The 144,179-nt window shown below is 42.2% G+C and overlaps 1 long non-coding RNA gene and 1 pseudogene across 1 annotated transcript; both read left to right on the forward strand.

Annotated features, from left to right (window-relative positions):
• The first annotated feature begins 17,375 nt into the window (after window positions 1-17,375).
• On the forward strand, window positions 17,376-80,473 carry LOC124103123 (uncharacterized). The gene is made up of 5 exons (XR_009228228.1): window positions 17,376-17,558; window positions 18,136-18,311; window positions 67,474-71,268; window positions 79,263-79,368; window positions 80,021-80,473. It is a non-coding gene; the product is annotated as an uncharacterized LOC124103123 (long non-coding RNA).
• Window positions 80,474-92,666: 12,193 nt separating this feature from the next.
• Window positions 92,667-93,230, forward strand: LOC124103077 (small ribosomal subunit protein eS24-like; annotated as a pseudogene).
• Window positions 93,231-144,179: the final 50,949 nt, after the last annotated feature.

Consider the following 144,179-nt stretch of genomic DNA (forward strand, 5'->3'; position numbering starts at 1 on the left):
TTTTGTCATTGTCACCCAAGGCTTGGCATAATCCCGAGGTGCTGTCTGGATTATCAGAGAGAGAGATTGATTTTTTTTTTTTCAGTGTTAGGGTTTGACTGATTTCATTTGATTTTCTAATTTGCTAAAGACAGATAGAGCCTTACCCAGAATATTTGATTAGCAGGGGAACTGAATTTCTGGCTGTTTTCTGTGACTGGAGGTTCGCTGGGCAAAAGGAGAGAAATTCTCTCCCTGTTCTTTTATTCCTGCAGATGCAACAGGACTGGAGAGATAGAAAGTCCTTTCTTTACAGCTGTTTGTTGTGAACAGAGAAAGTCACTGCCTTGACACTGCTGCCCAGAGGCTAGAGTTTAGCCACCAAACCTAATGACACCCACCAAAGGGTTAATTTCTGAACCCAACTGCTTCTCCCTGTCTAAAGCTGGGGGTGGGAGTGGAGGCTCAGCAGGAGGCCCTGGCCCCCCCTGCCTGAAGGGGTGGGCTGCCCACTCCTGCTCCTAACCCATACACAGCCCTCTCGGCTGCTCCTTGGTATTTTCTTCCTCACCTCTGGACTCTTCGGCACCTCGAGAACTCGGGAGAACTCGGCTTTGACAGAAACCTCTCTGAAATTATTTTTCATCCTGTTCTGACTTGTACTTGAATAATTCTCCATCAACAGCACGTCTGATTGAGTTGGCATCACAAACCCTTTTGTATGCTATTTTTTTCCCCTTCCTTCAAGAAATATTAAAGTCTGAATAAAATTGGAAATGCTGCCTGGTAATGATCTCATTATATATAAATACAGAAGTGCTCGCAGGGGAGATAATGACTCCAGGACTCAGGTATGCGGGTGAATACCTATTATCTCCAACGCTCCCAGCTCCCCCCCCCCACACCCCCTTGCAGTTTAAGGTTCAGGTCTCAGAAAACGGAGGGCTGCTTCAGGCTGGATCCTGGGGTTTCCCCTCCCCCCCCCATGACATATGTTGGGAGATGAAAGGGACCTGGGCTGTGTGTTTACTCTTCATTTGGGAGCCTCACATGTTCTGATGGATCAGAAAGACAAAAAGGCAGAAGGAAAGACATTTGGTGCTGGCTGCAAACCATCTCCATTCTCAATGTGAAGTTCCCCTGTTCGGGGAGGATAATTGTGATGGGTATAGACGCTACTAAAAGACTTTTAAAAATAACCGGACTGCCACCCAGTTTGAATTCTTATGTAGCAAAAGAACAAACACAGATGGCGGCAGTAGGCTTGGGGGGCCGGCGTGGGAAAGGCCCTCCTCATGGGGGAGTTTACTAGTTATTAGCCCCAGCAATCTTCCCTGGCTGCCAAGGTGTAAGCAGATGGATCCCACACATCACAGAGGCACACACACAGGGTTTGGGTCCCAATATGGGCTAAGCCCAACATGGAAAAAATCTTTGTGATTAGCATCAAAGAAAGGAATCAAGTGGCGGAGAGGGTTGAGTATTTTGCTCTAAATGTCCCTGCTAAGTTCTAAAGGGGGGATTTATCTAAAGGGGGATCGCCATCTGCCATCCTAGATCAGGAAGAGGGGGTGGGAGGAGGATGAGTCCTGGGCTGTTTCCATTTGCCCAGCCTCATAAATCTTACGATTCCCCTTGGGTTTCCATATCAGGGACTATCAACATACAAAATAATATTATAAGCATCATTCTTTGGCAGAAGTATGGGCCGGATGGCAGAAATATTTTGCCCATAGCTAAAAGTCTTTCATGCAATATACATGCAATGTTGTTGAGCAATGGCCATAAATTCTTACTGAGAGAGAGTTGCAGCCATAAAATCTAAAGGAGGAAATACGAGTCAGAATAGATGGGGGCAGGCATGGCCAGAGGGAAGCCCCTGGTATCAGGTGTGGGGACATTTCCATTGAGGGGAGAATGGGGACAGATGTCCTTGGCTCAATGGCACCCACTGCATCCTGTTGCTGTTTGACACAGGCTAAGTTTTCTCTTACTTTCTAAAGTACTGATGTTTGTGATGCCTGGCCCCAAGGGAAGAAGCTTCTTTCTCTCCCCGTGCACAGATGCTCATCTAGACCATTTCTGTCACCGGTGCTGTGACTTCCTTGTGTGATGGCATTTGCATATGAATTCAGTTGTCCAGAGGAACTGTGCTGGGATCCACCCTCTGGTGTTTTTCCCCATTGCTGGTGGACCTGAGATAAATCCCTGGTTCAGTGATGGCATGACCTCCCCTATCCAGTCATACCTCCTGACGCCTTTGTGTTTAGGATGATCCTCATCATAATCTACTGTTCTCTGAGTGTTTAACCTGTGCCAGGCACTGTACTACACACCGCGTGTTATGGTCTCCCAAAAGCTCCCGTGTGAGACAATGCTAGACGGTTTGGAGGAGAAATCATCGGGCTATAGGTTTAACCTAATCAGTGAATTAATCCCTAATGGGATTAACTGAATGAATCAGGCATAACCGAGTGGTAACTGGAGGCAAGTGAGGTGTGTGGCTGGAGGAAGTAGTTCACTGGGGGCTTGGCTATGGGGTATATATTTTATATCTGGTGACTGGAGTCTCTCTCTCTCTGCTTTCTGATCACCATGTGAGCTCCTTCCCCACACCACACTCTTCCACCATGATGTTTAGCCTCACCTCAAGCCCTGAGGAATGGAGCCTTCTGTCTATGGACTGAGACCTCTATAATTGTGTGAAAAAGCTGACTAAAACACCATGTCTGACCCTTAGAGCCCCACTAGGTGGACGATATGCCGAGGAGTGGGATAACGGGGTCAAATGGTGGTTCCATTCCAAGTTTAGGTGGATGCTATTTTTACCATTTTATGTATGATGCCCAGTGGCTTGATGTCCCATGGAGAATCATTGGTTTGTGGTTGCAAATACGTGGAGGCAGGAGAGCAGGTGGTTTATGCAGAAGTCTCTGAATGAATCCATCATTTCCTCAACCCCCTTTGCATTATTTAGCTAGTTTTAATGGAGATCTCAGTATTCAGCTTCCGTCGTTTGGAACACCACATAAATCTGAGGCACAATCCCTGCCTACGAGGTCCCTATAGTCTAGATGGTAGATAGGAATAGAATGTGAAACGCCTCCACAGGGAACACACTGGGCCTTGGCCTCTTAGTCACCTGGGCCTGAGCTGCTGTTTTCAAAGTTAGGAGATTGTATTACATCAGAGATTAGCCAACTTTTCTATAAAGGGCCAGATAGTAAATATTTTAGAATCTGCAGGCCATATGCTCTCTGTCACAACTACTTAGCTCTGCTGTCTGCACAGAGGCAGGCAAATAGTATACTGCAGATGGGCATGGCTGTGTTCAAATAAAACTTTACTCACGAACACATTAGTACATAAGAAGGAGGTGGGCTGGATGTAGCCCGTCCAGCTCCTCCCTGACCCCAGTGATGTCCATAGGCTTTTCTGGCTAGAAAATGCCAGAGTGTCTCCACATCTCACGCTGATCCCATCCTTGGAGCGAGAAGACATTTCTTTGGCAGTAGAAGTGGTCCTGGGGAGGTACCAGGAGGGACTCTCAGTAATGTTCTGATTGAAATCGCAACAGGAAGAAGTCATTAAGAAGGTGGAGGAAAGGCCCAGATCATCAGGGATGGGTGCTGCTGCTCTCCTTGGAGATCTGGCTATTAGCTCAGTGGGAAGATGAGGAGGATGAGATGGGGCAGGCTGGAACACGGGTTCCTCAGAGGCAGAATGCTAACATATTTTTTTTTTCCCAAACAAAGTTTTTATGCAATTCCTTATGTAAATCTCACAATCCAAGCAGAGTCAACGATGAAATTTTGCCTGTATCAATAAAGCCATTCTGATATAACCATCTATGTAATTATAGCAATTCAATAAGTCTAAACATAGATTTGATTTTATCTATCTAATCTCCATTTGAAAACTCCATTTCTCTATATTTGAATAACTGTACTAAGACACTAGAATAAATGTACACTTGTGGGACTCTTCCTGTTGAAAGCGATCTAAAAACCCTGTACAAACTGACTATTTTTTTTTTAAAGAGAGAGAGAGAGAGGGGAGAGAGAGAGAGAGAGAGAGAGAGAGAGAGAGAGAGAGAACTTTAATATTTATTTTTTAGTTTTCGGCAGACACGACATCTTTGTTTGTATGTGGTGCTGAGGATCGAACCCGGGCCGCACGCATGCCTTGTGAGCGTGCGCTACCGCTTGAGCCACATCCCCAGCCCTGCAAACTGACTTAAAAGGTATCTGTGGGCACAGAACACAAAACAGACCAGGAGAGTGCTGACTTCAGCTGGGGGTGGGATTTGACCCAGAATGTCAAGGTCACAGGGCCTGGTTTCTGTTTCTCTTTTTTCAGCCTTCTTTTTCTCTGGGTCAGCTTCATCTTCAGTCTGACTTCTCCCTAGGTGGGAGGATGCTGTCGGAACAATCAACTTCTTTTTGATCAAATACAGAGAGGGAGCAGGAACATCTTTTTCTCAGAGGCCCTGGCATAGCTTCCTGGGTCTCCCTGGCTGCGACTGGGTTATGTGTCTGTCCCTGGGTCATCTGTGGCCTGTCAGTGAGCTGAGTTGGGCTGACCACATGGTGAAGATGGAGGGGACTTTCCCCATGGAGGGACGGACTGCATTAGTCAGTAAGAAGAGGATGGGTGTTGAGTGACATACGACAGATGTTCAGGACAGAGACACGTTAGGATTTTCAAAATGCTTCTAAGGAATCCGACTCATTGGATTTTATGATTTTATGGGAATATGGTTGTCCATATTCAGATGAGAACACTAAGGCTCAAATCACATGACTCATTCAAATTCACAAAGTTGGTGAAAGAGGCTGTATTGACTTTTCTCTCTGGCCAATATGATGTCTGACCACTCTACAATAGAACAGCCACCTCCTCTATTTAGAACTAAATGTCTATTAATGTCATATAAAATTGAATTTGCATTTTAATTGGACATATCATACTGACTCATACTGATTTTATAACAAAGTAAGAGCCCTCTGATTTTTCATGATTTCTGAAAAGACATAATGTACCTAGAATGTTTTTTTTTTGAACTTATTTTTATAATATCTCATATTAAATTTCTCTCATTGCCCTGGCTAGGGAGGAACTTTGGAGTCCTGTGGAATCTGAATTATTAACTCTTTTCCAGATTTGCACCATATTCAATTTTAACAACCATGACCTAGTTTGTCTCCTTAGTAATTGCTAAAAAGACTGAATGATAAGGTACTGATTGATTACCAGTTTTAATCGGGAATGAGGCCTCTATCTAGTACAACATCACAGGACTCCATCTTTGCTTGTTCAATGTTTTTTTTGTAACCGATGTGGATGGAGGCTAAACCGATACATTAAAATGTGAATCACTTCACAGATGGAATACGCCCTCTCATTTGACCTCTTCTCTCAAATTTCTAATTGAGCGACATTTTCACTGAGAACATCTCCTTCCAAAATGGAATTATTGGCCTGAAGTCAATGGTAACTAGGATGTTGTGACACTCTCCTATCATTTGTTCTGGATTGAATCAGGAAAACTGTGGCCACTGAGTTAAGGTTAAATTCTTGCAGAGACAATGAGAAGATGATCACAATGGTGATCACGCGTGGCAATGTATGAAAATTTGCTAATAAATAAAGTACACCTCCATATGGCCCCAGTCTTTTAGTTTTCTTTCTTTCTAATCAGAAAAGTGAAATTCTAGAACTCAAATGCAAATGGTATAGGGTTTGCCAGAAATATCCCCCCAGGATTTTTGATTTCCAGTCTAAAGATTCTCAGGCAATGGAGTAGGAGTTGGGTATGAATCATCGGGTGGTTGGAATGGCAGACAATGTGCTCACATCATAGAACTTGATTTGGATTTGGTTTAAATAGCTTTAGGGGAGGATGAGAGATTTTTCTGCACATTAGGACCAATTATTATTATAGTTGAAACAAGATGGAGACACATCATTGTAGAACCTCTCTCTGAAAAGACTCCTTTTAGGATTGCTTCAGCCATGGGGGCAGGGAGATGTGTTTCACTTGTCCTTCTTTGGGAAGGAGTGAGGAGGAGGCTCATGTCGCTTTCACTCTAAGGACCGTTGCTGTTGGCAGGAGCCTTACAGCCACTTTTTGTTGGGGAGACAGAGGCGATCTTCTCTCCCCCAGGATGACCCAATCCCAGCCATTTTTAGGATTTTTTTCATTTCTTGCAGAAGCACTGCTTAGGTATTTCATAGAAAAATTTTGCTTTCAAATTGGACTGAATAGGTTTCAAAGAAAATGAATGAAGTGATTAGCCATGCAGTCTGGAAAATAGATGCTATTTAAAAAAGTAGAAATATTTAGAGAGCAAACATCTTTCCTCTCTTCCCAACTGCACTCAGGAAACAGGAAAACAGCAGCTCATCCTCCTCTTGCTCAATGCTAGACCTTCCCCCAGGGTCTCCCCTCTGCCCCCCTTCTTCGTGACACTCCTTCCCTGCTACAAGAACAGGTTATCAAGGTGATAATAAGCGAGAAAATGTTCCAGCCTTGTTTTAAGCCTCAGCCACATCCTCTGCCTAATCGAGGTTAAGTGCCTGTGTGAACCTGTGTTTTCCACCCTCTGGCCATGCAGCCCTAAGCCAGTCTGATCCACCTTCCTCGCCCCTTCACGCCAGATCTGCTGGTGCAGGATGATTGAGGTGGCCCGGGCCTTCCCAGCAGCTGCTGACTTGCACTTGGAAATTCAATCCTCTCAAGGTAATTCCTCCGCTTATAAAGAACTTCTAGCAATGAATTCTGAATTTGATGCTGCCCACTCCAAGCCAGATAATGGCAGGCTCACTGACATCCACAGGCACTGAGCCCGCCATGGTGAGGAGCATCGTGTATTGAGGTGCTGTTGTCAGTGGGGCCCTTTGTGACCTCATTAGGAGATTTCTAGAACACCATCCCCAGGATCCTCTTTCTTCTGAGGTCCTCTAGATCCCAAATGACTTCAGGCCTGTCTGGGCCACCCCTAGGCTGCAAGTGGCCTGCCCTTGAACATCACAGAGAGAGCAAAACAGTGCTCAGTCTTTTCTTGGGTGGCGCTGTTCTAGCTGCTCAGGAGGCACTTTGGTACTGAGTTTGAAAACCAAACTGGTTTTGAAAAAATATATGCAGTTACCACTCAATACCTGTCACTGCTTACATTCTGGTGGAGACTGACACCATGTGCAAAAGCAAATGGGGTACCAGACTTGGAGAAATGGGGTACCAGACTTCCTCTGTGCAAGAAAAGTTGCCTAGAGATTCTGAAATAACCATTTGCCTGTGAAATTCTTTGGATCATTATTCTCAAGCAGTAAGAATCCCCCACCCCCGCCCTTTCCCTACCCTAAAAGCTACCCCTGTCCCCAAGTCCCCAGCGGCAGAGATTCCCCGTGGTAGTTGCAGATGCTGCTGTGACAGTCCTCTGCCTCCTCATGGGGACAGCTCTGTTGTGGGAGGATTTGAATGTCCTTGCTGTCTCCTAAAGCTTCAGCTTGGAGTTGCAGAATGTGTTTTGGCAAGTGCAAAATCCAATAGCCACTGAACCCTTGATAATCTTCTATACCCTGTAGAAGTATGTTTTTATTCATCCGTTTCTTCAGGAGGTTAGAAATAAAGCCGTTCCATTCTAGGCATAAATTAGCATTTATAACAATGCAGTGCAAAAAAATGTAATTTAAATAGAACTGATTAGAATTTTGATAGGGCACCAAGGAACTTCTAAACAAATGCTGATCAGGTAATGAGTGGAACGAGTCATTTATTTTAGTGGTTCAGCTATCTGTTCAATGATTGGGGCACAGTTTCCCAAATATATACGGTGACTGTTCATTAATTATGCACTTCTTGCTTGGTAATTGTCCAATTTAAGTACAAACTGTGAGCTTATAGGCAGAGCCACAGAAGACAGAAGAGGGAAAAAGAAACAATCTTGATAAGAGTATATTTTCTTTTTTTTGGTAATAACATCCACTAATTCAAGGACTCAGAGAGAGGGGAGCTATTGTTAGATGTTGGCCTTGGCTCTTCTCTTTGTGTGATTGACTAAGTTGCTCCCATTTTCCAGGGAGGGACATTCAAGCTCAGGAGTACAGAGCTTTGCAGATGATGCTTTGCCAGTTGGCGAGTTGGTGTGCAGACTGTCTTGGGGTAGAGCCTTGCCACGCGGTCAGGTGCAAGGTCTTGTAAGTAAGACAGGTCGTCTCTGGAATGCTAGCCATCGAATCATGGGTTTTTCTTCAGTGTGTCACCTTTTTTTTTTTAATACTTTTTTTAGTTGTAGATAAATGCAAAACTTTTATTTATTTTATGTGGTGCTGAGGATCGAACCCAGTGCCTCACATATGCTAGGCAAGCACTCTACCACTGAGCCAGAACCCCAGCCCCTCCTGATCATCTTTATTGGAAATTACCAATCAGCTTATCAACCTTGGTGACTTGATATAATCTTGATACTAGTAGAATGTCATTTTCTGGAATGCAGATGAGAAATGAAGTCTTAGGAATGGGAATAATTCAAACACCCATCTCCCCACTCAGGAAGAACATTGTTTTGAAGGAAGAATGATGAGTTTAATATAGTTGTAATATTCCCCACCCCCACATTCTTTCTTGTGTAGGGATTTCTGGGGGGATGGGATTCCACAAGCAAAGGCTGCTTTGAATGAACATCTACTTTTGGAGGCAAGTGAGCAGTCAAGGCTAATGTAACCCATGGCTGGAGGGGCTATGCTTGGCATAGTGATTTGTGTGAGTGGCGCTCATCTTTATTTATGCTGCTACCTGCAAAGGGAACACCGTCTGTCCTTTGATCCTTTAGGGAATGGCCAAGTACAAAGCAAGCATCTAAAGCAGAGCTCAGTGGAGGCATAATGCATAGCTCATCATTACTGAATTGATAAAGCGGGGGTCTAGACAAGCCCCAGATGCAGGTGGTGGAGTAAACAGCAGGTACAGAGAATTCCTCATGTGTTGGAAAACAATAGCACCTATCTCTATGTTGCCTATGCTTTCTGTCCCACTGGGGAAGAAAAGGCAAAGTTTGTCATTGCCCGAAGAATCGGTCCTCATGTTTGCAAAATCTGATCATTATTTAAATATCTATTTCTTAAAACAGGTCATTTTACAGTTGAGGAAACTAAGGCAAAGGGAGAGAAAGACAATTACCATACCCATAAAAGAACTCTGAGGGCCAGGAAAAGAAAGAGTCATTGTCCACTTCAAAGCAATTGCCTTTGCTTATGTGTATCTGCATGCCTGCCTCTCTTATTCTTTTTTTTTGGTAGTGCATACCAGGGCCTTGCATATGCTAGGTGAGCCTTCTGCCACCAAGCCCCAACCCCAGCCCCCCAAACCCCTTTTAAAACAGAGTGAAAAGGACTTGGATGTACTAGAGATTGCTGACATTGTTTTCTACAGTGATGATTTGGCTCTAATGAAATATGCTATTTAGAAATATGCAAAGAGGATTCACTACCTTGAAACAAACAAATGGCAAATGGATAAAACATTGTGTTTGGGGTAATTTATTTTCTCTGGCTCTGTTAACTCTTGAGCAATTAGCTAGATTATTTCCCTAATGTGAACAATGACTATATTCATACTAAAACAATTAATTGGACGATTGTTCTAGGATGAGCGTTTGCTCTATTATTCTTTGCTTCTCTCCTGGTGTCTCCTCCCTTTCCACACATGCCCGGCTCTCTCTCTCTCTCTGAGAGCAATTTCAACAGCATAATGTCTATGCGAAGATTGTAAGCTCTCAAAAATCATTGCAAGGAACTATGGCTGCACATTTATTCTCAGCAGATCTGCACATATCTTTGGATTTTTATGTTGTGCTTACTTTACAATCACTGAGTTCCATGTTATAATGTCTCCATTATTTTGGTGGGCATATTAGAGCTGATTGTCTCTCTCAGCAGCCTTCAGCCGCCCCCAGTGAGACCTCCACAGCTTACCTTATCATAATATTGGAAAGCAATTTCTCTTCACTGCTGTGAACCAACGCCAGAAATCCAAAATGCTGCCACAGTCATTAAGTGATTTCCAATTAGTTAATTGGTTTCACAGGCTGCTTCTTTCTAAACTGCACCTTAAATGAGAAGCAGAACCATCCATTTTTGAAAGAGGAAAAATCCTGGGGCTTTGGGGTTTTAAAATACTTAAAGCACAGCACACTTTGGAAGAAATGTCACTAAAAACACGAGTCCCGCAGAATAGAAAATGTTCTTAGGATTGTCACAGAAAAGAATGGAATCTCTCTCCTGGCTTTCCCAGATTGTCTAGGTTTTATTTTACTCACTTTACCTTGGGATCAAAGGAGGTTAGGCAGATAATCACAGAGAGGCACGGAACAGGGACAGTTTCTAGATTAACATGGATTCTTTTCTGTGGAAGTTTCCCGAGCCCCTGTGATGAGCGCTGCAGGGCTATGTAAGTGTGGCTGCTGGGGGATGTGATTTTAAACCTCACTGAGAAGTAGGGTGAAGTCCTTCTGGAGGATGGATGGTTCTTTAAGAAGCTGCTTTTGGGGAAAGGGGTATAGCTCAGTGGTCCCAACCTTGTCTCACATGTGGAAGGCCCTGGGTTCCATTCCCAGTTACTATTATAAAAACAAGGGCTGCTTTTTTTTGGGAAAGGAAATGGGATGTGATCACATATATGGGCTGGCCAAAGGAATGGGGTGAAGGAGATGTGAGATGTTGGTTGGTCTGCTTGGCACAGGTGTTAACAGTGGGGGAACCATCAAAGTGCATCTTGAGCTATATTTGACTTATACAACAGGCTAAGTTAAATAGGATCAACACCAACAGGTTTACTCAGAAGTTGATTTACTCAGAGATGACTCACCCATTTTTCTTCTTTAAATTTTTTTTTAGTTGTTGATAGACCTTTGATTTTATTTATTTATATGTGGTGTTGAGAATCAAACCCAGTGCCTCATAACATGCCAGGCGAGTGTGCCCCAGCCCCTCTTATTTTTTCTTGATAGAGGAAAATATGTTTATTGAATGTATGCAAAAATGAATGCAAATTTTCCTCTGTATTAGACAAAGATGCATCCACCAGGTCAGAAGTAGCAGAGAGCAGTGGTTGAATTTTGGTCTGGAGACATACCACCTGCATGGGCATCCTGACAGTCACTTTACAGTTGTGTGGCCTTGGGCAAGTTACTTGACCTCTTTGTGCTTTAGCTTTGGGGGAATGGGGAATACCCCCTCACCAGATTGTCTGTGGTGAGGGTGGATAAAACTTGTAAATCCCTTAGAACCAGATCTGGCACATGGCTCGTTAAATAAACCAAATGTATAATACTATAAGGCATGAATGGAAAGGTTCACCTTTTGTTCTGCCCTTTGGAGAAAACTCCTTGTCTAATGGCTAGTTACTCACCTATGAGAACCAATGCTCAAGGGAGGGCCCCAGGTGAGACCTGCTGGCTCTGCCAGTGAGCCGTCTGTCTTCTGTCCACCATGTTCCCTGACAGCGGCTCTTCAAGACCATTTCTTTGCCCCAGACTCACCCAGGGTCTGATTTATTTTTTAAGAGCTAAGATTTGGTATGAAGTAGATTATTATTTTTTTTAAAAATAGATTGAAGTGGAAGGGTCGAGGAGGCAGTGATTGGAATTTGGGGTCGGAAAGAGGTGAAGAACTTTCCCTGTTGAGAAGGAAGTGAGAGAGGAGTGAGGAACCAGGGAGGCCCCGAGAGAGCACAGCACAGCACCCCTCAACTCGGTCTCTGGTGCCTCTTTATCTGCTTCAGAAGTGGTCGGTCTATCAGCAGCCTGGAGCCCTTTAGTAATGACTTTATGGATTAAAATTTAAAACCAAATTAGATGTGTTTACAAAACAGCACCCCCACCAACCGAACGGCAAGCGGCCAGGGTTGTCGGCACCCTTGGAGTGGCAGGTCCTGGCCATGGGTACCACTGCAGCCCCCCTTCCTATGTCACTTCCCCTGCCCAAGGACAGCACTTCCAGGTGACATGCTGGTGGGCATGAGTAATGCATTTATTTATAGGCACATATTTGCTGGTCTTGGTAGTAACAGAAATTTGTCTGCTTTGTGCGTGTGTGTGTGTGTGTGTGTGTGTTTAAAAAAATTTATTTTTAGATTTCCTTATGCAGCACATCCCTTCCAGTTGAAACCATGGTTTGGGAAATACTAAGTATGAAATCTCATCATTTTATACAATCTTTGATATTGTGTGCTCTGGAAGCGAATTGTTTTCAGGGATGATGGGTTCCTTCTCCCCCTCACCCTGAAGCTCCTCCATTGCTTACCACCTCGTTATTTCAGAGAGGGAGAATCTTTTATTCCAGTTGTATGGAATTCAAAGTGGTATTTTCTACTGATGTATGTTTTTTTTTTTTAAGAAGAGGAATGGCTCTTTCAAGTTTTTAATCAGTTTGAAGAAGAGAAGACATCAAAGAGTGCTACTTGGTCCTTTCTAAAGAGTGTGTGTGTGTGTGTGTGTGTGTGTAATATATACTATATATACATACATTATTATACACACATATATGTATACATATATATATATACATGTGTACCATATATATGTATGTGTGTATATACACACATACATACATATATACCACATATATGTGTATATATATTATTGTGTGTATATATATGTGTATATATGTATATGTATATTTTTTGATATGAAGTACATTGATAGATTTTTTTCTGTGGCCCGTAGATGGCTTAGGACTCCATAAATATTAAATTGACCAGCCAAACAACCTCTTTCTATCCTCAAAGAACTTAAGATATACTGAAATAAGGTTGATACTATGAATCTTTATCTTTTAAATATTTTATTGTCCTTTATTTATGGGAAACAAAATCTCAAGAATTCCCATCAAGGATCCTGACCTGCGGTGGTTTTTCACGGATGTAACTTCATTTACAAACCAATGAGAAGATTCCCTGGAGTTATTACCTGAGTGATACTAATGGCTTGTAAATGGCACCTTTAAAAAAAAGAATCAACTACTAAAAATAATGCCAATTTGACCATTCTTCAAATGAGTCATTTGGAGAACGCTGGCTATCTGGTGGAGATGGTCCCAAATGGGTGTATAGAATGTCTCCTGAGCAGGGGAGAAGGGAACCGGTCCTCTGGGACAGGAGTTTGCCATTTGTTCATCATAGGATTAAAGCCACAATTCAATTACATGAGATTTTCAGCTACAATTCCCCTGGTTGAGTGGCTTTTCTGTTTCAGAAGTAAGCAGGACCCTCTCTACCCCACCTCCCGTTACTGTCAATGTGTGTCTAAAACCTCACTAAATATACCAGGGAGCACATGGGATATTTTAGTCTCGGGATATGATTTATATTGAGACAGGAGCAGTCCTGGGGTCTTGGGGGACTGGAGATGCATTAAGCCCTGCACACTTAAGGGTGATCTTTGCCTTCCAGAGAGGCCACATGGTGCTGCGTGGGCTCCTGCAGCCTGGGTGAGCTCTTGGCTTCCTCCTGACCTGCAGTAAACCCACTCTCCTTGCTGGAGATGCTTCAGAAATAAACAAAATGCACTTGTTTGAATCAATATTGGGCATAAATGCTGCTGGGTTTTATGTCACTCTCTGATAGAAGAGGCTATTCTCTGGTTCCACGGGGGTTGGGTGACAGGAAATTTAAGACTAAATGGGCTGGAAGTTTAATCCTGGAGGCACTTAGTCTCCTGACTGTTGCTTGGCTCTCAGAGCACCTCCGTCAACAGGAAGAGGTGGTGTCCTCCCCGAGCGCTGAGCCTTTCTCAGGAGCTGCCCCTTCCTGCCTGTTCCTTCCTCCTAGAATGTCCTTTCTTCCACTGCCAGCTGCCCAGGTGCAATCCCTTCTTTAAGAACCAGCCACAGTATCCCACAGGGCTACAAGCCTCACTTCTACCCCAGGAGAACCATAGAATTGAGACCACTGGCTGGGTGCTGTGGCCCATGCCTGTAATCCCAGTGACCTGGGAGGCCGAGGCAGGAGGATGGTGAGTTCAAAGCCAGCCTCAGCAACTTAGCAAGGCCCTAAGCAACTCAGAGAGACCTTGTCTCTAAATGAAATACAAAAGGGGCTGGGGATGTGGCTCAGAGGTTAAGTGTCCTTGGGTTCAATTTCTGGTACCCCACCCCCCCAAAAAAAAATTGAGATCACTGGAAAGGCTCCTGGGTCCAACACTCCACCCGTCCTTTGTAGGTGGCCAAGCACTTGGAAGACACCCAGGTGAGTTTGGAGTGAAGGGAAATGGAGACAGGGTAGGCTCTTCAAGACCAGGATGTGGTGTTGGGGGACCTGGGAGAGAGTAGTGGCAGTTCCTGGGTGAGCTTGCACCAGGCCACACCAGCTCAGCCCTTCCCATCTTTTCCATCCCCCCCCCCCAGTGTCTTTCCATCACTTAGCTACTGATTGTGCCCTGTGGCTTGACCTTGAGATAAAGGAGTCCCACCACAGCTTTTAATCTGCTTCCCAAATGCTCTTTTTTTTTTTTAATTCTTTAAAATTTGTTGTAATTTGTTCTACATGATAGAAGAATGCATTTCAAAGCATTGTACCCAAATGGAGGACAACTTTTCTGGTTGTGCACGATGCAGAGTCCCACCATATGTGCCGTCATACCTGTACCTAGTGTACTGATGTCCATCTCATTCCACCATCTTTCCTGCCCCCTCCCATCCCTTCGCCTTTCTTCATTTTGCCCCAAGTTTCATAGCTAAACTGTGGAACCAACCTAGATGCCCTTCAACAGATGAATGGATAAAGAAACTGTGGCGTATCTACACAATGGAATCTTACTCAGCATTAAAAGAGAATAAAATTATGGCATTTGCAGGTAAATGCATGGAACTGGAGAATATCATGCTAAGGTAAGTGAGCCAATCCCAAAGAAACAAAGGCTGAATGTTCTCTCTGATAAGTGGATGCTGATCCATAATGGGGGAGGGGGGCTGGGGAGAATGAAGGAACTTCCCAAACGCTCTTTGCCTCTGCTCTGGTCCTGGGGCTTTTATCTTAAAAAAGAAAAAAAGAAAAATCACATTGGTCCTCTTTGGTACCTTTCTTCATTAATTCTGCAATCCACCTCCTGCCAAAGAAGGTCATACAGTAGCTAGGTATGTTTTCCTGGAGGGCTAGTTGATCACGTTTATCCTTGCTGTTCCTTAACTCTAAAGTGTGGGTGACCACCAGGATTTTTTGGAGAATTCCCTGATGTCACCAAGTGCACGCTTTTATCCTTCCTAGTTTTTTCAACTAACTGGAACTCTCAACCTTTTGGGGGATCATGGATCTGTTTGAGAATCTGATGAAAGCTCTGGTTTTTCCTTCCAGAAAAAGATGCATAAACACATACAAACATTTTCATACCATTTCAGGAACTTCTAGGATCTCTAGGTTCCAAAAAAGAGCCCTTTGGGGGTGGCTGTGATCCCCAGGCTAACTGCCCCGCCCTCCACCATAGCCTATTTCTGCAAAGCACCTAACAAGGGACCCTCTTCTCAGGAGGGGCTGAACAAACACTATTTAATCTGCTGGTTCCCTAAGTTGCAATCAGAAATACTCTGTGCCTGGAGGAAATCTAGCTGTAATTTTTCCTTATATTTGGTTTTGAGAAGCTGTCATGTCCAAGTGACAGAAATACCTCTGAGCAGAGAGCCCAGTCCTTGACTGACGTGCTTCCAGCTGGCCTGCCATACCTTGTTTGAACAAATTTGGCCTTTTCAAAAAAATCTTCCCTTTCTTGTTGGCCTCTACCCCGCTATCCTGTGTGTGCGGCTGCCCAGCCAGGCGACGAGTTCTGCTGACATCTCTGTCTTCGCTCTCTGTATGGAATTTACAGCAATTATCCTTTGGTTGGTCCCCGTGTCTGTATTTTGGCAGGCCGCCCTGCCTTCCGTGTGATAAGCGCTTTGCAGACAGGGCAGCCGAAGCTCTGCCAAAGCCTAATGTCATCCCTTGTCAGATGTCGTCTGGGTCCAGGGGTGACCAACACCCCCCCACCCCGCATCTGCTGGTTCACGCTCCCTTTGCACTGTGTAAAGCACATAATGATGTGCAAGGCTGGCTGGGATCCAGCTCGTTTGAACCAGGGTGGCCGTGATCCTGGAGAAATCAGGCACCTCGGAGTGTGTTTTTATGGCCTGCGCTACCTGGATTGGTTTATCTGGCTGTGTTCTGCAAGTAAATGAACTGGATAATCGCCATATTTCTATTCCACTCCGTGCTGTGTCGCCTGTGCCTCTGGAAACAAAAGTTTTCTCTACGACGAAGTCACTTCTCAAGAACAATTATGCCCCCTGGGGGTGAATATCTTTGTCGATGTGTGCCAAAGTATGACTAAACAAATTGGCTTGAAAACACCTTTCCTCCATTTAATTCTCATTTGATAGTTCTGAAGATCAATGAGGACAGAGACAAAATCCTCTAAATACACAGAAACAAAAAGCAAACCCAAACCCCTCCTCTCCCCCACCAGAACCTCTCTCACTGACGGCGACTCTGTGATCCGGGTATTATTTGCTTATTCTATGTCTACATTTTTAACATCTGCATCAGTGATTTTGGGGTTGGGCCCTGCTTCTCAAACTTTCATGTATACTCACTCGATCAAGCTGGAGATCTTTTTAAAAACAGATTCTGATTTGCTGGGTCTGGGGTGGGGGCCTGAGGGTCTGCATTTCTACAAGGTCCCAGGTCTTGTCACTACTGTGGTTCTTGGACCAGTCTTGGAGAAGTGTGACAGTAGCCGTCTGTAGGATACCTGCATATAACCACCAAGCCAACCCTGATACCAACCCAGTGACCCCTTTTAGCCATCTGCTTGTCCTGCTGTCTGTCATAACCTGTTTCTATTTTCTAACAGTAAATGTTTAGCAGAAAGGCTCTAGTGTTAAGAGCAAATAGATTTCGGTGCAATCAAGGCAGAATCCACCTAAGTACAAACTATTGCCCACAAAGGAACCTCTTTGCCTGCAAGTCCTCATTGGCTTCTCACTAGTTATTTAAAGTTCTAAGAAGAAAATTGTTCATCACTCAAAATTTAGAACAGCCTAGAAAAGTGCAATGAATGTAAATTTTCTGAGTCTTGAGTACTTGAGACAGCAAGGAGCCCATTTTTGGAGCTCAAGTTTAAGATAAGGAAAACTTTAATCATATCCATTCACTCCTGTTCAGTGTTCTTGTTTGTTTATTTGTTTTATGACTCTTCAAAAACCACCTGAACACTTCTGGAATGAATTGGGTATAGATTAAGAAATTACTTACGTAAACATTTATTCTTCTTGCCCTGGATCCTGCTATGTATGAAAGACTCGTGGCAGTGGCTTTGCTTCTTCGTTAATAAAGCAAGCCATTAACCTCTGTGGGCTCCAGCTCCAAAGCCGGATAATGAAGGGCTGGACAGGGTGAGCCTGAGCTCTCAGACAGTCTGCCATTCTGAACGGGGAGAAGCAGAAGCAGTCAACATTCTGGCTGTTCGTGGCTTTTATTAGCTCTTCCTCTCTCATGGCCAAGCAGAGAAGGCCCCCAGCTTTCTGTGTGGGTGTTTCATGAATGCAGTGTGGTAAGTGAGGAAAGGACTATTCCCTGTGTTTCTTGAAGCCCAGCCTGTGGACTTTCCCTCCTCCCCTGGAGGGTTCCAGAGGGGAGGGAACAGGGCCTGGCAGGTGTGCACAGAGTTGCACAGATCCAATCTTTAGTGCTCTTGAAACAAAAATGGGGGTGGGGAGGGGATGGAAAGAGAGAAGGAGAGAAAGAAGGAGAGAGAGAGAATGGGAGCAATACAGCCAGTCCTCACTCCCGGGGTCCGGTGGGCAGGAAACGAAGCAGAGCTGCTGGGAGCCTGTGATGGATGGCCGGAGGGGCCTCTCCTGTCCTTGTGCGGCATCCATACACATTGGATGGGCTTTGGAAGTCCCCATCTGGAAACCACAGGGTCTGGGCTTAGATTCTAAATCAAGTATTTCTTTCTTCACTGCCTTTGGTGTCTGTGAAGTGCTTAAGTACCCCAGGAAAAGAGGCTCCTAGTTTATACTGAGGTCAGTAGAGCGTGAGCCCTGTTCCGGCTTCTAGGCAAATGGCCTTGCACTTCAGGAGACAGGAAGTACAGATATACATAGCTCCCCTCCCTCTTCTCACAGGTGACTAAAAGCGAGGTGCTCCTCTCCTGTTGTTTTGAAGGCTGCTGTCTAGTTGAGTTGCTTCTGTAGCAGGAACAGTCAGTGTCATTAGTCCCCCCTGCACGGTGTGGGCTGAAGAACACGGAACTGACTTGATGGATCACGTTGCCACGTCAGGACGGAGCCTCCGGAGGCAGGTGGGTGAGTGGGTTGGTGAAACACTTTGGAGACTTAATACATTTGTGCAGTTATCAAGCAGAACCGCCCTTGGGAGATGGATGGCATTCGGCTCAGCTTGAATGTGAGGCCTGGGGTAGATGGGAAGGGCGGGGGCGGCACCCACGGGGGAGGACGCCTGGCCTTAGCCACGGCACAGCTGCAGGTGCCAGACGAGAGGGGGTAGCCCACTTTACAGTGGTGCGAGGTCCTGTTGGGGCAGGACACCAGGATGGAAAAGGGCTTGGAAATCATGCCTTTTAAGGAAGGGAGCCCTTGAAACGGTAAGGGGAGATGGCTAGAGCAGAGGAAGGGAGGTCCTGGGGAATGACATCGACCACATTATGTCATGTTCACGTGCATAGATGTCTCAATGCCCTGTTATGTATAATTAAAAAAGACCCATCAAAAATCAATTAAAAAACTAAACAAACAAACAAACAACAACAACCAAGAAGAGATCAAAGACCAAGTATATATAGGGCCCCCCAAAATTTCTGCTCTTGTCTGGGTCCTGTTTGTTGTCTTTAACTCTTGGAAGGCTGTTGCAGGGTCGGGGTTTGGAATTATTCTGTGCGGCTTCCAAGGAAGAACTGGAGTCAATTTTGGCTCCATTTGAGGGTTGAAACAGAACTGGCAGCTTCTTCTTGGGAAAGTGAATTTCTCCTCTTGCCATAGTTCAAGCCGTTGTGTGGACTGGGATGTTTGTGGCCGGCAGGACCCCCAGGAGCCCTTCGCAGGCCACCAGGAAAAGATCCCATAGCTTCTCATAAATTCCTTCCCCATCTCTGATAAGAAGCCAGGGACAATATCTGGTCTTTCTGAAACTGGGTATCTTTCCCTGAGCAGAACTGAGTTTCCTGTTGGAAAGGGAGTCATAATGGAATTGGCTTTTCCTCTCCCTTTAAGGAATAAGAGGATTAAAAATCTTAGCTTCTGTGTAGTTGTGGAAGAGGAGAAAGAACACAGAACTCAATCTAGAGTGGGATCCTGGCTCAAATATTTACTTGCTATGTGATCTTGGGCAGAGCATCCAATTTTTAATTAACAAAGTGGGGTGGAGGATGTCACCTTTGCAGGCTTGTTATAGGCATTAAACCAGATGATAAATGAGTGTTGCCTGTGACAGGGCCTGGTGCACAGTAGTCATTCAATAAACAGAAGTTACTCTCCCTAGTCTCGAAGACAATTAAAAAGAGCAAAGCCAGGCAATAAAATGATTTAAGGACAACGTAGGTTCAGAAACGTGGAAACCCTCTGTATTAGTTTCCTCACAGTGCTGTACAAAACGACCCCACACTGGGTGACTTAACCCAGTGAAGTTTATTCTCTCATTCTGGAGGACAGAGCCTGACCTTAAGGCATGGCTAGGGCTGCAGCCCTCCTAAGGAGTAAGGGCAAGTCCCTCTGTGCCTCTCTCAGTTTCTGATGGCTCCCAGCTGTCCTTGGCTCATGGCCGAATCCCTCCCATCTGTGCCTCGTCTTCACATTTCTCCACTATGTCTGTATCTTCTCTTCTTTAACTCCTTCAAGGACATTTGTCATTGAATTTAGGGCTCACCTGATAAATCCAGGATGACCTCACCTCAGGATCCTTAATGCATCTGCAAAGACCTCTTTTTAGACCCTCTTTCTAAATAAGGTCACATATAGAGGTACCCAGGATTAAGAATTGGAATACACACCCACACACACATAAATATATATATATGTATATCCTCCAATAGCTTTTTATTGTGTGTGTAGACTGTAAAAGAGACTCCCTGGCCTGTCCAGTGGTGGGCTGGCAAATAGAAAGGGTGGCATTTGGTTGGGACAAACGTGAACCATTGACCAGTGTGTTCTTGGTGAGATTACCCTTTCGACATATATGCTGTCACTTTTCTCCCTATGGAGAGTTCGGCTTCCTCCTCTACAGGCCCCCTCATCTACCCACTCAGGTTGGCTTAGACAGCTTTCTTAAATGTTTACTGGTGATCTGGATGAAGAGGGCTGTGAGGGTGAAACTGGTTTCATTCTGCTCTATATCCTTAGCTGTCTGTATACGTGGGACAAATCTGGAAATGACAATCTTTAAACAAAGGTAAGCAAGCTCAGTTGTCCATCCCCCCCAAAGCTACTTTGCTCATATTGACTGATTTTCTCCACAGTCAGATGCAGTGTAGTCTTGAACTCAATTCTAAGTGTACCTGGAAGACCCAGTTGGAGTCTAAGTTGTGTCCACCTCTGGTGGTTTAGAAAAGACTGGACCAGCCTGCCAAATGGGAGTGGCAAGGTCACAAGGAAGGGCCTGTGGGGTTTATTTGCCTAAAGGACCCAGGGCAGCCTAGTAGAAGAGGAGATAGTATAAAGGATCCAACCCTACAACTTCAGAGGAGAGGCAGGATTCTGAGCTCTGCAGAACATCCCACCCTCAAATCTGCCTGTGGTCCATTGCTGAGTCTTAGGAGGAAGGTGAACTGGAAGTTAAAAACTGCAACAGTGATATCACCACTACTCTGTGAGATATTGTAGCACAATCAATGCAACTTTCTTATCTCTTGGCCAGAGAATAATAGAAACAAGGGGGTAAAAAAAAGAGAAGCATAGCTCAGCTCTGGCTGCCCAGTGGCAGCTCTGGAAATGCCTAGCTGGGAGGAGACAGAGGTTTGGTGGCTGTGGTTCTGATCAGTGGAAATGACAGCTGTGTTTAATAGGGTACGATACCATGTAGGGTCATCAGTTTGCTGCAGAGACAACAGTGCTGCCTTGTAGCTACCTTTGGGTAGCAGAATAGACTCTCCTGGTGGGAAATTTCACTATCCATTTAACAGATTTGCTGGGCACCCACCATATGCCAGCACAATACTAGGGTAACCCAAATGGTGGGCAAAACCCATAGTGATATTCACTTTGTGAAGCTCTTCAGGCAATGGGGCTTTGTATGAGCAGACAGAACAAACAGACATGGAACTGGATGCATATTTAAAAACATGATGTCACCTAATTTTCAGTGTCAGATGAAATTTGGAAACTGGGATGCCATATAATCATAGAGTTAGTAGGTACGCTGAAGTTTAGAGTCTAGCCCGGAGATCTGCAAAGACCTCCTCCACATCTGAAAATCTTATTTTTATTTCAATTGATAAAATTGCTTATATTAATTATATACAATGCACTGTGTTTTCTTTCTTTTTAAAAATCATTATTATTTTTTATTTGTTCTCTTTGGTTGTACATGACAGCATAATGCGCAAGGCACTGTTTTGAAATATGTCTACATATGGAATGGCTAAATTGAATATTAATATAAGCATTATGTCACATCTTTCTTCTGTTTCTTCTTTCTTATTTGATGTGAGATTCCTTAAAATCTACCCCTTTAGCAATTTTCAAGAATACAATGTATGAACAATAAAAGACTCTAAAAGGAGCTCTGATTAAAAAGAACAAACCTATGGCATTACAGTATCTGACTTCAAAATGTACTACAAAGTTACAGTAATCAAAACAGCAGAGTTCTGGCATAAAAACGGATACACAGACCAATGGAACAGAACGGAGAATCCAGAAATAAATCCATATGTTTACAGCCAACTAATTTTCAGCAAGGCAGGAAGAATACATATTGAAGAAAGGACAGTCTCTTCACAAACTGGTGCTGAAAAACTGAATATCTGTCTGCATCTCTCACCATATACAAAAATCAACTCAAAATGGACAAAAGATGTAAGTGTAAGATCCCAAACTATGGAACTCCTAGAAGAAAACAGGACACACTTCAGGACATTGGTTGCAGAATAGTTTTTTTTTTTTTTTTGGGCTATGATACCCAAAACAATGAGAGCAAAAGCAAAACTGTCAAATGGGATTGCATCAAACTCAACAGCTTCTGTACAGCAGAGCAAACAATCAGTGGAGTGGAGACAGCCTACTGGATGGGAGAAAATGACTGCAAACTATTCCTCTGACAAAGGATTGATTAATTTCCAAAATATATAAGGAACTCAAACAAATCAACAGCAAAATGAAACCAAAACCAAAACCAAAACAACTAACATCAAAACCCAAATAAAATAAGACACAAAGAATGTGATTCAATGGGCTGGGGATGTGGCTCAAGCGATAATGCACTCGCCTGGCATGCGTGCGGCCCGGATTCGATCCTCAGCACCACGTACAAACAAAGATGTTGTGTCCGCCGATAATTAAAAAATAAATATTAAAAAAAAAAGAATGTGATTCAAAATTGGGTGGTGACCTGAATAGACAAGCAAAACACAACTACATGAAAAAATGCTCAACATCACTAATTGTCAGGGGCCTGCAAATGAAAACCACAATGAGAGAGTACCTCTCCCTAGTTAGAATGGTTATTAATGAAAAATAAAAAAAAGATTAAAAAAATTCTGGTGAGGTTTCAGAGAAAGGGAAATTCTTATATACTGTTGGTAGAAACATAAGTTAGTATGGCCATTGTGGAAAACAGTATGGCGGTTCCTCCAAAAACTGGAAATAGAACTACATGTGATTCAGCAATCACTACTTGGTGTATATCCAAAGGAACTGAAATAATTATGCCAAAGAGAGATCTGCACTCCATGTTTATTACAGCACTATTCACAATAACCAAGTAATGGATTCAACCTAGGTGTCCATTGGTGGATAAGTAAAGAAAATGTGGCATATGTACACAATGGAATATTGTTCAGCCACAAAAAAGAACAAAATTATGTCACGGGTGGCACCTTGGATGGAACTGGAAGAAAGACCCTGTGCATAGGAAGACAAAGGCTGCATTTTCTCATTTCCAGGTGGGAGCTAAAAGTTGATGTGGAAGAAGTAGGGAAATAGAATAGTGGTTACCAGAGCCTGGGGAAGGTGTGGGGGAGGGAGGAATGGAGAGAGACTGGGTACATGGGTGCAGGTGGATTGGAGGAAACAGTTCGAGTGGTCTGTAGCATGGTAGGGTAACTATGGCTGATGACACTTAAATGAGTATTTCAAAATAACAGCAGAGAGGATTCTGAATGTTCCCAACATGAAGACATGATAAATGTCTGAGGTAATAGACATCAATTGCTCTCATCTGATCATTATACATTGTGTACATGATTTGAAATGTTACGTTGTACCCATAACTATATACAGTTACTATGTGTCAATTAAAAGTATATTAATAACTATGCTCACCATGTTGTACAATCCATTTCTTGGAACTTATTGCTCCATCTAACTGAAATTATAAATTCTTTGACCAACATTTCTCCAACCCCCAGATCCTTCCCCCACCATCCCTGGGAACCACCATTCAACTCTCCATTTCTGTGAGCTTAACTTTTCTAGGTCCCAAGTATTAGCAAGTTGCTGTGCTTTTTGCCTTTTCTGCCTGGCTTGTGTCACTTAACATAATGTCCTTGGGGTTTATTCACACTGTCACAAATAATAGAATTTATTTTTTTTGTAATGCTGTATAGTATTCCACTGTGCATATCTATTCCATGTTTTCTTCCTCCACTCATCCACTGGTGGACACTTAGTGGATAGCATAACCTGGCTGTTGTAGAGAGCACTGCAGTGAAGAGAGTGCTCTTGTGCGCTCTCTCTCTCTCTCTCTCTCTGGTACTTGGGATTGAATCCAGAGATATTCTAACACTGAACCACAGCTAGTTATTTCCCTGGCTCTTTTTCATATTTTTCTTTTGAGACAGGGTCTTGCTAAGTTACCCAGGCTGGCCTTGATCTTGCAATGGCGCCTGGCGTGGGAGGGCTCTTTGGCATGCTGATTCCATCTCCTTTGGACATATATTTAGCAGCTGGACTGCTGCCCTGTATAGTAGTTCTGGTTTGGACTTCGCCTGGACACCTGTCTGAGACAGCAGGCCTTAGGCTGCCCAGCCTCGGCAGTTCACTGAATGTGAATGCTGGTCATGGGTCTCAGACTGAGGGGAGGGATGGGTCAGTGGGTGGGCTGCAGGGCTGAAGTGGCAGAATGCAGGATGCCATGGGAGGGTGGTCAGACCAGGGCAGCAGTCTTCTCTCCTAGTTCTGTTTGCCGAGGGCCGGTGTTTGTGGGCCTGCGGGTGCCTGTGCCTTTCCCCCACGGGGCTCAGGTGGTCATCATTTCTCAGCGTTCCGTGCCGGTCCCACTCCAGCAATGTGGACGCCATGTCCTGGAGATCTTGCTAGAATGTAGAGGCTGATCAGCGTATCTGTGGAGGGGCCTGAGGTACTGCATTCCTGACACGCTCCCTGGTGGGGCCCAAGCTGCCCGTCTGGACCACACCGGAGCCGAGTGGCCTTACTCCAGGAGAACACTGCCTGCAGGAAGCCTCTGGAGCCATTTCTAGTCCGGTGATGACGTCGGAGCCCGCCTGCCTCCCTGCCAGGGTCCATGGGGAAAGGTTCCTTCTCATTTCATTGCCAAGGCTCATTATTTCCAATGCTATGTGTCTTTCTCCTTCAAAGAGGAGGTCGACCTGTGCTCTGTCAAGTCCACATTTGGGCTTCTTATGTCAACACACTTTTCTCAGGTGCTAGCAGAGTTGGTGGTGGAACTCCAAGTACAAACCTGTTTGAGGAAAGAAATTCATCTTGTTAGAGGGAGCCCAGCTACTTACAAGGCAGATAACGTTCTGCAGCTGGCTGAATTGATGGAGAGAGGCACGGGGCTTCAGACTCACCTATTTTTCATTCTTTGAATGAAGTCTATCTTCTGAATTACATGAGCCGTGTGAAGCAGGGAAAGAGAGCGATGGTTCTGGAAACAAAAACAGAGTTCTTATCTTTTAATACAGAAGAGAATGCCTCAGGATATTATTATTTGTGATTTATGGGGTGCATAGCAATATGACCAGTGTCTCTCCACAGCAGACAGAGGACTCTGACCCTCTGCCTTTGATGAACCCTTGTAGCTTCCCTGGGGCACTTTTCCATTGTAGAATAGCTGCTGCATCACATAATTCTGACTTAAAAACCACACTCAGTGAGCTACTGGTACACTTGATTTCTGTTTTATCCTGCCACTGATTCATTCTATGACTGTCCAAATGCCTGAAATCTTCTTACCTACCAGTAAGGTCGGTTAATCACACTTGCTATCAATATTTGTCTGGGAAATGTCTTGAGATATGTTTAACAGTTAAATTAGTTTTATTTGTGATAACTCTGTTGTTTTTCTGAATGCATATCAGACTTTACTGAGAAGATCAAACTATGTCAATGAATGAAATCAACAAACAAAATGGAGATTATGAACACAAGTTTCTTTAAATTTAGGAGTAGGAGAGAAGGCAAATTTCCCTCTCTCTTTCTCTCCCCATTCTTTCTTCTTTCTTTCCTGATTTTCTAAAACTGTATTTTGAAATAATTCCAGACTTATGGACAAATTGCAGGAATAGTATAAAGAATTATTTTATAGGGCTGGGGTTTTAGCTCAGCGGTAGAGCACTTGCCTAGCACGTGTGAGGCACTGGGTTCGATCCTCAGCACCACATAAAAATGAATAAATCAAATAAGGGCATTGTGTCTCTCTACAACTAAAAAAAAATGAAAAAAGAGAATTCTTTTATAACCCCCACCAAAATTGCCCTAATGTTAACCACATTGCTTTCTCTTTGTGTGTATCTATATTTATAATTTTCTTTTCTGACTCAAATATATCAATAAATAGCCTAAGCATTAGGATTTCTCTTATATAACCAAGTAGTCATCAAAATCAGTAAATTAAATTAAGGATGCCATTAAGTCTCTAGAGTTTTGCCAATTCTTTTTTCAAGTGTCTTAATAATGTCCTTTATATCAAAAGAAAAAATATCTTTTCTGATCCGGGACCCAGTCCAGGCTTGTGCATTGTGTACGATGTCTTTGTCTCCTTAACCTGTCCATCAGCCGAGTCTTTCTGTCTTTGGCTAAGAGAGTAAAGTCTTGACCTTAAGAGATTTTGTGGAAGTGGAATGGACAAATGTTATTTTATTTTAACAAGCAACCATGAAAGTCAGAGAGGAAGTCCCAGGTTTGAGTTTGGAAAATATTAAAGTTGTTTTTTAAAGTCATAAAACAAGACAAGTATAAAAAAATACAGAAATGAATGAAGTAAAAATGAAAGTCCTTCCTCCAATCGCAGTTTTAATTGAGTGTTAAACATTTTTGTTTATTGTTGCAGATATGCTCATAAAATAAATACATTCAGAATGTGTGCTTTTTAAAAAACAAAAGTGGGACCATATTGTACATTTTGTTCTACAACTTTCTTTTTTAAAAAAAGTTAGTGCATTGGCACCTTTCCCCACCAGCTCATGCAGGTGGGCAGGAGTGGGGACGCTGTATCTTGATCTCAGTGTCTTCCATCTTGTTTTGCTGCTAGCTTTGATTGACTGATAGCATGGGAAGAGACCTCCTGTGCTGGGAGAGAACGCTCCCTGTTCATAGCTCGTTGTGCAAGTACACAGGAGATTTTGGGGTGCAAAGTTCTTCTCTGGATTATTGACCCCTTCTGCCCTCTCATTCATGGTGCATATAGATCCCTCGGTTAATTTAGGTCCCTTCTTGGAAAGTCTCCCAAGGGTGACTGAAGCCTGAGAAGGCCCGATCAGGGCTATATTGTATAGTTTTGGTGCTGACCCATGGCAAGGGTGAAAACCACATATGAAAAAAATATTCAACACGCTCATTCATTAAAGTCTGTCTCCTCTGTATTGCAACTAGAGTCCACGATGGCACACATACATTGGTTTTGCAAAGTTTCTGTGATCACGTATCTGAGAACCGTCTCCATGGGTGTTAATTTCTAGCTGTTTGGATAGTCTTTTATCTGTATGCCAGATTAGAAGTGCAGCTGTTCCTCTCCAGGCTTAGACACACTTGCTTGATCTTGAAGTGACTTTATAGGGTTTCTTGCAACTGTTTTGCTGAGATCTTTAAGGAAGTCGGTCTTAAAGATTGGTTTAGGCTGGTTTTCCTGTGGTTCTTGTCTGGATTTCCTCTGGACCTTTCTGACCTTTAGCTTTATTCATTCTTTGCTCACCCTGACCTTGTGGTTCCTTTAAACCCAAGGGGGTACGAGGCAGTGATGATCCGAAGTTATTTATGCGTTTGATGGCTGTATTAGCGGGTTTTCGCTTTTCTGCGGCAGCCTTTAGCCCTAAAAGCTCTTTGAAACAGGATCTGTTTTCCTCTAACTGCCTTCTCGTACTTGTTGGGCAAAATCGGAGCCGTGATTGAGTCCTCTACACCCCTTACGACACTATGGAGTAATAACATTTATCACACTTCTTGTTTAAGCCCTTTAGAGAATGACATTTCACAGTGTAATTTTGCCTCACAGATTTTTCCCTTGTGAGTTTGAATGTTCAGGGTAGAATTCTCTCTTACGGCCTCACCTTTTCCCTATTTTGTGTATCTGTGAAAAGTTCCACAAATAAAGCATAGTAAATGGAATCGGGTCATGCTCCCCAGCACGCTCCACCTCAACATTCCTGATTGTTTCTTTCTTATTTGTCGTGAGCAGCCCCCAATTACCTCACCTCTAACTGCCCTTTCCACTTTATGATACAAGCAGCTAAGAGGCACCAGCTCTAAAAATTCCCGGATGACCCACATTTTGCTCTTTTTATTATCCTTTAAGAAATGTCTCCATAATTGAAATCTAGAGTAGCAGAGTTTTGTGATCTTGTCACTTACCATTTTATTTATGTTTGGTTTATTTATATTGTGTCTTTAAACCCCAGAGCGGCCAAAGTCTGCCTGCAGGACCTACCCGACAGAAACCAAGAATATCAACATTAATTCAAAGGCGAGAAGCTAAACAGGGGCCTTAGCACCCACACTTATTTGGGTCAGAAGGAGGAGAGCGAGGAGAACTCTGGAACATTTTAGTAGGTAGCAGCAGGAGAGGCGAGACATCTGAGCCCAGATTTATATGGCATGATGCATTTTTTTTTTAATTTATGGGGACATGGGTACCTGCTTTTTCCCCTCTACAGCTATGTATCTGTGAGTTCATCCTGATTTAGTAGCACGTGGCAGACACCCGCTGCTAATTCCCCTTGATTTCATATATTTCTTTTACCTGAACTCATAAAGCTTGAGCACGGATACTTCCTTTTCCATCCATCGGTATTTCATTGCCAGTCCGAGTCGTTTTGATCTACAGCCCCAACCCTCCATTCCCCACCTCTTTGTCCTCTTCACAGATTGCATTCCTCGGTATTGACATTTCAGTCATTTGATTTATCCCAACGGGTTCCCTGAAGCCAACCAGATCATCATTCCCTTTCTGGTAGAATCACTTCCAGACCTTCCTGGTTATTTCCCCTGGCTCCTAGTATTTGTGGATCCATGCCTAAGAGATTTACTGATGATTTGTCTCCTCCTTTAGTTTCCTGTTCACTGAGATTCAAACCACTGGTGGTGAGTTGGGAGGCCCGAGGATATTTGGAATTGTGTGAGATGTGAGCTTTGTTCTGCTTGGTAGGGAGTGCTGGAAAGTTCTACCTCAAGCCTGGGAGCAGAAGGCCCATCTCTGGACTTGCTTCAAACAAAGAATCTGCCCATATGTACTGTAGCGGGCTTTGCAGGCGCCACCTACCAAATTCCCCTGAGAACTTCTAGAAGGCTAGAGATGGATGACCAGTTTTCAAAGTGAATTCTATTAAAAAGGGAACCTATCTATAAGAAAATCATCTGAAATTTTGATGAGAAGAGAATGATTCTTTTCCTGTGCCACTTATTTATTTTTATTGGTACAGTATTTGTGCGACCTGAGCACATAACACATGCATAGGCAGGCTCATACAGACACAGAGCAGACACAGGAGAGCAGAGGGGGAAAAAAATCTCCCCTTCCTGAATTCTCACGATGTTGGCATTGAAATACTGAACGCTTCATTATCGCGAGACCTTCAGTTGTCCTGATTTGCATTAGTGACATCTATTTCTCATGTCAGACAAAAGAGAGCAGAAGCGATTTTTTTCAGTCCTTTTAGCTTTCTTTAAACAGGGCTTGTGACTCCACACGGAGAGAGCTTCTGTGACTTATGTATGATGTAGTGGAAATTGGTTATATTATGAAAAGTAGCCTTCTTGCCTTGTCCTTAAATTGAGTGTAACCTAGGATCTTAACCTGTTATTTAAAATCATGCTGGCATGAAAGACACTCATAATTCTCCATTCTGTTGCTCTACTTTGTAAGGCCCCTGGGGCTGGGGTCTCTCTGACTTGGTCTAGCTGGAGGCTTTGAAATTGATCCCGATTCCCCTCCTGAGGGGGGATAAAAGATCTGACAGCTGAGGAAAGCCTGTCAAGAGGACATCTCCGCCTCCTTCATGGCTGAGGAAACATGGGTGATAAGGACATCCTGGCGCTTGGTTTTACCACAGTGCCCTTATTTGTAGAATAAAAGAGGCCAGTGAGTCTCCCTGTTCTATGATCAAATTTTAAAATGGACTTTGGTTGCAGAGGGAGGGATTTGGGTGGCCAGGAGGAAGAATTTCCTGACTCTGATGGTTGCATAATCACATTCTCAACAGCCCTTTAAAAAATGGTCTCATTTCTTTCAGATACTTTAAGGTGGGGATGAGAACCCTTTGCCTTCCTGGTGCCAGGTCAGTTTCCTGGTGGGGACGACCACGGCAGGGGATACCAGTCTGCATTTTCTGAGATGGATACATGGATTTCTGCCTAATGTTAATGTTTGACTGATTCAAATGCCCCCTGGATCCTGTGAAATCAGTCCAGGCTTATAGGTAGGATGGCCAAGTAAACAATAGCAGAGCAGTGTCCAGAGACATCGAGAGGAAAAAAGCATAGGAAAAGCCTAACAAAGAACATTTGTTTAACATCAGAGAGAATCAAAGTCCAATCAGTTTACTTTTTTTTTTTTAATCTCCAAATTGTAAAATACAGTAGTATCAAACTCCATCTTTGAATGGGTCACCATGATGTCTCGGTTTGAGGGCACAAAGGAGAAAAATAGTATTGGTATTAGTTTTGAAGATATCAGCAGATGACGTCACCAGGGCTACAGGACCTGTGGGTCCTGAAGGTCTGCAGTGCTCAGCTGGCACCAGGGTTGAGAGTAAAGCACATTTACCTATTAGAACGTCCAGGAAGCAGAGCGCCGTACAGAGACGGTATTTGTCACTGATCTCCCACATTACAATCATTTTTATAGATTCAACTAATCCTTACCAATTGAATTTATGGAGTATAGTAAAGAATTTAATTATCCTATTATAATAGCATGTACTCTCTGAAATTAGGAACAGGATGCGGGCGTTGGCTAACGGGCACCGGCTGATGGCTTTGAGCAGGAATGGAACACGAGATTTAAAATAAAACAGACTCCTAAGCCTTGAGCTATGGCTTCTCTTCAAACGGCTTCTCCCAGATTTTTTCTTTCTTTTTTTTTAAAGCCGAGAGAGAAGTAACTGATTTACCATTTATATAAGGGGCATAATTTATCTGCACTGATTAAAATGATCAAGTACGCAGTGACAGCTCTTTAGATTCCAGGTAAATGCTTCCTTTGTGCTTCTCAGAGGAGAATTTCTGACACTTTGAGGGGAAAGCTGAACGAGTCAGTCTTTAGGGTATGTTTTTATCCAGGAGGCTGCTTGAGATGGATTAATGGCAAATCACAATAAATTATTTATCAGATAATAAGTGTGATAATTGTTTTTATTTATCATTAGTATAACTTGCCTTGTTCTCCTGTCATGCCGTCCATCAAATCGTCCCCCAAGATTTGCTGGTTAAAACCTACAGCCAAAAGGTCATTCCAACAATTTTTACTCATAATGGCACACTGATTATCTCCTAATTGAAAAATGTAAACGAGGGGCTCTGTAAGCAGCGTGTGTGACCCCTGCATTTCTAACACAATGAGGAGAGTCACTCTGTATCTCATTCATCCTGCCACGGGGAACAGCACAATTTCCAGTAATTTTGATGGTCTTCTAAATTAATTGAAAATAACTTTTTTTTTGTTTGTCATCAAGGAGGGGGAAAAAGAACCCCATATGCCTGAATTTGCTAAAAAAGTAGAGATGTAAAATACCATTCACCATCTACTGTCCTGCTGGCAGCTAATCCATTGAAGCTTAATTGTAATTATCCACCAGGTCCGGGCCTGGAGAGGAATACTGATTACCGTACGTGCGTTTCCACGGGCAAGACTGTGTATTGAGCCTGTTGCAAAGTTTCAAGTAAATTTATTTCTAACAGCAGCTGTAATGGATCATTGGTTGTGGGCTATTTCTGGACTTGGTGCAATGGGAGAAAATAATTCCAACTTATGGTGAAGAATTCTTTAAAAGAGAGCTGATGTGCAAAAGCAGACGGACAGACATGTACGTACCCCACACTGTGCGAAGCACCCATGGTGCCAAGGATCCTGGGTTATTATTATTATTTTTTTCTGGTCTCTTTTTCACCCAGAAGTCCGTCCTCAGCTGGACCACCATGTTTCCCCAACTTCCTTAAAAGGAATAGGAGTGCTTAGGTTTGGATTTGAAATTTCTCCCAAAGGCCCATGTGTCAAAGACTTAGTCCCCGGGGGGCACTGTTGGAGATGGTGGAAGCTTTAAGAGGCGAGGCCTGATCAGAGGTTGTGAGGTTATTGGGGGTGTGTCCTTGAAGGGGATTGTGAGATCCTGGTCTCCTTCCTCTACTCTTTGCTCCCTGGTTGACCATGAGGTGTGACTTTACTCATGCACGTGCTCCCACCATGATGTACTACCTCATCACAGACTCAAAGTGACAGGGTCAATCCATCACAGACTTAAACCTGAAAAGCTATGAGCACAAACAAAACCTTTTCCCTTATAAGTTAATTATCTCAGGTGTTTTGTCATAGTGATGAACACAGTAGTCACCATAAAAAAAAGAAGCCCACATAGTGTTCTGGGTCTCATCCCTCCCTATTCCTTCATCCCTCCTTTCTTCTTACCTGCTTTACCTGTGTTGGGATCATGGAGTTCACAGCTCAGACAGGACCTTCTCGTCGTGTTCCATTTCCTAACTCTGTGTATTCTGTCATTTGGTTACAGCTTCTTCCCAGCCTGCTGCTCCATGTGGCTGTGAACTACTGAGTGGTACTTAGTCCTTCGGCTCAGTGCCCTTTCCTGTGAGACCAGGGGATTTCTCATACACCTGGGTTGGGTCACCCTCTTTCCAAAGTTGCTCATCCCTCATCATTGTTTGGCTATGAGGTGTCCCCCTCCAGCTCCTGTGTTAATGCAGGAATATTCAGAGGTGACATAGTTATGAGAGCTGTCACCTAATCACTCCACCCGAGTTTGAAAGGACCAACTGGGTGGTAACTATAGGCCTCTGGGGAGTGGTTGGAGGAGGTGGGTCCCTGGGGATGTGACCTGGAGGGTTCATCTTCTCCTTGGCCCCTTCCGCTCCCTCTCTCTGCTTCCTGGCCACATGGGGTGAGCAGCTTTCCCCATGATGTGCTGCCTCCCTTGGGCCCAGAGCAAAGGAATTGCTGGGCATGGACTGAGCCTGGAGACTGTGAGCCAAAATAAGTGTTTCATCCTCTAACTTGTTCTTGTCACGTTCTTTTGGTTACAGTGACAAAAAGCTGACTACTGCAGCCCCCTTCTGAGCCCCATTGTACAGGGCTACTCGTGCTCGGGGGCATGGCCTCCTAGACCTACCTATTTTCTTCTTGTTCCCTCAATCACCGGCTCCTTTGTTTCCTACCATGTTCACATGTTTCTGCAGGGTTCTCCTTAGACCCTTTGTATTGTTTCCCTTTTTCCCAATTTTGCCTTCATCCTTGGACACTGTTCAATTTCCTCCTTTCTAATGTTCCACATGGCAGAGCTGGATTCACTTCAACTTGGTTAGTGTAAGCGCCTTGATCCTTCTGTTTTACCCCACAGCAGAAATTAGACACTATCAATGTCAATTTATGCAGTAGATATTACTTTCTGATACTCAGTAGCTTGGTTGGTGGGCCTATTTCCCAAAGGTCTTGGGTAATTATCTCCATGTTTTTATCGGTTTCTTTGGATGTTGGCTTGCTCTTGGCAAGAGATAGGAGTATTTGGAAATTTGGTGATTGTAGTAGATTCTCAAAGAGTATCATACAGATGTTTCCTGGAAACTCTTTTGGTCCTGGTATTGATTGAGATTCAGCTCTATTCTTGAATTCATGGAAAGGAGACGCCCCCATAAGCAAATGTTTTAGACTTCCAAATTAGGACACGTGAATGAACTACAAGACAGAATATTTGAAATCCCACAAAATCTAGATATTGTACTAATTATCTCTTGCCATGTAACAAATGAGCATGCATATACTTTAAAACATCAGATATTGATTATCTTGTAATGTTTATTGGGAGTATTTGTGGGTGATACTGGCTCAGGGTCTTTTGTGGAGTTGCAATCACTGGCGGGGGCTGCAGTTGTCTGAGGACTTGACTTGGTGTCCAAGAAGACTCACTGATATGACTATGGGCAGAAGGACTCTGTTGGTCATTACAGGGCTGCTTGAGTGGTCCCGCAACATGGCCACTGACCTTCTCCAGGAAAAGCAATCCTGAACATCAAGGTCAAAGCAGTAATGTGTCTCATAACCTAGTCTTGGCAGTCACCCATCTTCGTTTCCACAACATCCTACTGGGTACAAGTTAGCTCTACTTATTGTCAAAGGCTGGAGTGGGAGGAGGCAGGGATCACTGGGAACCACCTGGGAAGATGGCTACCATTTTTTTTTCTGTACATCTGTTCCTTCTTATCTTTCCTACCAGCCTAGAGGGTGGTGGGGAGGATTATGCCTTGCTTAGCTCAACTGGGAGAAATGATAGTCACATTATGTCCTTATAGCATCTGAATCAGGAAATGAAGAACTCCCCAAATTATCAGAATTAAGACAAACTGGAAGTTTAATTAATTCTCTCTTTTGTTCTCTTTTACCAACCTTGGTGTTTCCCTGTGTGTATTTCCCAGAGAACTAGTCTGGCAAAGTCCTCTACTAAAAAAATGCTTTGTAGACAAACTCAGAGATTCACAATTTTTATGAGCCAATTGATGGTTCTGAAAATTCTTGTAGTAGAGATATTTTTTTCTCTTTGTTTAACATAGCAATTCTCAAACTTACACATCCACAATTTTTTTTTTTTAAAAATATATTCTTTTTAATATTTTTTGTTGTTGATGGACCTTTTTTTCTTTTTTATTTGTAGGTGGTACTAAGAATTGAACCCACTGCCTCACACGTGCTAGGAAAGCATTCTTCCATTGAGCTACCACCCAGCCCACAATTAAAAAAAAAAAAACAAGAACTTTGTCATACCTAAAATCATTCTCCAAACCCTGTGCTCTTTAAAATATACATTTTGAAACACTGGCCTAGATTGTTATATGTCTTTAACCAATATTATTCTAGAATGGGTTTGAGATGGTCGTGATATTAACAGCAACACCCTGAGCCTCTCTGGAATATGGAGTTGGTGACACTAGACTGAAGCCCTTGAAGGGCAATCTTAAACCACAGTAACTAACTCAGTACCTAAAACTGTTTGTTTTCTGGGGAACCCTCGCTCTACCAGCCCCTTTACTCTGCTGTAAGAGCATGCACTTGGGTGTCTCTCTAGCCCTGTATGAAAACTCTATTGGAAACTGGCCCTCAAAGTCTTTCAAAGAACATTAACCTTCTTGCCCCAGAAGGAGGAAATTTTCTCCACCTACATATAAACTCCAAGAAGCATTGCTCTGCTGAGATTAAGCATCTCTTAGCTGGTGTATTTTATGGCTGAATTGTTTGTCTTGGTATGTAAGCCTCTGGGGCATAACCATTTCTCCTTATGAGCCTGGTAGAGCTCTCAGCACACTGTCAGCACTCAACCCAAAATAAATCATCATCATAATAGTCATAAACATAAATCAAGGGGGCACAATTCAACTTATTTATAGCTTTACAGGAGAGGCACAATAGAAAAAGTGCAGTTATTTTCCATCATATTATCCTATATCATTTCCAAGCAAAATGTCATATTGTCCACTAGTGTGTAACCAGGTAATGAAGGATTCTGGAGTGACCTGCAAATTTTGCAGGGCCAGAGGTGAAAGATGTGAGGCTGGAAGCTCACATTTCCTATGTTTCTGTAATTAAAAAATCTAAGTTTCTAGGGCTTATTAAGATAATATTTAACATATAATTATCTTGACATTTTAAAAAGGAAAAGTGTTTATGACAAATTATGTAGTAATATTTAATCGCAAAAATCTACTAGCTTGGCTCATTTCCTCTATGGTCTGCTCTCTGATTTCCAAAATAAAAACTTACAGCTAAATGAAGATTTTAACCCAATGCTTCATCAAATGGATAATAGTGGATTAGTTAGTGGGTTATTCCTCCCATAGAGCATTTCTGTATACATAGTGTATTTTACCACTTAGAAATCTGGGATACTCCGAAAAGTTGGGTCTGAAATTTCTTATGATCGAGTATCAAACTATAGTAACCACTTTTCCTATTTAACTTCAGGAATTTGGTGAATACACCCATACCCACAAATATGGGATTATAGGAAAATAACTTCAGAAATAGTCACCATCCATGATAAAGCATTGGAATATTTTTTAAAGTTTTTGTTTGGGAGCTAGGGATTGAACCTGGGGCCATATGCATGCTAAGCTTACATTCTACCATGGAGCAACACCCCAATAATCCACTTGAGCATTTTGGTAAACTTGTTTATAGATATTTTTTCTAAGTATATAATTTAGTTACAATTTCAAAAAATATATTTTCTTTTTTGTAACTGACAGACAAAATTGTATGTATTTATTGTATACAACACGGTGTTTTGAAGTATATTTACCTTGTGGAATGGTCAAATCTACATAATTAACCTTTCCATCAACTCTCATGACTTTGTGGTGACTTAATGTTAACTTAGCACCCACTCTTTTGGCATTTTTCAAGAATACAATGTATAATCATCATTATAGTCACCAGGCTGTACACTAAATGTGTACTTTAAAAAAATACCCAAGTAACATGTGGCTGTACATTCCCTTTAAAAAACATTAAAATATTTCAGTAAGAGTAGAAGTCCTCATTAACTCCATTTAAATCTTGCAGTCCTGCCACCCTACTTTTTAGTAGTACTTATGAGTTTGGTTTATATTCTCCCGGATGATTGATTTTTTGGGGGCTAATATGCATATGTATGCATTTTATGATATGTATTTTTTTGTGACAAGAAAAGCATTATATTATATTTCATGTATTTTTTAATGCAAATTAGAACAAAATCATCTGATATGCATATGCATTCATCCATTTTATCTGCCATGTAACATTCTTGAATACACCATTTAACAATCTCCCTATTTTATATTACAAATTATATTGCAATGGACATATTTGCATATGATAGAGTTTTTTTTTTTTTAATTAGTAGGTATTTAGAGGTATAGAAGATCTGGTCCATAGATATGGACATTTTTTTTTGTTTTAAACAGGCAGTAAGAAGTAAATGTTCTGATTTACATGGCCATCCCTGATTAATAGTACCTTCTTTCTGCAAAACATCACCAATGCATGGGATTTTTCAAAAGTTAACTTCTTCATATTTGATGAAAAATACTATTAGTGGTTTAATTTGTATTTCTCTGGTTATCAATGAGGGTGAGCTTATTTTCAGACTTTTTTAAAATTTGTATTTCCTTTTCAGTGAATTGCCTTTTTGTATCTTTGGCTTATTTTTTTTTTAATTAGACTGTCTTTTCTTATTGATTTTTGGGGATTTCTTTATAGATTTTTGATACAAACTTTTTTTTTGCATATTTATTTCAAATATCTTTCACAGTCTGGTTCTTGACTTTGAACTTTGTTTGGGTGTCTTTTGTTGAAAAGCATTTTACAGTTTTCTGGTAACCAAACTTACTTATATTTTCTTTTCTTTTAACTTTAGAAAATCAAATCTAGTTCTTCTATTTCCTCTAGTTTGTAATTAATAAGGTAAGTATAATCCCGGAACTTAACTTGATCAGATGTGAAATCAGTGTAGCGTGGAAACTCAATTGGTCAATAACTAGTCCTAATGGACTTAATCAATGGGGAATCACGGAAAATATATTGTACCCTGTTTTAATATAGCGAAGGTGCTATTTTCCTTTTAATCAATGGATTTATGCCTAAGCATATTATATTTAGCGGTTGAATTCGCCTCTTTGATTTTCAGCATCGTCTAGTTAGACATCGGTCATTTCTATTGAATGGCTCCCTCATCCTGATACTCAAATGTCCACAGCAGTTGTTAAGTGAGACGTCAGGAAGCTGTGTTCGCCAGGATGTGTTCCAAGCACAAGGGACACAGACTTCAGAACGGAATCAATGTGGCTGTGTCGTGAGTCTTTCCCCTACTTTTCTGCTTGCCATGTCCCTGGCCACTTGTGGGTGTACAGTAGATCTCCTGTGTCCCCCAAATATCCTATTAACTTTGCCTTTTCTGCTTTATTAGTATGTGTTCAGAGAAAGACACCAAGCTGTGAGGAGTTAGAAGTTGACAGTATCTGAAGTAACTGCTGCTGGCAATGGAGATGGCATACAGATCCTCGTGAGAAAGAGGCCCCCAGAGTGCCACTGTGCCACGGGTCAGCCTCGTTTGGGTGGAGAGGAACTCTGATAGTTTTAGGATTATTTTTGGATCTCTTTGGATTGATAGGGTGACATTGAAAAAATATTTTTGGAGGAATTTTTAAATATAATCATATGGCTAATATTATGTAGGGTAGTCTTATTTAATAAAGAGCTTTCATATGCCTTCCATGGTTTTATCCTTTCAAAAAACTTGATGGGCTTTTTTTTTTTTTAAAAAGTATTAGCTTTCCTGAGATGTAATGTACATAACATTCGACTTACCTATTTGAAGTGTTTAATTCAGTGGTCACCTTGAACTCCCGTAACAAGTACTACAGATTGGGTGTCAAAAGCAGAGGACATTTGTTCCTCACATTTCCAGAGATGGAAAAGTCCAAGTTCAAGGTACTGGTAGATCCTGTTCTTGGGGAGGGCCCACATCCCATCTTGAAGAAGGCAACCTTCTTGTTCTATCCTTACATGGCAGAAAAAGTGAGCTCTGGTCTCCTCCTTTTCTCAAAGGACAGTGATTTCATCAGAGGGCACCATCCTCATGATCTTGTCTGGAACTCATCATTTCTGCAAATTCTTATCTCCAAATTCCATCATACTAGGGCTTGGGACTCCAAAATACAAATTTTGGTGGGGGGAGCACAAACATTCCATCCATAACAAGTGGATTCTAAGCTATTCATGGAGTTGCAAAATCATTACCACAACTGAGTTTTGTCTATTTTCATCATCCTGCCAAAATAACCCCTACTCATTAGCTGTCACTCACCACCTCTCCACAACCCCTCTTAGCCATCAGCTCTGGACACCCTGAATATACATTCTGTTCATACAGATTTTCTGAGCTGTTAATACAATGGAACCATTTAATGTACAGTCTATTGTGATTGGCTTCTTTTACTTAGTACAATGTTTTCAAGATTCTACTATATTATATCATATATTAGTAATTTTTTTTGATGCCGGGGATTGAATTTAGGGGTACTTGACACTGAGTCATATTCCCAGCCCTATTTTGTATTTTATTTAGAGACAAGATCTTACTGAGTTGCTTAGCGCCTCTCTTTTGCTGACGCTGGTTTTGAACTCGTGATCCTCCTGCCTCAGCCTCCCAAGCCGCTGGGATTACAGGCATGTGCCACTGCGTCTAGCTCATACATTAGTGCTTTATTCATGGTGAATAATAAACCATGGTGTGACTATAACACATTTTGTTTCTTTCATTTATCAGGTGATGGAAATTGGTGTTATCTCCACTCTGATAGATATTACTACCTTTATTTGATAAATGTGAAAATGGTATCAAAGAACCCCAGCGATCTATCAAAAAACTCCCAGCTAGTCAGCGGTAGAATTACAGATGTCAATCCAGTGCACATTTCACACCTCAAGGATGTATCCTTTCATATATTATTTAATCTTTTCCTCATTTACTCTTAAAATTAAGAACATCCCAAAATCTATGTTCAGGAATATTGCCATTAACTTGATTCTTCTGATGTTAAGTCATTTTCTGCAGTGCCCCACAGGGTAGAGACTCTTAGGCACCATGAGCATAATGAGATTTAGACATATCTAAAAACTCAATACAGAAATTCTCCAACCCCACAGACTTCAGAAACCCACGCACTGTCTTTGTGCTAGCCTGTTTTGATAGTTGATGACGGTGAACAAATTCCTGGCCGACGTGTTAGTTATGATTTGAAAGAATGGAGGAGTAAGACGTCTTGAAATCTCTCCTGGTTCCAAATTTACAGGGACTTCGATTGCCCTGTTCTCCCGTTCAAAGTGTTATATGTGGAAGACTGTCTCAATTGTGAAAACAAGCTTGGTGGTAATGGTGAGTAATAAAGTTTGTGATTCCATAACTTATTTTAAGATTGCTTCAAATCTGGTATTGAACACAGTTATGATGGCATTTTTGGAATTGAATCTGGACAATGTAACAAAAATCTCTACTATGTGGAAGAGAACACCAATTAATTTAAATGACTTTCCTTGGGGCTCACTGATCATCTGCTGTGCCAAGTACATTATTAATGTTCAGATGAATTGGCCAAAACATTCTATATTCAGCAATTCATTACTGGAAACTAATGATTTCCATTATCTGGTTGTACCATATCTTAGTCTGTTTTATGCAGCTATAACAGAATATGTGAGACTGGATAAATGATGAAGGACAGACGTTGGTTTCTCACTGTTCCTGAGACCGGGATATTCAAGGTCAAGTTACTAGCAGGATTGGTGTGTCTGGTGAGAGATTTCATTTCCAAGATGGTGCCTAGAATGTTCTATTCGTCACAGGGAAAGGACAAGAGAGAGAGAAAAGGGGGTTGAACTTGTTCTTTTATAAGATCATCAATCCCACCTCTGAGGGCAGAATCCTCATGGCCCGATCACCACTTCTTTTCCCATATTTTTAAATTGATGCATTATAATTACACATAATAGTGAGCTTCATTGTTACTTATTTGTACATGCACATGATATAACAATAAAATCTGGCCCAGCGTCTACCCTTTTTCTGCCTAATCACCTCTTAAATCCCATCTCTTGATATTGTTAAAATGGCAGTTAAATTTCAACATGGGTTTTGGAGGGGTTGGGCACTTAAATCATAGCATAGGGACATTGGGACATTGGAAGGGACATTGGGAAGGACATTGCTTGTTGGCTAAATTTCGAGCATCTTATTTATAGTTGGGGAACTTGAGTCCTAAGAAGTTATTGTCTTATTTAAGGTCACAATGTGAAGCTCTGTCTCCTCAGATTTCACTTGACATGTGACAGTTGTTAAACTGCCCCTAAGATCCTGCAGCGCCTCTGGCAGGACACACTCCTGACCTCCTTCTTCAATGCTCCTATGATTTCCCCAAATTTCCAAGGATCTCATCATGATGTGTTCTGTGAATTTGGCTGGATTTGAGCTTGACAGTGGTGTGCTTCTCCGTGTGTTCCCAGGGGCTGGCACAACTCCACGCACACAATGGATGCTCTATAAATATCTGTTGAATGAATTAAGCTGCGTTCCTTTGATGCGCTAGCCAACATTCTTTCATGCTTTTCTGTCTCATGGGCTGGCTGGAGGTTGTCTTAACTCTATTTTTAGTAACGGGACAGTTTCCTCCCCAGAAACATCTTACAGAAAACTTCAGTGCATCAGAAAGAGAGGCAGGATTCAGGGAGCCAGGAGGTCTAACTCCCTTTGGGGGCTGAGGGAGAAGGGGCACCTCAGAGCAGTGCCAAGACTCCAAGGAACAGAGAACCAGAATTAAGATCCTAAATAGGAATGGGCTGTTGCCTATTCCTCAGTCCGTGTCCTGTTTGAGAAAGGTAATCGTCTCTTAGCTAAGGTAGGAGGCTGAATCTTGCAGGAAGCTATGTATCCATTTGGTTCTCTCAACAATCATGCATTGAGCACCTGCCTTGTATTAGGCTTGGTTTTAATAACTAAGAGCACAGAACAAAGTGAGCAAAACGGACCAACATATTTTCCTTCATGGAGCTTATATTTTAGTAGGAGAAATAAAAATCACATACTGTGTCTGATGGTAATAAGTGCTATGGAGAAAATTAAAGTGTAACAGAGGTACAGGATGTGCGGGGGCCAAGCACACGTGTTTGTGGAGGTACAGGGTGTTGCAGTTTTGAATGGGATAATCATGGAAGCCCATGTTTGCAATAGCTCTGAAAGAGGTTAGGGAATGAGTCACGAGCTATTTGGGAACAGTAAGTTAAAACTGGGTTTCTCTGTTCAATCTTCTTTACATGAAATTCCTTATGTTATAGGGAGCTGTAGAATAATTCCGATCAAGGAAATTATTTGGTTGAGTTGTCTTAGTTCAGATGTCATAAATAGTGTTATCCCCACCACCAGCCTGGTTCTGAAAAGCCCCGTAACACGCTTCCACGATGGGGAAAGCACTTTTGTTATGGATGAACTGGGAAGAGATGACCTGATATCATGGAATGCAATTTTGTTTGGCCGATTATGTGATCCACATATGTGTTAATCTGAGATGTAAATGAATTGCGTTCCCATCTCTCTCTTTATTCCAGTGCAGAAGGGAAGACTTAAAACCTCCTTTTTTTCTTTTTTTTAAGAGGTCTTTAAAAATTGGCTAGAGTCTCATCTGGGGTAGTTTAGGACAGGTCTTGCCTGAAGGTGGATAAATCTCTTAAGTCTCATTACTGCCCAGTCTCTGCAACAAGACTGAGCCTCTCTGGGTGATCCCAAGTTCTCTTTATTAACCAGGAGAATGTTCTCTGGCACTGTCATCCTTCCAGTTTCCCCTGAATCAGATGCACAGAAAATACTGGGCATGTCATACCTGGGAGGGTGCAGGAGACCTGTTCTCCATCATTTAGACCAAAGTAGCATCGTTAGAGGGATGCCAAAGGAAACGAGCCCTGAGAGGTTGCTGTGAGTCCTCTGACCACATTTGCTGCAGACCCTATTTTCTGAAATGCCTCACTTGCTTCTTTCAAGGGAGGTTGTTATCTGCTTCCCTAAACAACTTGCTCTGTAGCCAAGTCACTTGTGGTGAAGACAAGTTATGGGGCTTTTCAGAACCAGGCTGGTGATGGGAATAACAGAATTGAGACCAAGGGCCTTTAAGTGCTGTTTGCACGTTAGGTTTTCTTTGGAGCCCCGTCCCAGCCCTATGGAGTATAGTGTTTATGTTTTATTTAATGACTGCCTGACACTGAAAAATGGTTGCTATATAGCTTTGTAGTGGGAGGCTGGGGAGAGAGAGTGAGAACAATAGTGCAGAGGGGAGTTTGGAGTGAGGAGATGTACCCTGTCCTATCATTACCAAGTTCATACTCTTCACTTGTTTTTACCTGTTTAAGTACCATGTCCTGTGGCTCCTCTGAGGATCAGCCCTCACTTCATATGTGGTAAAGGCTTGGCTATTATCGTGGAGTTGTTGGTAAGTGGTCTTGGTGGCGGGGGGTGGATGGGGGGGGAGACAGGCAGGGAAGCAGAATTTTGATGCATCAAAAAACAAAAAAAAAAAGACCTGTGTTTTGTAGATCTTTCTTTTTAGTGCACACACGCCAGACATCATGCAACAGGTGATTCCTTTCGTTTTTAAAGGTGTTCCAGATGAACTTTTGAATAAAGGAAGCTAATAACAAATTATTTGCACAGCAGAGTTTCTTTCTAATTATGAAGATCATTTATAAAATTGGATCTTTGTAGTGTAGACTTCATGAAAACAGCCACGTGGGTAGAATACCGTGGTAGGCTCCCTAGGGCCTAGCTTAGGGGTGTTAGAAGCGCCCAGCTCTAGCTATCAGAGATCAGGGTTTGAATCTTGCATCCAGCATTTGCAAGTTCTCTGACTGTGGATAAATCACTTAACTTGTGTGTTTCCAGGTGATTCATGTGCAGAAATGGAGGTAATGCTTCTTCCTTCAGTAGATTGTTGTGACATAAAGTCTCCAGCACATGAAAGAAGCTCAGCAAATGCTATTTCCTTCCATTCCTTCTCCCTCCTCAGTGCATTAGCTCACCAGTTTAGGCTGAACTGAAAGCATCATCTTGGTTTATCAGAGAAAATGGCCAGTTATGAAGAAGAAGCCATCCCTCAAACTGTGTTAGTGTTTTCCCTGGGCTTTGATGGCTCATCCTCAGGTCTGAAGGCACCTGTGATGATTTCCTGGCTTTGTCCCCTGCAGTGGCCTCAAGGACTTCCCCATGTGGGCCCTGCTCATCCCTCGGTGCCGTTAGAAGAGATTCCATTTTTGTAACTCATTACATTTGCCAATATGTCTACTTGTCATATTGAATTCTGGGTTTCCTCGGAGTGCCCAATTCAACATTTTATGCTAATTTCCTTCTTATTTTGGAAAAAGCTTCAGGAAACCAAATGATCTTATAGAAGCTGGCAAATAAGAGAAAAGAAAAATTTTCCCAAGGTTTATGAAAAGCTATAGTTATTTCCCATAGTCCATGTAAAAATGCCATATTTTTATGGCTTTGGAGTTGACCACCTCTAAGGAACGCCAACAAACAGCAGAGGCTCATAATAAGACCCAGGAAATTGGCCCAGACATCACAAAACAACATGGAATTTGTCATTCTGACACTCTTTGAGGTTGAGATGGGGCCGTTCGATCTCGCCTTGTGGAGGAGATGTGCCCATCTACTGATCTATCCTGGGACTGTTTCTTACATAAAGAAAGAATGAGTTGCCTGTGGAAAGATGGTTATTCATTTAAAATATTGAAGTTTCTCTGTTCTCTGAAAGTATTCTTGCTCTCTTGTGGAATATCTGAGGGAAGGCAGTGGATTTCAGCATTTGCCAAGTAGTGGCATTATCAATTTCCCTAGGACCACCTTGGCCAATAGCACAAAGCCTGTGGCTGACTATGGAACAGAAGCCTGTGTGAAACATCTGAGAATATACTGTTTTCATAGTTCTTTATCAGGGCAAATGGCAGCACAAGGATTTCATTATTTTTCAGGAGCAACAATGATCTGACAGGTACCATCTCCACCACACTTGCTTTCAAGGTTTCTAGGGTGGGTTCTTCCTTGGTCTGTGCAATCAGGTTGGTGCATTGCTCAGTATCCTGTGTAGAGAACTGCAGTGGGGGACCAATTCTCCTGCTCCAGTAACAATCTAAGTGCATTTTGTATGAACCATGACGGATTACTGACCCACTGTTCTTGAAGTTGTGTCTCCAAATTAATACTGTTCTTCCAAAAAGTTACCTGGGAAGTTTAAATGCTAACTTTAGTGGTACCACCTACACTGGTGTATGATTGTTTAAATCATTTCAGGGACCACCTTCAGAGGCAAAGCGTAATGCCACAGTAGTCTGCTGAGCGGGTTCAGTTCAAAAGTAGTCGGCTGAAATCGGAGACTTTAAGATCTGAGAAGCACAGCATCGCTCTCTTTGAAAATCAACACTGTTTGAATACCTAAGAGGCTTCATCACTTTATGGTCAGAGCTGACAGGATGGAGAGAGAGTAATTATGACAACATCCTAAGCATAGCTCCTGTGGACAAGCTTGTGCTAGGAAAGACACCCCAAATTTCCGCTTTTCCTTGATCATAAGCCATCTGTCCTTTTCTAGTCATTGTGACACTCATGGGTACTTGTTTCATTTCCTTCTTGTTTTTTTTTATGTTTTTTTTTTTTTCTATTAAGGCTTTCTTTTATGATCCCTGATCTGGCAATCTCAGTTGTGGTAGGGAAGTGTTTATATTCCCAGTTCCAGGATAATTCTTTGTTGTTCTCTATTTTCTTTCCTAAGCCATGTTTGATTCTCCTCCCCAAGGACACTGCCAGCCACTCATGGCCTTCTCCTGATATTCGTCTAGTTTGTCCCAGCTCTGCTGTGGTGTTGCATTGGAGTCTCATAGTGAGGAAGGGCTCCTCTAATAGGGTTGTTTTTTTTTTTTTTTTTTTTAAGTAGCCTTTCGCGTGTCACATTGGGTACATACGTGTGTATCTCCTCTTTTCTGGGTTCTTGTCTTTTTACCATATGTTCCACCAGGCAAGTTTCTACTAATTACAAAGGCTATATAAAACTTCCTCTTAGAGGGAAAATATTTTTATACAGCAGCATTTTAGGAGTTTGGTAGCATGCAGAATTTGGGGGAAAAAAAAGGAAACTCAAAGTCGGGAAGACTGATAAGTGACCCAGTTGACCCGAGTCCCTGGGCACCACACTTACTTTTTTGCTTCAATAAAGTCTGCTTCAAAGCAATCTCAATCCTTCATCAAAGAGACTTCTAGCACACTCCCAATGGGTTAACATAAATCTTACTGTTCTCACTCTTTTTCCCCCTTCCAAGTTGCTTTTCAAAAAAAAAAAAAATCAGTCCTTGTGTCTCCATTTCTTTAAATCTTTTATCCTCAGGCTGCTACCACTGGCTGTATGGATTACATATCAGCAGTTAAGAATATTCCACAAAGTCCTGGCTTGTTCTCACCCTGCCGTGCTTACAGTCGCCGATCGCGATGAAAGGCATTTGAAAAGCACAGCCAGGCAATCCTGAACCCGCTCAGCACATTCCCTCTCTGCAGCTTATCTCACTGTGGATGTTCTTTTGACCAGCCATCAATCATGTTAGAAAGTTTCCCGTGATTCCTGAGATAGGGACCTCTTTGATGCCAGTTAACAATACAGCACATGCGGCATGGGCTCAGGAAAATACTTTTGAATTTGAGTTCAAGAAACGCTTTGTTCCAGCTCAGATTTTTACACTTTCTTAGGGTCTCATTTCTCTTGGGCAGCTTCAGTGGCTCCCTATCATGTAAGCCAAGTTCAAGAACCCACGGATGCTTAAGTGGCTGCCATAACCAGAAAAGAAAGGGCCTGCAGGGAGACTGAGAGGCACAGAGAGGAACAGAGAAAGAGATGGAGCAGAGAGAGGAGGGAGAGAATAAGCACTCAAGATTCGCACATCGAGTTGAAGACAGGAGCAACTGGGAAGGCACCATGTGTCCAAGGAGCCATAGGGGCAGGTAAGACTCAGTGTCGGAGGAGAAGGGTTTCTAGCAACAGGAACTTCCGTGCTCCAAAACATCCGTGTGCTTTACAATTAACAAATGATCCGTTCTGGAAAATGTTCTTGGGAGCTGAAAGTTTAATCATTACTCTATCCCACCAGGTGTGATTTTTTTTTTTTAAACTTAGGTAGGGCTTGCTTGAATCGTTTTCCATTTTTATGCTTCGTCCAGGACACCCTGGCAGATAGCTGTTTGGACTGATGGGAGTTGGGCTTTGAGCTCAGGGGGTTAATATTTAAACATCTCCAAAGCCAAGGAGTCCTCCTGCAATCAGGCAGATTTCATTTGCAGTTACTTTTAGCAGAAAGGGAAGAGGGAAGCTGTCTGCCAAATTATGGGGCCCTGTACCCTCATATCATCGTGCATTATTATGAGTGGACAGGCCATTGATCGCTCCGTGCTAGGGGAAAGCTGTTCATTAACCGAACCACATAACAAACAAGTGCCACCCACATTCCTGTATTGAGGACTGGAGATTGGAATTAAAATGTCACCCTTTCTTTTATCATCAGCTGCAATTTGGAGGCACTTCCCTGGAGTCTTGGCCTGTCCCTTCTTTCACGGGTTTAGAATAATTCCATTAAAAGCATTTGCTTACTAAAGTAAAACACCCTATCAAGTGAGTGGCATTTAGCAAACTTGCTCTTCTCTTCTTGATTACTCTGGTCTATTGATCTAGGTCTCTGGAGAAATTCTGGAAACTTCTATGAAGTCTTTTGGAGTGTAAAATATTATCTCCCCCATGATTAACTTGAATCAGAGGCTAATAAGATGATTTTTTTTTCTTGTATTGGTGGTCCTGGTTCTTCCTGCCTGCCCATCAATCTTCCTGCTCTCAGAGAACTTCCACATGAGGAAGTACACATGTCACCAGTGGCTAGGAAGGCCATGGAACCATTCCGATTTGCCAGTCAGAAATACATGCCTTCTCAGGAAAAATAGAAGGCACACAGTTGGTTGCTGGAAATTGGAAATAAAGAATCTTATATGGAAATAGTGGAAGGAGAGACCTCATTCTGTTAGAAACCACAGGATTCTATTTCTGTTTCTGGTGCATTCCCTGAGGTCTGGATTCCAAATAATCTTCTACTGGGGATAAGGAAAAAAAAATTAAATTGCAATGTGTTTCCTTCTGCTTTAATTTGGAGGCACCGTAGATGGCTTTTGAATTCCTGGAGCACACGTGGGAAGAACACCAGTAAACTTCTAGGGTCTACTTTCTCCTGTAGGGAAGATAACAGAAAAATGAACGATGGGCTCCTTCTAATTTATAACGATGGTTTCATCTCTCTCAGATATTACTTTAGTTCTTGGATGATCGGTTCTTCCCACCTGAATCCTGATTGCTTTTTAAAGAGGAAAAAGATCAGAGAGCCTGGAGAGTCTGTTTATAGTCATTACACGTTTGAGACTTACGTACCACTTTTGATCCTAGTTTTGAATTGCCAGAATAAGAGAAGTTCCAGTTTATTTTTAATTTGTTCCTTTTGTTTTGTTTTGTTTGCTCCATAGCTCGGATCACAAAAAAACACCTATAAACAAAGCTGACTGGTTTTGTCTGTTTGTATGTGCTGAAGTGCAGACTTCAGATCTCCTCGCAAAGTTTTTTTGAAAGTAACTAATGGCTTGCATTAATAGAAGAAGCCAAATAACAACACGAGAAACGCTGTGACTGTGTGCCCATGTTATATAACAAGAAACATATGGTACTAGATGTCTCATGGTGTCGAAGTGAATCCTGTCTTTGTGCTTGCTCTTAAATTAGGCACTTAAAATATTGTGCTGAAGTTTTTAAGTGTTCTGAAGCTCTGACCACGTCCATTCATACTGACATTAAAAAAAAAAAAAAATATATATATATATATATATATATATATATATATATATATATATACACACATACACATACTGGGAATGCTCTCCAAAAGTAACCGTGATATCTTCTACTGCTATATTCAGAAGGGCCATTTGGTCTTTAGCAAAAGGCAAGAACAAAAATCCATGTATTAACCACCCCCACTGATTTTGTCCCAAATATAATATAATTACTCTTCTTTCTGCTTCAGTTTCTTCTTTAACCCATTCTGCTTTCTTTTAATCAAAGAAAGTGGAAAATAGATCAGAATACATAAAAGCAGGACATGGGAGCAAGATATGCATGGGGGCGAATACCATGTCTCTAGCATCTATTCCCCCCCAGCTTGTCTTGTTCAGCCATATACTTAGAGCACAGCTTGACAAGTGTTTCCGTTTGTGGGTGGAATAAGGGAGTGAGAAGATGGGGCTTGTGGGCAAGTCTAGAACAACAGTTCCCAAAGTTTGGTTCTATGTAACACTAGTCTAGATACATGTCTCGAAGAAATGTTCTAAGATTGAGAAATATTACAGCTTCTATTTACTTTAGGAGAGCCAAAATGCATATCAGTATGTCACAGACTGAAAAACTTGTCTCTGAAGGGAACATGATAAACTTGGCTAATGCACTGTTCCTCCAATCTGTTGGGCCCTAGAACTTTCTTTTCCTTCCCTTGAAAATCGTGCTTCCTGTTAATGTCCCACAGAGCCAGTGCTCTGATTAACACTCTGGATTAAGATGGATTAGACATGATGGAAAAACCTTGTTTTCTTTGGGCATTGAATTGAAGATGTATGTATTGAGCATGTATTGAACATGTACTTCAGCTATCACAGGAAGTCCCATTAATAAGAAAAAGGACAGAAGGAAGTAAAAGGCTGCATTTCCCATTACATCAGGAAAATAAAAATGGTTCAGACAGAAAATTTGATGAAACATTTCGTAGGGAAGAAGAACCAGATACCACTTAAAGATATAAATGTCTATTATGGGAAGTGATGGTTAGGCCTACCCAGAGCGTTTGCTGCTGTAGAGTCACAGGCTTAATACAGTCTTACAGAGAGAGACAGCCTCCTCTGCTGAAATGGAGAACAATCTAGTATGGACAAATCGTAAAGATTGATGATTTTGTGTGTCTTTTATTTTTATTTTATTTTTTATGTTTTTCTAGAGTAAAAGTGGGTTAAAGAAAAACCAAGTTGCTAGGTATTTTCTGTGTCTTTGGGTCTGGTGCAGAACTTCACCTGGCAAGGCTGACCAGGTCTTCTGGGCCAGTGTCCTGGTGAACCGCTCTGTTCTGAGGATCATTAGAGTCTGCGAGGGAGACAAACGGGCCCCATCATTTCTTCACCGTTCACACCTGCAGGAGGAAGGCGACACTGACGGGAGAGGAGCCCCGGCATGGCAGTCACCTTCCCTCTATTTCTGCTCTCCCTTCTTTCTGGGTAATGAATCGGGGTGTCGTTAGCTGCCTGCCTTGTGTTCATCACTGTCAGTGCTGGCAGGGTAACAGATAACGGCAGAGATTCAAGGCCACCCAGGGAATGAAGCCTGACAGGACCTCATTTATCACCCCCCTTTTAGGGGGTCTCTGTGGTGGAGCCAGCACTGACGCTGTAATCGAAGCGCACCAGGTCGCACAGGGGCCGGGCGGGAGCGCGCTGCCAAAAAACAACCGGAGCTGTCAAATCTGCTTTGTAAATGAAGTGTTGTTCTAGAGACAGTGTGTTTATAATTGTCATCCTGTATGCAGTCCCTCCATATCCAAGATCCACTCTCCACGCGGTCCCTCTCCTTTCTTTCAGACAAATGGGATTTGTACCAGCTACAGAAAAGGTATGCCAGAAAATGGATTTCTTTGACCTTGGGAGCTCCTGAACGTGCTGTACATCTGAGGTTTATGCTTTCCCCCTAAAGGTTGGGAGCTTCCTCGACTGGGGCAGCTTGGTTACTAAGCTTAGGTAGGAATGGCTGGCTGGAGGGCTACCTCGGGTGTCCCTTTCCCTGGGTGATCTCTGGCTCACCTCTATCCACATAGGTCAGTGACTTCCTGGTCCACACCAACAACCAGCTCAGTTCTCCACTCTGGTGTCCAAATCTCCACTTGGATATTCCACAGGTCCCCCGCATTCGTCATATCCCAGACAGGTATATCATTTTTACTCCAAACTTTCTTCCTATCTATAGTCTCAATCTCAAGAAATGCAAAAACCTTCCAGACGGCGGTGGTGCATGCCTGTAATCCCAGCAGCTGTGGAGGCTGAGACAGGAGGATCACAAGTTCAAAGCCAGCCTCTGCAAAAGTGAGGCACTAAGCAACTCAGTGAGACCCTGTATCTAAATAAAATAAAGAGAAATGCAAAAACCTATAGCAAGAAAAGGAGATGAGTCCCAGTGTCCTTGCTAATCTTAAACAATTTCTAAATGCAATCAAAACTGAATTCAGTCGGAACCAACTTTTAAATATCTCCAGTAATAATCTCTTTGTTTCATATGATTTTTTCTCAGTTCCTTTAATGCTCTATATCATTATATCTGTCTCTGTATCACAGTGTGTGAGATACAATGCTTACAAACTCAATTTAAATCCAGCGTTCATCATTGACTCCCCATTGCCTATTGGATGGAATCCAACCCCTTCCTGTGGAATTCTGGCTTTTCATAATTGGACTCTTGTCTCTTTGACCATTTTAATTTCCTGGACTCTCTGCTTGGACTTTATAATCTAGCAATGCTGAATTGCCAGCATGTCCTAGAACATACCAGTTCCTTTATAATCTCTGTATCTTTCACATGCTTCCTCTTCCAGGAGCATGTAACCCAGGTACTAAACCCTATTCATTATTTAATCTCCATGAAGGGACTAGCTTTTTGTGAAAACATCATTGACTCCATTTCCATCATTGACTTCCTATTCCCCCAGATCATTTTTTATGGTTGCTGAAATAATTCAAATAGCACTTATTGAATGCCTCCTAGTGTCAGGTACCCTATTAGTTTCTTTACATATTTGTATTTCATTCCCAAATCAGATTATAGGGTAGATCGGATTAGACCAATTAATCAAATGATGAATCTGAGACTCAGAATGATTAAATAGTTTCCCCAAAGTCATGCAACTTGGAAATGAACTTCAACTCCAAGTATATTCAACTGCATATTGCTGCTCTTTCCTTTGTTTAAAAACATATCTGTTCATGTCTTGAGAATAAGCGCCGAGTGTTTTTGATTCCATTTTCTTAGTGCTGAATACAGTGTGGTCCATGGTGGCCCTCCAGCAAATGGTTACTGAGTGGATGAAACTTGTAGCGGGTTCCATCTGTTTTGTATCCACAAAACACATCTACCGACAATCTCTGTGTCCTCGACGATCCTAAGTTAAAGGCGCAGATATTCCTATTTTTACAGTTGTGAAATTGAAAGCCTGAGCAGGTAAATGACTTTGCCCGGCTGGGACATGAGGCAGAGACAGTGCTTTCTCATGCGGTTGCCCAGGGTCTCCTCAAGGCTTCACGCTGGCTGTTAATGAAAGAATTCACTAATGACAGTGACAGAACAGCATCAAGGAAGGACACACAGAGCTGAAGAGCATAAGAACCAAGTTTGTTCCTTTGTGCTCCGAGGCTTTCTGTGGTTTCATTATATTCTCATTCAGCTCTTTCGTTTCTTCTCCCCCCGCCCCCCAATCCGGCTTTTTCTAACAAAACTCCACCATCTCCATTACCCACTCTGTTCAGGCAGAATGGCTCTCCACATCTCCTCTTATATATCATCTTACTGTCCTTGCTCTCTGATTTTACTCACATCCTTTCTGCTGCTAGGAGTGCCCTCCTCCACTGCTGTGCCCAGCCAAGCCCATACATCTCTCAAGGACAAGCCCAAGTTCCATTTCCTCTGTGAACTGTTCCCCATGGCTCCATCCGCCTGCTCTGACCAGACATAATGTTGTCTGTGCCTTATATTTTTGGTCTTGGTTACATAATTTTATTGCTTGCTCCATACTGTCTTGCATCCTGTAATTACTTCGGCATCCAACTTTTTATTCCCGGGAAGATTGCAAACTCCTTGACAGGAGGGACCGTGCTGTATATTTCTTTTATATTCCACACAGTGCACTGCACACAATTCTATGCGGGCACTCAATAAATATTTATTGAATTAAATCGAATATGGCACACAGACTACATTTAGACCTTCACAAAAATTCCTTTTCATAAATTATATGAGAATTGACAAGGGGATTGTTGGAGGGAATCACTTGAATATACTCAGTCTGGGCAAGTACACATGAGATTGCAAGGTCACCATCAGGTCTTGGACAAAAAGAGATGGCTCGACTGGGATTTGGGGCCGGGTGTGGGAAGAGGAAGACTCTGCTAGGTCAGGAGGTGGGAAATAGTGGCTGCAGCGAGAGTAGGGAGCCACCGAAATTCATCAACCAGAGATATGCTTCTGTAGAAAAGGGTCTGCAAAGAGCTGTTTTAAAAGTTATGAACAAGTGAAATCATTGAGTCAGGAGATTTGTTGAATAATATCCTGCCAGGTCAGCAAAATAATGCTGCTTGCAATAATTTATGCACAGGTAGAACGCAGCATTTTAAGAATTTTATTCATAAAAATATTTCTATTTCTTTTTGTGGTTCCCCTCCCCTGATTCTTTCTCTCTGTCTCCCACTCCCTCTCTCTCTCTCACACACATATACATGCATGCACACACACCACACATATGCACATCATTTTCTCTTTTAATTGGATAGTCTTCTCTGAATATTTGGGATACAACTGGATTTTGTGTTTTTTGTTGTCATTACTCCACCCTTGATTGACATGTCGGGGTCTATAGGGGAATCATGGGTGTAGAATTTGACTTATGACAGGCAGGATTGATCTTGAACTGAAATTTATTGCTCAAATGTAGAATGACATTATATCAAGCCATCCACAATGGTTAATGCATCCCCGGGCATAGTTCAATATCTTTATTTATTTTTTTTATATCTGCTTATCTTTTCTCATTCCTGTGTTGGAGTCGCTGGGTTACTGCTGGGAATTCTTTCCTAAACAGTTGTAAGATGGAAACAGTATTACAGAAGCACAGATTGGGATTAAATGGCAATTTAGGAAATTATCTTGTCCATTTCCTTGCCATAGAGTATGAGATAAATTGTATGACATTTCCATCCATTTGATTGCAACTGAAAACCCTTGAAAATCTCCAGGGTAAAACATGTCACCATCTCACTAGGAAATAGTTTCTGGTGTCCCATGAATGATATATAATGTGAAAAAAAAAAACTCTCTTGAGGAAATGTGTTCCCTTTTTTCTCTCCTTTTTTCCCTTATTCTTGATTGTAAAGTGATGATTGATTTCCACTTGAAAGCTTTCTATTGCTACTAAGAAAATAGGCTTTCTTTTTTTTTTCTTTTTTTTTTTTGGTAGTACTAGAGATTGAACCGAAGCACTCTACTACTGAGCTGCCCTCTCAGCTCAGGAAACAATTTTATGGGAACTGAGAGGCACTGTTGGCTGGCTGATCCACCTCAGATCCATATACCTTCATCTTGCAGTGAGGTGTGACCACAGGGTCCAGTTCTGGTCCATGAATTTAAACAGAGGATTCTGGGGAGGCTTTCAGTATAGCTCCTTGGAAGAGGCTATAGATTTAGCACCTGCCCTTTGGCCTTTGGCCCAGTTCTCTTTCACCTTGGGATGTGGAGGTGGGACTGAGAGCAGCAGATATCTGGAAGTCACGAGGTGTGACATTTGCAGAGAGAGGCCTCATTGCCATGGATGGTGGACTCCAAAAGACAGAGGCTGGGTCCTGACAGCTTCCCTGGGGCACTGCCAGGCCTGTACTTCCCACCCTTAGAAAAGGTATGAAACAAGCAAATCCCATAAGTTTTAAGCGACCATTTGTCAGGTTTTCTATTAAGAACAGCTAAGCACAGTCCTATGAACTGATCTACTCATTGTTAGTTTCTGTCATTGAAAATTTCCTTCCAATAGCCCATTGGAAAGAAAAACACACCACAAAGAATTCTTTTCATCACTAGGTCCATTTAGAAACTATATTCAATAATAGATACAATGTATGCCTTCCCTTCCCTGTTAAAATTGTTTTGTTTTCCAGGTGATCTATAGGTGGGTGAGATTTCATGGCTGAAGGTGATGCTGTTGGGAACATTATTCTCCTTGTCCACCTCTTGCCTGTAAAATTACCATGGCTCACCGACAGTCCTAACCCTCAGACAGGCCTGTAGATCTCCCTGATGCCCACAGTGACACGGAGGCATGAACAACACCTGGACAGATTTCTGCATCCTGCTTGTTTGTGACTATTTATTTTCATATTCTAAAATCTGGGTATTTCTTTTTTTTTTTAACTTTCAGGATTATCATCAATCCTACATCGTATAGCTGGATATCCTATACAAACCGGGATGGGTAAATACTTAGAATACCAGGCTAGAGGTCTTTTCTAGAGGCTACTATTCCATTTTAATCCCTTGAGAAACACACAGGGCTTTCAGACGGCTAAGAAGCAGCCACACAAAAATGACTGGGGGAGTTTGAGATTGTATGACCTGGTTGTTCTCGGCCAGCTCCACAGGAGAGGAAAGGGAGGAGAGAAAAATCCCAGACAACCTGATCACGGTGTGCATCCTGCTCTTTCTCCTTCTGCTTTTATTTTCTGAAGTGGTCATGCTTTTTTTTTTTTCATATGTAAGTTCTCTGTCTCTCTCTCTAAGGTAAATGAAAGATTAAATTAGGTCAAATATTATTATAGTTACTATTATTGATATGTTAAATCATCTGTCTACAAAAAGTAAAAACCACCTTCAGTGAAATGATATTTCCAGAGGAAATTTGAAGACCTTCCCCCTCTATTGACTTAAAACACATCCATAGCTTCTCTTGGTTTTGTATATTAATTTTAGCCACTTTTGCTCTAATGCGACTCAATGTCTAACTTGTATGTATATTTGTCCTCCTCATTAGCTGCTTTGAGAGAGTCAAACTCTCACAGTGTTGGAGAATCATCAGCCCTACAGTCCTCTAAAGAAATATAACTGTTCTAAATAGGAGGGGACACTGGCAGAAAGAGACTAGTGTTTGACTCTTCAGAAGAAGTGCCTGGGATTTGGCAATTCCCTGTCCATCCATCTCTTGGCTATTGCAGTTATGTTAGGAAGAGTTAGTAGTGTAAGACTGGTGAAATGACTCGTCAGTGGAAGGGTAGTTAATGGCATTCACTTAGGAAACTGAGCCCGCATTCCCCCTATTAGCAGGGCAGTGCCCACCCCTTAGCTCTTCCTGGTCCCTCTAGCAAACAGCACTGGGAGGGTCAGGTAGAACATGGACCCTCAAGAGGTCCACATCAGTGCTGAAATGAGTGAATATTCTGCCACACATGGCAGAACGGACTTTGCAGATGCAATTATTAACAATCCTGATATAGGAAAATGCTTTGGTTGATCCAGGTGGGTCCAATGTACCACACGGATCTCCAGAAGAGGGAGGCAGGAGTGTCGGAGTGAGAGAGGAATTAGAAGATGCTCTGCTGCTGGTTTTGAAGATGGAGGCAGGCCCATAAGCCCCAGCATATGGGTGACTTTTAGAAGCTGGAAAAAGCAATAACTTTCTCCTGGAATTTATAGAGGAACCAACCTTGCCCACACCTTAATTTTATTCAAGAGAAGCCCATTTTAGACTTCTGACTCCCAGAACCATAAGACAATAACTTTGTGTTGTTTCAGGTCACAAATTGTGCAATAATTTGTTAATAGCAGTGAAGCAGTCATATGTTTTTTTTTTTCATATGTAACTTCACTCTCTCTAAGGTAAATGAAAGCGATAAAGAGAAAAAAGAAAAGAAAGTAAAACACGGAGTGTGCTTGCTTTTCTACTTGAGCTATTTATTCCACCCAACTTCCCTCCATCTCCCTCTTCTCCTACTCCAGCTTGTGCCATGAGAACTATTAGTTTTATTAATCCTCTGGGATTTTAGATAATAAAATGGGAATGGGCACTTAAATTCCTGTTCTTTGTGACATTGCTCTCTGGTGCCTAGCAAACACAGTTGTTTTCACACACACGAAGATGGCACTACTGAGGCCATTTAGTCACATCCCTCATCACCTTGAACTTGGATTGTTGTAAACCTTCTCTGTTCTCCATGGTATACTAAAAATACCAACCATCTCTAATGAAATGAAATGGATCTTTCCAATGCACAGTCTTATCATGGAAGTTCTTTATCAAGAATCAATACTGCTCTCCATTTCTTTTTTTTTAACCTTTATTTATTTATTTATTTATTTTTATGTGGTGCTGAGGATCGAACCCAGGGTCTTGCATGTGCTACATGAGCACTCTACCTCTGAGCCACAACCCCAGCCCTCTCCATTTCTTAATAAGAGGACACTCATCTTCTTCCTCACTTGCAGGACCTGATTGTACTCCAGCTTCCCAGCCTGAGTGGGGACATGCATTCTCTTGGATTGGCTCACTCACCTCCCTGTCTCACAAATCCAACGCCATAACATGTCCGTGTCCTCCTGAGACCCCTTTCCTTATCTTTAAATCTTCTTTCTTTTCTTTCCCCTCCCCTTCTTTCCATTGTCATTGTTTTTTAAAAGTCTAGCTCAAGTTACCAAGCCTTCTGACTCTTCTGACCTTTTCCTTCCCTGGTCTCTGAATTATTGCTGAAACAATTTATGCAGTTTTATTTGAGAATGGAAGTCTAGATCCTGTATTTGCTTTTGCCTATGGTTTAGGGTGGAGCATGTGGTAATAATGCAAATGGATTTATACTTAGTCAACCTCATTCTCTCCTGACTTCTGAACCCCTTCCTCAGTAATGTGTAACCAATGCCACAGATTCTCCAAAGAGCTAGTTGTGGGTGGGAGCTGTGGGTTCAGAAGCTGATAGTGGGCCCAGATAGGAAACCGGGAGGCAATCAGTTCTCTCCAGCTGAGTAAAGTGCTTGGAAAATACTGGAATTTTATCTACCTATTTGATTGGTCAAATAGTCTTTTTAGAATATTCCCACAGTTTTCTCCATCATTTCACCTTTAAACATAGAAATGCATTATTATTATTATATAAAGTTCCAAGAATTTTCTTAAAATTTTAACCTAGATATCAGAACTGAAATTTTCATCTTGCTGGGGTCATCTCTCTTTTATATTTAAGTAAAATTTGGCATAAGTCCCCATTCCAATAGAAAGGTCAGTGTTTCTTCCATTATTTCTGAGATTCTAGGAAAGTGACTTTTTTTTTTTTTGTAATCACTTCTAGCTCTGAGTTCCTACGTTAGCTCTATTTTTGATTTCCAGTCTGCATTTCCGCCCTTTGAGAGATGCTATCTCTTATCCTGCACAATGTTATCCTGGGGATATTTGCCTTTATCCAATGTCTTTTCTCCTACCAATTTAGGACATTGTGTGGTGCAGAGATTTGGGGGTTGACGGTGGGTTGACCTGGAGGGTCAGAGGTTCTGCACTCCCTGATTTTTTTTTTAAAAGTGCACATTCCTGTTCAACCCTTCAGACAGATCTGCCTTAAAAGTTACTGGTCATCTCTTCTATTTAGACATCAGACTTCTAATGTGCTCCCTCCTTAACCTTCTAGATTATGATTCCTGTCTGTTTTTGAGGCACAGACCTCCAGGTAGTCTTTTCTCCCAGATGATTCAAGTCAAGCCTTGAAGGCTTTAAGTTTATAATCAAATGTGTCCATTTAGGTGTGTTCTTGAACAAAAATAGTTTCTCCTTGGGGTAAATCCTGCTAGTAATGCAATAATTTCTTCTCCTTTACTATGAGTGGAGAACATAAATCTGAGTTACTAAGGAAGACTATAAGATGTCATCACTGCATCTCTTTGTGTTTGGGGATTGTGGGTGATTATTGTTTTCTTTTTTAAGGACTTTTTAATCTTCAAAAATTTCTAGAATGATTATAATTGTAATAGAAAAAAGTAAATACAATATGTTGATCAAAACAAATACAAGAAGGATGATTATTAAAATTGATCAATATATAGGAACTAGTTATGTATATAATCTATATATTATATATATGTGTGTGTGTGTGTGTGTGTGTGTGTGTATTTATTTATTTATTTTGCGGTGCTGGGAATTGAACCCAGGGCCTTGTGTATGTGAGGCAAGTACTCTACCAATTGAGGTATATCCCTAGCCCTAGTTATTTATATTTTGAAATATTAATTTATCTGTTCATTTCAGAATTTAGGTTCCTAAAAGAAGAGGCTCCTTTTTTGGTAAGTGTTTTATAAGTTCCTAAGGCAGAGGGGCTCTCTGATAAATGTGCAGTGATGTCTCTTTGATTCACACCCTCATCTGACATATTGGCACTGCTTCAAGACATTAAAGCTTTTTATGGGGAAACTTGATGGGTACAAGTTATTGCCATTATCAGTATAAGACACAAAATAAAATACTCTTAAGTTGGGTCCACAGGAGCAAGGCCTGTAAAGCAAAAATAACTTTGAAGAGAGGGAACTGAAATGATCAGAGATACTGGAAGTATACACAAATATCAGAGAAAGATATGACGAGACCCAGAAAGATAAAGACTATAAAACACAGGGCTTTTTTTTTTTTTTTTTTTTTTTTTTTAGTTTTGTCCCATTTTTTTTTTCCTATTTCATCTCTTCTGCTATCACTTTGCTAAATCAACAATTCAGTTTGGACCAGCTGCTCTAGTGATAAAGCTTTAAATAAGGATGTGGAAACCGAGACAAATGATGGAGTCATCTTTTACCATAATATATTTTCACAATGCCTAACAGTTCCCCATTTAATCAAGAGATTGGCAGGACAGGGAACAAGTTGGTAATTTGCAGTTGGGGTGTAATAAAAATGTTATAATTCATGGATGAGACACCAAGACTACATTATGTATTATGAGTTTAACTTGACTTATAACTCTTTCTAGAATTTAAACTGTCATATCCGACCATATGCGTTGACTTTTATAGTGATTTAATGAGTTGTTTGGTGAAAATAAATGTTGACAAAGTTATGAAATTTTCTGACTCTATTTTTTTTTTTTTAGTTGCTATTTTCCTTTGAAGACTAGAGCTGGCTGTCTTACAATAACCTGAGCGTCTCTCTTCCCCTGTAATCCATGACTTGGATCTTGATGCCTGGATGGAGTTTGCTCATATTTCATGCTTGACCTTGGTGGATAGATCATGATAAAGAGAACCTAACAAAATATACTGATATATCTCTGGTGGCAGCAAGATAATGGTGTGAGCTTCGGAAATAGGGGATCCAAAGCCCTTACGTTCAAAGTGTCAGTTGATTTGCCACTGAGGTGTTTCATCTTGAGGATGTGGTTCAGCTTTAGCCTAGTTTTTGCTGAGGGGCCATGTTGCAGTGACTCATTGAGCTGCTGGAGCTGACGTGTGAATGATTGTCCTGTAAGGAGAAGCTCCATTCCCATGGAAGCTCCTAGGAGACGCTCAGCTACTATGATGGATGACCTTGACACCAAAAGACAGGAAGTAATGCCAAATTGCAATAGTAGGAGTGTAGCAAAGGTTCTTGTCAAATGAGTTGTAGTTTGAGCAGGCACCCATTTTATACTCGTTAAGAAAAGTAAGGAACAACTAATTACCTTATTATGCACTCCCTGATTGGTTCAGCTAACTTTCAGTTATGGCAGAAGGGAATAAACAGGGGAACCCTGTTTGGGGATTTGGCGAGGCCAGAGAGACCTCGGGAGATTTCCCTACATGATAAAAATGATTAAATGCACCACCATTTAGCAAACACAATAAGGAAAGAACCCACAACCTATTCAGAGCTGCCTGACAGTCCTGGCTGTGTGGTCAATGAGCCGTCTTGAGCGTGAGAGTCCCTGGGAATAAAGTGATCTGATGTGTGGGAGGGAATGACCTCCTTTAGGGCACCTGGTAGCCTGAAGAGTGATTTACCACTCGCTTGTCCTCCCAAAGGCCATTTACCTCACAGGGGTGACATATTTTTTATTCATGACTTTCACCCCCAATTCTGCCGTTATCTGCATCTATAAGGGGCAGTGGAGATTCCAGGGAATTACCTAGCTCCTGTGGACCCTCAAACACTTTTTCTTTAATCGCCAGGTGCTTGAGGCAAATGTTTTTGTCACCTAAGTGATAATTGCCTTAATTTTGAATTTCACTTCGGAAATTTGGACTAGCTTGTGTCATAGGAGGGAAAAGTATTAAAATTGTTAAAGGAAAGCTTTCCTAAGGGCTTCTGAGACTCTTCATAATGCTAAGTTAAAAGAAAATTTGTTTGTGCTATGCAGCACCGTGAGTGTCGATGCATTCTGTCCCTGAGCGTTGATTATTGAACCTCAGGTTTTAATAGGCAGATTCATAAATGTGGATTACAATCTGAATGCTAAAAAAATGGAGTATGGTATTTTTTAACATGGGAAGATGATCTCTTCTCACCAACTCCACTGCTAACACCTTGAGAGCTCCGGAATGACCTCATGCTGGGAATGAAACTTCCTCCTGCTGAGGATGAACACCAAGGAAATCAGGACTGAGTATTCTCTGGCTAAGCACAGCCCAGCCAGATTTACATACACATGCCGCCAGGCTTTGGTTTCTCTAAATTGTGACAGCTTCTGTTGGGTTGAGAAATAATCTAACTGCTTCTCCCCAGTTTGACCAAACTGCACAAAATTCCCTTTTCCATTCTTTGCTTATTTCTTTGTGGGTGGGCAAGGGAACCTGGCCAGCCAGGACACAGGTGGCTTCCTGGCTTCGCTCCCGTAACAAAGCCATCATCTCACACCTGGCCTCCCACTTCCACCCTGGGTCTGGCTGCTGCTTCTACTTTCCATACAGTGGCCAGAGTTATCCTGGTCCTGTGTTATTAAAGCACAAGTTAATTTGGCCATTTTCCTAGTAAAATCTCTCTAGTGGCTTCTCATCTCACTGAGACCAAAGTCCCTGGTCCTCACCATGACCAAAATCCTTCTAAGGCTGGCCCCTAGCAAGCACTCTGCCCTCTTGGGGACCCTTTCCACTTCCAACCCCACTGGTTTCCTGGTCACTCCCTGCTCATGTGAAGCTCCGTCCCCCTCAGGACCTTCCTTCTGGCTCTTCCTTCTGCTGGGAATGCTCTTGCCTCATTATCTTATGGCCTAGTTGCTCAGTTCCTCAGAAACTGCCCCAGTGGCCCTTTATCAGATGATAAGCTTTCCATAGCCACTATGTGGGATAAATGGTGAGCATGTCCCCTCAGTACCCTGCCTTTCCCTTATTCCGCTTCCTAGAGATTATCATCATCCGATATTTCCCATATTTCTCTCTTGATATGTTCTTTGCCAGGCTCCAACCCCACCTGTTTAGAATAGGAGGGCCGAGACTTTGTTCTATAGATCATTTCTTGTGGCAGATGGAACTTTCTGAGATCACCTCCCACATTATCTAGTTAGAAAGTGACATTGACACGCTTCCATTGAGAGTTGTGGGTGGGACTGTGTTTAGTCCCCGTGAATCTTGGCAGGTCTGTGACCGTTGGTAGAAGTCATACTGTGAGATTTCTGAGGCTAGACCCTAAAAGACCATGTAGCTTCCTCCTGTTTCTCTGGAGACCTCCAGTCCTGGAACCCAGCCACCATGCTGTCAGGAATCCAGGCCACACAAAGAGGCTACTTTGAATCGCCCCTGTTGGGTCCTCATTGACAGCCAGCACCCACTACCAAACATGTGATTGAGCAAGGCTTTGGGAAGACTCTGGGCCCTGTCACCACCACCATCTCATTGCAGCTGGATCAGAGACCCCAAGGCCTCGGTGTTCAAACCTTAGAGGTAAGAGACACAATGATGGCTATTTTTTGAGCCACTGAATTTTGGAATATTTATTTAGAATCAGTAGAACTCAGGACACTGTGATATTCCCTAGAGCCTGGAATAGTGCCTGAATCATGCTCCTTCAATAAATATTTTCTAAATAAACAAATGGCACATTCCTCTGGAGATAAAACACATACACACACACACACACACAGAGGTTTCTAGTTGGACACTTAAGTTTTCCTTAACTGAGCATCAACTCTGTTACTTCATTTATGTAGCACATATTTGAAAATTTCAGGTTAGCAGTTCCCCTTAAATGTCTAAACACATATATAAAACAGTATACCGCTCATTTGATATGAACAAAGGAAGGTAAGATGAAACTGGAACATTCGTGTTACTATTTTTGATCGTTTCACTATCCATGAACGTCTTCATAGAGGATGTTATGAAGTCTAGAAAACGATTCTGATGTAGAACAGGTCGAGGTGCTGGAATTACCTGACCATGGCTCTTTTCTTGTATTTCTTCTCAGTCATTATTGCTCACCAGTTGGGACTGACAGAGAGTAGAGACATGTTCCAGCCTTGCCCACTTTTTCTATACTATCATGACAGTGGGATATCAGACTAAAGCAAAGGAAGGCGCCAGGGTTCAAAGTCACCATAACCCACGTGAGAGAGCATTGCTCTACAATGTGCTCTTTTCTCAGTGAGACCTGTCATCCTGGGCCCGCACTGTTTTCCTCCTCACTATCTGTTCCCAATGCCATGGGGAGTTCCAGGCACAACCCTTAAAACTGTCACCTGTCTCCACCCAACCTGATCTAGTCGCTTGGCTTTAGACATGGAGGAGTCAAGCTTGTGTCTTGGGATGGCTGCAGAGAGGCCCGGGAATGCCATTTCTTCCTTCTTTGGCTTAGAGTCGTGTGGCTCTTGGCAGGACCCTGTGGCATGACAGGCAGCTCTGCGGTCACACACCTGGCGTTCAAGCATGGAAATCAAGCCTCGTTGAGATGTCAGGTAGAAGGCCAGGGCTGGCTGTGGCTCTTTTTCTTTGAAAACATGCAGGGGCCATGTAGGAAGTGGCGGTGTCATTTAAGCTACCATCCTAAAATGTCTCAATCGCCTGTCTGTGCTGGCTGCAGTAGGAAACCCCAGGGAGATGGACCATCTCATGACTAATGCTCTTCAGTGTCCTGCCATTCTCCATACTCCAGCCTTGGGGACAGTGGGGACCCTTCAGACAGGGGCTCTATACATGTTCCATGCCCCTCAGTCTCTTGAATCTTGAGGATTTTCTGTTGTTCCTGGGGCCAACAGCAAGCTTGCAAAACAGCATGAATGAAGAAAGTCACATGGGAAATTTACTGTGACCCGCAGGCAGAGGCAGGGCACCTGGCCTTGGGGGACTGCACAGCGAGGCCCAGAATCTTCATACCTAAATGGAGAGAATATGGCCTGAGCCCCAGAGGAGCTATTCTAGCTGCTTCTAGGAGGAGCAGAGACAAACCTTTCCTGCTCAGGCCTGCATTGTTCTGGCTTGAAATCCTGATTCCTCTTGTTTTAAGGATGCTTTATAATGTAGAAATAAATATCCGAAAACCATTCCCATCCTGCTTCCCAGAAGGAACGACATTTAACTACTCCTGGTTTTGATATCTCTTGGTGGCTACTGACAAACAGGAAGACATTTTCTGTCCTGTGATTTATTATTTGCAGACATTGCCTATTGATTTTGCCCTAAGGTAGGTAAATACTGTAAGGTTAAAGTTTTATTTTAATCAAATTGTTTTTTGAGACAAAGACAATGACAAGGCTAATGGAAGGTCACTCATGGCCCATTTCTTCCCACCTGCAACTTCTTTTCTTTCTTCCTTCCTTTTTTTGGTGGTGCTGGGGATTGAACCCAGGGCCTCATGCATGCTAGACAAGTAGTCTATCACTGAGTCATGCCCCCAGCCCTTTTTATATTGAGACAGGATCTTGCTAAGTTTCCCAGGCTGGCCTTGAACTTGTGATCCTCCTGCCTCAGCCTCCTGAGTAGCCTGGCCTCTTCACTCTCAGTTTCTGCTCCACAAAGTCAACAATTTTCAGTTATTTTAGCTGTTGTCCTGGTACTAACCTTTGAATTCCTCAGGAGCAGACTTAGACAATATTTTGATCTTTACCTTTTAGACATTATCTATTGCCTTCTGACTAAAGAAAATGAATTTTAGCTTTCTTAAACTCCACCACCACCACCCCTTCCTGATACACAAACTTGGATTTCTTTGCACTCATAGTAGAATTATCACAATTTTTGAGTAACTCTGACTTCACTATCTTCTTGACTATGATTATACAAATATTATTCATAATTGAGCTATATATATATATTTCATTTCTCGAGGAACATTTTTTCTTAGAGCTAATAATATTCTCTTTTTTTCTTTTGCTTAGCTTTCTGTGTAACTATTAACACTTTAGTCAAAACCTGAAGTGTTTCTGAATATAAATAAACATGTATTCACTTAAAGTGAAAGAATGCAATTTCTCTCTACCGTATAATATGAAGATAATACATCAGTTCCACATTCTTGGGAGATACCCTTCCCGAAGTTCTCTGACTTCCTGCTCACATCTACCCTGGATGCTTTCTAAGACTGCTGAATGACTATTGCCCTAGGGCTTCCTTATCATGGGAATTTCTTTTATTTCTCTTTTATGGTGGACACTCTGTGTATTCGTTGTGTATTGGTATGTAACAAATCACTCTGGAAGTTAGCAGCTTTAAAGGGTGAACATTTATTTTCTCACAGTCTCTCTGGAACAGGTCAGCTAATGGTTCTGGTTCAGGTTTCTCATGAGGCTAAAGTTATCTGAAACTGCAGCAGCTGCTTCTGGGCTTGCTCACATGCCTCTTGGCAGGAGGATTCAGTTCCTTTTTTTTTTTTTTTGGTACTGGGGATGGAATCCAGGGGTGCTTTATTTTGAGACAGGATCTTGCTAATTGCTTAGGGCCTCACTAACTTAGGAGGCTGGCTTTGAACTCTAGATCCTCTTGCCTTAGCCTTCTGGGTTCCTAGGAGTTCACCACGGAGCCCGGTTCAGTTCCTCTTTTTAAAGGGCTATGGCATCATGGCAGTTGGCTTCCCCCAAAGTCAATGATATGCATGACAGGAAGAGAGGGAGAGGGCCACCAAGGGGCTCTTCTAGCCCCGTCTCAGAAGGGTCAGAGTGCTACTTTTGCCGCCTTCTGCTGGTCATTCGGGCCAATTCTTGTCCAGTGCCCGAGAGGACTGTACAGGGATGTGAATACCAGAGGAGGGGCTCATTTGGGGCCATCGTGAAGAATGACTGCCATGCCTTCTGTCTTGGAGTCCATATTTTCCCTTCTTAGCCGGAAGGAAAGGAAGAAGTTCCTTTCCTTCATGGGTGGTTTCTTCTAGTAGCGTTTTGGAAAAGATGGGGAAGTGATTGTTTTTAGATTTTGCATTTGTGCCCATTTCTTTATCCTTTGCCTTAGTGATGGTTGGTTAGAGTTCTAGGTGGATAAGCATTTGCTGTAGTTTGGATCTGAAGTGTCCCCCCAAAGCTCACGGGCTAAAGTTTTAGGTCCCCAGTGCAGCAGCATTCAGAGGTGAGCCTTTTCAGAAGGGACTGGATAATGAGGGTTCTGACCTTATCAGCAGATGAACCCATTGGGTGATTCATAATCTGAAGGCATTAGTGGAAGATTCAGGAGGCAGGGTGAACTTGGAGGAAGCAGATTGCTGGTGGGGTGCCCTGGAAGGGTGTGTCTATCCCCAACCCTTTCCCAAGTGCCAGGGGCTGAGCAGCTTTCCTCTGCTAGACCCCCCGCCATGGTGTTCTGCCCACAGGTCCCCAAACAACAGAGTCAGCTGACCAGACACCGAAACCTCTGGAGCCTTGAGCCAAACTCAATCTTTTCCCCTCAAAGCTGATTTTCTCAGGTATTTGGTCTAAGTCACAGGAAGCTGGCTAGCATATCATTTTTCTTGAGAGTTTTGAAGCCATCACTCCATCATCATGTCATTTCCAGAGTTGGTACTGTCAGGTCTGATGCCTTTCTGGGTCTCCACTGGCATGTGCACCTATTTTTATGTTCCTGAAGCTTTTAGGATCTTTTCTTTCTCTCTTGTGTTCTGCAGTTTCATATTGATGTCCCCCACCTCATATATTTGTGTATTTCCCTGGAAACATATAGACCTTTTTCCATTTGGAACCTCAAGTTCTTGAATTCTGCAAAAGTTTTAACGTTTGTATTTATTTGAAACTTTTCTCAGTTATCTCTTTCTGGGGATGTATTTGGTGCGTGTTTAACCTGTACTGGCTCTTTGCACTTCTAAGCATTATTTTTTTTCTATTAGCTACCTACCCATTTTTCTTTGATCTATTTTCTGAAAGCCCTCTTCAGGTTTATCTTTCAAAACCTTTATTGATTTTTAAATTTCTGCTTTTTGTTTTTAATGTCCAAGAAGTCCTTTGTTGTTTGATGAACGTTCCTTTTGGTGTTTTGTGTGTGTTTTTTTTTTTTTTAGCATTTGTCCTTCCATTCTCTTTCGTTGTTTCGTCCGTGTTGTTCTCTAAGGATGTCTGGCTCAGTCATTCTGAGCTGTCTGTAAGCAGGTCAGAGTACAGGGTGACAGATCTCAAGCTACGGGAACTGGGTACAGAGGCAGGACTGTGAAGACTTGGGCTTTAGGTTAGGGTGATTGGTGGGGGCTATTTCATGGAGGGATATGCCAAATCAGTATTCTAGAGCTCTTTTTCTTTAGGTTGTTCAGTTTCCTCAGAGAAAAGTTGCCCAATCTACTGCCTTGGGTGTGTGTGCCAAGGCGTGGGTAACAAACCAGGCCACTGAGACTCTAGGAGTAGGGGAAGGGGGATGAGGATCTTATCACCTCTTATGCGTGACTCCACCCAGTTTTCCTGCTTAAGAAGAATGTCCCTCAGTTCTGATGCCATCCCTGAGTCTACAGATTGTCAGGGTTTAACCTCTCAGCAAACTGCAGCCCAGGGAGAGAGACAAGCATGACTTTGAGCTGAGAGGACCTGGGGACCTGGGGGAGGGGTCTAGCTGCTTCAAGGATGGACTCCTGACCAATGCCTCTGTCTCAGACTTGCCCTCCCCCCAGGCCTCCTCCCAGGGGCTGGCTGTCTCCTGTGGGAGAAGCATTTATCCTGCCGTTTCTGAACGTACAGGGGCGTTTATTAGGATAGCGCTTCTCAAAGTGTGGTCCAGGGAACTCTGGGGGTCTGAAAGGTCAAAATATTCTTTTATAATAATGCCCAAATATTATTTACTCTTTTATTTTCCTAGGAGCATATCCAGGAATCTTCTCGAGGCTGCATGACCTTTGGTGTCACAACAGATTGCATGCAGAAGCAGAGGCAAGAATCTTGCTGTCCTTGGTTAAGGAATGTATTAGAGAGATTTGAAAAAACCTACAACAAGGCTACTCCTCTCACCATATGTTTTTGTTTTGGAAAATATAATTCATAAAATGTGTTGTTAATGTTAAAATATACTGGAATTATTAGTACTACTTAAATGAATAGATTGTCAAGATATCAGTTTTATAGCTGATATTGATTGATTTGGTTTAGATCTTAAATGCCCAATCAAGGTCTACTTGCTAAAGGCTGAGTCCTCAGCCTATGCTGCTTTTGGGAGATGACAGACCATAAGGAGGTGTGGTCTAGTAGGAGGAAGTTAGGTCTTCCAGGGGGCATGCCCTGGAAGGGATATGGGACCCTGGCCTCTTCTTTTCTCTCTCTTTGCTTCCTGGCCACCATGAGGTGAGCAGTTTTGCTCCACCACACACTCGCCACCATGATGTTCTGCCTCATCATGGGACCAAAGCGATAAGGCCAACAACCACGAACTGAAACTGTCTTCCAAAATAAACGTTCCTTCCTTTTAAGTTGATTATCTTGGGTATTTTGCAACAGTGATGGAAACACATTCATAGACAGGTAGCACCAGCATGACCTGAACTCTTTGGTGTCTTCAATAATTTTCAAGAGTCTAGAAGGATCTTGAGACCATCAGGTTGAGAACACTGCATGAAATCAATACTTCTGTGTTCTTTCTTCTGCCTTCTTTTATTTGTTTTTGCAATGTTGGGATCAAACTCAGGGCCTCATGTTGTGCACGCTAGGAGACACTCTACCACTGACCCTCAGCCCTTCTTCCTTCTCGACTACTCTGCAGGTGCGAGGAGTGACTCAGTTAGTTAGGGAAAGCGGGAGAGGAACTGTGGGCAGGCTTAGCCCTTTCCTCTCACCTTTCATTCAGGAGACCCTGAGGTCTCAGACTGAAGACAGGCCTGTCCGTGTTGTCTTCTCATCAGCATTTGGCCAGGGATCAGCTGGGAGCCTACTGGCTCTGTTTTGTGGTAAGTCTTGAGCTGGCCCATTACGGTTTGCAACTATGGCCAAGTAAATCTGTTTAATGTAGGGCTGATAGGCACTTTATCTAATTCAGGCAGAATTGGCCCTGTTTTCTAATAACCAAGGAGACCTTTAACTTTTCAAAAAAGCTTTGTTTTGAAATGATTTTAGACTTATGGAAAAGTTGAAAAAGTCGTTGAGTTACTGTGTATTCTTTGACCAGCTTTCCCCGATGTCATGCCACTACAGGATCAAGAGAGGAAGCTGGAGATTCAGAACCTGTTAAAACGAACTCGTCTCTGGGCCCCATTTGACTCTCATTAGTTTTCTACTTGTCTTTTTCAAGATCCCACATGGAGGGTGATGCTTTGATTTCCCATTGCCTGGCTCACAGAACTGCATCTTAACTGGTGTGCACTCAGAGGAAAAGGGAGGTGCTCTCAGGATGACTTGGCTCCCATCACCTCCAAGTCCTGAATTTTCCAGCATTCTGTGATGCGAGGGAGTTCGTGCCCCCTCTCTTCATCCCCACACTCCTCACTCTGGTACTTTCTAGACTCCTCTCTTGGAAACTCCACGACCACAAGTTCTCCTGTTTTCTGTCTTCCAGAGTTCTGCTGCTTCCCCTCCTCTCTGCTCTCTGACTCCCTGGGATTCGAGAGGCTTCCATTTTCTCTCCTCATGCAGGGGTTAGTTGCTTAGCCTCCCCCCATGCTTTAAGAACTTGGGAGTTAATGTATTTTTTTATTCCTCTAATATTAATAGTGCTCAGATTTCAGGAAAAAGCGGAGATAAATGAATAGATTGAATCTCCTTGTTTAATTAGAAATCTGGCCCCTGATGTATAATCTTCCATTTGTAGATTATTTTTGCTTTTCAATGGAGAATCTTATTTAAATACCCTCAATGAGTATTGTACTTAAACAAAGCTTTCTAGGTACTCTTAAAGCAAATAAAGACTACGGAAAAATTAGGGAAAAATTGGGTTAGCTTCTTCACTAATTTTGCAGGTATATCTATTTATTGTAGTCAAACACCTCTGGGCCCTGATTAGAATGCTTTTTGTAACTTATCTTGCTTTTCTTAGCTTGGAATCAGAAGCCTGTTAAAGTCCAGGGATTTGCTGTGTCCTTTGGGCTTGGCTGGCGTCATGGTACCTCCAGCTACTCACTGCGCAGAGAACCAACAGCCGGCCTCTCCCAGGCTCCTTTCAGTTTCTGAAGGAGGAATTGCTGCAAGGAAGAAATACTGTCTTATCTCTGTTTCCCAGCTCCCAACTTTCTTCTATCATTTTCTCATATTCAACTGAAAAGAAAGAGGGAATTTACAGCTATATAATACTTTTTTGCACTGAAAGTATTTGATTTTTCCTTGATTACTTTCCCCTGAATTAAAAAGGAATTAAAATGGTTCTTGTTTATAGAAGAAGAGCATATCATTCTCTTCCCGTCTCTTATTTAAAACTTTTACCTTGGTACATGTCCCCTCCTTGTCTTCAGCTTGACCTAGTGGTTGGTTATGTGTCCATGGAGATGTGTTGGGTTGTTGGTTGGGGATCCAGAAGCTGCATTGCTGACTTCCTCTGGCCAAGGGGGAGAGCGAGGACTGGGAGTGGGCGTGGGAAGTAGAGAAGAGGTCTCTGGGACATCACGGACACCACTGCTTCATTTCTTAAAAATAAAGACCAGAAGCACATGTGACAGATTATGAATATTGGTTCATCTTGGGAATGGGAATGGGTGTTTATAATATCATTTGTACTCCTTATTTATTTATTTATTTTAAAGGCAAATTTATTTATTTATTCTTTAAAATGTTTATTTAGTTGTAGATGAACACACAGTATCTTCATTTATTTTTATGTGGTGCTGAGGATTGAACCCAGTGCCTCACACGTAGGAGGCAAACACTTTACCACTGAGCTACAGCCTCAGCCCCCTGTACTCTTTATTTTAAAAACAATTTTTCAAATTTAGAAGTATATGTAGATGGTAGACATTGTGTGATTTTAATAGAGAGAATGCTGATGACTTGGTCTTCTGTCACCTATGAAGGAATAATTTTCCATAATGAAATGATTCTCTGCAATTCTAACCGAACTTTCAGGTGTGTAAACCACACACTTCCCGAGCCATGCCCACCTTGGTATGGGTTAGAATAACAATGGTATGAGCAGTATTCCACAATATCTGCTTTCAATTTCCTTGAACAAAGTTCAGCCCTCTCAGGTTTGGCAAACTAGCCTGATGATCTTTAAGATAATGTCTGTGCCATAGGAACTTCAACATCTCCTCTCCCGGTGGTGACATTAATGACTTTGATTATTGCAGATGCCAAATTTTGCTACATCACTAGCACCTACCCGAGGCACACAGCTGCCAATGTCCATGTTCAAGTCACTGATTGCCGTGTGCTTGGTGCTAAGGGCATTGAAGCCATGCGTGGTGACGAGGTGCTCAATGCAGTGGAGACCACCACCTGGCCACTACTGGCACCAGGTTGCTGATGCTTCACAGTCTAAAGGTCCCAGGGAGGATCAGAAGAGGAAGCATTGTGGCTCCTATTGGCGCAGCCTGCTGTAGGTGTGGGCTGGAGGGGCGTCTGAGTGACAGCTACACGCCACCCTCTCATGGCCTTCTCCTTTCAGGCTGAGGCCATTGATGCTTTCTAGGATGACTTCTTTCCTGGGAAGAGCCTTCATCATTGTGGTAACTTGTTCCAGGTGAGTCTGTTCCACCAGTCCTTTTCAATGTCCAGATACACTAAATTTGAGGTGAGCACAATTTAGATTCCAGCTGGGGCCCTGTTACAAGTTGTAAAGCATTTACATTTTTTAAAACATGATTAAAAAAGGATACTTTTTCTAATATGGGTCATTTACATTCCTGACTTTAGAAATTTGTTATTCTTCTTCTTATTATTTGTAATTTTAGTGTAGGCAACTGTGAAAACAAGGTACCCTGAGTCTCTGGGAATTATCTAGAAAATAAAAGCATAATGATGACTTTAGATATATGTAAATCATCTCTTAAATACAAATGTTGCAGAAGTCCAGAAGCAGGAAGCCAAAATGTCAAATTAGCTGTATTAGCATGACCAAAGCTATTATGAGTTACTTTGAATTCATGTCCTAAGAACCTAACTTGTCAATCAGAAGAGGAAGTAGATAGTCAGTGACGGCAGTTAGCAAAGTCACAAAGTTCTGAAATCATGAATGCACTCTGACCCGGGGAAGTTCTCCTGGCCTGCACACGTCCCTTGTCTGGGGACAGGAAGAGTCTTTTGTGGCTACATACCACCAGGCCCCAAAGCTGAGTGCTGTTGATATGATCCATGACCACTAAATAAATGGGTTACAACTGAGCTCCCCATAAACATCCAATCCCCTTGTGAATCACATTTTTTTATTTTAAAGATGTATATTTTTCTTTTATAAATAAGATGAGTTACTGTGATTCTATCCTCAGAGGAACGAGTCACTCTTGGGTTGTAAAGCAAATCAAGTATTCGAGCTTGTAAAATTGAGGAAAGGATTCTAGACCAGAGTGAGCGTCCTTGGCAGCCACACAGCACCCTGCCTGGCTACACAGAGCACCCGCAGAAGTGATGGAGAACATTTAGAACACAGGAAAAAGCCATAATCCCCGTGTTATAGTATCTGTGCTGCTGCCAAGGTTGGTGTGACCATTTTCTACGTGTGCACCTGTGGTTCAGTCCGTTTAGGCTGCAAAACAGAGAACCACAGGCTGGGTAGTTTATTTCCTCGGAGTCCTGGGAACTGAGAAGTTCAAAATCAAGGTACCTCCAGTGGGGGCTGCTGTCTGCTCCGTCCTCATGTGGTGGAGCGTGGAAGAGGGGAGAGCTCTGTGCCCTCCTGTGGTGGAAGGGCAGGGTGGGGCCAACTCCCCCCTCAGCCCTTCTGTAAGGGTCCTGCCCTCATGACTCAGTCACTAAAGGACCCACTTCTCAATGCCATCGCATTGTCATCAAGTGTGCACATGTGAACTTTGGAAATCATAGTAGTCATTCAAACCGTAGCCCTATGTGTGAGTGTGAAGAGTGTGTATACGTATACACACGTTAGATTTGCATACACATATTGCTTTGTGGTGTGAGTACAATTTAGTTTTTGATATTTAAATTTAACTTCGTCTGTAGACTCATTTAATGATTATTTATTGCGTTGCTATTCAATAGTGCTGTTTTAGATGCTGTTCTTGACAGAGGAAAAAGTCTTTCTCTGTCAAAGAGTGTGCCTTCTAAAGAGAGGGACAGAAAATAAACAAAGGAAGGACCAAATCCGTGGCACATCCGGTGGCAGTCAATGACAGGAAGAGCACATAAGGCAGAGGAAGGGTTAGAGATCAGAGGAGGCGGATATTGAATAAAGGACTGACTCAACCCAAGAGAACGCGGGATCAATGAGAAGGGGGAGAACTAGTTGGAATAAGATTTGGGATTTACTGATGTACAAAGATCATTTTACGTTCATACTTAGAAGTTGGTCAGATACATTATGGCTATTAACTTTTCACTACATCCAGCATTTTAGAATATTAGCTATTTATTAGATACTTAGACCATTATTGTCTTAAAATACCCTGGTGTGTCTATTTGGATGCACAGTCATTGGGTCAGAAAGGGCGCATGTGCATGTGTTCCTGGACTGTAGGCCTTTCAAGAACCTCAGTCTCCCTGTGCATTAGATCCGAGCAAAACAGTCCTCTTCAGGGCCCTCCAAGGCTAGGAAAGTTCACACTCATCCTACGATTTTCCTACCTCCCCGCATTATAGTCCAGGTTCACGTCTTAGAAAAGGTTTTCACAACCAGCTGATAACCATCTGGATCACCTTTTCCACAAGGTGATTGATGACTGTCCCAGTTCAGTTAATCCAATTTCCACTCAGCACTTACCAGGCTCCCGCTTGGCGGTGGGTGGTGGGGAATTGAGGCCAGAGGTGGAAGACAAAACAGGTCTCCTGACAGAGCTCCAGAGGAGATGCTAGAGTCTGTAAACAAGTCAGGATGGCGCCTGGCATTTTGCCAGAGGGAGTGGTTTGTGAAGTAACGCCAGTGAGCCATTAAGTGTGGAGATTCCTTATTGGTTGACTGCTGTATCTAGTTTATGTTAATTAGATAAGCTGTGCGGAATGTATATATACCCCTCCTGTCCTACAATAAACGGCTCCCACTCCTGCTGTATCAATGTACACAAGTTGCTTGTCACTCCCCGGTTATTTTGCTGCAGCCAGATTGCGGCAAGGAGAGACGGGGAGTGAGAAGCTGAGGGGACGGGTGCAGCACTGAGGCAAGGTTGGGTGTGGAGAGCCGGCAGGGAGGGCAGGCAGCAGGCAGCACTGGGGGTCCTCACGGTCAAGGGGGTCAGCCTGTCAGCGGTGCTTACCACAGTTTTAGGAGCAATCCCTGACTTCTTGTATTGATGAAAACAATTTCACTTCTGGTTATATAGCCCAAAGAATTGAAAGCAGGGACTCAGAAGACATATTTGCACCCCTGTGTTCTCAGGAGCATTGTTCACAATAGCCAAAACGTGAGGACGACTCAAACACCCAGCATGAACTGTTCTATAAGTACATGTACATGAACTGTTCTGTACGTACAATGGATGTCATCCAACCTTAAAAAGGAATGAAAATTTAATACTACGCTTGCGAATATTTTGCTCAGTAAAACCACCCAGACACAAAAAGACAAACATTGTATGATTCTACTTATCTGAGTTACTTAGAATAGTTAAATTTCTAGAAGCAGAATATGCAATAGTGGTTACTAGGGGCTGGAGCGGGGAGAGGTGTAGAGTTTACACCGGGCATGGTGAAGAGGTTCTGGACATGAACTGTGGTGACAGCTGTGTAACAAAGTGAATATACCTAATGCCACTGAACCGTACACTTAAAAATAGTTAAAATGCTATTTTTAGCCATGTACACTTTACCACAACTGAAAAAAGATAAGCTGAGATGACTTCCTCATGCATATAGGTGATGTCCTGGTGTGTAATTCAGATTTCCTGGAGTTTGGATTATTATTCTAGAACCTAGAACCAGGCTCAGCTGATGGTATTTTATAGCCTTTAATTATTTTGTGAAAACAATGATGTGATTTTTATAGTTCCCCCAGGTACATAGAAAGTACTGATTTTGTTGTCCATACCCCAAAATCTATCACTGACAAAGAAAGAAGAATACTTTTAATAAATCATAGCACCAAGCACCAATGAAATCACAAGAGGTGAAATCACAAGAGGTGAAAGCACAGGAGGTGAAATCACAGGAGGCCATACAGCACCCTCCAGCTCTCTTCTTGAGACATAGCCCTGAGCTGACATGCAAACTGTGAGTCCACTCAGCAGCTGCTACGCTGGAGACAATGTGGTGAAGATGAAGAGAAGGGACCTAATTGCAGAACTATGAGCAGGAACAAGTTTGGTTTGTTGCTTTAAGCCCTCATGTTGCAGGGTGATTTGTTTTGTGACCATAGACAAGTGCAATGGTTGATTCAAAGGGAGCTGAAAAACTGTGGCAAGCCACTGGGCACAATGGTGCATACCTATAATCCCAGAGACTTGGGAGGCTGAGGCAGGAGGATCGCAAGTTTGAGGCTAGTCTCAGCAGCTTAGCGAGACCCTGTCTTTAAAAAAAAAAAAAGGCTGGGGTGTAGCTTAGTGGTGGAGAGTACTTGCTCAGCATGCAGGCGGCCCTGGGCTCCATCCCCTGTACAGCAAATATCAATACAAACTCCACCAACAAAGCAAGTAAGCAATCAACAACAGCAACAAAACAACCAGAAAACCTGCAGCAAACTGTCATTTACCACGTCCTCATGCCACCACGTGGGGGGCTCCACGGCTCTTTCTTCAAGGGCTCTCAATCCAGGCCAGAGGCAGAAGCTGCAGCCCCCTCACTTAACGGTCAGGCGGGGCTCGTACAGTGCCTTGAACATCGCTGAATTTCCCGTTTGTTTTTGCGATCACGCTGCCCTTAGGCGCCTCTTACCGTGTGCGCTGCTCATAAGTTATCTTCAATGCAGACACACTTTCAGAGTTTCTTCTTGAAGGTCATTTCGCTTTCCCAGAGAATATTCTAAACAAAGTTTGAACAGTTTCCTAGCAGAGGCTTACATTTATCTAATGGCAAACTATAGGATGCCCTAGACTATTTTTTTTCTTTCATCAAGGATTTCAGGTAACAGAGGCATAATTCCACTCTATCATCAGAAGCTGGAAGAATGTTTGGGAGGACTGATTCTTTCCTCTCCCGTAAATTAGTGCCATGGTTAGGTTCCTGTAACTTGGTAAGCTTTTCTTACATGGGACTCAGCTGAGGGTAAGGAGACTGATTGATGGGAAGATTTCTTGGGACCTACTTCTCCGTGTTCCTCTTTATTGCCGTGCCAGAACTTCTGCGGATGGCAAAACTGTTCAGAAAAAGGAAGCCAGGCCTTTTAAGAGCTGGCAGAGGAGCAGAACACAGCAGGTCATTCTCCTAGCTCAGGGAGTGTGTGCAGAGTGGGGCCTGAATCATGCTCAGGCCACTCATTAGCTGAATGATCTCAGGCAAACTGTTCACCCTCTCCGTGCCTCAGTTTCTCCTACACAAAATAGGGATAAGAGGAGTTACTACTTCATAGGGAAGTGAGGGTTAAGTGATTTTAAAGTCCCTAGGACATGGAGCATGAGATAGAAGCCACATAAGCCTTAGCTGCTGCTACTATTGCTATATGTATTATTAATGGACACCCAGTTAAGTTTGTTGAACGAATAAATGAGTGACTGTTGCCACTCTGCTGTGCCCTAGATTTCCCTTTTGTATAAGTTTCTATGATTTTTCAGCTTCTTGGCTCCACTTATCTTGGTTTTTGAGGACCCCATTTAGAGCTACCGGACTCTTGTAGCATTGAGCTGAATTTTTATCCATATGCATATTTCCATGGCTCACCCGCTGGCCTTCCGGAGCCCTGGGGTTTAGATCTTCCTGTCCCTTTTGACCTTGGTTCTTTAAATAAAACGAGTCCATCCACAAGAGGAGTCAGAGCTCACTGTGCACCTTTTCCTGCTCCTGGTTCAGACTCCCCTCTGGCTGGCAGGCTGTTCCTGGTTGTCTCCCTGCCTGGATCTCTCATCATTTGCCTTCATCAGTGGGTCATTAATATGCATTTCTTCAGTTTGCAGGATTTTATCTGCTCTGCTCACACTTCAACTTGGGTCTTTTCAGCTCATTTCCACCTGCAAGACGTAGATGCTATATCTGCCCGTCCCTTCCCTGGTGACCCGTACCAGACAGATTCACTGCCAAGAGCTCTTAGATGCAGACCTGGGGGCCACCCTCCCAACTCCCAAGGCCTGTCCAGTCTGACTGGCCCGCGCCCCCGCCCCCCCACTCCATCTTGACGAGCTTTATCTGGAGCCTCCATCAGCTTAGAGACACAATTTAGCAAGACACATCTGTTTTGTGTTTCTGTCTTAGCTTCTTAATATTTTATTGTGTTTATCTATTTTTCTTCTTATATTAAAAGTATTTTTATGGAAGAACTGGATGTTTTGTGCTATATATGTGACAGAGTTTGGGCATGTCTGTCCCGGTCTGTGACTAAGTTCTTGACCTATATCTTGCTTTTGAGGATTCAGGGTCTGTTGCTAGAAATGCCAGGAGCGGGTCATGTGACCTCTGGGGTTGTCTCCGTCTTGTCTTGCCAGGCTCTGTATCAGTCCGCTCAACAGTTGCTTGAGAGCTCTTTTGCTCCTGGGTTTTGGCTGCGTAATGACACTGCATTGGTCTAGGTAACGAAATACTTTGATTCAGGTTTCAATCCCTTGGATGATTTATTTTAGGTCTTTGGGTCCAGTTTTCTGATTTGTAAGAGTAGGGCAATAATACCTTTGAGAATTCTCTGAGGATTTAATGCAATAATTCTGATCATATACACAGCTGGTCCATAGGACTTTGTATAAATTAGAAACAGGTGCTCCTGCTTCCAGGCATACACAGCCCTGTGCCAGCATGTGCCTGTGAGCAAAGGGCAGGCTGATCTCCCCGCCCCCCTCTTGGCTGGAGGAATGACCTGACACAGGCCACACTTAGTGCAAATGTATGCAGAGATCCTGAGATTTTCCTTCCCATTTAAAAAATTGTGTTAAAAGACATATGACATAAAATCACTATCTTAACCATTTTAAGTGTATAGTTCTTTGGTCTTAATTATGTTCATAATATTATGCAACCATCACCACCATCCATCTCCATAACTCTTTTAATCTTTTTTAAAACTGAAATTCTGGGCTAGGGCCAGGGCTCAGTGGTAGCACACTTGCCTGGCATGTGTGAGGCATTGGGTTTGGTTCTCAGCACCACATATGAATACATAAAATAAATAAATAAATAAAGGTCTATCAACAACTAAAAAAAAATTAAAAATCCCCAAACAAACAAACAAACAAAAAACTTAAAATTCTACCTCAAAACAGTAACTCCCATTTCTCCATCCTACCAACCCATCGTCCTATTTTCTGTATGGATACCCCATAACTTCTGAAGTTCAGTTTGCAATGATAAAATATTATATGCATACATATGAGTAATTATTATTACTAGTTATAAGATCTATCATCTATCTATATCTATCATCTCTATCTATCACCTGTCATTTATTGTCTCTCTGTGTTTAGTCATTCTCTCTCTTTCCATGGAGGATTTGAGGTGGCCTTGATTACAAAATCACAGCTAATGTTTGCCCAACTCTCTTCTTTTGGCCTAGATTACTTTATTTAGTCTTCATAAAGTTCCTGAGAGAAGGTTATCCCATCTCTCATTTACAGATGAGTGACTGGGTCTCAGACACTTAGTCATAAATGGTGGAGCTAGGATTGGAACCCAGATTTTCTGACTTAAATCTGTGTTCTTCTACCAAGATGATGCCATCTAATCAGCCTACCACTGTGATTAAATACTGTATGAGAACTGCTTTTCTTATTTTCTGGATTGTATTTCAAAATTGGAGCTGCTTTTCAGCAACTGAAAGGAAACAGAAATCAACATGTATCCTTCTAAACACAACGGGGGCATGCAGAGTTGGTCTTCTCTGTGTTGGTGTACTGACTGTCACTGTAAGAAAATTTAATTTAATTTATATGTGAGAGAAATAGCTCATTCAACGGAAGGGATGTGGATTTCATAGAAATGAGCTATGTTCAGAGGGACTCAGGTGGCCAGGCGAAAGGGAGATGAGGACAGCATTAATACCTGCAGCTTAGGTAATCACTCACCATCGTTTATTGTGGCTGCTGTCTATTGTTACATAAATAGATCATGTCCCATCTAGTACAGGGGGGATTTCCCTAAGCAGCACGATTGCTAAACACAATTGGATTTTAGATAAATCTCCCATATCTGTTTCATATCACCCTTTGTTACAGGATTTCAAAATGCTCGTGGAACACTAAGGAAATGAAATGATATCTAACTCTCATTTAAAAAGCAGGGGTTCTGCATTGATGGTTATGAGAAATATGAAGGGAGACAGATTTTGAAATGTTATGTGATGCCACTGGGAACCACAACGCTGGGCTTTGGAAATCACCCGCCAACCTCTGAGCAGTTCCTTGAGAAGATGCTGTTCCTCGGTTGCTTTTTCTGTAATTAATGTAGTTCCAATAACATTTTTATTGTTCAGAGTCAACATTGCATTTTTTCTTCCAGGGCTACCAGATTTGGGAAACCTCATGAAGTAAACTGGAGCTATGTTCAAAGGGACTCAGGTGGCCAGGGGAAAGGGAATACAGGCCTTCAGGATTTTTTTCCAGAGGTATAAAGTCTTGGAAGCCGTTTCTTCCCTGAAAAGTGCCAAAGTCATGGGACCCTCAGAACAAAAGGACCCTGCGGCTGTGGGGACAGATGTTGAGCTATAAGAAAGGAATCGATCCTTCCTCGTATCCTTTGTCAGGAATCAGGACAAACACACACAACCTAGTCTAAATTTGTCAGCCGTGTCTTGGGAGACATAATTTGATTGATGGTGACACTGAACCTAGCTTACAGAGAGCAAGAGAGCCCATATGGTGCTTGGTGTTTTGGCAAGAAATGTGATTTATGTAGGAACTTAGGGTTTTAAATTCAACCATGGAATGATTTTAAGGATATAAAGGAGCTTTAGGTGAGTCCAACACAGTGTAGTCTAATATTTTTGTTTTCAATGAAGAAATTGCCCCAGGGTCCCTATAATGTGTTACTGCTGATTCTTAGAACTTTTGCGGTATCTTGTCCTTCACTCACCACACATTCTGCTACTTCCTTTGTTTTTCAAGATGGGGACAAACATTTTCCTTTAAGAAAATGGTAGATTAAATTTACTTATGACTTTAAAAATGATATCAGCACTATCATTTCTTATTGTTTCATCTAATCTTCTTGAGAACCTGTGGCCCAAGTTATATTACTGTTGTTACCACCTCTTACAGATGAGGAACCAGGGCTTAAGAGGAGATCCAAACACCCCATCAGGGCCAGAACCTGGAGGATCTCGTCTCAGAGAGGTACCCTGAGCCACCACCGGAAACCAGCGCCCTCCACTGTGGTCTCTGTGTAGGAAGTTCCTGTTGAACATGGTTGGTCCAGCTGATAGAGCCCGGGGGAGACAACAAACTCGGCACTGTCCAGCCCAGCACTGTCTTCCTCTCTCTTTCCCACACTCCTTTTTCTGCCATGATGGCCTTTCCAACCTGGGGCAGCCCACATGTGGGTGAAGTGTTTACCCAGGGCTTCAGCTGGATGTATCCTTCTTGTTTTATTTTTACCTTTGATTGTAAAGGTCCTTAGGGCACAGACTTTTTACTGTTTGTTTAGTGCAATCTTATTTATCGTATAAGGTCATGTATACTTTTGACGTACACATAAATACTAAAATAACCAACCATATGACTCGTGTAGTCTTGTGTGTGTGTGTGTGTGTGTGTGTTGTGTCTGTGTGCGCACATGGATGCTTTACTGGGTATGGAACCCAGAGCCTCATGCATGCTAGTCACGCACTCTACACCCTGCAAATTCTTTATGAAGAGCACGTAGTTTGTTTGATTGTCTTTGTAAGAGATGTTATAAGTGGGGCCCCTCAGCTTCTTTTAGACTTGCACACATTCTTTTTATTGAGGGCAGAGGAAATATATTTTCACTCTGATTTTTATTGGAGCTAGGTAGCATGGAGAATATTTGTTGCATTAAGAGCATTTTCTTATTTAGTTGAGTGGTCTGCTGCCTTTGGCTCTGTATTTAAGAAAATGCACTGTTTTGGGGTGAAGAACATAACCGAGGAGGTACTTTGTACCTGAAAGCACTTCTACAAAGTGCTAGAGCTTGATTTATGGTGAGAATATTGGTTGGGGGATGATAAATATGTGGTGCAGATTCAATTTTGATCTCAGCAATCCAAACTGCACAATTTCTTTGCATCCAGGGTCACTCCGTAAGTATTATTTGTATATGCCGGTAGCTGGGAGACTGGTTTGCTTCTAAGTGCCATTCAGGCATGTCCAGCATAGCTAATGAACCAGGAGCTGGATGAATCGAAGGACATTTTCTCAGGGACTGTGTAGCTCCCAGGATATAACACTTGTGACATCCCCTGCTGTTGTGCAGGCATGTCTAGGCATCTCTGCTGCCCTGGTGAAGATGCCCAAGGAAGTCTATCAGCACACTGAGGAGGATTCTGGGAGGGCAGCCATTGAAGTAATGGGGAGCCAGGGGAAGATATTGACTTGGGAGCAGTAAACTGATACTTGTGTGATCGTGTGGGTACTGTCCACAGCCCAGTTGTGCTATAACAATGGGATAGGTTGCTGAGAGACCAAAGAAAATACCCAAAGACAGTGTGCAAGACCTAAGATTTATTGAAAAGTGCTTACAAGGAAGGTCCAGTGGTGACAAGCTGGACAGACAGCAGCTTGGTCCCTCACAGCGCTTTGCTAAGAAATGCAGCATCCTATCCTTCATGATCTGAGCCCTGCATGCTGTTTGGGGCTTGCATTGTCTCCGTGGCATAGATTTTTGCCCTCATAGCTGTGAGAAAAAGGCAGATTTGTTTAACCATACTACCAAAGAGAGGACACAAATCATGCTGCATAGGGGTCCCCAAGGAACTGTCCATGAGGGGAGTGTCCATTTCTCTTCCCTCCTCACTGTAGACCACTGACCACTCTGGCTCTGGTAGGCGGCATGACTCTACCATCCTGGAGAATTCAGTTCATTGACTCTCACATCTGTTTTCACTCTTAGAAAGAGAGCTTTAGGAGAGCAGGGGCCATTTCTGTTTTGTTCCTTAGAGTCTCACCAGGACTTGGCATGTGCACACCTCACTGAGGAACTCACTCACTATGTTGTTGGAGGAAAAATAATTGGCTGGAAGAATTAAATAATGCTCCAGGCTGCACTGGGGGTGCCTAGCAGAGCTGGGGTGAATTGAGATGATGCATGTATGCAAGTTGAAGGACTGAGCTGCCCGGGGCAGTTGCCTGATGGTTAACTGGCCTTGCCAAATGAGAGAGGAGAAAGTAAACTGGTACTTGTGTGAGCACGTGGGAACTGTCCATAGCTCAGTTGTGCCACGACAATGGGATAGGTTGCTGAGAGACAAAGAAAGTACCCAAAGACAGTGTGCAAGGCCTAAGGTTTGCTGAAAAATGCTTCCAGGGAAGGTCCCGTGGTGACAGGCTGGACAGACAGCAGTTTGGTCCCTCACAGTGCTTTGCTAAGAAATGCAGCATCCTATCCTTCATGATGTTATTTCACAAAAAAGCATCTCCAGCCCTTGTGATGCCTTGTGCAGTGGTGACCAGCTAGATGACTGGCACACCCTCCCCACAGTGCCCTCAATTCTGCACCAGTTACCATGGCGAGGTTTTATAGGTTAGGATACTAGTTTGCAGAAGCAGTGACCTCATTACCTTAGCCCACTGTGTCCCACCGTATGACCAGCTTCTCAAGGAACTTGGCACACATGCAAGAAAGCCGCTTTCAACAGATAGCCTGACTTGCCCAAACCCCCAGCAGATGTGACAGAAAGCCAGTGTTCTTTGAGATGATATTTACCTGGACATTTCAGCCCAAAGTCACTCTCATTGTCCCCTTGACTTGACTTGGGGTTAGAGGAGGCATTTCAGGGACGTATTATCCTCCTTTTCTCCAAGGAGGATAATAAGTATATAAGTATTCCACATTTGTATTTGGTCTTTTTTAGCTTCTGTTATGTGACTTCAAGTATGTGGTAGCCTCTGAAGTTGAAAGAAGAGGGCTTCCCATGGACATGTTGAAACCAGGGCTGTGTCACAGGTCCCCACCACTGAAGTCACCTAGGCACTTGCCATTTGCTTCTCCTCCATGTCCCAAATTTCAAGTAGATCTTTCGATTGTCAGTTCATCTTCTAGCTTAGGGATCAGAAGACAGCGTCCGTCCTTTGGCCAGCTGTTCTTATGTCTCCAGGTGTTGCTCGGATGCTGCCTGCTAAGTCCTGCCTCGTCTTGCTGGTTTTCTTTTTCCTCTGGTTTCTCTTATCCACAGATTGGGTGTTGTTTTGGTAGCTTTTCTGCTGCTGTGACTAAAAGACCTGACCAGAACAATTATAGAGGAGGAAAAGCTTATTTGGGGACTCAAGGTTTCAGAAGTCTCAGTTCATAGACAGCTGGCTCCTTTCCTGGGGTTTGAGGTGACATCAGGATAGAAGAATGTGGTGGAGGGAAGTGGCTCACATGATGATCAGAAAGCAGAGAGAGACCCCACTTACCAGATATGAAATATATACCCCAAAGGCCATGCCCCAAATGACACGACTCCTCAAGCAACCCCCTACCCACCTTCAGTTGCCACTCAATTAATGGTGTCGGGGATTAATTCACTGATTGGGCTAAGGCTCTCCGAAATCAATCATTCCACCTCTGAATGGTCTTGCATTTTCTCACACATGAGCTTTTGGGGGGCACCTCATATCCAAACCATAACACATGTCTTGGGGCTCCTTAAAACTTCACAGCCAAGTACGATTTTAACACTTGCAATGAGAATGATTCACAGCTACAGATTAATCCCAAGACACAGGATAATGAAACTGGGCATGGACACAAGGAGGAGCATATTCATAATGAGGCCATTGCATCTCGTTTTCATCAGAAACTTGAAAAGCTCAGAGGGATCAAAAGTTCTGTGTGATGGTTTTTTTTCTGAGAGAAGATAACTGATTTGGCATTTGAGGACAAACTCTTGGGGCTTGGTAGACAGTTGAAAACCAGAAGTACACATGATAACACTCATGGATGTTGCTAGGACAATGAGGTCAAGGTTAGCTTCGAACAAGCCCTCAGCGTCTTGCTGTTTTCCCAGATCCCCTCCTGCTCTGCCGTGTTCTGGGTCTTCACACATCACGTCCCCTTTTCCGTTTCCTACTCATCCTCTTAGGCTTTGCTCCTAGGTGATGCCCCCCAGGTTGACAGGCAGGGTTAGGTGTCCCCCACTCCCTATGCTTCTTTAGCACCCCTCAGTGTGCATCTGTATGGTAATATCTACCAAGACGTAAGACATGCGTTGGCAAATTATTCTGCAAAGGGCCAGATAGTAAACATTTTGGGTTTTGCTGGCCATATGGTCTCTGCTGCAACTATTCAACTTGGCTGTTATGGGCCGTAAGCAGTCATAGACAATATGTAAATGACTATGTGTGGCTATGTGCCAATAAAGTTTAATTATGGATGCTGGAATCTGGGTTTCATACACACTTTTCATGAGCCACAAAAGATTCTTTTTTATTTATTTTTTCTCAAAAATTTGAAAACCTAAAAACCATTCTTAGCTTATAGGCAATATGAAGATAGACATGGGTCTGACCTGTGGGCTTCATTTGCCCAACCTTGACATAAAGCACTCCCTTGACTGCATGTCTGTCTCTTCCATTTGAATGGAAGCAAGTAGAAACCAGGGAGTGGAATCCCCGGGACAGAGCACAGTTCCTCTGTCTAGAAAGAGCTCAACAAATACTTGTTACATCAACGCTTACACAGGAGTCTGAAGCAATAATACTCCCAGTATTTGTTGAGTACTTATTATAATGTCAGACATTGTGATGTTCATATGCATTTTATATGCATTTTCTCACTTCATTTTGTTATCTAGGGACATTAAAAGCAACAATTATCATTCTACACGGCTAAACACAGCCTAGGTAGTATCTCATATAATCTTCTCAATTCTGTGGTGGGTAGGTCCTGCCAATATTTTTCCAGTTAGGGAAATTACCCTTGCAGAGATTATTTATCCTGGGTTACTCAGCTAGGGATTGCATTTGGGGTCAGAAAGATATCTAGGTCATTAGTCTTGAGGGTCCTGCCTTGTAACTTTCCTACTGTGGAATCTCAGAGCCTGGATGCCTTCTTTGTGAACGGGAGAATGAGGCATATACACTGGGATTATGCTGATGTTGAAACTGGCAGTGCAGAATTCTTTTTCTCCTTCCAGCCATTTGGTTATGTTTGGAACTAGGACAACTTTTTTTCTAACTATGTGTGCTATGTCTGGAATGTTGCTTAACTTTCCTGAGTCTTAAGTCTTCCACTAGAGAACAACGAGTTTGAATTACCTGCTGTCAAAGGTCTCTTTTGGTGATAAGTTTCTGTAATTTTGTTCTCTGATGCCTTCTGCTTATTTATTGCTATTGCTTGTCTCTGTTCTTCCCCCAACCCCTGGCTGTAGAAACTTTAGGTCTTACAGGGTTGCTTGAACTTGGAGGGGAAGAAAGAGAAGGAATCATATAAAGGAAATGTCCATCTACCCACACATGCATTTTTAAGTCTAAAAAAGTCTGTTAGGTATATTTGCTTTGTGGATTTCTTTTTTTGTTATTGTTGTTGAAAGTTAGTTTTTCCAAGAAAAACAAGTCGCACTATTGTCTATGACATAATGACAGTAGTGATAGCATCTTGTATTTCCATAGCACTATTTAAACGTAACTTTGAAGGTATTATCTAAGTCATCCTCCCTTCCAATATTCCTTTGAGACAGGTAAGAGCTTTTTTTTTTTTATTAGAAGATCCTTTTATATAGTACACAATGAGCTTTTCTTTGTTGTAAACCAAAGGCAGCAAGTGGCCCAGAGAGATCTCAACAGCAGGCCATAGGGTGAGTGGTGCCTTATCAGACTGATGGTCACAATTCTGGGAAAAAAAATAAAGAAAAGAAAAGGCAACCAGGGCTTTTAGAAATTTAAAAATATATTTTCCACTTAATATAAATATTGGCTTTGATATTTAAAGATCCAACATCCTTGTTTGGGTGCATGATATATTAGCCAGTTGTGTTAGATGGGGTGAAATGGACCATAAATATTTGTAGAAGGAGCAAATGGGTGACTGAGGCATCTTCAGAAGAGCGGGAAGAATATGTACAGGGAATTTCCCTGCAATGAAGCTATTGTACCAGGCCCATGTTAACTGTATGAGAACGATTGCCAGCTTCTGTTAGGCTTATCTATGTTTAAGCAGTATCTCTCTGTTTCTCTGAAGATATTAAAGAGTTCCCAGAGTGATAGAGTCGTATAAATAAAAAAAAATTTTTTCCAGAATTCTCCATAAATACACATTTCAGATAATCTTTTCTGAATACAACCTTTAGGTTTTATAAAATGCAGTATCTTCAAGATATTTTTTGCAGTAGAGGGATTTTTTCCCCATAAGGAATTATTTAATTGGAAGAAAACTGTGTGTACATAGAAGTAGCACACAGGGAGTTTAAAAACTTCAGCAGCTAGGATATGGGTTCCACTTTGGTGCAGTAAGTGTTTATATATTCCCCTATATAACTTTACTTTTAAAAAATTTTATTTGTTCTTTTTAGTTAGACATGACAGTAAAGTGTATTTTGAAATCTCATGCGTACGTGGAATATAACTTCCCCTCTTGTGGTTGTGCATGATGTGGGGTTACACTGGTGGTGTATTTTTGGTTTTAGGTTTGTTAGGCAGTTACTATCACAGTTATATTCTGACAGTCGGGACAGGTCAGTGGTAACTGGACAAAAGAAGCAGAGTCTGTTTGAGGGGCCTCCCCACCTCTCTTTGGTACCCACACTCCCAGATCTCTCCTACTACGTGCAAGAGTTACAAACCCACACGTGATGTTCCTCTGATGCTAACTGCCATCTTATTGTGTTCTTCAGATTCACGTGTTGGAAACTTAACCCTCCATGCAACAGTGATGGGAGATGTTTAGGTCAGGAGGCCTCTATGAAAAGGGCTTGTAGGAGCAGATTTGTTCTTTCTTGCCCTCCCACCTTCTGCCATATCAGGATGCAGCAAGAAGGCCTGTACCTTGATGCTGGCACCTTGATCTTGGACTTCCCAGCCTCCAGAACTGTGAGAAATAAATTTCTATTCTTTATAAATTACCCAGTCTTGGGTATTTTGTTATAGCATCAGAAAATGGACAAAGATGCCCACCCTCCCCCAGTGTTCCCAAACTTCAGAACATCCCAACTTCTCTCTATCCATTCTCTCGTTGCCTTTGTCCTTTTTCTTCATTAGAACATGAAGATTTTTGAAAATAGAAATTAAACTGATGAGCCAGTTCACATTTTGGCATTCATCAGTATTAGCCTTTTGGATTTGTGAATAAGGGAAATTTTAAAAATTTTGGATCGTCATCTTTTTCTATTCATTTTCTATCACCACGATTTTGTGAAATAAAAGATAGCTTAATACCTGAAAATTAGGATCGTTGTCATCTTACAATAAAAGATAGTTAAGTCCAAAAGAGGACAGGTGACAAATTGATACTGACATGTATTTTTAAAAAGATTGAATTCAATAAAATTATAATACTCTGCTTTAGTTTATAATTTTACATGTAAATTCATCAGTTGAGTGATCTTCTTCAAGAGGTCAAGATTCTAACATGATCTGGAAATTAAAAAAAATATTTTTAAAGCGTTGTCATTGTCAAATTGCACAGAGGAATTTGACAAAAATACATACTGTATTTTTTAACTTGTCTACTCAGTTCTAAATGTTCTAAGGGAGCTGCGAAGCTCAGGAACTAATTCTCAAGTTGCCCACTGCTTTTCCACAACTGCTTAACCTGAGAAATTTGTTGAGGAGGGACCATGGAGCAAGTACCGTGCAGCATCTGAGGACACAGAGGTGTGGGTGCCACCCCAGGGCCCCACTCACCTGGTCTGGAGGGAGGCTTCTGCTTGGTGGGAGTTTCTGTGGGTGCTGGTCACAGACTATCCAGCCTTCCAGAACTATTTGTGCCAAAGACATCTCTAACCTTCCAAGGGTAATTTGCATTTGAAGAGCTTATTAACCAAGTAAATGTTCAGTGTCTTAGTTTTAGTGTGCTCAAGGATCTTTTGGGAATCTGGTGAGAGCTCTAAACTCTTTCTCCAAGAAAATGACATAAGCTTAGGCAAAAATTGTACATTTTGGTGTCAAATTTCAAGAGATTTATGGATTACAAAACTCTACTCTTGCAAATGGAAAAAGTGAAGCTTTTCAGAATTATGGGATAATTATTAGGGACAGGGACCCATCCTTGTAATTTTTGTTCTGTTTGGTTTTGGGTGTTGGTGATTGAACCCAGAGCTTGTGCATGCTCAACACATGTCTTACTATTGAGCTCCACCAACAGCACCTCCTGCAACTTTAAATCCTATTCACGGTGGGTAAAAGTAGCCCTGTTTCCAGTGACTCGGGATCTTAGGTCTTTTAAATGTGCACTTCACTTCTGTGCAACTAGATACAGATAGGATGTGTGTAATTATAATCAGATCCAACCAGAAAGACATATCCCTTGTTCTAGTAAGTTAAAGAATTGCTGAATTGTAGCAAAATAGTCCCAGTTTATGCTTTTCAAAGGAAAGAATAGAAGGAATTCTTGCCTTTTGATTTTTGAAACCCTCTTGGAGTTCAACGGCTCAAACCAAGGCCTCCTACCTAGGTGGTCACCAAGAGCTCATGCTCCAATGTAATGCATGGAGCTGTTGTCTCCATCGGTGGCCCTCTTCTGTCTTGTAACTGTGATGTTGAGAAAAATGTAAGCTTGGTTAATAGTTTCATATACCCTTGACCTCAAATTCCTCTGTGTGCGACAAACATATGCTTATTAAGTCTTAAAGTTTTGTATCTCATATTGCTATTGGTGAGAAGAATTACTAACAATTAAAGAGAGATCGCATTGCTTGATATGCTGCATACATTAGTCATAATGCAGACTTATGATTCTCCTCCCTTTGCTGTGCTAATGCAGACCATCTGTAAAGGAGAAGAGTTATCTATAGGCTTTTCTTTTTTATACTCATCTGTTCAATACTATCAGGCATTTCCGTCAGACACACGCATACATTCCTGCCCTGCAATGGTCCAGATCACATATTTTTCTTTGAATTTTTCTATTGTAAGAAATAATTGAATATTTTAAGTATATGAAATCGTATATTTTTATTGTAAGAATAGTCGAATATTTCTATTGCAAGCCTATGAAAAGACATAACACAATACTTTCACACTCCCCCCACCCCAGTCACTTATTGGAGAAGCCTATATTTTGGGATCATCTTAAAAGCACCTCCACTGCAATGATACTCCCTCAGATAATAAGCCTGTGTGCAATTTTTGAGTTGGTTTCATCCTTATCCTACCGGCTGTCCCCCCTCCCTGGTTTCAGGAGGTTTGGACACCCTACTCCATCCTCCTCTCCTGTGCAAACACGAGAAAGTTAGGATCCGGATGCAAATAATGATTGCCTTTCTCATAAATAGAGATTGAATTCTATTTTGGCTTTGCTAAACATCTTTTAAGGAATATAAGCATAAAAGATTTTCTTCTGAGTCAGGATTTTAAGGTAGCGCCCCCTCATCAGGCCTGAATGAGGGAATGCCAAATCGGAATGACTTCCGCTTCCTAAAGGTGGCAATATCCCTGTCTCATCTAGAGACAGTGGCACTCTTTAGGCCTAGTTGTAACTTGTTGAAAGTACTCATGCGCTGAGAACGTGGAATAATTACTTTCAAGCTGCCAGCTTGATCCTTCAGCAAGCTAGAACTGGGACACCATGGCCAAACCACTGAGTTGACGCTGTGCCCCTGCACTTGGGTTCCTGTTGGGAACTGGGAGTGGGAGCCTTATTGAAAGGAGGTTGAGCCCTTCATAGGCAGAGAGGACAACATTGGAGTGACTGTATTCTCCTGTCAGAGACTGGCTAGAAGGAGCCCTGTCCTGCTTCCCTTCCCTGAACGTAGACAGACCATATTTCCTAGACTTGTATGAAGTTAGTTTGGGGCCATTTGAATGGTTTCTGGTCAATGAGATACAATGGGAAGTGACGGATACCATTTTCAGCTGTGGACATGGAATCCTTTTGGTAACAGTCTACATACCTTCTCCTTCTGGGGTTCTCTGGAGGAGCGAGTCCCATGAAAATGAGAGTCGTAAGGAGACCTACTCTATGCCTCGGCAAGAGTGGGACACAAATATTTAATCAAATGAAGACTCCGCGGTTGGGTTTGTTGGATGTAGCAGCTAGTGCTCCTTCATAAGATCACACTGTCACCATCCCTGTGTGATAATATTATTAGTTTATGAGTGGGCTCTGTAGAACAGTTCTGTAACATCCACCCCTCTTGCAGAAAAGCGGAAAGACTTAAACAATGAGTATCTAAATATCTTCCATCTAGATTAAACAGTGTTAATATTTTGCCACATTTTTTTGTATCTTTATTATTTGTCTATTTATTTTCTTCTGAACTTTGAGAAAATAAGTCACAGACATCAAGATCCTTAAAGTCTTGAGGCAGACTTTATAGTTGAGGTGATTTTTTTCCTCTCAAAATCAATTCTTTTCATTCAAATGCTTTATTTTGAAAATGTGCTTCTGAACATAAATTTCATATATTTTCTATTATTACATAATCTTAAAGTTTATAGAATGGATCATACAACTAAAGATATGTGAAGAAAATGTCACATTTCTTTTATACTTTTATAAATAAACACTGAATGCTGACCCTATGAAGCATAGCATTTGTTAGAGGCAGCTTTGATGCAGTTCTCAATAATCTGAACTTCTGGTATTCATGTCCTTATGTAATAGCCTTGCTAGTGGGCGGGACCTGTGACTCACTTCTAATAAGTAAAATATGGCAAAAATGAACCATAGAAAAGACAGTGACCTGAAAGTACTCTATCTTGCTGACACTCTGGCCTCCTCCCTTACTCGCTCTGATGAACCCAGCTGCCATATTGTATTGAATCCAGCTTCCCCATGGAGAGACTCGGGCAGCAAAGAACTGAGCAAAATAATATGCCATGTGGAATTAAGTCTTGTCAACAACCACTGGAGCAAGACTGGAAGTAGGTCCACCCCCAGTTAGGCCTTCAGACCCTAGCCCCTGCCAATACCTTGGTTGCAGTCTGTGACAGATCCAGAGTTGGATGACCCACATCTAGCTAAGCTAGGCCTGGGTTCCTTACTCAAAGAAACTATGAAATAGTAGATGAGTGCTTTGGGTCACTAAGTTGGGGTAATTTGTAGCTATTTATAACCAATACAGTGCTCTATTAGGTGATAAGAATGTCACTATGGATGAAGAATGATTCTTGACTTCAACAAGCACTTGCTCTGTAGTGGTTGCTGAGGTAGCTCTATACACATAGTTTTTGGAGCTGAGGAAGATAGTGTTGTTCAGGAAAATCATATTGAATAACTGGTGTCAGTTCTGGTTAGGATTTGAATACACTACAAGTGGGAGGAGGACATTTCAGTTGAGAACAGAATACAGAGGTATGGAAAAGTTCAGCATGTTTGGGGAGCATCAAGGGGTCTACCGAGGCTGGACTGGTGAATAGGAGGGCCGGTGGGACATGAGGCTGAACGTTGGTTTAGATGATAAGATTCATTCCTTAACCAGTGAGAAACTGCAGACCCTGGTTTGAGAAATCGTCTGTTGAAACTGGTATCAACCAAGAGAGCAGAGTTCCAGTTTGGGGCAAGAAAAGAAAAATTCCTTTGAAATTTTATCATCTACATGGTCTGTACCTAGATAATCCCAAACTGACTAATTAAACAGTCAGAACATTATTTGGTTTGATATTGAAGTGGTTTAGTTTGATTTTTTTCAGTGGGTTATTTTTTGGGGGTGGGATGCATGTAGCCAAAACCTGTTTCTTGGTTCCTTACCTCTTTTTGATGGCTTCAGGAGTTTTTTGCCAGGGCCTTCAATCCTATTCGGGTACAATGTTGGGGATATCTTTTGTCCACTGAGTCTCCAAGTTTGTTTGGCCTGCTATTAGTATGTTCTCAATTTTGGAGGGGGTGGCATGGATTGGGCTGTGTATTTATATTTCAGGCTCATCTATGAAAAGAGTCAAAGTGCTAGAATTGCCACCCCAAGCGGGACTGATGAAGTCCTGGGCTCCGGCTTGGGTTGGTTCAGTCACCAGAGTTCAGGGATGTGATCCGATGATGAGTCTGGCTTATTAGAATTGCTTTTTGCACTTTTTTCTCCATTGGGGGCATTTATTCAAGAATCACTGCTATGGCAGCCTGAGTGAAAGGGGTCACCTTGGTGTGTATGAAACAGCAGCACACATCTATCAATCATGGATCTGGGCATGTTTAAGCCTGCTGCTTGAGAAGGGACAGTCTTATTCCCTTGGTTGAGATTTATCTGATGCCTGTTATCAATTGCACTTAAATCTCACTCCCCCACCTGGAGTTCCTGCTGATATCTAAGTCCTCTTTTTGCACACTTCAAGTATGGTGGTTGCAGTTCCAGGAAGAAGAAAGGTTGAGTGGAGGTCATGTCTATAAAAATATCAGGGAAAGCTGGGATGGGTCTAAGAATCACTGTAAATTTTTAACAGCTCCTCTCTGTCCTGCTGTCTTGCAAAAATCACATTTCTCAAAACTAACTTAAAATCCAAATAAAAAAAAAAGAAAACAAAACCATCTCTTTTATTCGAAGTCACATTCTACATAACACCCTGACTGTGTGTTTGATTGCATCAGTCTTACACACTGATAAAAAGAACCACAGAATGACTTTTTTTTTTTTTAAGTTATCTTTCCTCCATCATTGCCACTTATAACAAAGAGCCTCCAACAGATAGGGCACAGGAGTATTAAAAGGTGGGGCTTTTCCCTCCCTGGCTGCCTGATGATCCGCGGCCATCATGAATGGCTCAGTAACTACACAGACCAGGAAGTTCATGACAAACCAGTCCCTTCAGAGGATATAAATAAATGGCTATCGATATTCTTCACCCTGGGAAGGCAGCAGTACCCTATGAGAGAAATTCAGGAAAAACTAGCCCAAATGTGCAAGAGTCTACTGAATGTCATCTTTGTAATTTGATTCAGAGCCTATTTCAGGGTGGCAAGGTGATGGGCACTGGTATGATTTACCATTCCCTGGATCCTGCAAAGGAAAATGAACTCAAACATAGATTTGTAAGACTTGGCCTGTGTGAGAAGAAGACCACCACGAGAGGACAGTGAAGAGAAGGCCCGAACAGAACGCAGAAAGTCAGGGGCACCGCAGGGGGCACTGCCAAGCCCAGCGCTGGAGCCGGTCAAGAAGCAGGGTCAAGATTCTTCAGTGACTTTACCTGTAGAGATGTTGTGACCTTTTCACAGGAGAATTAATAAACTGTAAACTGTAAAAACCTGAGAGACAGAGAGAAGGAGCGAGGGAGAGGAACAGAGGGAGGGAGATAGAGATAGAGAAAAATATCTATCTATATCTATATCTATCTATCTATATCTATATCTATATATATCTATATATATATAATATCTATATCTATATCTATAGAGAGAGAGAGAGAGAGAGAGAGAGAGAGAGAGAGAGAGAAGTATTAAAAGGGGTCAAAAATTGCAAGCAAACTTTTTCTCCTCTTTCACTGGGTTCCTCTTTATTTGCAGCCTGTGCTCCGTAGGTTACCTGGGACATATTTTATTTAAGAAAGCTGGGAAGTCTGACGGTTTGGCTGCTCTTTTCATTTCCCAGGATTCTGGAGCCAAATGCGTCATGTCCCATCTCAATATTTTCTACGTTCACCTTGTGGGTGAACATTTCTCCACAGGCCACCGGACGGCAGCGATGTGGTGTCTCTTCCCCTTCAGAGCAGATGGACTGGCTTTTTGTTAAGAATGACTATGAGCTGCCTTCAATCAGGGCGTCCTTTGATAATGATCAACCACACGAACTCCTGGGAGCTTGAATTGTCACTCTTCCTACGTGTGCGTTGGTCCCTGCTCTCCTTAGCAGCCTGTGTGTTACATTTTCTGCCTTCTGAGTTTTTGAGGAGAAACATTTTGCCAAATATGATATCACTGTGTCGTGGGCATTTTCCTCCCTGCTACTTCTGATAGATAGCTGTTTCCTTTCTGTTCATTGCCTCACCTCACATTTTAGTTTTCTTATTTTTAGGTAGAGCAGAATTCTACTTGTTGGTACCAATTTCTCAATTGGTCAGGAATGGCTGGGTTCTATTGCAGTAAAAAGCAACCATAAAAATCTCAGTGGCTTAAGTGACAAAAGGGTTATTTCTTACTCCTTTTACACATTCACTGTGCGATGAGCATTCTGCCAGGTCATCCTCACTCAGAAGTCCAGGCCAATGAAGCTCCATATGTACTCTATATATGCTTTTTATTTCCTTAGTTCAAGAACAAGGGTACAAGACAGTTGCCCAGGCTGGTGTCTCAGTTACCGATTGCTGTGTAACAAACATGTTTGAAATAGAGTGCTGATGCAAACAGCCGTTTATTTGTTCGTAAATTTTTTGGTAACTTGGGTTGGACTTGGCTTGGCTGTTCTGCTGTTCTGGCCATTGCTGTAGCTGCGGTCAGTTGGAGGGTTGGTGGGGACTGGCTGGGCTTGCTGACCTCACTCACACACTGGCTGGGCTCACCTGAGATTTCTGGGATGGTGGGTTGTTCTCAATATCTGGTCACTTGTCTTTGAGGAGTCAGGCCTGGCCTTGTGTACATGGCCAGGCAAGAGTGAGTGGCAAAGGCTTCTTGAGGATGAAGCAAATCACAGGGCTACTGAAATCAAAAGGAGGCGAAACCGACCCCATCTCTGGATGGGAGAGGCTGAAGAGAATTTATGGCCATTTTTCACCCACCATGGCAGGAAAATGGGATTGTGGTAAATCACTTAGTTGCTCTTAAATCTTTGGATGTGACAATTGTCATTTCTACTTGCATTTCCTAAACCCAGGTCAGTCGGTGGGCTCCTTACCTCCTGCTAAGAAATCAGAGAAGTTGAAAGTATTTGGAAGATGGAAATAGTAATGCTAATTCAAATTGCCCAATCTTTGAGTATAAAATCTCTGTTGTCAGGAATCAATGGCTTTCCTGAGATGGTTTTCAATATGTTGCTTATGGAGTAGTAGTAACCAGATTCAAGAGTGAAATTTTATTTAGGATGTTTGCAGAACTTCCTTGCTGCTGTTTTGTACATGACCCAAGTCTTCCCTCAGGTTTAATTAATGTGTACATCTGCATGGATTGTAGTCATGGCTGCATATTTGTCATTAATTGTGTTTTGAGTGCAGAATTAGTATGTCAGACTTTGGACATTATTCTTAAGGTTTTCTCTTGTTTATCACATAGTGATGAGATATCAACACATCTTTTCATTTCCTTAGTTCAAGAACAAGGATACAATCAATCAAGAACATGAAGAGAGAGCCTTCAGAATGAGAAAAAATATTTGCCACCTGCACCTCAGGGCATTAATTTCCAGGATACACAAAGAAGTAAAAAACTTAACATCAAAAACAAAACAAAACAAAAAACCACAAACAAAAAACAAAACAAAAAACAGCCCAATCAATAAATGGGGAAAGGAACTGAACAGACACTTCTCAAAAAAGAAATATAAATGCTCAACAAATATATGAAAAAAATGTTCAATACCTCTAGCAACTAGAGAAATGCAAATTAAAACTACATTGAGATTTTATGAATGGCAATTATCAAAAATACAAGCAACAATAAATGTTGATGAGGATGTGGGGGCAAATGGGAACTCATACATTGCTGGTGGGACTGCAAATTGGTGGAACCACTAGGGAAAGCAGTATGGAAATTCCTCAGAAAACTAGGAATGGAACCATTGTTTGATCCAGTTATCCCACTCCTTGATGTGTGCCCAAAGGACTTAAAATCAGCATACTAAAGTGATGCAGCCATATCAATGTTTATAGCAGTTCCATTCACAATAGCTAACTATGGAATCAATGTAGGTGCTCTTCAACAGATGAATGGATAAAGAAAATATTGGTATATTTTTCACTCATAAAAAAAGAATGACTTTATGACATTTGCCAGTAAATGGCTAGATCTGGAGTCTATCAGGATAAGTGGAAAACCAATCTCAAAAAACCAAAGGTCAAATGTTCTCTCTGAAATGCAGATGCTAACGCATAACAAGGGGGGGAGGAATAGAAGTTCACTGGATTAGAAAAAGAGGTATGAAGGGAAGGGAGGTGGGATAAGAAAAGGAAAGGCAATGAAATGAATTGGACCTAACTTTCCTATGAACATATGAAGACACCACAGTGAATCTCACCATTGTGTACATCCACAACACACTCATTTAAAAAATAAAAAATACGGGTGAACAGCAGAAAGATCAAAGGAGGGAAGGGAGCAGGGGTGGGGAGAGGGAAGGGGAAGGAGAGGTTTTGGGGTCAGAATTAGAGTAAGATATATTCCATGCTCGTTTAATTATGTCAAAATAGATTCTACTATCATGTAAAACTACAAAGAACCAGCAAAAAAAAAAAAAAAGATTAAGGATACAATTAATATGTACATGAAGATGATTAAACAGAAGAAGTCATACGCACAATTGGCATCTCAGTCACAAATTTAAGTTTAATGCACTAGTCATATTTTGATAGGGACTTTGAAGAGATGGCAACAATGTGCAATCCCCATTTTTCATTTGGGTCAGAGATGATTCCTGTTTATGGAATCAAAGGCTGGACAGATGGACAGAGTAGGTCCAGTTCCTAATTGTTTTCTTGATGAGGCTAAATAAGCCCTGTCAGATAGTTCTATATAACTCGGTATATATAAAATTTTGAAAAAAATTTCACAAGTACAACTTCAGGTGCAGTGAGTGAGTCCTACAGTCTTCTGAGAAGTCCTCTGACAGGGGACCCAGGGAAATCTGAATGCCCCTGCAGTCATGAGTAAAAGCAAGGTCTTGGGGAGCAGTGCACGTGGCTCAGGACCTCACGTTGCTGTTTCTTGGCAGGGTGTCCCGAGTGCCTGCACCCAGGAGGGCTGCTTCTCCACATCTCCCTTGCAGTGAGTGTGGCTAGGACACTGCATTCTGGCTAGTGGAATGAGCACAGGCAGTAGTGTGTGCCTCTGCCATGCCTGGGCCAGAAATGTACCCTCCCTGTGTGATCTTCTCTCCCTTCTCCCCCCAGCTGGCGGCACTTGGAAGAGGATCCAGGAGGCAGAGGAGCCTGGGTCCTTGAATGACATTGCACAGTTACAGTCCACCCACCTGCCCAGCCCCTGCTGCGTCTTCCTTTGGCTGATCCAGGAAGCCTGACTTTGTCACACCACGGAGATCTGGAGTTCATCTTAAGAGCAGCAAGTGTTACTCTGTCACACATGTGACATTAGGCAAGGCACATAGTCCTTCTCAAGTTCTTTTTCCTCTTCTATAAACAGGAGCAGCAAATTCTCACTTCATGGGATTTTCCCAAGAATTAAAAGACAATGGGTTTGTAAGTGCTTAACAGAATGCCTTGCATGTAGTAGACACTCAATAAATAGAGTCATCATTATTAGCAGGATTATAAATTGGAAGGCTGTCATGTTTCCCTTCTGAATATGGAGCAAACTACTTTAAAAAAATTTGCCTAATGGGCTATGAGATCAATTATGGTAAATATCTTGGGAAGACTGAAGAGCAATTAACCATCTATCATACGAGGTTGGATACTTTAAGCTAAGGGGAAAAAATAAATAGAAGAATGCCCCCATCTTATTTATGTCTTTAGAACAGAGCAGATAAGGCATTGGAAACCCAGAGCTCCTAAATTCTCCCTGTGACTGGACACTGCCTCGCACCATGAGACCTAAGCGCTGATGCCTGTCAAACTCTCGCTTGACCAGGTGCTGTTGAGATGCTTCACAAGTATTAAAAAATCCTGAATCCCAACAGGATTCGTAGACAGTAGGTGCACTACTTTAGGTGCACTTACCTCCAGTTGACAGGTGAGAGATTGAGGCACAGAATGTATGATCTGTCCAAGGTTCCCTTAGCTAGCAAATGGCAGAGACAGAGTCTGAACCAGGCCACCAGGCTCCAGGATGGACACTCACCAGCTGTACCACACACTCTCGTGTCCCTGTGCAGAGCAGGTGCTCCACAGACGTTTGTTTAATGAATGATCTCGCTTGACATATTTTCAGACGCCTGTATCACCCTTGTGGGAATTGGAACCTCCCGGGTAGCAATCAGATTTTTGACTCTTTAAGATATTAAAATATGATGAAAGGCGTTGGGGGAGAGGGGTCTAAGAGCCATGTTGGATCTGTGGGATGCTAACATTAACATGTGCTCAAGCCGAGTTTGCAAGATGGGCAGAGCCTCTGCAGGGTGGCCTGTAGATATTTGACCTCCATGCAGGCCGTAGGCAAGTCTGACAAGATGCCAAAGAGAAAAAAGCATTGATGCCATCTTCAGCCCTTCCAGAAGCTTCTGACTGGGCTAGGTGTGCTCTCCACACTAGCTACTAATGTGCCTCGTCCAGCACTGGTCTCTGGTTATGAGGAAAAGAAATGTTACTTGAAATCGGAAGCACAATTTACACTCTACATTCCTCAAATCACTTTCAAGGCTTATCTGCTTTTCCAGCAATTTTATGATAGATATCACTGCTTTTTTTGTGTTACAAGCTGCCCACAATTTGTGATTTTTTTTTTTTTACAAGAGATCATAAGGTGATTGACAGGACAGCTGCCACTATCTATTTCCAAAGGTGTTCACACATATATCTAAATATAGATCTATATGAGGAGAGGAAATAGACCAAGCTGACCTATGATTCTTTTCGTCCTAAAATTTTCCCATGTCTGTGTCATAACTCGGATCTTAAATCTTATTTGGCAAGTCACAGAATGTGCTAGTTGATCGAAGAGATTAAAAAATGGACTTTTTTTTGCCTTCTGAATTTCAATGAAAGAAGAGTATTTGTCTTCAGTATTGATCTATTCCATCGAGTAGTCTTGTGATGATTACTACTTTCCTATATTTATAGAGAATCAGCACTCCATAAATGTCAAAAGGCACTTTGCTTTACATAAGTGTCAGTGTTCTAACATCTCTCAAAGTTAGCAATTATCACGAGAACCACGTGTGGAAGGTGGAAAATAAATAATCACCAAGGGAAGTGACTTTTTTTTTCCTGATAGAATTGGGAAATAAGGAAAAGCTCTTCATTATCTGTCTTATTTTGAGGGAATGTCCTTGACCATAGAGTCACGGCAATATGTGAACTTTCTGATCTCCTTTTCTAGTTGACTCTCTGCAACAAAGGTCCTCTCTCATGGGGCTTAAATAGCAAGGGGGCTAGAAAAAGAAATCTCTTGCAATGTGGGATGCTCATATTGGCCAGAGGAAAGTTACATTTGATCATAAGAATCAGACAGGGCAACCTTTGGGGTTCTATGTAATTATTGCATTAAGGGTTGTATATACTATCGTGACAATGTAAGTGAATATTTCAAACAATTTATAAAACTGGGGTGGAAGGTTTCTAAATAACACTTGCAAGCTGTCGTGACCATTTAACCTCCAGCTGAATTGACCAGCTCTTTCATGTCATGTAGACATAATCTGTGCCTACAGGGTTTTTCTTGGTCCCCAATAAGGCCACTTTGAAAAGTTGTCATAGCAACACTGGCCGCAGATAATAAAGCAGGGTGAGGAGGTGGCCTCCACTGGCCTCTGGGCTTTGTTAGTTCATGCTGTTGTGGGCTAAAATGGCTTGTTCAGAGATAACAGTTCATTGCAGCAAAAATACTCTAAGCTGGAGACCCCTAGAAAAGCCATAGCTTGTTCTCAAAATGAACTGCCCATGTAAACCTGCCCCGTTGTCCTGTGTACCCCACTGTCTGTACTATTCAGTGGGGCCCACGTTCAATCTCTTGGCATAGAGATTGCCGTTCTCCACTGAGTTATTCCTGATCACGTGCTAAGTTGGTCCCTGTCATGTCTTCTCCATGGCTTTGCATAGAGCAGGCAGATTTTCGGCACCGTGTGGGAGCCCCACATGGCTTTCTTTGTTCCGTCTGCTGGCAAAGTTTGAGATGTCCTGGGTGTTTTTCAGCAGACTGCTGTCACCTATGCATGGTTGTTATACATGATATGGCTCCTGCTTTTAATGATTGGGTTAAATGATCTTATTCTTACAGTTTAGAGCCGTCGTTTGCAAAGCCATGTGTATTTCAGGACACTTCAGTGGAATGATGAATCCCATCTGTCTTGCTGGCACAGGTTTGTGCTTCAAGTTTTCTGGGTTATGGGTCCTGGGCTGTCACATTTATGGTGATTGACTTATCATGTCTTCTTAATGGATGAAAGAAATTCTGCTTTCAATTTTTGTCCTTGTTTGATTTTCAGGGACTGGTGTCTGGTATTTTCAAAAATCTTGAGGATTTTTTTTTTTTCAAGTTGCTTGTCACCTGGTTCCTCAGCCTTAGTTGTCACCTGCCTCTGTCTCACCCACACTTTTTATGGATTCTCACATTGACCCTATAGGAACACGATAGGCACCTCATAAATTTTGATTATGTTGAATTTTAGGAGGACAGAGAGAAAGCGCAATTGGAAAGAATCCTATTTTAGTGGACCGTCTTTATGCGGAAATCTTTCAAGGGGTTGTGGCCTTATGTCAGGAAGTAGAATAGAGCTGAATTTGTCCTGCTGATAACTGGCCATTCCCTGTTTGAAACCAAGAGCAGATGCCCAGGCTGCAGGCGGAGTGTGTGGAGCGACACAATTTCACAAGCTGCTCTGATAATTAAGAATATTCATATATTGGAAAAATGTCTGGAATGGCTGCGGCAAGTTACAAAATAGAAGAGAGAGATTTCTGCTCCGGCATAAGCTATTTCTCTGCTTGGGTATTTCCATCAGATTTATTGCCATGATTATCTTAAATACTCTTATGGAGAGGGAACAAAGAAGGTATTTTGCCTTTCATCCCAATAACTCTGGTGATGTGTGGTCCCTGATTTGGATCGGCTGAGGGAGTGTCATGTGAGGGAGCAATGTGATAATAAATGAGGAGGCAGAGAAGATAAACTGCCCTGTCCGGCCCACTCAGCTCCATCCTTTAAACACAGATTGACTCGGGGACATGAAAGGATTGCCAAGCAGTTAACCTGCACAACGGCAGCAGGGTCCAGCCGAGGAACTGTCCTTTGATGACAGCATCTCAGTGCCTCCTTAATTATATCCCCGAGGATTCGCATATCTTAACAACCAGGATGGCCACTGTGCTGTGGCCACGTGGAAAAGAAGGGAGCAGGATCAGAAACGGGCAGATTGAATTATGCGGGGACTGCGGTCCTCAGAACTCTAACAAAAGGTGGAGAGGTGATCTGAGCACAATAGGAAGTCAACCACAAGGCATCTTGGGATGGTTTCAGGTCCCCGCTTTCCCTCTACACCTGCAAAGTCCTGTGTCACTACGGAATTGAATTTGCATAATTGAAACTTCTTGGATAAAAGGTTCACATTTCCACTTTCCCAAGGGGGGTAAAAATCACAAAGAAAGACTCCATGTGTTTGTCCACAGTTCCGACTAGTAGCTCTAAATGGCAAAGTTGAGTGCACATTTGTGGTCCAGAATGAGCGTAGGATGGCTTCATGGAACTTCTGTCTTTTAAAGGATACTGCATGGTGGAGAAGCGGTCAGCCCAGCTTATTTTGCTCCAAACTGACCTATGTTCAGATCCTATTTGCACCAATTATTACCTTTGTGGAAACTGGCAGATCTCTTTGATTCTCAGTTCTTTTATCTCTAAAGTAGAAATAATACTCTCATTTGTGTACTAATTTTCAGAGATATGCAGATTAAGAGAGATAATACATGTGATCTCCTTAGAAGACCCTCCATGAAGATCCTGTTCCCACCCTTCCACCTTCTCTTGCAGAAAAACATAATTCAATTCATGTCCTGATGCTGTGGCTGACACTGTCCCATGGAAAAGGGTAGCAATCCTTTTCTGAGCTGTTTGCTTTTTATTAGCACTAAAGAAATAAAGAAGAAAATTAAAGGTCTGTTACCAGTACAGTAGATATTTCCCAAGATGGAGGGAACTGGACCAAGAATTGTCTGTGTCTTTAAAAATTAGCACTGATTTAGGAGGATGATTGCTGGCCTCTTCAACACACATGCGCTGAAATCACCTCATTTGCTGTTGTGTTATATTTGAAAAGACACTCAGCTTCTGATGACAAATCTTTGATTGATAAATATTTTATTAATGACATATCTTAGATCTATTCCCATTCCCCTCAATATTTGGATTTTTTCCCCTAAAACTGAATAACACTGTAGCTGCATGGCTAAAGGTGGTGGGCAACTACATTTCTCCCCTCGATCACCCTGGGTTCTTTTAGGGGTTAAATTCATTATATTGTTTCTCCTTTTGTTCAGGAAATTTCTAGTTTATTTTTTCTTGAAGGGTTTCTAGAATCACAGATTTTTCTTTATCTCCATATTTTCCCCCTTACCTCTTAAATTTCTTTGCTCAACAAATATTTACTCATATGTCAAAAAAAAAAAAAACAACCAAATAAAACAAAATAAAAAAACCCCTAAAAACAAACAAAAAAACAAAGTCCAGAAAAGACTTTACTAAATAAAACTACCATTTGTAGCATTTGAGTTGTTCCCCTAGGTACTAAGGCATTAGTCATTATGCAACATTGTTTCAACTCATTCTAATATGTCAGAAAAGCACAAAATGCTACACCAGGAAAATTCGCCAAAAATGGGTGTTTTTATTCATTTTATACATTGAAGATCTTAAAAACCTGACAGATCACTCAAGTAGCAGCATTTAATTATATTCTCCTATATGAAGTATGAACGTATTTCTTTTTATTCCCTCTTTTTTCTTCCTTTCTTTCTTTCTTGTTGATATCATCTCATAAAAGGAGGAAAATATACTGTCACAGTGTCTGATTTTCCAAGGTTTACTGCAATGCTTGCTCCCAATATTTTTTTTGGCCCATATTATTCACTTCTGATAGCTATATCTCATATTTAGGTAGAGTCACAAACAGGTAAAAAATATATGGCAGTCCACCTTATTTTCAAGCCATTCTCTTTTCCAAGGTGCCTATAATCTTTGCTTCATTATTTAGCACACACTCAGTGAACATTTATGATGTCCCACGCACTGGGCTATTGCTAGAAATACAGAGGTGAACAGAGAGACCTATGGATGAAAGGTCATAGGTATAAAGCAAGGGTCTTCTATGCGCAGTGTGGTTTACACTCCAGGTGTTTGACAGAGTACACGGGGCTTCTTCTGGAGAGTACAGATTGGGAATTCCACTGGTTAAGTAGATTCTTGTTTGTGGTTCCCTAAAATAGCAATCACAAGGAAGAAAATCTTATTTCTTGAAGTTCTAGCATGGATTAGCAAAGGGATTATTTTATTCATTTAAACTTAAAAAAATTGTTTAAAATCATAAATTCTCATTTTGATGAGCTTTCCTAACTTGGTAGAGAAACTGACCATGTTGGCTGACAGGTACTCAATACAACCTAGAAAAATGCCTTGAGAACTCCCCTCCACTCTGTGCAGAGATGGGTGTGTTGGTGGGAATAGTTGTCTAACAGGCATTTTTAATAAGTGATAAAAATAACCTTTTCGATATTTAAATCATTTTGCTGCCAAGGGCATTTAATCAGGCCCATTGCCAAATGCTAATTAATGATACAAGTGGAGGATTTTATTTAAATTTGTTATACTAATATGTTGAAATATAAATAGAAGCTGCCAATTGAGAGGAACTTACTTGTCAAAGGGCGAAATGTAAAGGTGACGGAACAGACACCAAACTTTAAAACAATAGACCCGCTGTGGTACAGAAGGTATTGAAATAGAAACCTTGCCAGGAAGATAGTTTATTTGTAAGTCTTTTTACAAGATTTTAAAGAATCAAGCAACTGGAAACTATATAAAAGAATGAGGATTATTTTAGGCTAACACATGAAACAGGATGAATTCAACTCAGTTATGAGGGAGGTAACTGTTAAATGCGTGCTATGTGACATATCTCTTTGCTTAAGCCTTCAGCTGTGAGTTGCTTAATGACTGGGATATGCTCTGATAAATACATCATTAGGTGGTTCGTTGTTGTGTGATCATCTTAGAGTGTACTTACACACACTACGTAGTATAGTTCAATTCCTCAATGCGGCCTTTTGACGTATGAGGCTGATACTAGGGTAACTCATCTTATGTTTTATAGAAAACTTATTTTCATAAGTAGAAAAGGAACACTCTAAAATAATGATGTAAGTATAATATAATTAATACATAAACCAGTACTATAGTCATTTATTATTATCAAGTATGATAATCCATCCTAACCTCATAGGACCACTTCGAGTTAACATGACATTATGTGGCCACATGACTGCATTTGCTAAGCCCAGTGTCTGTCTTTTATTGGTGATGGTCCTGACTGTGTTTCCCAGTACCAGCTGTGGATAACATTGTGCTTTAGGTCCTGCTGATCTGCAAAGAAAGTGGATCATAGGGATGTGGGATTTTCTATGGTTAATGGCTAACAAGATTAATTACATGCTTGGTGGAGCAAAGAGGTAGGGCCAGATCCGGAGATGTCTGGGATATATATGGAACATGTTTTCCACTGGGAATCCTGATGATTTGGCTTCTTGCCACTCATGCTCCTGGCACGTTTGATGGCTTTCTGGTGAGCTGAAATCAGTGGGATAGCTAATGGCAGAAGATGCATCTAAAGGTAAGACGGGTGTGTAGGCGGAAGGCACACACGCTTATTCTTACCAGATGCGAGCAAAAAGTGGGAAGGTCATTTTTTTTCTCCCTGCGTTAGTGAGGATATTGGATCCATAGACCTCTAAACTGTCGTCCAGCAGTGAGACACTTAATTTAATGACACGAATAACGCCGGGTAAAGAAATAAGTACTTTGGGTCAGGAGTCGTTTATGGTGATTGGTTTGATGGCCCCACTTCATGAGGTGGAGTGAGCAGGAACAGGAACCTGTCAGTGGATGAGATTTAACTTGCTCTATCCTGGTTGCTTTGAGATGGCCCCATTCAGTGTCTTTCTTTGTGCTAATTTCCCTTCCTAGAGTGAGGCTCCTCCAGTCCATGTCTCCCTTTATATTCATCCATCATATTCTCTCTTCATTGCAAGCAACCTTGGAGTACTCCATCTAATTGATGATTCACAGTGCTGAAGAACGACACTGAATAAATTTAAAACCCACTGGATAAATGGCACTCATTGCCTCGAATCATGTGATACTTGCGATATGTCTTGTTTGGTAATTGCTTGTATACCTATCTCTTCCAACGAGATTTCGCATGCAGGGCAGGCAGGAACGATAGCTTTGCATTGCCTATTTTGCCTGGTGCTTCGCTTGGGGAAGTTAGACAGCAAATACTTGCTGACAGGTAAGTAGACACAGTGGGTGGAACTCAAAAAGATAGCGTCATCAATAAGATGGTGACCATGGTGTGTATTCCATGAAGACAAGTGGCCCTGTTCTTCCTCCTCACTGTGCTCTACTGCTAGAGAGAGACCTTGCTGCATCTCATTAAGTGAGACATTAGCTTTTTACCACATCCAAATGGTATAAACATCTGGGTGTGCTCAAGATAGACACACTTAAATCTGCATTACCCAACCACTACAAAATGTCTGGTAAGGCTTTTTAGTGCCTTTTTTTTCCCTTGCAGAAGATCTCAGTCAATATTTGGATTCTTGTAAATGCTGGGAGGTGTAACTCTCTTGGAAATTGTATTTTTAATTGCTCTTCTCAAGACCCGACACCTCCCCGCTGGAAACTTAAGGATGAAACGGACCTCACAGACATCTTTCCTTTACAGAGGAGGAAAGTGAGGGTCAGAGTGCTCAAGGTCACTCAGCCTGTTGGACGAGCAAGCCCAGTTTCTGCTCTCTTGCTACCAGCCATCTGAACACGATATAATGTAGAGGTGGCTGCACTATTTGGCCATCAGTTAGAGACCAAACTCTAAATTTCTATACTTTTTAAAAAATATACTCTATATCTATCACCTTGAGCTATTTTGATCTTCATATATCAAGGCTTCTGAGCCTCTGTCAACTAGCCTATTTCACAGATGAGGAGACTGTATGATATATAAGTTCAAGTAGTTTGCTTGAGGTTGCGAAGCCCGTGTAGAAATGATAGTTACCACCATTTGAACTTATGTTTTGACATTTAGTTCTGGCAAAGAAAAAGCATTTATTTTTCTCTGCTCTTGCTTGGCTGGTTTCCCCTGGGACCGGGAACAGGCATTTATAATGAAAATTGTTACTGTGAACACTCACCCGCCTGTGGATGCAAAGCAAGGCACGGTGACATCAATAACCCAAAGTTCCTGCTCTGACCCTGGCTGCCCTGCAGGGCATTGAGCTTTCCTGCAAAGGCTGCTTCAGGTGTGTGGGGTTTCCAAGTGACACCGGCATGTGCCGACAACTGAATTCTCATCTTTAGAAATTAAGCAGCACTGGACTCTGTTCCTTGCTTTCTACGGTGACCTCTTGACTCCCAGCCCTCAAATCCATTTGAGAGGGTCTTTCTGTTGACATTTATAGTAGTGGAAGCTGTGAGGCTACTGACTTTTACCAAGTTCCAACTCTTGATTCTTTCAATGATGCCCAGCTTTGGATTTCTGAGCAGTAATGGATTCCACACAGAAACACAGAATGGTTCTTTCCTCATTTCTTTCTTTCTTTTTTTGGGGGGTGGGGTACTGGGGATTGAACTCAGGGGCACTTGACTATTGAGCCACATCCCCAGCCCTATTTTGTATTTTATTTAGACACAGGGTCTCACTGAGTTGCTTAGGGCCTCACTGCTGCTGAGGCTGGCTTTGACCTTGCGATCCTCTTGCCTCAGCCTCCCAAGCCGCTGGGATTACAGGCGTGTGCCACTACGCCTGGCTTCTCTCCTCATTTCTTTGCCTCGCTTTGTTAGTTGGATTTCAAAACATTATGATTTGGGAATACAGTCTCAAAAAGCCTCTTCCCATTCTGGTCCTCATTCCTCCCTGTCTTGGGATGCAATTTGAACTTGAGTGGCAGGGCAGGGATGGATATCATTATACCCTTGTGCTTGAGTTGGTTTGGCTGCTATAACAAAGTGTCACAGACTGAGTGGCTTAAACAACAATTTATTTATCACCATTCTGGAGGCAGGAAGTGCGAGTTCAGTGTAGCAGCATGGTGAGGGCTCTCTGTAGGTTGCAGATTGCTGTCTTCTCTGGCCTCTTCTTATAAGGGAACTAACTCTGTTCATGAGGAGTCCGTTCTCACCCATCCTTACTTCCTAATGGCCTTGCCTTCTAATATTATCACACCAAGGTCTAGTATTTTGACAGAGGATTTTGGAGTAGACAAAAACTTTCACTCCATAATGTCTATGTCCCTCCTGCTTTCCTAAATTCCTCTCATGTTTTTCTAAGACGAAGAATTAACATCCCTTACTCTCCTTCAGTGAAACACCAATAGAACTTTATCAACTCGTGCAAACAGCTGACAGAAGGGTCACGGGTCCTGATCCTCAGCTGAGTGGACTACACGTGAAGGTGAAATACCTGGCTTCATCTCTTTTCACATCCCTACACTGAACTACACATTTTGATGTACTTTATCATATTCAATTCTTGACATTTTGAAAGCTAATACTATTACTCCAAATTTAGAGATGAGAGGACGAAATCTCACAGACATTAAGAAAACCGCCCAAGGTTAAGGAACTTCCTCAAGTCGTGCAGTCCTGGGTAGAAAGCCCTGGATTCCAGCCCAGGCCTGGCTGACTTCTCAGCTGAGGCTCTTGCATTGGAGACCCCTGCCCCTATGATGCGTGGCAGCCCATGACCTGCTGCTTCAATATCCGTGCACTTGTCAGGTGCTGTGCCTACTGTTCAAGCCAATGTGACAGACAGGCGGCAATAGAATGCATGAGAAATACACAACACCAGAGCCTGTGAGATGAATCCTTTTGTCCCCTAGGTCAGTGCATAAGACTCATATAAAGTGCCTGTCAAAAAAGCAAATTCCTGGGCCCTGTCCCACTGATTTTCATCACCCCAGGCCCAGGTGATTCATACCACTGGTGGCCATGGGACACCCTGGTGTAAAGGATGACTGTGGGCTGGGAAGCAGAGCAGATCCATCCATGTAAATGGGATGGGTAGGCACACTATACTTGACCAGTTTTTCTTGATCTCTGTCCTCTGGGGCAAAGGTTGCACAGATTATTAGCATCTGTGTTCAAGAGTGTGCTTGCATTTCCTGAGGCTCTTGATCATCTCCTCAGAAAAGTCATCTAGGAAAAAACCAAAGAGACCCTGGTGCCTTCACAGATCTACTGATCTGGGGACTTGGAGCCCTGGAACCTGCATTTTTTATAGATTCCTAGCTGAGTGTTATGCACAACCAACACTAGATATAAAGCCAAACACACAATAACAACAACAAGCCAGAAATTGATTCAGAAATAATAGTTGTTTCTATCCTGCCTCTAAAATTAGTTTGTTCGAATGGTAAATAAAATTTTAAAAAGTGACCACAAGTCATCTCTGGGCATTTTTCAATTATGTTTGTCAGCCAGGATGTGCCTACCTGATCAAATCAATACAGCAGAGAGGATGGTAATGATAATATGAGCCATACACAAAATCAGAACATACTGGATTAATCCCTCCCCCTGAGGTCTGTGAAGTATACATTTCCTAGTTGTTTTTCCCTGTAGACTTTCAAAAGAGAGAGTGGGGCCTGAGGTCCTGGGAGATTGCAGTTGATTGAAACCGTAAGAACATTGGAGCATAAGGGCTAGAATTAATTAGCATCTTTAAAACAGCAGCACTAGGCCCTTGAATTTTTGTAACATATGAATGGTAACTGTTGATTTCTCAACCCAAAGCAGAACATCTGTTCTTTTGCAGAGAGTCTAGCAAAGATTGAAATGCAGAGTCAGGTGGGGGTAGAGTCATTAGGAAGCACGGTTCCTATCAGAGCTGTCCATTTGGATTTATTTTAGATAGCACTCAAAGTAATTGCCTTCTCGAGAATTTTTAGGTATCTGACACAGACACTGTACATTGTGTGGGATTTTATTGGACCCCAATGCTCGGTAAAGCTATTCCAATCAGAAATGCATATGAGAAGTCTCCATGGAGTGTAACAGACTCTATTCAGAATTAATTTTAAATTAAACACAATTTACTAATTCCCATCAAGTCATTGTCTTTGTTGTCTTGCCTGCCTGACTCTTTGGGAGATGAAAACCCATGAGTGAAGAAAGGAAAGGCTGAAGACGGAGGAAAGGCAAGACAAGGAGTGAGAACAGGTTGGATTGTTTCTTAGGAAGTCACTGACTATATATCTAAGGAACAGGAAGACATGGGAGAAATTATAGCAAACAAAACAAAACAAAAACAAACAGAAAACAGGACTGTCTCTAAACACAACCACCAGGTAGAGATCTTCATCTGATGCATACTCAAACATCAAGTGTCATGATTTTTATTATCTATTCATTTTCATTTTAACTCAAGGAGACCAAGGGACACTGGACACTATTCAATGATTTTTGGGAAGTTATTTAAATTTTCTATGTAAAGAGAGTTTATGGAAAATAAAGATAATAATCCATCCCTTGTGGGATTCTTGTAAGGATGAAAATGAAATAATCCATGCATGGGCCTAGCCAAGTGCCTGACATAAAAGGTATCTAAAACACTGGTGGCGTCTCTTTCTCCTCTCTGTCTGCTGAGTGCCGTACAGCTGATATGTCCATGTTCAGTCTTGATAGAACTGGATGCCTTAGTTACTGCTTCACTAAATTCATTGGACAGTGAATGGGTGACTACATTCATTTTCTGATGGATGCTCTACAAACAAACATGGTCTCTCTTTATAAGCCTAGGTGGGTGGGGATCAGTCCAGTGGAGAGTAAGAAAAAAGGATGCTCGAAGAGCCCATTCATTTTCCCTTTTACAAAGCTGGCTAGTTATGTCTTTTTTTTTCCCCATTGTAATAAAAATAAAAGCCAAAATATTGTCCACTTTGCTTCGTTTTCTGCCAGACATTCAGACGACTGAAATGCCTTTTCCGGGTTGCTCAGTTGGAGCAGGTTCAGGAGAGGGAGAAGGGCCTGGGAAGCAGGTGTTCAGACAGGCATAGGTTCTGCTCCTGGTGTCTTGGGAGGCCTCGGTTTTCCCTTCAAGCCCCGATAGGTTGACGGTCTTTGAAAACATTAAAAATGCTTTCCTGCCAGGTGCGGTGGTGTATGCCTGTAATCCCAGTGGCTTGGGAGGCTGAGGCAGGAGGATAGGGAGTTTAAAGCCAGCCTCAGGAAAAAGTGAGGCACTAAGCAATTCAATGAGATCCTGTCTCTAAACAAAACACAAAATAGGGCTGGGGATGTGGCTCAGTGGTTGAGTGCCCCTGAGTTCAATACCCGGTACCCCCCAAATGCATTCCCACTACAACTACAGAGTTTATTATAAGCTATAAAGAAACTATTGAAAGTGAAATGCAAGGAGATCAACAAACAGATTTAGATCATTAGAGTCATTAGGAACTTGGCTCCTTCCAATTTATGCTTTAATGGTTCGATTTCTAGAGTTAGGTGGCTTGATAGCGAGTGATTAACACTGTTGTGGGTACATAGCTAGCATCTCTGACTTTGCTAATGGGCTTCCAAAAATTATGCCTTTTATAAATTAAATTAATTCAGCCTGATGATTTGATGTCTAGAGCCTCCTTTAGCAGCGGGCACTGTTTCTGTGGCAGGGAGAGCTTGCTGGAGTCCAGCTTTTCCACAGCAATTGTTAGCTCCATTTCCTGTGTTTAGTTAGTTTGTCCAGATGGTTAGAAATTGGAATTCCTATCTACCAGCATGAGAGAAGATGAAATCTAAAAGTAAAAATTAAATAACATCTTACACCTTCAGCTTTCATAGTAGATTCTTAAAATATTTTCCAAGCATGTCTCCTTTCTTTTCAAATCTCAGGTAAGAAAGGGCTTTCTCTTTATAAAACAAATCCATACTATAAGTCAGTTGTAGATTTCAGTCTCTTTCTGTCTTATTTCCCTTTCGTAAGGGCGAAATAGAGGCACAAGGACACTATAAGCAACGGTCACTTAAGATTAAATGACAGAAATGAACTGAATGCAGGATGAGGAATTGACGCTCATGGTTCCTATTGAAAATAGACTGAATTTACCTCCACAGGGTTGTGGAAATGATTAAATCTGAGCCTGTACAGGCACTCTGTTACTTTTTGTCATTTAAAAAAAAAAAATATATATATATATATATATATATATATATATATATATATTTGATTTTTTAAAATTTTTGAACACAATGTTAGTGCTATATTCATTACAGCATTACTAGCAACCAGGGGTTTTCTACAGTGGTTTTAGTTTACTTAAGCTTCAGAGAGCCAAGATTTTGGTGATGCCTATGCTGGTTACTAGTGATGCTATAATGAATACAGCACTAACATTGTGTTCAAAAATTAAAAACAATAAAAACAATAATATATATATATAAATATATATATATTTTTAATTTTTTTTTTAATGACAAACAGTGACAGAGTGCCTTTACAGGCTCAGATGACCTGGCAATACCAACCATCCCTTTTCTTGGTTTCTTCTCCTATGCCACCTTGCATGAGGTATATCTGTCTCTCTTGGTCTCTCTTGGTCATTTTTTTTCTCTCTCTCTTTTCTTTTTCTTTCCTTCTTTCTTTCTTTCTTTTTTTTTTTTAAGTCAGTGCCAGAAGGATGACACACAGGTGTCACAAGTGAATTTTTTTTTTTTTTCTTCTTGGAGCCTCAAAAGGAAATTTCAGGCAGATTTCGTTAGGAAATGGTATTCATTGCTGAACTGCAAATTAGATTGCAAGTGCTTTGGGCATTCTTAGTAAATTATATAGCTAAAACCTGGAGCTATACTAAACCCTTGGAATTTAATTTGACTGCTGGCGGCCATCAATGGTTAAAAGATTTTAGAAAATCTCAAAGCTAATGCTTGAATGTGCTGGTAGGAGATGTTGTAGAAAAGACAGGTGGCTCAGGAAGCCAAATAAAACACTGGCCTTTTATAGACTATTCAACAACTAATACAATAAAAATGAATATACTGCATAATATCACAAGTAGTGCTAATGTAATCAAGGCACACACAGACTTCCTGGGTGCAAGTTCATTTTGTACCTTCTGAGTTATTACCGGCACAATTTTCCTCTCTACTCTGCAGTCTTCATCCTCGGGAGCCTTATCTCTCCCTGTATTGCAAGCCCGTGTCCTTTTGCATGCTAATGCAATATTCTGTTCTAACCTGACGATTACAGATTGCCAAGTGTCTCCCGCTCTCTTTCTTGCCTAATGCAATTCCAGCGAGCAGGAAACCCAACGTTTGTCTTAAACAGGCCTAAGCATTTTTCATATGAAATTCAATTAAACTATTTCCTAGTCTAAGTGTCTGTTCAGTTTCTTACCTTTCAGCAGGAATGAAGTTTTCCTTCCTGTGAAAATACTTAAAAGCAAGCAATTGAGGAAGCAGGGGGAGAGGGAGCCGGTGGGGGCGGGAGGGGGCGAACCATGCTGTTTGGCAGAGGCAGCTGATTGTTTCAGCCTTTGTTTTTCTGTTCCCCTTGAAGATGAGCTGTATTTTAATTACCGCATGAAAGATTTGTCTTGATTAGAAGGCTAGGAGGTGTCAGTGCTTCTGAGAGAGATGAAAATGCACAGAGAAAGGGAAGGAGGCAGGGGAAGTGGATGTGTTCTGGAAACTTCTAGGCTTCTGCCACCCTCCCTGTCCTCCAGCCACCACTCGCCCCACTTCTGTTCAGGCTTTGTTCTGGGCACAAAAGGAGTCTTGGGATGTGGATGACACCATGATCTGAAATAGAATCCTTTTTGCTTGGGATGATGAATGTATGGGTGAAAACTTTGCTGAATGGTGCCTTGAAAGAAATTAGGGGAGAGCTCTCTGTCTTAATGCTATGAAGAGTAACTACCAGGCACTGCTGCTCGGGCTTTCTGCCTTACTTCCTGAGACTAAAGAAGATGGCAGAGTTTGAAGCCAAGTCTAGTTACTGGGAAGGTGATGTGGATACAAATATACATAAGGCTCAAATTCTGCCCTCACAATCCACATAGTTGGTGGGGGGACAAAGAAATGGGTGGGACGTGGTGGCACATGTCTGTAATCCCAGTGGCTTGGGAGGCTGAGGTAAGAGGATGGTGAGTGCAAAGCCAGCCTCAGCAAAAGCGAGGTGCTAAGCAACTCAGTGAGACCCTGTCTCTTAATAAAATACAAAATAGGGCTGGGAATGTGGCTCAGTGGTCGAGTGCCCCTGAGTTCAATCCCCGGTCCCCCTCCCAAAAAATAGAAAGAAATGGGTACTTCACCCAACATGTGAAGGTGTTCCTACAGCACAGAGGATGGTGTGTTAGTCAGCTTTGTATCACTGCGCCCAAAATACAAGAACCTTTAGAGGAGAAAAGTTTGTTTTGGTTAATGGTTTCAGAGGTTCAGTTCACAGTGGGCCAACTCCATTGCTCTGGGTCCAGGGTAAGGCAGAACATCATGGTGGAAGGGTGTGGTGGAGGAAGGCCACTCAGCTTATGGCATCCAGGAAGGAGAGAGAGAGAGAGGAAGGCAGAGAAGCTGAACCCTTCCAGGGCCACCCCCAGTGGCCCACCTTTTCCAGCCATGCCCTACGTGCCTACAGTTACTACCCAGTCAGTCCATTCAAACTAGGATGGACTGATTAGGTGACAACATTCAGAATCCAGTCATTTCACCTCCGAACATCCCCACATCAACCAAGGAATTTTTGGGACACATCTAATATTCTAAGCCATAAGAGATGGGATGCCCAAGGTGGCCAGCTGGGGCGTGACTTGGTAAGGTTTCACGGAGAAGTTCATCCTTGTGCAGTCTTGAGGGATGAGTGATGGGGGAAAGTGTCACTGTGTTACTAGGATAAGGACTGGAAGCTATTCACAAAATCTGTCAATTAGGTGGTCACTGGTAACATTCATGGAAAAAGAGGAAGGTCACAGGGGGGTAGAAGCCAGGTTTCCAGCTCGCAGGAGTGAAAGGCCAGCAAAGAAACACTCTGGGATTCTCTTTTAAGACGTTTACTTGGGGTGGAAGGGAGCAAGATAGATTCCTAATTAGAGTGTTTCGGTCCAGGCTTGCATGTAAAGCAAAATGCAAAGCTGGCATCCAGGTAGCTCAAGTCCCAAAGTATTGTTAGTAAAGAAAAACCAGACTCTGTTTGGTTTGCACTTTTCAAAGAGCTCACGCAATCAAGTGAAATCACAAGACCATGCTCAATTCCCAGCTCCTCTTTGCCTCTGTGGCATTTCCTTTAAAAGGGGAATATTCCTCACCGGGAATCTATGAATTATCTTCCCTTTACCCAGGATACTTTTTGAATTTTTTAAAAGAGCGGAGATAAAGGGTCTACTTTAGTTTAATACATTAGTTTAAAATAAGTGTGTGCAACCTGAGTGAGTGAGTTTCCATCACAGCTGGAGAAGCTGTAGGCATGGGACCTGAGGAATATTCAGGTGTGTGTATTGCTCTTATTTTTAGACTCACATAACAGGTTTGATTCATGCATTTTTTTCTAAAGATAATAATCTCCAACTTCTTTACAAGTTGGAGACCCACAAATACCATTCAGTTTGTTTTCATTTTAATAACCTGCATAACATTTTTCAATGAAATTATTTTGTAAACATTGGCTGCGTTAAGGGCATAAACCTAACTCTCCATCTCTTCCCTCCTTCTCATGTGGCTGAGAAAAAACAGTCAGAAGTCAATTTTTGGAACAAGGCAGAAGAGGTACATATGGGGACTTGGACATCTCTCCGTGCGAGAGAGAGTCAGCCCTTCCATGGGCACTGGGTTCCGGTTGGTTATGGGGTAATTTGATGTGGACCCTTTGGAGTTAAGGCTTTTGATGTGTGGGACAGGTTAAAATGAGGTAGGACCGTGAGGAAAATGTTAAACTCAAAGTAAAAACAGGATATTGCGAATTTTGGGGAAAAAATTGCATCATACAATAGCATCTTTTTTTTTTTTTTTTAATCATGGAAAGCCTAATTTCCCCTCTCATTACCACTAATTTGCAATTACAGTGAGGGATTATTGAGCGCCTAGTGAATACATGGTCTATATATGGCAGCTTCATTCCCATTTCAGTGGATGATCTTTTTTTTTTTTTTTTAATCCAACTTCTTGAATGTTTTATTTTTGGAAGAAAAAAACAGGACATTTTGAAGTCTTCAAGGATCAATAAAAGTTGAAGTTTAATTTGATGAGATGGGCAAATACTTTAAGTTTGGTTGGATTGTTTCTAGGTAGGAACTATACATTTATCATAAATTTGGGAAAGTTTACCCTCTGGAAATGAATGTCAGAAATCCGAGAACACTGTAGTAGTGTCCGGGTCCTTCCTGGTGCCTGATGTGGGAAGGTACCTGGAAGTCAATCTCAGGCTTGACTGAAATTCCCACACACGGCAGGACAAGGCCACATCCTCCAGACTCTAGGGGAGATGCCCAGTTATTTAAAGCAAGGAAGCCCGAGTTGGAAAGCAAATATTTGGGCTAAGAAAGATTTACACTGTCACTTTCCCCCTACTATGAAGCTTCTAGTGTTGTAGGGACAGATGAGGCAGGGCACTGAAGATAGCAGGCAACAGTTTTATTTGGCTGCAGCCAGGTTCAGAGGGCACAGCTTTTGCTGTAATCAATCAATCCCCTGAACCCCGAGTTCAGGTAAGTTTCAGAGTTTTATACCCAGCATGTAAGGGGAGGGGCTCAGAAGTTCACAGTCTGCAGAAGTTCACATAAAAGCAGCTTTTCCTTTCCCTGTTCTGGACAAGTTAACCCTCCAAGGACAACACCTGAGAAGGGGAGAGCTTCTTCTCCCCTTTCCTTCCTCCCTCTGCCAGCTGTTACCATGGAGCCCAATTGGTAACTTCTCTTACCTTAGAAATGTAGGCATCTCTGTGAAGCCCCAGCTCAAGGCCAGAGGCCTTGTTTACACATTTTTACAAACTACTATACTGGATACATGTTTGTGAGAAACTAGTAAGGGGTGTCCAGCACCTGGAGTGCTGATTTCTTTCCAGCCAGTGGCCAAGTAAAACAGGGCAACACGAAAATTGGAAGTTTATCTGCATTGAACTCTTTTGTAGAGACTCTTTTGCTGACAGTCCTAAAATTAGCCATGGTGAGGATTTCTGGAGAAGCCCAGTTAAGACTTTTCTGTGGAGAAAGGGGGTGCCACTTCATTAGAGTTTAGACAATTCACTGAGGATGCATGTCAGGTTTGCCTTTTAACTTGGTGATAATGACTTACAATATTCACAATATAGGGAGTATTAAATTGGTGAAAACCAGAAAAGCATAAATTACCTTCTTTCAGGATATCTAGTATTTTCTTAATTTGGGGGAAAACAGGGAGTTTTCCTGTGAGGGAAACATTAATGGTCTAGAAACTAGGTAAAGAAAGTCTTGTCACTTCTCAAAAGGACAGACCAAAAGTTTTTGTTGAAAAGTCAAGGAGAGGCAATTTAAGTTTCTTAGTAAAACAACAGATTTTGATCTGTTATCTAGTGCAGTAAAAGATATTTAAAGCTATGCCATGCATCTGATATTAGAATCTGCTCTCTGAGCCTGACTTATTACTGGCTGTTATTCAATAAAGCATAGAGGAGTTTTTGTATAATTTATCTTATTTGTATTTATTGTGGGGGCCAAAAGGCTTATAAACCATGGACTTAAATTTACAGTGATTTCACTAAAGATAGAGGCTTGAAAGAATCTTCAAAAGTTAATGCAGTTAACATCCCTGTCGGTCAATTTATGATATTCCCTCAAAGAAAAGCAGTTTTAGAGAAATGATATTTCTCATAAGGTTTGAAAAGACCTGTCTTAACTTTCTTAATTTCAATTTTAAAATGAGATACGTGGACATGTGGAGCATCAGAGGCATCTCTTCAATCAAGTCATGGGCATTGCTAGGGTTGATGTGTGTGTGTAAATACTCAGGGATGCAGAACTTCTATAGCTTATGCTGACTCAGGAAAGGTCACAGAAGGATACTTGTGCCTCCCAAGTTTCCAAAACTTAATAATTTTAGGCTAATTGAATTTTAGAGTAATTGCGTATTGACAAAATAGATTGGTCTTAAGAATGCAGAATTGTGATTATTGTAAATACACATACGTAGACATTTTATTTTGATTGTTTAGTAGAATAGAATGATCAGGAGAATGGGTTGTCTAGTTCATGTGTATAATAGGGTTCTGCTGGAGCCCACTGGGGTTGATGTTAGTTGTGCTCAGAAGTGAAATTAACTCTAGTAAATATGTTGCTAAGTAAATGAATTCATTTAGGCGGTGAATATATTTAGGATCTTTCTTGGGAGACAGTTGGATGTCCATGCTCCAATTTGGCCAAATCTTGATTAATCAGAAACCAATTCTCGACTAGGAATTACCCAGGGCTTTGGGTGTAGCTGGTCATTCCACTCATCTGCATAATCCTCAGGCAGGCGGGAGGGAGCTGGGAGATAAAACTGAAATCAGCTTTGTTGCTTGCTAAAGACTCTGGCAAACTGTTGACACTTCTGGCTAAAATGAAGTTTGGGTATTCTCTCTGGATTTTTATTATTTGTGCTGCCCTTGTCTCTACAGATAATCAACAGTTCACTGCATAATATGTAGCAGTTGCAACCTGGCTCATTCTTCTGAATGAGTAATCAGAGGTAATGCAAATTAACTCCTTCACCTGGGGGGGGGGACTTTAGAATTCACCCAGTTTAGCAAACAGAAGCAGCAGTCTTAATCAGAGGGCTTTAATAATAAAGGATTCAGGGGAAAAGCAAGCTTCTCCCTCTTGCTTTTTCAGTAAAAAAATATACATTATAATTATCTCCTATATACACCAAAGGAGACAATTCAAGTTAGGGTGATCCTACATTTAAAGGAAACAAAATAAAAAACAACATATGTAGAAACAACTCATGGTAATTCTTTTTTTTTTTCTTTTATTTTTTCCCCCAAGAGCTGAGCTGATAATTAATATTGAGGAAAATTTAATGGTGGAGAATTTAAAAGTGGTAATTAAAAAACTTTCTTATTTCTAACAGAACATACTCATTGCACAGACTTGAGAAGCTAAACCAGAATATTAATAGGGACATAAAGATCTTGATTTTCTTAAATTTGCTTACTTATATTTTTTTATGATACCATCCCCAAATGGAATTAGAGTTTTCATATTGTTTTATAAACTTTCCTTTAAGTTAACATATTATGCCATTAAGTATTCTATAATACCAGTTTTAAATGGTGCCTTTTATACCAATACACTAGAATTTATTTATTCAGTCCTCTAATGCTGGATATTTAAAAATTTTTCACTACTATAAACAAATAAAGGCTGAACATCCTTATGAAGCCAGATTTAAAAACTGGTAGTTAGTGTAGCTAGGTAAATCGGGCTGATGGAGAATATGGAGTCTGATTTGAGTCCCCCTGGGAGAATGGAATGCTCCTGTCTCCAGAGCCCTTTGATACTACCTCTTCCCAAAAGGTTGTTAATTAAGCAACTCCTGAGCAGATGGGGAGCTGCTAATCAACGCCCGGAGGCCATTCTACAGATACCCCCCCCCCCAGTCACTATGCAGGAGAGGGGAAATGAACAAGATCAGAGAGAAGAATTCAGGAGAACAATGGAAACTTTAGACATGTAGAAGGGACAGGACTTCCTCATCCCATGGATTCCTCTTTGGGTCCCCCATCCCTTTTTTTTCTTAACCTTTAATTTTGTTTATTTATTTTTATGTGGTGTTGAGGATCAAACCCAGGGCCTTGCTGGGTGAGCACTCTACCACTGAGCCACAACCCCAGCCCCCTTCTTCCACCTGGAAAAGTCTGTTTTACTATCCTTTAATAAAGTTTCTTACTTTCTATTCTACACTTGCCTGAGCATGCTTCTCTGGTGTTATACTTCAGCATTGGAGGAAACAGGACTCTTTGTGGTAACTGTCTACCGACGCTTACTTATAGCTAAATCACTTATAGCTAAATCGTTGGATAAATTTTGATTTTTCTTTTAGGGTCCTAGTGTTATGGTGTGAACTGATCAATATAATCAATAAATCATAGATATAGGTTATAGGTAAAAGCAAGTTAGATAATCAATAAGCAAGAAACATAGATTAAAGACTAGGAATAAGGTAAGATAACATAGATAAGTGATAATAAGGCATAAGTTTATCAGGAATAAGCCTAAGTAATAGTAGAAAAATCATGTAACTGTAAAACATAGGATTTAAGCCATAGGATAAGTCAGTGTATCAGTGTAGTTATAGATAAATAAGCAAGTAGGTTAATATAGATATAGATAAGGTTAGATTAACATAAAAACTTGATCTTGTAGCCTTGCACAGGATAAAGGACATAGGGTTTATAGATATTAGTAAAAGGACAGATGAAAATGTGTGTGTAGGCCATTAGATAACTGTAGTTTTAAGCAGGCATCAAATAAGTTACTAGTACTAAGCAATTGCTCTGATAGAGACTCATTAGTTACTTGCAACAATTCCTGCCTTGCTGGGATTATGGGAATAGGGTCATTGTAGTCATTTGAGTAAAAAGATGTGACTATAGAAACTCCATCTTAGTTTCTATGTTACTGTCCCTGTGAAGAGAAAACTGCATCACCCATTTCTAGGAAACAGAAATGAAAGCTGTTTTCTTATGAAAAATCGTTTTCTAGACTTTGTACCCCACAAATCGTACCCTACTCAGGATGCAGTGGTGGTTGTGGTGAGCTGCATCCTGGGTTTGAATGCCCTGGTGGGTCTACATGACTTTGAAGTAGATTCTTACCTCGCTGATCCCCGCCCAGATTCAGGATGTGACTGTCTAGCACCTGCTTGAACCTAGACTGTGGCCACTGAACTGCAAAGCTAATGCTTTTCTAGCTTCTGTTTGTCACTTGCTTGCTGGCTGGAAAATCCCAATCCCACTTATCAATGTTTTAATTACTCTGATTGGCTAGCTTACGTGATGATAAGCAAGTCACTGAGTTGTGGTTTTTGTCCTTATATTCTCCTTGAACGAACCAGGAAGCTGCTGTCCTCCCACATAGCTTGAGTCTCTACAGGTGGGTGCAGTCCCTGGCCAGGTAAATAAAGCTCTCTTTTGATTTGAATTTGGACTTAGAGTGCTTTCTGAGGAGTCCCTCCGTAACACTAGACTATATGCAAATGTATTGGCAAACAGTCCTCCAGAAAGGTTATACCTATCCTTATTTGAGTTTGTGAATTTACGGACAGGTCTAAATGCTGGTGTCATAGTTCTAGAATATACTATAGGAGCCATTGTTTGAACTGCACGAGACAAACACAAACCTCTGTGTGTATGGACACAACTGTGGTGTCTGTGGCACTAAGTGACATTAGCCTCTTCCCTTAGAATCTTGCTGAGCATGTCACACCTTGAGAACATGCTTTGTTACCTTCTGAGCTTGGTGGAGCTTGGTTGTCAGGAGAGATCAGTTCCCCTTTAGCAGACCCTTTAGGTCTGGAAACTGTCCCCCAACTCCCACTCCCCCAAGGTGAGTCTTGAAATTGTATGATCATTATATATGGGGAGGTACGCAAGACTTTGCACTTGGTATGGTTGACATGAATGTGTCCCCCACCCCCAGCCAAATCCATGTGTTGGAGTCTTAAGACCCCTTAGTAGAGAGTTAAGAAGAAAGAAAGAAAGAAAGAGGTGATTAGGTTGTGATTAGGTTGTGAGGGATCCACGTCATGAAGAGATTTATGCCTTTATAAAAGGCTTGAGGGAGCTAGCTAGCTAGGATCTTTTGCCCTTCCATATCTTCTGTCATGTAAGGTTACAACGAGAAGGCCCGCCTTGGAAGGGGGGCAGCCCTTACTGAATTTGCTGGTGCCTCCTCTACACCTTTCAGCCTTCAGAACTGTGAGAAATAAACTTCTGTTGTAAGTGACCCAGACTCAGGTGTTTTGATAGCAGTCGGAATGGACTAAGACAATGGCCACTCGAGGATTGTGAAGTTCCAGAAATCTGCTGGGGCTGTGTGTGTGTGTGTGTGTGTGTGTGTGTGGTGGGGGGGACTGGTACTGGGTGATTCAGAGAGAACAAGTCCTGGGGGTTGTGCAGGGATGGTTTTTAATGACAAAAGCCTGCCCTGGTGGTTCGGGAATCCTGACTGACTGCCCAGATGGGAGCCTTTCTATATCATGGTTGCTCTTTGAGCAGAGAAAAATTTCCACTACAGAGGGGGGAGCTGGAAGGTACAGAAAATCTTTACTTAAAAGAAAAATTTTGAACATAAACTAGATTCTGGAGACATAAAAGCATTTGGTTTGATCAATAACATTAATAGATTCCAGAAGCTTCATCTCAAATTCAGGGACACCAGCTGGAAAGTCCTGTTCAGAGATCTGTTATCTCCATAACCCCCAAGGACTGTCCTGGCTCCAAGGCATGCTAAGGGCAAAACAGACCACTGTCAAGGCCACAAGACTGCAATTTTAGGGTGTTTTGTTCTTAGCATCGTTCTGTAACCATCCATTCTTATTCCTCTTTGTTGCAAGGTCAGAAAAAAAATGTATGCTCTATACATTTTCCACAGCTCCCCAATGGGTTTGTTCTCAACACCTGTTATAGGCTGCAGGCTAAAGTACATTAGAGAGCTCTGTTAAGGATCCCCAAATATCTTTTCTAGACCACATACCACATTTACAAAAGAGAATTATGTTTTGTCAACTTAATTAGAAGATAAAATATATATATGCATTCTAATATTCCTTAAAAGATTTTTTTAGTAATAGATTAACACAAAATCCTTATTTTGTTTATTTATTTTTATGTGGTGCTGAGGACTGAACCCAGTGCCTTACATGTGCGAGGTAAGCACTCTGCCACTGAGCCACAACCCCAGCCCCTAATATTCTTTTGCTTTTATGCCTTCTAAATTTAATAACAGGATTTTAAAAATCTATTTTTTTTAAAAGGGACTGCTTTCTATATGACCCTAGAGCTATAATGGCCAATGTCTTGGATTTTTCAGTCTTAGTTTCAATACTTTTCCTCTGGCCTCCATCATATTGAATACAAAGACGTTTTTAGATCATACATTACCCTTTTTGTTTTAGAAAATATAATCATCTTATTGATGGTTAAATACTGTTCAGATCTCTTTTTCACAGCCCTTATGTCTTCACCCTGAGAGTTTACTGAGTACTCCCTGTCTCTCCAGAGCAGATGGCCTCCCCCCAAAGAATAATATTTGGATTTATAGAGATGAACACTTTAATATGAAACTTTTCTTTCAGATTTCAAGTGTATTTCCCTGAGTTTTGGTCATGCATTATAAACCCAGGTGAACAAGAGAAGACAACACACATGTGCCCTAAATGGGAGCCATCCTCAGTAATGGGGTGAACTGGTTCTCTGCTTGTGCCATCGGCCTGTGGACTCAGTGGGAAGTCATGTGTGAAGGATGCTCTCTAGCCCCATAGCCGCCCCTGGGAATCATCGTAAAGCAGTCTGCCAGAAGGAATGTGTGAGCAAATGACAAACGGTACCTGACTCCAGGGGAAAATAGACTTTGGGAAGCTTTTAATGCCAAGCTTTATAATGTTGAGGATGAAATACTGCATCAGATTTCTCATGAGGATGGAAACGACCTCAGATCAGTTTAACAAAGCGTTTTCCAGCAGAAGAGAACATGCTTGAATAGAAAAAGAAAATAACCTGGTACTTAAAGCTTAAAGAGGGCTTCCTTTTCTACCTATTGCCAGGCTCTCCCCACTCTTTCATCCTGACTCCATTCATGCCATAACTCCCAGTCATGCTCACTTCCAAAAAAGAATCCTTCTATGGATTTTTTTCTGAGTTGGTCCTGAGAGCAAATATTCTGCCCCATTGAACTCGGAAGTACCTTCATGATTGTCAGCCGATGTTTGTTCAGAAAACAGGGCGCCATATTTATATCTAATCAGTCATCGATTCCCACCTTTCTTCTCTTTTAAAGTATGCCTCATCTCCACCCCATCCTCTTTGTTCTCATTGTCACTGTCCTAGCCCAGATCATTTCCTGCCTGGATTAAAGCCATTATTATTGTTATTATTTTTAAAAAAATCTAGATTGATGGAAAGAGAAGGAATGAGATAGATGCATGTGGTATGTTGAAGCTAAAGGTCATATGACCTGGAATATCACACAGGTACGGATGAAGGCATCAGTAACAATTCTTAAACAAGCGACCCCTCTTTAAGAATCTGAGTGATTCCATGAGGATGGCCATGCAATCTTCTCTGAGTCTGTCCGGACGCAGAGAAGAATACTGTGTTTGATGGCTACAGGCACTATGCTGCATTTTAGTTGCTTAATTTAATCTAATCCCTTAATTTAACCTCCAAATGAGATTCTAAGGCTCTCCCCACTATTGTGACCTGCCTTGACATCTGTCTGCAGGGACCTCCTGGGGGCATTCTCTTTATTTTAACACCAAAGCTTATACAGAATAAAACAGGACAAGTTCCATTTAAAGTAATACCCAATTCCTAATTGTATGAATTTTTTGCTTGCATTGTCAGGAAAGAAATACGAACACGATCTATTTAATCTATCTTTACTTTGTAATTATATTATCTATCTCAGAATTGAAGTCTTTTTATTTTTTTGGTTTTTTTCCCTAATGTTTCATAAATTGGTAGGACAAAGGGAACAGAATAATAATAAATATGATTGATTAGGCCTTCAATAATGATGACACATCAAGTATTATTAATTCTTTTTCTATTTTTAAAGTAAGTTTCCTCCATATGAGTTGACTTGACATTATTTTTCTGTTTGGGATTTTTTGTTGTTGTTGTTGATATATGGAGAAGAACCTGTTTGATATATTCAGTGATAAAAAAAATGTGGCAAAGAAAAGAAAGAAAAATCATGTCTTAAGGCTTCTTTAAGGGTATTCCAGAATTCATTTTCCCCTGGTTGTTTATGTGGCTGAGTTTGATGACCCTGAAATTAGACCAGATTAGGTTTCCTTGGCTTCAATCAACTTTTATATGATGAGAATGTTTTCAAAATAGCTCAATTTGAAGAAAACATGACTGAGAAGCCAGCTTATTTTAATGCCTCACTATTCAGGGCTCTGCTTTTAGAAAAGTTAATCATTTTTTATGGAGTTTACTTTTTCCATTGTGACAGTAATACATGCTCATTACAAATAATTTGGAAATATAAAATAGAAGGAGGGAAAAAAAATTTTGCCAGTATTCTAGCCACCCCAAGGTTCCGAAGGTCAGTCTTTCTGTTGGTATTTGTCTAGCCTCTTAGAAATGTGTGTGAGTGTATATGTATGCATGTGTGTGTGCGTGTGTGTGCATGTGTGTGTGTGTGTACATGTGTCTATGATTGTCATGATACTGTTAATATGATATTTGTACTTGTTCTTTTGTAGCAACTCCTTAGTGACATCATGATACTACATTTAATTGCTACCATGTAACTTCTACAATATAACTAACTTATTGGGCATTTAGGTAATATTCAGTGTTTCATTATCTTAGATAATGCTGTAATGAGCATCTTTGAGATCTTCCAGTAATTAGGATTAAATTTTTAGGATAGATTAGCAAAGTTAATGTCTTTAAGGCTCATAATTTTGCCAAATTAATTTTAAAAACTTCTCCAGCATTTGAGTGTTTTTTCATTTCATCCTTATCTATTGCAGAATCTTTTTCATTAAAAAGATGCTAATTTTATTAGGCAAAAGCAGCAGTTATTTTAGTTTTTTAAAAAAATTGCTAGTAAGGCTGAAAAATTTCCAGTGCTCATTCTTATTCTCTCTTTGAGTGTCCTCTTTTGTGAATTATTTGTGTGATCTTTGGCTACTTATCTATTGTAATCTCAATGTTTTACTTTTTTTTATGGAATCAATTAGACTCTTCTTCACATGTTAAACACTAAGTTTTGCTATATGTGTTCTAAATTTCCCTCTGTTGTTTCCATTTTTATTAACATGTTATATTTTAAACCTTAAAAAATATTCAGTTTTTAAAAATCTGAATAATTGGTGCATTATAATTTTACGTATTAGTGGAATTTATTATTGCCTGTTTATACATGTTCACAACATAATTTAGTCAATTTCATCACCTGGTACTTTCCTTTTCTCTCCCCTCCTATATTTCAAACTTTTACATTGCAAAAATCATAATTCCTCAAATTTGTTGGTGATTCAAAAAATTTTAGGTTCAGCTCAGGAATTTATTTTTCTGCCTAAACACTACAACCATCCCCTACTACCCATCCCCTACACCTAAACTGAAAATTTCAAACAAGAGTATACAGGTTAAAACATTTAAAAATATTCACATTGGAAAATGTTAAGTAAGCTTTTCTATAGGAAACAAGAATGCTGGGTAATTTCTAGGGGACATATTTATTCTTATTTTATTATATAATTATATAAATACTCCAGCAAAAAGGATTTGTGATTTAACTTTTTTTTTTTTAAACCAGGGATTGAATCCAGGGGCATTTAACCACTGAGCCACATCCATAGCCCCCCTCTTTTTAAAATATTTTTTTAGTTTGAGATGGGATCTTACTAAATTGCTTAGGGCCTCCAGAAGTTGCTGAGGCTGGCTTTGAACTTAGCAGTTCTCCTGCCTCAGTTTCCTGAATTGCTAGGATCACAGGTGTGCACCACCACTCTGGCTGTGGTTTAACTTTTATTCTCCCTACTGACCCCAGGTTCCTATTATAAAGGAATTTGATCTAGATCAGTGGTTCCTAACCCCGAGGGCGATTTAGCAATGTCTGGAGATGGTTCTCATTGCCATGACTGGGTGTTCAGTGGGGGTGCATGCTGTTGGTGTCCAGCAGATGGAAACTAGGGATGCTGCTAAACATCCGACAGTGCATGGGGACCACAACAAACAGTGATCCAGTTCAAATGTCAGTGGTGCTGTTGTGACATCCTGATTGGAGTTAGTGCCCGTCAGAATGATGATTTCTATCATAAGAGTGGAGAGAAATTTGGTGTCAAAGAATTCAGAATTCCTTCTCTCCCTCTCATTTTCTTTGAGAGCCCATTACTTTCCACTTTGCTTTCCTTGAGTATTTTAATGGTTGATTTTGCTCTGATTCAGAAAATGGACAGCCCAGCAAAGTGTGTGTGCGTATGTGTGTGCATGTGTGTGTGTGTGTGCTTGCGCTTGTGTGTGGATTATAGGAGTGGAGCCTCCTTCCTGTACTATTTTTCCAGCAATGGAGACCCAATCATGGGCTAGCTCCAGAGCACACAATCTCTACTTTTCTATTTTCTATTATTTTCTTGCTTAGAGTTGATAACATGGAAATTATGATATCAACAACTGTGCATATGGTATGCATAAAACTTAGAGATACATCACTGCATTTGGGCAGGGTTGGTTCTCCTGGACTGTGCTCAGTCAGATTGAATGAAAAGGGATTAGAGAAATTTGTCTCAGCCAAGATCCTCAAGGGACAATCTACATTCAAGTTTGGAGAGTCAGTGTCAATTCAAAATCAAGAGATAAAAAAGGAAATACAAAGTAAATAGTAAATAGAAACAGAAATGAAGAGCTAAATAAATGGAAGCAGAATTACAATTTGGGAGTTGCCATGAACTTTATTGAAACATGTAGGCTGGTTCTTCACTCTGAGACCAGGGCTTTTAGAGTCTATTCTGGCTAGACAGGATGCTCATTCATGTCGCATGAAATCCAACCACCTAGCCACCAAACGAGCACACTAACAAAACAAGTTGTCTTTGAAGGTGATTAAATTTGGAGCACAAATTTAAATAAATGTAAACAAGTTTCAACAAAATTAAGTTGGATTCTTTGTCATAAGACTTCCAGTCTTTGGTATGACAGTTGGTACTAGGAATCCCCAAAGGCTTATAGATGAGCACCTTCTGCATTACTCTACTAGAGAACCCGTGGTTCTTCATGGGATACCTGGAAGAGCTGGATTCGCACCGTGATTCCCACCCATGCCTGCAGATTTGAATAAAAATGGTGCAGTGGATGGCTGTCCACCCTCCAGTTTCTGACTGCCTTGTTCTGGACTGGAGAATTGGTGTGTGCACAAAGCTAGGTAACAGACTCTACCGAGCAGCTGGGGTGAGGACCCCTATACCCATGGAACATACTCTGGGAACATACTCTGGAATTGTGTAGGAGTGTTCCAAACTTGTTCTCATGGACAATTGATTTTGGATTTAATCAGTGGGGTAGGCTCCAGGAATAAGTATGTCCAGTGAGTTCTGGGGTGATGCTATGCCAGGTGGGTTGAGGAATGACCCCTGGTTCTGCAGTCTACAAGAGTAGTGCCACCAAGGCAACAGGAGCATGGCTGGCGGACTGGAGCTATCCAACATGGGAGGATGGTGGCATCACCTATTTAGTGTCTCTAAAATTTACTTTTGGTCTCTTAAAAGCTCTCAAACCTGTAACTTTTTTTTTTAAACACAAATGAGTATATGCATCCACAAAGACTTTGAGTGTTCAATAGTCTCATTCTTAACCCTTCTTACTTTTATGTAACCCCAGTAGATTTTTGGTTGCAAGAGGTTTTAGAAATAAAATACATGGCTGTTCTTGAGTAGGAAAAGAAAAATAATGGGGGGGGGGGAGGGAGAGAGGGAGGGAGGGAGAGAGAGAGAGAGAGAGAGAGAGAGAGAGAGAGAGAGAGAGAGAGAGAACCATTGTTACTCTTACAATCTAGTTTAGTTTAATGAGGGGTGAAAGCCTGGATTGTTCCAGAAAGATGTGACTTAAGATAGAGCCTTTTGTATCTGCCCTAAGTCAGGAGCCATGCTCTGTGCCCTGTGGACTCTGTGGCTTGTAAATCTGCTGAGTCTAGAGGTGAACTTCAAATTGGGCAGGATCTCGAGGCAGTTATTATTACACCAATGCTAAAATGTTGCATTAATCCTGTTGATGCTTTTTATCTGATTTCCTTCTAGACTTTTAAAGCCCAGCTTGGCAATTATTTTAAGGAGAGGTCACAGAGCGGGCTGAAGCTACAAAAGATTATTGCTGTTTTGGTTAAAGCTACTAGAAGCTGTTATTAGCTAAGTGCTAGGCTTGACTCTAAGTGAAGAGTCAGAAAACATTTATTATCTGGGCAACTCCCTTTAAGGAACAACAACTCTCTTATTGTGTGGGGATCGGGAACTTGCTTACCCTGCCTGGTCTGACTGAAGGAGGATCTCCAAATGGGTCTTCCAGATAGGGTGTTCTGATCCATGTTCATTCAGCAATTAGTCACCACGTTCTGAACCTCTTCAGGCAATGATGTAACAATGAAAGGCTCATTCACCTTGAGGAGATATAACAGGAATCTCTCACAGGTGCCCATTATTTGTGGCTGTACCCCAAATACCTGCTACATGAGAGCAGGCATGTCCTGTACCAAGACCCCCAACCTTCTTGTGTAAAGCCAATTAGTTCTGAATCAGGGGTAGTCCACAGACTGGCTGGAAAGCAGGATACCAGTGGCACAGCCCCACAGGACAGGAGGGACTGCTTGTCAGCTTCCATCACTACAGGGGAATACCTCAGATAATGAACTTACCAGGAGAAAAGAATTGTTTCAGCTCACTGTTTGGGAGTTTCCAGTTCTTGATTGATTGGCTCCATTGCTCTGGGCCTGTGGAGAGGCTGAGCGTCAGGGCAGGAGTGTGCAGATCCTCTCGTCTCACAAGCCAGGGAGAAAAGAGAAAGAGGAAGGGCTGGGCTCCCACAGGGCCCTTTAAGGGCACACCCTAATGACCTAAAGACCTCCCCCTAGGCCCCACCTCTTAAAGGTTCTACCACTTCCCAGTAGCATGGCCTTGAGGACCCAGACTTTAACACAGAGGTCTCTGGGGCAGCTTCACCATCCAGACTAGAGCAAGGACTACACTTTTCTTTAGGAATTTGGAATCGGGACATTGAGGCAGAAGATGCAAGGTGACATTGAGAGTGAGGTAATGCAGCACAGGCTGAGATGGCCTTGTGCACTGAGCTGAATGGGGGGACTTGGCTGGGGGAGTGATGTAGGAAAGGAGCAGTGATGTCACATCCTTAGGGTCCCCGAGGGGTATGTGGAAAGAGGGCATCCATTTCTGAAGGCTTTTATGTTCCTGTTCCTGGGAAACTCACATTCTCAGGTGCCTGTGAGACCCTCCACAGCCTTACCATGCATCCCACTCAGCTTGGCTTGGCTCAGTGTCATCTCTGCTCTGCAGAGAACCAGGAGCACCAAGCAGAAAGCAGGCAGTTACCAAGGTGCACCAAGTTCCATGGTGGGGGAGGTAGCACCTGTGAAAACAGCCACTGTGCTGCAGAATGGCCTTGAAGGGCTTGCAATGTTGCTGGCTTTTATGAAGATGGCAGTGTTCTAGACCTTTAGAGAGGTTACGTGCATGTTCAGTGCATTTCCCCCTCTCTTCTGCCTGTTCCTTCCTGCACCCCTCAGTGTGTGGGTGGAAACCCAGCATGCCCAAATTGTATAGATCTTGGGCTCGATGCTACACTGATTTATTATTTAGGTTAGATACCTAACGCTTTGCATAGAACCTTGCCCTCTCACCGGTGTTGGTGAGTGGATTTTTTTTTTTGGAGGCTGCAGCCAATTTACAGTAATTAATGTGCTAAGGACAGCAGCTGTAGCAGTCATTAATTCCTTAATCTAGGAGTAGAGGGAGAAATGGATTAGTTAGAGATAAATATAGCTTATGGCATTTTCTCCTGAGAACAAACCCTTTAAAAGCAGAGCGTTCCTACTGCAGTGTGGGGGTGGGAGGAAGATGAGCCCCCTTTCCCTCTTGGGGAATTATTTTTGCAAGGGAGGAATGGGGCTGGGATGAAGTAGAGAGTCATTGGAAATGAGAGAGAAAGGCTGACCCTGCCCCCGGGGAGGCTTCTGCCTCTCAGGACCCCAGACCTCTGGGTGAAGAGTCCCCATTTGAGCTTCCACCCATGTTTCATGCTCACATCAAATCTCTGCCAAGCTGAGGGAGGAGGAAAAAACCCCACCACAAACAAGCCAGATTCTCTTCTGTTGAGTGAGCCATTTGTTTTAAAATGAGCGAGGTTGCTCAAAGATGTTAATGGAAATCTTTGCAAACACAGGCTTAAAGTTTCTTCAATCCGAAGAGTCACTCAGCCATAAATATGTGTGGGTTATTTAGATGCTTCCAAAGGTTACTCGAAAATTGCCTATTTTTCCACAAAAGAGTGAGCTGTTTATTGCTTCAAAAGCGTGCCTCAGACTGAATGCTTTTCTTCGTCTGAGAAGGCAAAAGTACTGAAATAGATGAAATGCTGGGAAAAGGTTTGATTGGTGAGCAGGGAGGTGTCTGGAGTAGGATTTTAGGATGGCTGCAGAAGAAATGCTTCCAGAAACCTTCAAATGAAAAAAGCCAGTGATATTGTCCTCCTGTGGCATAAGCAAGTGTTACTCTTTTGGTGGGTCAGACAAAAGCTCCCCCTCACCCCAGGGGGTGGGGCAGAGAAGGGGCCTTTGTGGGGAAGCTGAGTTTCTATAAGAGACCCCTGGGGTGGAGGAGTCTGCAGAATAATGCTCCTGTGAACACTTGCTCAAAGCCACCAGGTGGAAAAGGAAATCTTTGCACTGCTTTTGATGGAAGCTCCTTTAATTCATGGCTGGCCCTGTTGCAAGGTCATAAAGTAACAGGGCCCAGTTTTATTCTCTGAGGTGACCCAGCGTATTTTCTGGCTATTTGTATATATTCACACTGGATCCCAGTAATGTAGTGGCCAATGTTTGGTAGTTCAGATACTTTTTGTGGACTGCTAGGATGGGCGGCCATAATTGGGACTGAATTTATGTCAAAACAGGGCTGGGCCCAGGGTCTGCTCAGTGTGATGGTCATTCCTATGCCTGTAGTGCGGGGGGCATGGAGGTGCACCTTTTCCACAGGATCCTTTTCATGGGGACGTTGAAGGAGGCTGGAGATGATGTTTCCATGTAAAAATGCAGTAAGCATTTTTCCTGTAAGATTTTAATGAAATCTCAAAATAATTCTGAAATGCATTTTCTCATTTTTACATAGAGTGAAGAAGCCATTTGTCAAAGTTGGAAGAGAGGGAGGAAGAGAGCCAGGCATACAGGAATATTGTATGTTGCGTCTGTCTGCACCACTCTGCCCTCAGAGGTGGGCTGGGCATTCCCAGCCCCTGCATGGAGAAGTCGTCTGGCTAACTGCTAACTGCTGCTTTGGTGATAGATCTAAGGATAGGCAGCTGCACACATCACTCTTCTTACCCTCTTCCTGCAGAAATCGTGGTCCCCACCATCGAGGTTGATCAAGACAGACACGTTTTCCTTTCCTCTCCCTGAGGACAGAGACCAAATGGAAATCATGTCGTGTTATTATTTGTACACTAACTGAAAACTTTATGACTTTTTGTAAAAATATAGACAAATATGTTGTCTGCCGAGAACGGAAGATAAGAAACAAACCAAGTTATTGGTAACATTTCCCACGAGTTCCCTGTGAGCAAGAATGAATCATTCATTGGACGTTTAGGCAACAACCACCACCAACCCTGCCTCTTTTAGAGATGGAAAAGTTAAAAAAAAAACAAAAAAGAAACAAACAAACAAACAAAAAACAAAAATAAAAACAGTCATCTGGGGGGACTGCAGCAAGAGGAGATAATAAACAAATTAATTTGGAATTCATGCAATGCCCAAGCTCTCCACTGGTGTGCCTTGAGTTCTGAAGACTGTTTGTGGAGACACCTTTCTTCCTATTTACTCCAATATTTGAACTTTTTGGAGTATCCTCCTGCCTAGATAGGTTGGTTTCATCAATTTTTTTTAAATTGATTTTTTAATCAATTTTTTGCCCCCAAAGCCTGACTCAATTTTTAGGGCTTTTTGCATAGTAGAAAATTTCAATCCTGTTTAAAAATTGGGTCTGTTTTCCCCAGGTCAGCCTGCAGTGTAGAATAGTACAGTGTGAACACCATAAGGGTTTCATTGGAATTCTGTTTTGATCGTTAAAAGCAATAGAAGATAAACTGCTTAGTAGCTCTTCACAACCACATAAATTGGATGTCCAACAGTGCAAAACTCCAAAATGCATCTTTTAAACCTGTGAAAAGGAGCATTAGAGACAGAATTTAGAATTTGTTTCAATTGAGTTGACAGTAATCCCAGATACAAGGAAGGGAGTGTCCTAGGTACTATTCATTTCTTTGAAAATTGATACTATGGCTGAAACTAGTCAATAGCTCTGGAAAGCAAAGCTAACATATTCATGAGTTGCCCTGGAGTTTCTGTGCTTTAATTTAAAGTTGTTTGTTAAAATCATGCTAACTCCACCATGAAACTGACTTTGGCTACATGGCAAAAATTTAATAAAATTAAGTTATGCTTGGTTTTATGTATTAACAATAATCAATGATGTTGATGTGTGTAGTTAAAAAAAGAAGCAATTGGTTTCTTACGTGATGTGTCCATATCTTTTATTAATTTGCTATTGTTGTTCCTTCTTTGCTAGGGGTTTTCTCTGTGATAAGAGGATATTTCCTGCTCAAAAGTCTACAGTAGCTTACTGTACTCAGACTAAAGGAAAATATCCAGATTCCTGAGATCAATGCGTTAACAGGATTCCTTTAAGGCAATAGTTCCTGTTGCTCCCAGCCAAGAACATTATTGGCTTCCATCTCTTATACTAATCTCTCTGATTCTCTGTGACACTAAATATGTGGTGTCTTTTCCAACACTAAGTAATATTCCAGTTCTCTGACACCAGTGGGTATCCAAGAATTCAATTCAGTTCCAACACTAACTCTTGGAGGTAGCTCAGACCCCACAGGTTTGGGGCCCAGAGACTGATCCCATTTCAGAGGCCAGTTGAAAGTCCTGGGGCCACATGTATTTCTGACTGACCAGCTATAAATTCAGGGATTCCCATATCATTTGCCCCTGGGATTGGATAATTCACTAAAATGACCCATATGTCTCAGGAAAGCAACTTATTTATTATTTCTAGTTTATGATTATGGATTCAATGCAAGAGCAGATAAAGATTTGAAATGAATGTTGAAGTCTGGTGGCTGGGGACCTCAGTGTGGTCACCAACCTGGAACTTCTTACAATCTCATTGTTAAAGGGTTGTTATAATGCAGACTCCATCCTCCCTCTCCTCTCTGGAGGTCATGGGAGGGGGTAGGATTCGGGGAATGGAAGGGTGGGGATGAATTTTTTCATTCTCTAGTCATAGGTTGGTGTTTCTGGTGACCAGGCCCCATCCTGAAGCTCTCTAGGGGCTTCACCCTAGTCAGCTCATTAGCATAAGCCTGAGGGGTTGAAAAGGCTCTAAATGAACAAAAGACCCTTCTATTACTCAGAAAAGCACAAAGGTTTTGAGAGCTCTGTGCCAAGAACTGGGGACAGGGAGCAAATATTTTTATGATGTCACACCATCCTTCAAACTTCAAGCTCCATTTGATCCATGATTTCATTTCATCTCCCTGATTGAAAAGAATTTCAATCATATGTCATAAAGGAGACGCCTTTACAGACTGAAGTAGGAAAGAACATAAATATGAAGCAAGACTTCCACAGTTCCCCTATGGTTAATTCCCAGTTAGACCTAAGGGCCCATATACAGGCCTTTCCCAAGGGCAGGTGAGCAGGCTCACGATCTAACATCAAGTTCATTCCCCTAGGTTCACCCTTTCCTGGCTGATAAATGGGGTTGTTTCTGGGGGGAAGGAAGGCAGGTTTTCAAGCTCTGAAGATCTTCCTGAATAGCTCCTTTCAGGGGGTAATGGGCTCCCTGGAGAAAGACCGGAAGGAGTTCTGAGATATTCTGAGTTTCTTCCATTGTAGGACAAAGCACTTTTGGGTCTCCTCTGTCCCTCCACTGTCTGCTTTCTGAAAAGATGCGACTGGGTGGAGTTGGGTCAGCTCCTGCTGAGGTCGTGAGCTGGCTGGAGTCTCCTGATCTCACTGACTTGGCCTTAGAGTTGCTTCTGTCTTCTATTCCCTCCCACACTAAGCTCAACTGAGGGGAGATTTCTTGAGTCCTCTGAAAGCTCTCCGTGGCTGTTGCTGCCATCCCATTTTGTTCTCATCACATGGTCTAGATCGGAGACTTCACCCTCCCATTCAGAGTTACCTGTTGATCTGATGGGCCTCTCCTTGACCTTGTTTGCAGGAGTGAGTGGGTGGACTAACCTCTAGGTCCAATGGTCTTACTAGGAAGGTGGAATCTAGCAAACTCTCTGCTGTGCACCAGTTTTACTTCTCTGGGGGCAAGGGATACTAAGGACCTGTGTCATATCTTAGCCTTTCCTTTTGCCTTTCTTGGGGTTTACAGTCCATGCTCTAGGCATTAAAAAGGTTCTGACCAGCTTTATGCATGCCTACACCTTTGCAAGTCCTTCTGTTCCTTGGTCATCACCCGCATATTGAGGGTGGGGGATGTGAACTCAGCCGTGGTTGTAGAACTTTACTTGACAAGTTTGTGGGTCTTCTGTGAATGTCCTCCACATTGCTCCTGTGATTGGCAGGGGATCAGGAGGTATGTTTGTTGGGCATGCATGTGGGCTCTGGGGTTTTTGCACGGGGTGGTCTCCTCATGCATGCTTCAGCTGGGTTTCCTCCAGAGCCCCAGCTGTCCAGGTGCCTAAGGCATCAGTGTGGTCTGTGGAAGCAAAACATTTCCACTACCTACTAGATAAGTCCTCTCAGCAAGTTCTTTAACCTCTCTTCTCTTCAATTCCTAATCTATGAGATGGGAATTGTGATAGTAGCCACCTCAGAAGTGTGTTATGAGGATAAGATTTTGGCTCATTACAAATTCTAGTTAAGTATTACTTTCTTGAACCAGGTGTGTGTGTGTGGTGGGGGAGTGGTCAGTTTTTGATGATGTCTGTGATAGCTGAGTGTCATTACCTACTGGCCTGATCTAGTCATTCAGCAAATATTCATAAAATGCCTATTTTGTGCTTTCTGCTCCAGGCCCCGGGATGAAATTGAACAAAATCAGAAATGTTCTCTACACTAGTGGAACATGTAGTCTAGTTGAGGAACTAGACATTAATCAAGCAATCACAAATATAAGTGTACAACTCAGAAATATAAAGTGATAGGAAAGAAAAGTATATGATGCTCTGAGGGTTTGTGACAGGAGTACTTCCTGCTGCTTGAAAGATGGTTAAAACTAAGTTAAGTGAAGGCAGAGGGACCTGTATGTGCAAAGTTCCTGTGGCACAGGTAACCAGAGTTTGCTTGGGGATGCATAAGAACATCATTGGGGGCTGATACCCAAAAAAGAGCAGGGGATACTTTTCTGAAATAAGATTGGCAAGGGAGGTGTAGTAGACAAAATGATATCCCTTCCCAAGGATTTCAAAGTCCTGATCCATGGAACCTGAGAATATTTTACCTTATATGACAAAAGGGATCTTGTAGAAGTGAGTAAGAGTCTTGAGATAGATTCTTTTAGATTATCTGGGTGGGCTTAAGGTGAGGGGGTGGGAGGAGAGACAGAGATGGAGAGTTGAAAAATGCTACACCATTGCTTTTGAGGATGGAGAAAGAGGGGGCTGCAACCCAAGGAATGCAGGTAGCCTGTAGAAGCTGACGCTGGAGGCAAGGAGACAGGCCCCTGGAAGGAACGGTCCTCCAACACCTTGATTCCCCCACTTCTGGCCTCCACAACTATAAGGTAAACATTTGTGTTGCTTGAAGCTCAATTTGTGACCATTTATTCTATAGCATTAGGAAACCTTATAGGGTAGGCAAGTCCCAGTCTTGGAGACCCTGACTGGTACCACTTAGGGTGTGGGTGGGACCAACAAGCAGTGCAGGAAGGCTGGGGACAAGAGTGGAACCCTGAGATGAGATGAAGGGCAGGGCAAATCCGGGGGCCTGAGAAGGAGGGTTAGGTCTGGAGGGTTGGGGCCATGGCAGCCCTCCGGTGTCCGCTGGCTGTGGGGAAGGAAGCAGACCCGCCAGCCGTGACCTGAGAGTCTTGGGATGGAAGGAGTGATTCTAAACAGTAATGGAGGAAGATGAGAGGGGAGCCAGAGGGGGCCACGGGCCGCAGGACATCAGGGCCGAGCGGTGGGGCACACAGAAGGAGCAGCGAGCTGGGTTTCATTGGTATTGACTGTGGGGCATTGATGGGGGAGTCAGTCCTGGGATTTGAGAAAAAGCTAGGATAATAATAGACTGACAGATGATAATTGGGTTAATGGAATGAATAATAGATGAGGACTTGGTGCTGCCGAGGTGCTGCTGGAAGATGAGATGAGGTGGAAGCTGAAGCCGTGAGCATGGTTCCTGAGACGGCCTGAAGACAGCCGAGATGCGGGAGGGAAGTTCTGCCCCCAGCACCCCCTCTGACCAGCATGGGGCACGTCTTGTTTTTTAATGTATGTTAGTGATTTTTAATCCTTCCAGCAATACCCACGTTGTCTCTTCATTATGACGGTGTTAGTAAAAATTTTAAGGATGATACATACAGAATCAGAGGAGCTAAGTGACGGCCACACTGTCAGCCAGTAAGAGGCCCCGTGTATCTCGGTGCACACTTAGGGAGCAGCAGCTGCTCCTGTAGGCGGGGAGGGTGGACGGAGGGGTGGGGGGAGTTTTTGCATGGCACGTTATCCTTGAAGCCCAGAAAGAGGGACACACAGTGTCCTAAGGCGCTCCTGAAAGATGGACCAATCAGGTGCAGGTCCTGCATACCCCTTAACCCCTTGTCGGAACCCAGGTGCTGGATTGCTGGACATTATTAGGTGATTTTCTTTAGACATATGTCTCATTGTCAGAGAAAGAGAGAGAGAGGACAGAAACAGAGGCAGACACAATTAGTCTTCACAACCAGAAAGGAAGGCTATAGAAGATGCTTTTTGATTTTTAAGATGCTGGGCCTTCCCAGAAGTATTGGATATAATTTTAGTGACAGCCATTGAAGGGAGCATTTGACTTTTGGCTTGGAAGTTTCATGGTCCAGATGAATCAATAATAGATGACACATCTTTTAAATTCCCCCCAATCATGTCTATAAAAGACTCTCTTTAAAATGGCCCACCCACATTCCGGCAGAATCAGATGGGCTATTAAATCAGATTTGCATGAAAAACTCACCTCTCTTGCTTTCGCTGCTCAGGATGCAGTGTGTCTAGTTATTAAAATGAACCCTCACGGTGACCACAGCCCTGGCTCTGATACTCCATATGGCACCAGAGTGAGGACCCTCGACATGTGCACTTTTGTCTTTGGTCATTTCAGACTGAAAATACAATTAGACTTGGCCGTCAGACAGATGAAATCTGTCATATTTCCCCTATAGGACCTGCACTCGGTCCAGATCAATAAATATAAAACCACTTGCACATAAATTGCAAACTAAGCTCGCAGCTTCAGTACATGTGGGCTGAAATTCACTTGTATCTGGCAGACACTGCTTCCTGGCCAAACAGTCTGCTTCTGTGATTAGTGCAATTTCATAGCTGGACCAGAAAAACAAGGCTGGAAAGCATCACTATAAAGCAGCAGATGGCTTTGCCACACCTTCCCTGTAAGGGCAGTTCCCCTAGAAAATGGGGTTTTAGCTGTGTGCTGTGTGGAATGGAACTTTCAAATTGGGATGAGTTCAAGTCATTTCCTGAGTAGAGCTCCATAAAGCTGTTGTTATTTTTTTTTTCCTATTCCTTCTCGAGATTTCAAACTGAATTTGTAATAAGCTTTGCCTGGACACGACTTGTCACAGGAAAGAGACGTGATTTATATACAGAGATACAAGTTTCTGTGTCTGTGCTTCCCAGAGCCAGGCTTTGCTGGGTGAGACATACATGTGGGATTGGCTTCATGAACAGGAGGGTGAGACGGACTTGTTTTTTTTCTCTGGAGACCGTTAACCAAGATGACATTTATTTGGGAATGAGGTGAATGCTAACACCTACCCCCTGGCCATCCCCCCAGTCCAACTTAGAGGCCCGATTTCACACAAAGAGATTTTCTTTTCCACTGTGACATCGAATTAGGCTGTAGAATTTGCTGCTGTAGGATATTAAGCGAGGCAATTAACCTAGACTATTTAGAGGTAGGAATTAGACATTTGCTGTGTCTGAATAAGAAGAACATCTCTATTTTCGGGAGCTGCTGTGGAATAGAAACCCCCAGATTTCCAAATATGGTGCTTGCTAAGCAAAGTGATTACAAAATCAGGTTAAGGGAAAAAAAAAAAAAATCCCCCGTTCCACACACACCATATAAAAAGGCATGTCAAGTAGCTGGTGTAACTTCCTCGAAAGCCACTTCTGTTGGAGTCAGGGTATGTTACAAGCATTGCTAAATCCACCAAGCCCTTTCTTGGCTTGGTCCAGCCATTCCTTGTTTGGACATTCAAGCAATCCAGGAGACATTGTCTGATGCCGCCTACTTTGGAGTGATTGCATTACAAAAGAAGCTTCTTTTTAGTGTCTGTCCTTTGAGGGTTAGTCTGTTCAAAATAGGAAGAGCAAACAATACCTGTTGTGTTTACATGCCTTGTAGTTTGTAGAGAATTATAGTATTTGGGTATTACAGTCATGAATTCATATTTGACAGATGTGTTTTTAATTCTAATTAAAAAAAAAATCTAACCAAGATTTGGATTGGTTCAGACCAAAGATCATGACCTTTCAGAATTTGGGAGAGAGTGAAGGGCACAGGGCTGGTCCATGAATAGGCCAAGGATCCAAGGAACCTCAGCCTTAAAAACAAAGCAAAACTATAGGCCTCTGTCACCAAATAGACATTAATTTTCATGAACAAGCTAGTTTTCAAACTCCATCTTTCCAAAAAGTCCAGCAATGCCTCTCTCTATATCAGGGTCTTAACAGGAAAAAATGAAGCACTCAAACTGGGATAATTCAAGGAAAATCTAAGCAGGTTTATCTGTGAGGGTGTGGGTCCATGGAAACCAGGGAGGATAGTTCAGGAAACTGGAGTTGCAACAGTTGAGCCTTTACCACCACCTGGGTCTGAAAGGCTGTAGGAGACGAGAGGTTACCCATCTGGCTACCACACCTGTAGTAAGACAGTGTTTTGGAGAGCATGCTGGCTGAGAGGAGCAGCGGCCTCCAATCAAATGTCCTCATCTCTAGAAATCTGCAGGAGGCAGCCAGATAAAGGCACGCGCTGACCTTTCTTCCTTCCCTGAACTCCTGTTAGGGGGTCCATTGGCAGAGGGCACAGGAGCTCGTTGATGTGGCCCCTCCAGGTTAGGAGTAAGTGGTGGAGAGTGCACCTGAGGGCGGCAGGAAGACATGCCTCTCACCAAACCAGTTCACTGGGTGAGAACAGAGTCAGTCAAGTCAATCAAACAACCTCTTACTTCTCTATGACACTCCGCCGAGACCAGCTGCACCACAGGAATGATAGTTTTGGACAAATTTCTAGAGGGACAGGTTTCTGTGCAAGATTAAGTGCAGCCAGAGCACAGGAAAGGGGTCAGGAGGGCCCAGTACCCAGGGAAAGGTCCTTGTTCGGATGGGTAAAAGGTAAGGCTTAGTGTGGAAGAACAATAAACATGCTACACGCAACACTTTGTAATTAGAAAAAAATTTAAAAGGCCACTCTGTTTCCTGAGGTGGAGACTCAGAGGGGTGATGGGTTACTGCAGGCTCACTGCAGAGTCGGAGCTCAGATCTTATTCCCTTAACTTGCTGACCACTTCACTTTTCTCTCCTGCGCACTGCCTCCTGAACAAGCATCACAGTCTAGGAAGCTTCTGTAGACAGCCGCCACTCTGTGTGTGCACCACTTTTTGGACGCGATTTCCTATGCTTCAGGTAGAAAAATCTAAGAAGTATTCTTAGTGTGATCATCACATTTGCATCACTGCGGCCAAAATACCTGATAAGAACAACTTCTCTCGTGGTTTCAGAAGTTCAGTCCATGGTGGACTGACTCCATTGCATCATGGCGGATGGGCTCAGAGAAAGAGGGGAAGGGGCTGCCGGGAAGCATGTCCCCAGGGACCAACCTCCTCTAGCCTGTCAACAGGGATGACCCAGTTAGTCCTTTTAGACTAGGATGAATTGATTAGGTAACAACTCTTAAAATCTCTGAATATTCCTGCAGGAGATTTTGGGGGATATCTCATGTCCAAACCACAACACTTGGAAACTACTTAATGCTTTGCTTATAATATATTCTGCCCAGCTGTCTATCTACCTATCCACTCATCTATCTAACTAGTGCTGTGCTAGATGTTGGGATAATTATAAGGGAAATAACCATCATAGTGTCTGTCCTCAGTGGTTTACCAGCTAAACTGTCCAATGCATTGGCCATTGATCATTATCCTCTCTGTTTTTCTGAGGGGTCTACCATGTTTTTGGTAAGAGTCTACTCTTTATTTTCTTCCTGGTCCCCCTCATGAAAACATGTCCTCCTTCTCTCTTTTTTCTTTGGCTTCTGTGATATTTTCTTTTGTCTTTTTGCAGTGCTGGGGGTCACATCAGGGCCTCGCACAAGCTACATAAGAGCTGATGTCATTTTTTTTTTTAAATCACCAAGCATTTTTTAATGTTTTTGCCTTTTACTCTTGCTCACTGTTCCTTCTCATTCTCTTTGAATGTTGGTTTGAATGTTGTTTCCTGAGTTCTGTTCCCTGGCCCCTGGGCTATGGGTTCACCGCCTCAGAGGAGGTAATTTTCCAAAAAGGAATGGGGCACGAAACCTCTGGTGTGCTCAGCATACACTGATTGATCTAGAAGAACCCGGAATGCAGGAGAGTGCCTCATCTACGTGCGATGTGTATGTTCTGTGGTGGGAGCAGGGACCATGATAACACCAGAAGGCAAGCGCTATGCTGGGGGTTATTCTAATCTCATAATTGCTGCCCTGGACGCGTTGCCATTGAAATGTCCCTTTGTATCTGAAAAGCCCTTCTAAAAATTGTTATGGCCACAAAAGCTTGGAACTCATAAACATCTGTAAACAAAAAATAGAGATGTTGATGAAATGACACATGACAGAGAAAACAGAACCTTAGACAAAACAATAAATGATGCATTAAACCTGTAGTTAAATATGAAATGGAAGTTCCATCATATCCCACACGGAGCTACGGGCAGATAGCAATGAGCTCAGTAATAAATGGGACAGTCTCCAGCATGCAGGAGCCCAGGGCCCTCCTTATAATTTAGTTACTGAATGAGTAAGTTAAGGCAGGGATTAGGTTGTAATTGGCTTATTTGTCCTACTAGTTTGCTTCCTATTTTGTTGAAAAAATTTTACCTGTTTTCTCATTTTGATGTTTCAGAGCACACACTAGTGGTACGAATTCCAAGATATTTGATAGCAGAAAGTTGGTGGTGAGTTTTACACAAAGAAGAGAGATTTGCCAAACTGAAATCTCACGACAAACCTCTGTTGTCCCACAACATCTGCAGATATTTAACAAGCGTTCCCTATTGAAACATACAATGAGCTGGGCACGGTGTTGTAATCCCAGTGACTCTGGAGGCTGAGGCAGGAGGATTGCAGGTTCAAGGCCAACCTCAGCAATTTATCGAGGGCCTAAGCAACTTAGTAAGACCCTGTCTTAAAATAAAAAAACAAAAAGGGCTGGGGGTGTGACTCAGTGGTGAAGCATTCCTGGGTGGTTCAAGCCCCAGGACCAAAAAAAAAAAAAAAAAAAAAAAAAAGAGAGAGAGAATATACAGGGTGGGCACAGCTGGACAGACAGTTCCCCCTGGAGCAGTCTTCAAAGATTGGGTAGCTGGAACCCCTTGGTTGCATTATGCTCTTGGGGACCACAATTTTCCTGGATTTTGCTTCCAAGGAAGTGGGCTGTCCTTGTCAAGTCATGAGCCTTTAAAGAAGATCACGATGCTTAGCTGCTGTTTAATATTCAGGAATCCTCTCCAGGCTCTGGTACCTAGAGAGAGCGGGGAAGAAATGAGGCAGACATTTCATGTCCATAAAATACAACAGGCGTTAAAGCTAACGGGCAGAGGAGAGATCTGGGCTGTGTACTTGCTCCGGCAGGTGGAACTGCACGCCTTCCTGTTGTTCCTTTGTTAATGGAGAGGCAGTGACCTGGGAAAGCTCCCATGGGAGGGGGCTGGGGTTGCCACCCACTGGCCCCATCTAGGAGACAAGGTATAAAAGTGGGTGCTCGGGAGAGTGTCTGCAGGTCTGATTAATGCCCTCTAGGCAGTACTTAGGAGGCATTTTTTGGCCCATCAAATGGCTAATAATAAAGCACAGTGGTGCAATTTGTATTTTACTGCGGGCCAATTAAGAAGGGGGAGAGAGAGTGGTAAGTGAGATGACATGTCCTTGCAAAAGAAACAACAGTAATAGCAGCAGGAGGGAGGAAAGATACCAGAGAAGAAAGAGGCAGCCACTTAGAGCAGTTAAGAGGGTCAGGCCTCTCCTGTCTGCGGCCCACCCCCTGCCAGCAATGTCCCTGTTCCTGCTGGCTCTCAGGGTAGTGGGTATATTCAAAGGGGAATAATCTGTGTGGTAACATATGTTCATCCAGGCAGGGATTGGTGAGTTTAAAATCAAATAGTATTTTAAAATGTGCTGTGTGAAGAGAAAAAAGTGGCCCATGACATTCTTATCAGTATTCTGTAAGGCTTGCCTTCCTGGGTTTTGTGATTTAGCCTCCCCTCCCCTACCGGCTTCTATTCTGCCTATTTAAAATCAGGGGCAGAGCTTTGGGAAAACCTTGTTTGATTATTATTTTTTCCAGTCTTCACGGAGGGCAAGTGTGTCGCTTAGGAAAACTTGCCCTTTCCGAGGTGCTGGGGTGTACTAATCAGTCTATGAAACCCTCTCGGGACATCCGTCTGCTCACCAGACGATTGCTTTAACTTACTATTATTTTCTTTGAACACTTGGGATTGCTAGGGAATAGGAATAAGGAGACAGAGATGGAGTAAGGGAGGTGAGAGCAACAGAGAAGGAAGTAAAAAAAAATGGTGGTCGAGGGAAATAAATCAGAGAGGACCTTAAATAGGGCAGGGAGAGAGGAAGAGGGCAGGCAGCTTCAGGAATCAATGTGCAAGGTTAGTAACTTGAACAACTAAAAATAACATCTTACTACTCACAACAAATGCTGGGGAACAAACCCAATAGTGCTGACTGCCTTTGGGGAGAGGAGAACACAGCTAGAGAGGGCAGATGCTTCCAAGATTGTGTATATCCAAACATGTGGGTCGCTTAGGACACGATGATTGATCCTGAGAGGGTAGGGGGGGAAAAAGGAGAAGCAATTTTCTAGGCTAATTTAGGTTCCAAAATTCTGTTCCACAAATAAATAAATAAATTTTTTAGAAAAATACTAGAGAGAGGAGTAGGGGTAATGCAATCCCTGGCTGGCTAAAGGGGTACAATTATCTGGATATTCTGTCACCCATCTTCCCCCCAATGCCAGCCTCTCTCCATATTCTACTTTTTTCTGCTTTCTATTTTTACTTTACTCTTTAAAAGTCAAATTTTAGCTTTGTCTTTTTTTCCTCATCATGAGACTCCAACCCACCCAATATCAGCCCTTCCCTTTCCTCCCAAGGATCCCGGTTCTCAGCCCGCAGGCTCCTAGGGAAGACGGCGCCTGCTCACCTGGGTTTCTAAGTTGACCCCTGGCAGGTCAGTAGCCCGAGTGCTGTTCAGCCCTTGGGTTCTGCTGGGTTAGAAAATGTCACCGTGTGACAAGTGAGAGGGGCGAGTGGTACCTGCCCTAGGAATCTTGACCCCAGGTTATACTAGATCTCAGAACTCCTTCCACCAGGCCTGCAGACAGGGCCAGAACAGTCATTAGCAAAGCAGCATATTTAACCTGCTGTGGACGTGAAGGAAGAGCTTCCATGGCAGGTTCACTGAAGGCAGATCCAGCAGCTCAGAAGCTTCTCACCTTCAGAGCTGGCACTGGTCGACTGGAAGCCGCCAGACTGCAGGTGTGCTACGGGTTGCTAGGGATCAAGATTCACAGGAAGTCCCCCTCAAAGGGAAGGCCTCAGGCCTCGCTGAACACTTTTTTCTCTGTTCCACTGGGGGAGGAAGCAGATTCACAGATACTGAATTTCACAAAGTTCTCCAGTGATTGCCTGTTTCTCATATCCATTATGCCCATTAGCACCCATTAGTTTCCCCTATGAAAACCCATTTCTGA

This window comes from Marmota monax, unplaced genomic scaffold (assembly GCF_021218885.2).
Source record: "Marmota monax isolate L192 unplaced genomic scaffold, Marmota_monax_Labrador192_F-V1.1 WCK01_AAM20220418_F8-fsc00039, whole genome shotgun sequence".
NCBI classification, from domain to species: Eukaryota; Metazoa; Chordata; class Mammalia; order Rodentia; family Sciuridae; genus Marmota; species Marmota monax.